Raw genomic sequence first — 144179 nt, 5'->3', positions numbered from 1 at the left:
GTGACGTGAAGCCTGATTCTCTGCTATGACATGAAGACTGATTCTGCGCTGACATAAGGCCAGATTCTCTGTTACGGGACCTCTCTCCTCTGCCTGGGTGCCTGGGCCTAAATGTGTGACAGTGGCCTGTTCCAGTGGTGGGTGACGTGAAGCCTCATTCTCTGCTATGACATGAAGACTGATTCTGCGCTGACATAAGGCCAGATTCTTTGTTACGGGACCGCTCTCCTCTGTCTGGGTGCCGGGGCCTAAATGTGTGACAGTGGCCTGTTCCAGTGGTGGGTGACGTGATGCCTGATTCTCTGCTATGACATGAAGACAGATTCTGTGCTGACATAAGGCCAGATTCTCTGTTACGGTACCTCTCTCCTCTGCCTGGGTGCCTGGGCCTAAATGTGTGACAGTGGCCTGTTCCAGTAGTGGGTGACGTGAAGCCTGATTCTCTGCTATGACATGAAGACTTATTCTGTGCTGACATGAAGCCAGATTCTCTGTTACGCGACCTCTCTCCTCTGCCTGGGTGCCTGGGCCTAAATATGTGACAGTGGCCTGTTCCAGTGGTGGGTGACGTGAAGCCTGATTCTCTGCTATGACATGAAGACTGATTCTGCGCTGACATAAGGCCAGATTCTCTGTTACGGGACCTCTCTCCTCTGCCTGGGTGCCTGGGCCTAAATGTGTGACAGTGGCCTGTTCCAGTGGTGGGTGACGTGATGCCTGATTCTCTGCTATGACATGAAGACAGATTCTGTGCTGACATAAGGCCAGATTCTCTGTTACGGTACCTCTCTCCTCTGCCTGGGTGCCTGGGCCTAAATGTGTGACAGTGGCCTGTTCCAGTAGTGGGTGACGTGAAGCCTGATTCTCTGCTATGACATGAAGACTTATTCTGTGCTGACATGAAGCCAGATTCTCTGTTACGCGACCTCTCTCCTCTGCCTGGGTGCCTGGGCCTAAATATGTGACAGTGGCCTGTTCCAGTGGTGGGTGACGTGAAGCCTGATTCTCTGCTATGACATGAAGACTGATTCTGCGCTGACATAAGGCCAGATTCTCTGTTACGGGACCTCTCTCCTCTGCCTGGGCCTAAATGTGTGACAGTGGCCTGCTCCAGTGGTGGGTGACGTGATGCCTGATTCTCTGCTATGACATGAAGACAGATTCTGTGCTGACATAAGGCCAGATTCTCTGTTACAGGACCTCTCTCCTCTGTCTGGGTGCCGGGGCCTAAATGTGTGACAGTGGCCTGTTCCAGTGGTGGGTGACGTGATGCCTGATTCTCTGCTATGACATGAAGAATGATTCTGCGCTGACATAAGGTCAGATTCTCTGTTACGGGACCTCTCTCCTCTGCCTGGGTGCCGGGGCCTAAATGTGTGACAGTGGCCTGTTCCAGTGGTGGGTGACGTGATGCCTGATTCTCTGCTATGACATGAAGACAGATTCTGTGCTGACATAAGGCCAGATTCTCTGTTACAGGACCTCTCTCCTCTGTCTGGGTGCCTGGGCCTAAATATGTGACAGTGGCCTGTTCCAGTGGTGGGTGACGTGAAGCCTGATTCTCTGCTATGACATGAAGACAGATTCTGTGCTGACATAAGGTCAGATTCTCTGTTACGGGACCGCTCTCCTCTGTCTGGGTGCCGGGGCCTAAATGTGTGACAGTGGCCTGTTCCAGTGGTGGGTGACGTGATGCCTGATTCTCTGCTATGACATGAAGACTGATTCTGCGCTGACATAAGGCCAGATTCTCTGTTACGGGACCTCTCTCCTCTGCCTGGGTGCCTGGGCCTAAATGTGTGACAGTGGCCTGTTCCAGTGGTGGGTGACGTGAAGCCTGATTCTCTGCTATGACATGAAGACTGATTCTGCGCTGACATAAGGCCAGATTCTTTGTTACGGGACCGCTCTCCTCTGTCTGGGTGCCGGGGCCTAAATGTGTGACAGTGGCCTGTTCCAGTGGTGGGTGACGTGATGCCTGATTCTCTGCTATGACATGAAGACAGATTCTGTGCTGACATAAGGCCAGATTCTCTGTTACGGTACCTCTCTCCTCTGCCTGGGTGCCTGGGCCTAAATGTGTGACAGTGGCCTGTTCCAGTAGTGGGTGACGTGAAGCCTGATTCTCTGCTATGACATGAAGACTTATTCTGTGCTGACATGAAGCCAGATTCTCTGTTACGCGACCTCTCTCCTCTGCCTGGGTGCCTGGGCCTAAATATGTGACAGTGGCCTGTTCCAGTGGTGGGTGACGTGAAGCCTGATTCTCTGCTATGACATGAAGACTGATTCTGCGCTGACATAAGGCCAGATTCTCTGTTACGGGACCTCTCTCCTCTGCCTGGGTGCCTGGGCCTAAATGTGTGACAGTGGCCTGTTCCAGTGGTGGGTGACGTGATGCCTGATTCTCTGCTATGACATGAAGACAGATTCTGTGCTGACATAAGGCCAGGGTCTCTGTTACGGTACCTCTCTCCTCTGCCTGGGTGCCTGGGCCTAAATGTGTGACAGTGGCCTGTTCCAGTAGTGGGTGACGTGAAGCCTGATTCTCTGCTATGACATGAAGACTTATTCTGTGCTGACATGAAGCCAGATTCTCTGTTACGCGACCTCTCTCCTCTGCCTGGGTGCCTGGGCCTAAATATGTGACAGTGGCCTGTTCCAGTGGTGGGTGACGTGAAGCCTGATTCTCTGCTATGACATGAAGACTGATTCTGCGCTGACATAAGGCCAGATTCTCTGTTACGGGACCTCTCTCCTCTGCCTGGGCCTAAATGTGTGACAGTGGCCTGCTCCAGTGGTGGGTGACGTGATGCCTGATTCTCTGCTATGACATGAAGACAGATTCTGTGCTGACATAAGGCCAGATTCTCTGTTACAGGACCTCTCTCCTCTGTCTGGGTGCCGGGGCCTAAATGTGTGACAGTGGCCTGTTCCAGTGGTGGGTGACGTGATGCCTGATTCTCTGCTATGACATGAAGAATGATTCTGCGCTGACATAAGGTCAGATTCTCTGTTACGGGACCTCTCTCCTCTGCCTGGGTGCCGGGGCCTAAATGTGTGACAGTGGCCTGTTCCAGTGGTGGGTGACGTGATGCCTGATTCTCTGCTATGACATGAAGACAGATTCTGTGCTGACATAAGGCCAGATTCTCTGTTACAGGACCTCTCTCCTCTGTCTGGGTGCCTGGGCCTAAATATGTGACAGTGGCCTGTTCCAGTGGTGGGTGACGTGAAGCCTGATTCTCTGCTATGACATGAAGACAGATTCTGTGCTGACATAAGGTCAGATTCTCTGTTACTGGACCGCTCTCCTCTGTCTGGGTGCCGGGGCCTAAATGTGTGACAGTGGCCTGTTCCAGTGGTGGGTGACGTGAAGCCTGATTCTCTGCTATGACATGAAGACTGATTCTGCGCTGACATAAGGCCAGATTCTCTGTTACGGGACCTCTCTCCTCTGCCTGGGTGCCTGGGCCTAAATGTGTGACAGTGGCCTGTTCCAGTGGTGGGTGACGTGAAGCCTGATTCTCTGCTATGACATGAAGACTGATTCTGCGCTGACATAAGGCCAGATTCTTTGTTACGGGACCGCTCTCCTCTGTCTGGGTGCCGGGGCCTAAATGTGTGACAGTGGCCTGTTCCAGTGGTGGGTGAAGTGAAGCCTTACTCTCTGATATGACATGAAGACTGATTTTGCGCTGACATAAGGCCAGATTCTCTGTTACGGGACCTCTCTCCTCTGTCTGGGTGCCTGGGCCTAAATATGTGACAGTGGCCTGTTCCAGTGGTGGGTGACGTGATGCCTGATTCTCTGCTATGACATGAAGACAGATTCTGTGCTGACATAAGGCCAGATTCTCTGTTACGGGACCTCTCTCCTCTGCCTGGGTGCCGGGGCCTAAATGTGTGACAGCTGCCTGTTCCAGTGGTGGGTGACGTGAAGCCCGATTCTCTGCTATGACATGAAGACTGATTCTGCGCTGACATAAGGCCAGATTCTCTGTTACGGGACCGCTCTCCTCTGTCTGGGTGCCGGGGCCTAAATGTGTAACAGTTGCCTGTTCCAGTGGTGGGTGACGTGAAGCCTGATTCTCTGCTATGACATGAAGACTGATTCTGCGCTGACATAAGGCCAGATTCTCTGTTACGGGACCTCTCTCCTCTGCCTGGGTGCCTGGGCCTAAATGTGTGACAGTGGCCTGTTCCAGTGGTGGGTGACGTGATGCCTGATTCTCTGCTATGACATGAAGACAGATTCTGTGCTGACATAAGGCCAGATTCTCTGTTACGGTACCTCTCTCCTCTGCCTGGGTGCCTGGGCCTAAATGTGTGACAGTGGCCTGTTCCAGTAGTGGGTGACGTGAAGCCTGATTCTCTGCTATGACATGAAGACTTATTCTGTGCTGACATGAAGCCAGATTCTCTGTTACGCGACCTCTCTCCTCTGCCTGGGTGCCTGGGCCTAAATATGTGACAGTGGCCTGTTCCAGTGGTGGGTGACGTGAAGCCTGATTCTCTGCTATGACATGAAGACTGATTCTGCGCTGACATAAGGCCAGATTCTCTGTTACGGGACCTCTCTCCTCTGCCTGGGTGCCTGGGCCTAAATGTGTGACAGTGGCCTGTTCCAGTGGTGGGTGACGTGATGCCTGATTCTCTGCTATGACATGAAGACAGATTCTGTGCTGACATAAGGCCAGATTCTCTGTTACGGTACCTCTCTCCTCTGCCTGGGTGCCTGGGCCTAAATGTGTGACAGTGGCCTGTTCCAGTAGTGTGTGACGTGAAGCCTGATTCTCTGCTATGACATGAAGACTTATTCTGTGCTGACATGAAGCCAGATTCTCTGTTACGCGACCTCTCTCCTCTGCCTGGGTGCCTGGGCCTAAATATGTGACAGTGGCCTGTTCCAGTGGTGGGTGACGTGAAGCCTGATTCTCTGCTATGACATGAAGACTGATTCTGCGCTGACATAAGGCCAGATTCTCTGTTACGGGACCTCTCTCCTCTGCCTGGGTGCCTGGGCCTAAATGTGTGACAGTGGCCTGTTCCAGTGGTGGGTGACGTGATGCCTGATTCTCTGCTATGACATGAAGACAGATTCTGTGCTGACATAAGGCCAGATTCTCTGTTACGGTACCTCTCTCCTCTGCCTGGGTGCCTGGGCCTAAATGTGTGACAGTGGCCTGTTCCAGTAGTGTGTGACGTGAAGCCTGATTCTCTGCTATGACATGAAGACTTATTCTGTGCTGACATGAAGCCAGATTCTCTGTTACGCGACCTCTCTCCTCTGCCTGGGTGCCTGGGCCTAAATATGTGACAGTGGCCTGTTCCAGTGGTGGGTGACGTGAAGCCTGATTCTCTGCTATGACATGAAGACTGATTCTGCGCTGACATAAGGCCAGATTCTCTGTTACGGGACCTCTCTCCTCTGCCTGGGTGCCTGGGCCTAAATGTGTGACAGTGGCCTGTTCCAGTGGTGGGTGACGTGATGCCTGATTCTCTGCTATGACATGAAGACAGATTCTGTGCTGACATAAGGCCAGATTCTCTGTTACGGTACCTCTCTCCTCTGCCTGGGTGCCTGGGCCTAAATGTGTGACAGTGGCCTGTTCCAGTAGTGTGTGACGTGAAGCCTGATTCTCTGCTATGACATGAAGACTTATTCTGTGCTGACATGAAGCCAGATTCTCTGTTACGCGACCTCTCTCCTCTGCCTGGGTGCCTGGGCCTAAATATGTGACAGTGGCCTGTTCCAGTGGTGGGTGACGTGAAGCCTGATTCTCTGCTATGACATGAAGACTGATTCTGCGCTGACATAAGGCCAGATTCTCTGTTACGGGACCTCTCTCCTCTGCCTGGGTGCCTGGGCCTAAATGTGTGACAGTGGCCTGTTCCAGTGGTGGGTGACGTGATGCCTGATTCTCTGCTATGACATGAAGACAGATTCTGTGCTGACATAAGGCCAGATTCTCTGTTACGGTACCTCTCTCCTCTGCCTGGGTGCCTGGGCCTAAATGTGTGACAGTGGCCTGTTCCAGTAGTGTGTGACGTGAAGCCTGATTCTCTGCTATGACATGAAGACTTATTCTGTGCTGACATGAAGCCAGATTCTCTGTTACGCGACCTCTCTCCTCTGCCTGGGTGCCTGGGCCTAAATATGTGACAGTGGCCTGTTCCAGTGGTGGGTGACGTGAAGCCTGATTCTCTGCTATGACATGAAGACTGATTCTGCGCTGACATAAGGCCAGATTCTCTGTTACGGGACCTCTCTCCTCTGCCTGGGTGCCTGGGCCTAAATGTGTGACAGTGGCCTGTTCTAGTGGTGGGTGACGTGATGCCTGATTCTCTGCTATGACATGAAGACAGATTCTGTGCTGACATGAGGCCAGATTCTCTGTTACAGGACCTCTCTCCTCTGTCTGGGTGCCGGGGCCTAAATGTGTGACAGTGGCCTGTTCCAGTGGTGGGTGACGTGATGCCTGATTCTCTGCTATGACATGAAGACAGATTCTGTGCTGACATAAGGCCAGATTCTCTGTTACAGGACCTCTCTCCTCTGTCTGGGTGCCTGGGCCTAAATATGTGACAGTGGCCTGTTCCAGTGGTGGGTGACGTGAAGCCTGATTCTCTGCTATGACATGAAGACAGATTCTGTGCTGACATAAGGTCAGATTCTCTGTTACGGGACCGCTCTCCTCTGTCTGGGTGCCGGGGCCTAAATGTGTGACAGTGGCCTGTTCCAGTGGTGGGTGACGTGAAGCCTGATTCTCTGCTATGACATGAAGACTGATTCTGCGCTGACATAAGGCCAGATTCTCTGTTACGGGACCTCTCTCCTCTGCCTGGGTGCCTGGGCCTAAATGTGTGACAGTGGCCTGTTCCAGTGGTGGGTGACGTGAAGCCTGATTCTCTGCTATGACATGAAGACTGATTCTGCGCTGACATAAGGCCAGATTCTTTGTTACGGGACCGCTCTCCTCTGTCTGGGTGCCGGGGCCTAAATGTGTGACAGTGGCCTGTTCCAGTGGTGGGTGAAGTGTAGCCTTATTCTCTGATATGACATGAAGACAGATTCTGTGCTGACATGAGGCCAGATTCTCTGTTACAGGACCTCTCTCCTCTGTCTGGGTGCCTGGGCCTAAATATGTGACAGTGGCCTGTTCCAGTGGTGGGTGACGTGATGCCTGATTCTCTGCTATGACATGAAGACAGATTCTGTGCTGACATAAGGCCAGATTCTCTGTTACGGGACCTCTCTCCTCTGCCTGGGTGCCGGGGCCTAAATGTGTGACAGTGGCCTGTTCCAGTGGTGGGTGACGTGAAGCCCGATTCTCTGCTATGACATGAAGACTGATTCTGCGCTGACATAAGGCCAGATTCTCTGTTACGGGACCGCTCTCCTCTGTCTGGGTGCCGGGGCCTAAATGTGTAACAGTGGCCTGTTCCAGTGGTGGGTGACGTGAAGCCTGATTCTCTGCTATGACATGAAGACTGATTCTGCGCTGACATAAGGCCAGATTCTCTGTTACGGGACCTCTCTCCTCTGCCTGGGTGCCTGGGCCTAAATGTGTGACAGTGGCCTGTTCCAGTGGTGGGTGACGTGAAGCCTGATTCTCTGCTATGACATGAAGACAGATTCTGTGCTGACATAAGGCCAGATTCTCTGTTACGGTACCTCTCTCCTCTGCCTGGGTGCCTGTGCCTAAATGTGTGACAGTGGCCTGTTCCAGTAGTGGGTGACGTGAAGCCTGATTCTCTGCTATGACATGAAGACTTATTCTGTGCTGACATGAAGCCAGATTCTCTGTTACAGGACCTCTCTCCTCTGCCTGGGTGCCTGGGCCTAAATATGTGACAGTGGCCTGTTCCAGTGGTGGGTGACGTGAAGCCTGATTCTCTGCTATGACATGAAGACTGATTCTGCGCTGACATAAGGCCAGATTCTCTGTTACGGGACCTCTCTCCTCTGCCTGGGTGCCTGGGCCTAAATGTGTGACAGTGGCCTGTTCTAGTGGTGGGTGACGTGATGCCTGATTCTCTGCTATGACATGAAGACAGATTCTGTGCTGACATAAGGCCAGATTCTCTGTTACAGGACCTCTCTCCTCTGTCTGGGTGCCGGGGCCTAAATGTGTGACAGTGGCCTGTTCCAGTGGTGGGTGACGTGATGCCTGATTCTCTGCTATGACATGAAGACAGATTCTGTGCTGACATAAAGCCAGATTCTCTGTTACAGGACCTCTCTCCTCTGCCTGGGTGCCGGGGCCTAAATGTGTGACAGTGGCCTGTTCCAGTGGTGGGTGACGTGAAGCCTGATTCTCTGCTATGACATGAAGACAGATTCTGCGCTGACATAAGGCCAGATTCTCTGTTACAGGACCTCTCTCCTCTGTCTGGGTGCCGGGGCCTAAATGTGTGACAGTGGCCTGTTCCAGTGGTGGGTGACGTGATGCCTGATTCTCTGCTATGACATGAAGACAGATTCTGTGCTGACATAAAGCCAGATTCTCTGTTACAGGACCTCTCTCCTCTGTCTGGGTGCCGGGGCCTAAATGTGTGACAGTGGCCTGTTCCAGTGGTGGGTGACGTGAAGCCTGATTCTCTGCTATGACATGAAGACAGATTCTGCGCTGACATAAGGCCAGATTCTCTGTTACGGGACTGCTCTCCTCTGTCTGGGTGCCGGGGCCTAAATGTGTGACAGTGGCCTGTTCCAGTGGTGGGTGACGTGAAGCCTGATTCTCTGCTATGACTCTTTGACTGATTCTGCGCTGACATAAGGCCAGATTCTCTGTTACGGGACCTCTCTCCTCTGCCTGGGTGCCGGGGCCTAAATGTGTGACAGTGGCCTGTTCCAGTGGTGGGTGACGTGAAGCCTGATTCTCTGCTATGACATGAAGACAGATTCTGTGCTGACATAAGGCCAGATTCTCTGTTACGGGACCGCTTTCCTCTGTCTGGGTGCCGGGGCCTAAATGTGTGACAGTGGCCTGTTCCAGTGGTGGGTGACGTGAAGCCTGATTCTCTGCTATGACATGAAGACTGATTCTGCGCTGACATAAGGCCAGATTCTCTGTTACGGGACCTCTCTCCTCTGCCTGGGTGCCTGGGCCTAAATGTGTGACAGTGGCCTGTTCCAGTGGTGGGTGACGTGAAGCCTGATTCTCTACTATGACATGAAGACTGATTCTGCGCTGACATAAGGCCAGATTCTTTGTTACGGGACCGCTCTCCTCTGTCTGGGTGCCGGGGCCTAAATGTGTGACAGTGGCCTGTTCCAGTGGTGGGTGACGTGAAGCCTGATTCTCTGATATGACATGAAGACTGATTTTGCGCTGACATAAGGCCAGATTCTCTGTTACGGGACCTCTCTCCTCTGTCTGGGTGCCTGGGCCTAAATATGTGACAGTGGCCTGTTCCAGTGGTGGGTGACGTGATGCCTGATTCTCTGCTATGACATGAAGACAGATTCTGTGCTGACATAAGGCCAGATTCTCTGTTACGGGACCTCTCTCCTCTGCCTGGGTGCCGGGGCCTAAATGTGTGACAGTGGCCTGTTCCAGTGGTGGGTGACGTGAAGCCCGATTCTCTGCTATGACATGAAGACTGATTCTGCGCTGACATAAGGCCAGATTCTCTGTTACGGGACCGCTCTCCTCTGTCTGGGTGCCGGGGCCTAAATGTGTAACAGTGGCCTGTTCCAGTGGTGGGTGACGTGAAGCCTGATTCTCTGCTATGACATGAAGACAGATTCTGTGCTGACATAAGGCCAGATTCTCTGTTACGGGACCTCTCTCCTCTGCCTGGGTGCCTGGGCCTAAATGTGTGACAGTGGCCTGTTCCAGTAGTGGGTGACGTGAAGCCTGATTCTCTGCTATGACATGAAGACTTATTCTGTGCTGACATGTAGCCAGATTCTCTGTTACGCGACCTCTCTCCTCTGCCTGGGTGCCTGAGCCTAAATATGTGACAGTGGCCTGTTCCAGTGGTGGGTGACGTGAAGCCTGATTCTCTGCTATGACATGAAGACTGATTCTGCGCTGATATAAGGCCAGATTCTCTGTTACGGGACCTCTCTCCTCTGCCTGGGTGCCTGGGCCTAAATGTGTGACAGTGGCCTGTTCCAGTGGTGGGTGACGTGATGCCTGATTCTCTGCTATGTCATGAAGACAGATTCTGTGCTGACATAAGGCCAGATTCTCTGTTACAGGACCTCTCTCCTCTGTCTGGGAGCCGGGGCCTAAATGTGTGACAGTGGCCTGTTCCAGTGGTGGGTGACGTGATGCCTGATTCTCTGCTATGACATGAAGACAGATTCTGTGCTGACATAAGGCCAGATTCTCTGTTACAGGACCTCTCTCCTCTGTCTGGGTGCCGGGGCCTAAATGTGTGACAGTGGCCTGTTCCAGTGGTGGGTGACGTGAAGCCTGATTCTCTGCTATGACATGAAGACAGATTCTGCGCTGACATAAGGCCAGATTCTCTGTTACGGGACCGCTCTCCTCTGTCTGGGTGCCGGGGCCTAAATGTGTGACAGTGGCCTGTTCCAGTGGTGGGTGACGTGAAGCCTGATTCTCTGCTATGACTCTAAGACTGATTCTGCGCTGACATAAGGCCAGATTCTCTGTTACGGGACCTCTCTCCTCTGCCTGGGTGCCGGGGCCTAAATGTGTGACAGTGGCCTGTTCCAGTGGTGGGTGACGTGAAGCCTGATTCTCTGCTATGACATGAAGACTGATTCTGCGCTGACATAAGGCCAGATTCTCTGTTACGGGACCGCTTTCCTCTGTCTGGGTGCCGGGGCCTAAATGTGTGACAGTGGCCTGTTCCAGTGGTGGGTGACGTGAAGCCTGATTCTCTGCTATGACATGAAGACTGATTCTGCGCTGACATAAGGCCAGATTCTCTGTTACGGGACCTCTCTCCTCTGCCTGGGTGCCTGGGCCTAAATATGTGACAGTGGCCTGTTCCAGTGGTGGGTGACGTAAAGCCTGATTCTCTGCTATGATATGAAGACTGATTCTGCGCTGACATAAGGCCAGATTCTCTGTTACGGGACCTCTCTCCTCTGCCTGGGTGCCGGGGCCTAAATGTGTGACAGTGGCCTGTTCCAGTGGTGGGTGACGTGAAGCCTGATTCTCTGCTATGACTCTAAGACTGATTCTGCGCTGACATAAGGCCAGATTCTCTGTTACGGGACCTCTCTCCTCTGCCTGGGTGCCGGGGCCTAAATGTGTGACAGTGGCCTGTTCCAGTGGTGGGTGACGTGAAGCCTGATTCTCTGCTATGACATGAAGACTGATTCTGCGCTGACATAAGGCCAGATTCTCTGTTACGGGACCGCTTTCCTCTGTCTGGGTGCCGGGGCCTAAATGTGTGACAGTGGCCTGTTCCAGTGGTGGGTGACGTGAAGCCTGATTCTCTGCTATGACATGAAGACTGATTCTGCGCTGACATAAGGCCAGATTCTCTGTTACGGGACCTCTCTCCTCTGCCTGGGTGCCTGGGCCTAAATATGTGACAGTGGCCTGTTCCAGTGGTGGGTGACGTAAAGCCTGATTCTCTGCTATGATATGAAGACTGATTCTGCGCTGACATAAGGCCAGATTCTCTGTTACGGGACCTCTCTCCTCTGCCTGGGTGCCTGGGCCTAAATGTGTGACAGTGGCCTGTTCCAGTGGTGGGTGACGTGATGCCTGATTCTCTGCTATGACATAAAGACAGATTGTGTGCTGACATAAGGCCAGATTCTCTGTTACAGGACCTCTCTCCTCTGTCTGGGTGTGGGGCCTAAATGTGTGACAGTGGCCTGTTCCAGTGGTGGGCGACGTGATGCCTGATTCTCTGCTATAATATGAAGACAGATTCTGTGCTGACATAAGGCCAGATTCTCTGTTACAGGACCTCTCTCCTCTGTCTGGGTGCCGGGGCCTAAATGTGTGACAGTGGCCTGTTCCAGTGGTGGGTGACGTGAAGCCTGATTCTCTGCTATGACATGAAGACAGATTCTGCGCTGACATAAGGCCAGATTCTCTGTTACGGGACCGCTCTCCTCTGTCTGGGTGCCGGGGCCTAAATGTTTGACAGTGGCCTGTTCCAGTGGTGGGTGACGTGAAGCCTGATTCTCTGCTATGACATGAAGACTGATTCTGTGCTGACATGAAGCCAGATTCTCTGCTATGGCATGAAGAGACTGATTCTCTGCTGACGTGAAGCCAGATTCTCTGCTATGGGACCTCTGTCCAATTGATATTGGGTCATTTTTATTTTTTTTATTTTTATTTTAATTCATTTCCCTATCCACATTTGTTTGCAGGGGATTTACCTACATGTTGCTGCCTTTTGCAGCCCTCTAGCTCTTTCCTGGGCTGTTTTACAGCCTTTTTAGTGCCCAAAAGTTCGGGTCCCCATTGACTTCAATGGGGTTCGGGACGAAGTTCGGTTCGGGTTCGGATCCCGAACCTGAACATTTCCGTGAAGTTCGGCCGAACTTCTCGAACCCGAACATCCAGGTGTTCGCTCAACTCTACTGATAACTGTTGAGCTTTCTTTTCAAAATTCCTGAAGGCAAAGCTAAAAATCCACTTTGTCTTGTGTTTCCAGAGCGTGCACCTTCAGCAAGTCACAAGTGTTTTTATTTTATTGAATTCATCGGATGTTACATGGAAAGGGAATGCATTATAGCATGCATAACAGAACAGTATATCATTTAATCTGAACTTTAAGAATTTATGTCACATTTTCTATACAAATGACATTATAACTGAACTTTCCATGAACCAAACAATAAATGCATTTTCCTTCCTTTTACTTACTTACAAAGCCTGGCATATGAAGTAATTTTTCAGCCATTCAAGACTTCAAAGAGACTGCTGGCTCCAAATTCTTCCACATCACACATCCCATCCTTCCTGAATTTACTTTTTCTTCTGTGGCAGCAATCATGGCATGGAATATTCAGTACTGTGTCTGGAAACTGAAGGTTTTGCTTAAAAAGAAAATACAAATAAAATGTAAAAAAAAACAAAAAAACACTGAAAATGTTCTGAGAAGCTCATGTTCCACACAATGTAAAACAGATACAGTGTATCCTTACTTTCAAAATTAAAAGCCGCAGCCTCCTCAAACAGCTGATTGTCGGGATGTCAGGAGTCAAACCCCCCACTGATCAGATATTGATGACCTATCCTGAGGATAAAGCCATCCATATCAAAATCTCAGACAATCCCTTGAAGGGGATTTCAACTTTATTGGTTGTCTCACATATTTTAATTGGAATATTATTTACTGCAAACAAATCCACATAAGTAATTTTTTCTATAAGGAAGAATCACCTTGGTGGCTCCTTTATTGTACTCCTATATATTAGTGTTATCTAGAATACTGTATACAGAGATTCTCACGACTAGAGATATGAAAGATCGGTGCACCATGCGGACAGATATTTTTCTTAACTTAATGTCAGAAATCTCACTAAAGTCATCTCTCAGCCAGAGATAAGTTACATACATTTGCACAGAAAATGCAGGTAAGATATATTGTACGTTAGGTTTGGCGTCCATTATTATAAGCAACCCTGTCTGGTCAATAAGACATTTTAAATAATTGGTAGCACAAAACAAATATGCCTTACTAATTCATTTACAGTCTTCCTAGCTAAGTAATGCCAGATTCTTTGTGATTTGTAAGATACAGGCACAGAAGACAGCAATAATTAATTAAAACAGGTTGGTGTAAAATGTGAAAAAACCTGACATAGTAAAGCGCTCCGCCGGTCTCTGATTAATATTGTATAAAATAACGTGTTTACAGTAACTGAACACTGAAATTAAACATGATTATGCACTTTGTGAGTCTTAGCTGCTTATGATTCATCTAGTGCAGGAATATAAATTAGCAGTGGAAAAAAATAGATTAGCCGCTTGCTTGAAATCCATCTACTAAGGTGCCCCAAAGTGACTGCAGAGATAATAGCCACAAATTAGCTAAACAATATCCATACAAACATGAAAACCTTGTAAATTATACAGCAAGAATAACTGTTATTATAACCTAAGCTCTAATGAACATTCCACTAAGTATAACAGCATTAAAAACATATTGGCCTTATTGAATTGTGTAAACTATTAAACGTTACCAAACACAGACATTTCCCATATAAAGCAATATGAAACAAAGAACTCAGTTATGAAGGTTAAAAATAGCTGCAGTGGTGATGGTTAGAAACTCCCAAATCCCTGGGCAGCACTTGCAGCCAATAAGGATGAAACCAAATGAAGGCATTCTTATGCACGAGGAAGCTAACACAGCATCTACAGACTGAGTACAGTAGCAGGGCTATAAATCTTCTAGACTTTCAAAGAGCTATTAATGTTTGTAGACACTTTAAGTGATGATTTCATAATGGTTTCCCATCTATCTATGGCTTTGCTGTAGATGAGGGTCGTTTGGTTAATCTATGTTTCAGTCTTCATTGCCTTTTAACTAGCTTTTAATCAGTAATTATTGCAGAGTTGCAATGGTATGCATACTCCTGCTCTCCGATCCCCGGAATTGTGCCATCCAATATGTCATGTCAATTAGTTTGCGGTGCGTGGGTTGGCATATGGGGGTGCCACTTGTATTTCTTGTTAAAAGTATAGTGCTTTCTACTTATCTACATTTTTAGCATTTCCATTTAAAATACTGTTTTTTCATTTAAATACAGTTCTGTGTAACAGTCTGTAAAAAAATCCCGTAAAGCCAAGATGGTTTCAAATATATATTAAAATACAATAAATTGACTGGAGTGTTGAACAATTACTAAAAATGCTCATAATATCATTTTAGCTGCATTTGAAGTCAATGATTCAATTAGGGTCTTTGAAATCCTCCATGTTGAGACATAGAGCATAGACATATGCATGCAACACACAAGTATATACATGCACTAGTCAGTTGTCTCATATTTAAAAAATATAACTAATTCCACTAAATTGTACAAAGAAATAATGCTGACATACAATTCAAATGAATGCTGCTATACTGTACAAATAAATAGTTCTACCATTCTGTATGCATAAATGGTACTGGCAAACTACACAAATAATAGTTCTGCCATACCAAACATTTAGTGCTGCCAGATACAGTACAAATAAAAAATACTGCTATACTGTGCATATAAATAATATGGATTATGTAATGCATGTGAATAATGTGACCAACAGTAATGAAACCCTGCTAAACTGTTAATGCTCTGGTCACAATCGCATTATGGACAGAAGCCATAACAGATATGAGGGATCACATTCAGCTATGATGGATCCATAATGTTTTCACTACTTTTAATTGAAAGACTTGTACAGCAGAATATAATAATCTAGAGATAAAAAGAACAGCATATATCTGACAAAACTGACTTTACCGCAAGTGTGAACAGAGATGAACATTATGTAAAATGATATAAAACATTATGCAGTTAAAAATCTTTCACGATAAGTAAATAAAACAATTTGCAAAGTTACTCAACTTTTTTTCAAAAATATAGCTATATGAGGTGTTGCTTTTGTGATACAAGTTTTACTGAACCATCTCAGTAACTTAACATTGTAAAAGTGCAGAGTTTTTCGTATACACGCCTCAACAATGAAATAACAACACCGAGAAGAAAAAACCATAAGGTTATGCAAATTGAGGAAGAAGCAGGTGTGGCTAAGATCTGCAGATGTCAGGAGGGTGTCACGACCTATCGCTGACCCTGTTGTGCCCAGGCAGAAGGTCGCAGTGGGTGGCTACTCACTCGGTTTCAAGAGATCGCTCCATGACCTAGTGGTGGGAATGGATTCCGGTCCAGGAATCCACTCCCAGCTACGTACTATATATTCTCCCTTTCTGCTTCCCTTGTTGCCAGATATAGACCTTCCTTCCAGATCTTCTATTCTGACCTTAGGTGGACAACTGTTGCTGTGGAGCCGTTGGAACTGGAGCTGTTGGATCTCCAGTTCATTCATGTTGTCTCCTGTTGTTGTTGTCTCCCTTCGGGGATTGTTGATTGTGTTTGTGTTGTTTGTCCTTTCCCTGTTGTTACTCTAGGTGTCAGTGGTAAGAACTAGTGCTCCCACCGCCCTATTCACTACCTAGGGCTTATTTTAGGGTAAGCTAGGGATGAGGCACGTGACCGGCATACGGGTTAGCAGCCCATCTAGGGACATCAGGGCAGACAGGTGCCAGTGCCAGGTGAGCTAGGGGTCCCCACTCCTCCCTCCCCCTAGTGGAAGGGTACTCCTCTTCCCTCCCCTCTGCGCCGCACGTCCGTTACCTGCCATCTCAGACTTGATAGCAGATGATAAAATTTCCAAGCACCTGGCTCTGTAGCACGTGGGAGGGTCATAAAAACCAGATTGAAGCCTCAAAAATTGGATCAAGTTATGTGGGATGATTGTGTGATCACCTGTTTGTTGGCAGGCCAGTTATAGTCACTTGTCACAAACTGAGAGAGGCAGAATCCTTGAATGAAGAGACCCTGGTTTATCACTCCACATACACAGCGTCCCCACACTGAGATTGTGGGCTCATTAGTGATTTAGTATTAATTGGTAGCGGTGTTATTGTGGACTGCCCCTGTAGGCACTCTGTATGGTCTCTACAAATGTGTATTTATTTGTTTGTATGTTTTTATGTCATAATAAAGATTTATTTTATTGGGTATCATTTAGTACCGGTTCTCTTTTGTTGGTATATATATTAAGGAGGTACACCCTTGCTAATACAAGGCTGTGTTGATCCAGTTGAACATTATAATTATTCTGTGCCCATTTCACAGATCAGTGATTGACTACAGTAATGAATTTGGGAGCCAGAGAAACAGTCTGGCTGACTCAAGTCAATGACATTTTTAAAGTAGAGACCAACAGAGTTTTTAATGAAGCTACAGTGCAAGTTAAGGAACGTATAAAACGTATAAAAACCTGTGCCATATTAAAATGAAAATCTGGTGGAATCGTATCACGCTAGAGAAATATAAAGACAAAAATATAATACCGAGAGGTTTAAGAATACAGAAATTTCTGAATTGAATGGAGAGAATAGCCAGAGATAAATACAGAGATCTACGAGAGCACAGAAAAACTGGCTAACTAACCAAGGAGGCAAACGGAAAATGGATGAGAAAATAGAAAACAAGAGCAAAAAGGGGAAAGATGACACCCCACAGGTAATTAACCTCTCATCGGTAATACTGACGGAGGATCAAACTAATTTACTAAATAGAGGTTTAAGTTTTTCACCAGCAGATAATTTTGATCTCTTTACAGTAACTAAAGATCTACATCTATTTGCGAGAAAATGACTTTTTAAAAAACTACACAATAATACAAAAAGCAACCATGAGGGCCTCGATTCAGAGGAAGAGATTAAAGCGCTAAAAATCCTAGAAGATCTAATGAACGAAAATGAAGAACAAACCAAGGTAAGTGTCATCCCGAAACAACTAAATAAAAAATCTACCAACTTCCCCCCGCTTCAATTGTGTCCAGCAATAGACATCTTCGTGAAACTTGTAAGTGAAGATCTGACCATACTCAATAATCAGGGAAAGAAAAGAGAAGAAAATCTAAGTATAAAAGAAAAAGGAGCACTAGATACATTGAGAGACCTAAAAGGAGTACTATTTAAACAGGCAGATAAAGGGGGAAATGTAGTAATTTGGCCAGAAGACATGTACATGCGACAGGCCTATAAAATACTCAAGGATGAAAAATGTTATCGCAAATTTTAACCCCCTTTCTACCTTCCAGAAAAAACTAAATGATATACTGTACAGAGCTGAGGAAGATGAGATCATCCCACCAAAAATAAAACCTCTACTGACAATCCCATCCCCCAGAATACCAACATTCTACATGACACCTAAAGTGCACAAAAAGGCAATAGATCCGCCTGGTCGACCTATTATATCAGGTAATGGTGGGCTATCTGAGAAAATCGGCAAATTCATTGACTACCATTAGAGTTGAGCGAACACCTGGATGTTCGGGTTCGAGAAGTTCGGCCAAACTTCCCGGAAATGATCGGGTTCGGGATCCGAACCCAACCCGAACTTCGTCCCGAACCCGAACCCCATTGAAGTCAATGGGGACCCGAACTTTTGGGCACTAAAAAAGCTGTAAAACAGCCCAGAAAAGAGCTAGAGGGCTGCAAAAGGCAGCAACATGTAGGTAAATCCCCTGCAAACCAATGTGGATAGGGAAATGAAATAAAATAAAAATAAAAAAAATAAAAATGAACCAATATCAATTGGACAGAGGTCCCATAGCAGAGAATCTGGCTTCACGTCAGCAGAGAATCAGTCTCTTCATGCCATAGCAAAGAATCTGGTTTCATGTCAGCAGAGAATCAGTCTCTTCATGCCATAGCAGAGAATCTGGCTTCATGTCACCCACCACTGGAACAGGCCACTGTCACATATTTAGGCCCCGGCACCCAGACAGAGGAGAGAGGTCCCGTAACAGAGAATCTGGCCTTATGTCAGCACAGAATCTGTCTTCATGTCATAGCAGAGAATCAGGCTTCACGTCACCCACCACTGGAACAGGCCACTGTCACACATTTAGGCCCAGGCACCCAGGCAGAGGAGAGAGGTCCCGTAACAGAGAATCTGGCCTTATGTCAGCGCAGAATCAGTCTTCATGTCATAGCAGAGAATCAGGCTTCACGTCACCCACCACTGGAACAGGCCACTGTCACATATTTAGGCCCAGGCACCCAGGCAGAGGAGAGAGGTCCCGTAACAAAGAATCTGGCCTTATGTCAGCACAGAATCAGTCTTCATGTCATAGCAGAGAATCAGGCTTCACGTCACCCACCACTGGAACAGGCCACTGTCACATATTAAGGCCCAGGCACCCAGGCAGAGGAGAGAGGTCCCGTAACAGAGAATCTGGCCTTAAGTCAGCGCAGAATCTGTCTTCATGTCATAGCAGAGAATCAGGCTTCACGTCACCCACCACTGGAACAGGCCACTGTCACATATTTAGGCCCCGGCACCCAGACAGAGGAGAGAGGTTCCGTAACAGAGAATCTGGCCTTATGTCAGCACAGAATCTGTCTTCATGTCATAGCAGAGAATCAGGCTTCACGTCACCCACCACTGGAACAGGCCACTGTCACATATTTAGGCCCAGGCACCCAGGCAGAGGAGAGAGGTCCCGTAACAGAGAATCTGGCCTTATGTCAGCGCAGAATCAGTCTTCATGTCATAGCAGAGAATCAGGCTTCACGTCACCCACCACTGGAACAGGCCACTGTCACATATTTAGGCCCAGGCACCCAGGCAGAGGAGAGAGGTCCCGTAACAGAGAATCTGGCCTTATGTCAGCGCAGAATCTGTCTTCATGTCATAGCAGAGAATCAGGCTTCACGTCACCCACCACTGGAACAGGCCACTGTCACACATTTAGGCCCAGGCACCCAGGCAGAGGAGAGAGGTCCCGTAACAGAGAATCTGGCCTTATGTCAGCGCAGAATCAGTCTTCATGTCATAGCAGAGAATCAGGCTTCACGTCACCCACCACTGGAACAGGCCACTGTCACACATTTAGGCCCCGGCACCCAGACAGAGGAGAGGTTCATTAAACTTTGGGTTGCCCTGCAATATAATGGTAAAATTAAATTAAAAATAGGATTGAATGAGGAAGTGCCCTGGAGTAGAATAATATATTGTTAAGGGGAGGTAGTTAATATCTAATCTGCACAAGGGATGGACAGGTCCTGTGAGATCCATGCCTGGTTTATTTTTATGAACGTCAGCTTGTCCACATTGGCTGTAGACAGGCGGCTGCGTTTGTCTGTAATGACGCCCCCTGCCGTGCTGAATACACGTTCAGACAAAACGCTGGCCGCCGGGCAGGCCAGCACCTCCAAGGCATAAAAGGCTAGCTCTGGCCACGTGGACAATTTGGAGACCCAGAAGTTGAATGGGGCCGAACCATCAGTCAGTACGTGGAGGGGTGTGCACAGGTACTGTTCCACCATGTTAGTGAAATGTTGCCTCCTGCTAGCACGTTCCGTATCAGGTGGTGGTGCAGTTAGCTGTGGCATGGTGACAAAACTTTTCCACATCTCTGCCATGCTAACCCTGCCCTCAGAGGAGCTGGGCGTGACACAGCTGCGTTGGCGACCTCTTGCTCCTCCTCTGCCTTCGCCTTGGGCTTCCACTGGTTCCCCTGTGACATTTGGGAATGCTCTCAGTAGCGCGTCTACCAACGTGCGCTTGTACTCGCGCATCTTCCTATCACGCTCCAGTGTAAGAAGTAAGGTGGGCACATTGTCTTTGTACCGGGGATCCAGCAGGGTGGCAACCCAGTAGTCCTCACACGTTAAAATGTGGGAAACTCTGCTGTCGTTGCGCAGGCACTGCAGCATGTAGTCTCTCATGTGTGCCAGGCTGCCCAGAGGTAAGGACAAGCTGTCCTCTGTGGGAGGCGTATCTTCATCGTCCTGTGTTTCCCCCCAGCCACGCACCAGTGATGGGCCCGAGCTGCTTTGGGTGCCACCCCGCTGTGAACATGCTTCATCCTCATCCTCCTCCACCTCCTCCTCATCCTCGTCCTCCTCGTCCTCCAGTAGTGGGCCCTGTCTGGCCACATTTGTACCTGGCCTCTGGTGTTGCAAAAAACCTCCCTCTGAGTCACTTCGAAGAGACTGGCCTGAAAGTGCTAAAAATGACCCCTCTTCCTCCTCTTCCTCCTGGGCCACCTCCTCTTCCATCATCGCCCTAAGTGTTTTCTCAAGGAGACATAGAAGTGGTATTGTAACGCTGATAATGGCGTCATCGCCACTGGCCATGTTGGTGGAGTACTCGAAACTACGCAACAGGGCACACAGGTCTCGCACGGAGGCCCAGTCATTGGTGGTGAAGTGTGTCTGATCCGCAGTGTGACTGACCCGTGCGTGCTGCAGCTGAAACTCCACTATGGCCTGCTGCTGCTCGCACAGTCTGTCCAGCATATGCAAGGTGGAGTTCCACCTGGTGGGTACGTCGCATATGAGGCGGCGAGCGGGAAGGCCGAAGTTACGCTGTAGCGCAGACAGGCGAGCAGCGGCAGGGTGTGAACGCCGGAAGCGCGAACAGACGGCCCGCACTTTATGCAGCAGCTCTGACATGTCGGGGTAGTTGCGAATGAACTTCTGCACCACCAAATTCAGCACATGCGCCAGGCAAGGGATGTGCGTCAAACCGGCTAGTCCCAGAGCTGCAACGAGATTTCGCCCATTATCGCACACCACCAGGCCGGGCTTGAGGCTCACCGGCAGCAACCAATCGTCGGTCTGTTGTTCTATACCACGCCACAACTCCTGTGCGGTGTGGGGCCTGTCCCCCAAACATATGAGTTTCAGAATGGCCTGCTGACGTTTACCCCGGGCTGTGCTGAAGCTGGTGGTGAAGGTGTGTGGCTGACTGGATGAGCAGGTGGAAGAAGAGGAGGAGGAAGCTGAGTAGGCGGAGGAGGAGACAGGAGGCAAAGAATGTTGCCCTGAGATCCTTGGCGGCGGAAGGACGTGCGCCAAACAGCTCTCCGCCTGGGGCCCAGCCGCCACTACATTTACCCAGTGTGCAGTTAGGGAGATATAGCGTCCCTGGCCGTGCTTACTGGTCCACGTATCTGTGGTTAGGTGGACCTTGCCACAGATGGCGTTGCGCAGTGCACACTTGATTTTATCGGACACTTGTTTGTGCAGGGAAGGCACGGCTCTCTTGGAGAAGTAGTGGCGGCTGGGAACAACATACTGTGGGACAGCAAGTGACATGAGCTGTTTGAAGCTGTGTGTGTCCACCAGCCTAAATGACAGCATTTCATAGGCCAGTAGTTTAGAAATGCTGGCATTCAGGGCCAGGGATCGAGGGTGGCTAGGTGGGAATTTACGCTTTCTCTCAAATGTTTGTGAGATGGAGAGCTGAACGCTGCCGTGTGACATGGTTGAGATGCTTGGTGACGCAGGTGGTGGTGTTGGTGGTGCATCCCATGTTTGCTGGGCGGCAGGTGCCAACGTTCCTCCAGAGGCAGAGGAAGAGGCCGAGGCGGCGGCAGCAGCAGCAGAAGAGGCCGAGGCGGCAGCAGAAGAGGTAGCAGGGGGAGCCTGAGTGACTTCCTTGTTTTTAAGGTGTTTACTCCACTGCAGTTCATGCTTTACATGCAGGTGCCTGGTCATGCAGGTTGTGCTAAGGTTCAGAACGTTAATGCCTCGCTTCAGGCTCTGATGGCACAGCGTGCAACCACTCGGGTCTTGTCGTCAGCACATTGTTTGAAGAAGTGCCATGCCAGGGAACTCCTTGAAGCTGCCTTTGTGGTGCTGGGTCCCAGATGGCGGCGGTCAGTAGCAGGCGGAGTCTCTTGGCGGCGGGTGTTCTGATTTTGCCCACTGCTCCCTCTTTTGCTACGCTGTTGGCTCGGTCTCACCACTGCCTCTTCCTCCGAACTGTGAAAGTCAGTGGCACGACCTTCATTCCATGTGGGGTCTAGGACCTCATCGTCCCCTGCATCGTCTTCCACCCAGTCTTGATCCCTGACCTCCTGTTCAGTCTGCACACTGCAGAAAGACGCAGCAGTTGGCACCTGTGTTTCGTCATCATCAGAGACGTGCTGAGGTGGTATTCCCATGTCCTCATCATCAGGAAAAATAAGTGGTTGTGCGTTAGTGCATTCTATCTCTTCCACCCCTGGGGAAGGGCTAGGTGGATGCCCTTGGGAAACCCTGGCAGCAGAGTCTTCAAACAGCATAAGAGACTGCTGCATAACTTGAGGCTCAGACAGTTTCCCTGATATGCATGGGGGTGATGTGACAGACCGATGGGCTTTTTTTTCATGCGCCATCTGTGTGCTTTCTGCAGAAGACCGGGTGGGAGATAATGTGAACGTGCTGGATCCACTGTCGGCCACCCAATTGACTAATGCCTGTACCTGCTCAGGCCTTACCATCCTTAGAACGGCATTGGGCCCCACAAAATATCGCTGTAAATTCTGCTGGCTACTGGGACCTGAGGTAGTTGGTTCACTAGGACGTGTGGCTGTGGCAGAACGGCCACGTCCTCTTCCAGCACCAGAGGGTCCACTAACACCACCACGACCATGTCCACGTCCGCGTCCGCGTCCCTTATTAGATGTTTTCCTCATTGTTGCCGTTCACCACAATTTTGAGAATGGCAAATTTGGGAATAGTTTTTCAACCCAGAACAAAAAGTGTGCTTTTACGGTCACTACAAATAACTTGACCAGCTAAAACAGTACAGATTTGGTTGAATAGAAATGTGAGGCCTGTTTTTTTTTTGCGCTGTGTGACAGGTATAGGTTTAATCACAGAATCAGACTTCTATCTGCACGGTAGCGTGTGTCTTAGGTTTTTCTGAATGACACTATCAGCACCTTCAATGTAAGATATCATTTTTGGGATAGATTTCAAGTAGGCCTCATATAGCAGAAACTAGTTATTTTGAGAATGGCAAATTTGGGAATAGTTTTTCAACCCAGAACAAAAAATGTGCTTTTACGTTCACCACAAATAACTTGACCAGCTAAAACAGTACAGATTTGGTTGAATAGAAATGTGAGGCCTGTTTTTTTTTGCGCTGTGTGACAGGTATAGGTTTAATCACAGAATCAGACTTCTATCTGCACGGTAGCGTGTGTCTTAGGTTTTTCTGAATGACACTATCAGCACCTTCAATGTAAGATATCATTTTTGGGATAGATTTCAAGTAGGCCTCATATAGCAGAAACTAGTTATTTTGAGAATGGCAAATTTGGGAATAGTTTTTCAACCCAGAACAAAAAATGTGCTTTTACGTTCACTACAAATAACTTGACCAGCTAAAACAGTACAGATTTGGTTGAATAGAAATGTGAGGCCTGTTTTTTTTTGCGCTGTGTGACAGGTATAGGTTTAATCACAGAATTAGACTTCTATCTGCACGGTAGCGTGTGTCTTAGGTTTTTCTGAATGACACTATCAGCACCTTCAATGTAAGATATCCTTTTTGGGATAGATTTCAAGTAGGCCTCATATAGCAGAAACTAGTTATTTTGAGAATGGCAAATTTGGGAATAGTTTTTCAACCCAGAACAAAAAATGTGCTTTTACGGTCACTACAAATAACTTGACAAGCTAAAACAGTACAGATTTGGTTGAATAGAAATGTGAGGCCTGTTTTTTTTTGCGCTGTGTGACAGGTATAGGTTTAATCACAGAATTAGACTTCTATATGCACGGTAGCGTGTGTCTTAGGTTTTTCTGAATGACACTATCAGCACCTTCAATGTAAGATATCCTTTTTGGGATAGATTTCAAGTAGGCCTCATATAGCAGAAACTAGTTATTTTGAGAATGGCAAATTTGGGAATAGTTTTTCAACCCAGAACAAAAAATGTGCTTTTACGGTCACTACAAATAACTTGACCAGCTAAAACAGTACAGATTTGGTTGAATAGAAATGTGAGGCCTGTTTTTTTTTGCGCTGTGTGACAGGTATAGGTTTAATCACAGAATCAGACTTCTATCTGCACGGTAGCGTGTGTCTTAGGTTTTTCTGAATGACACTATCAGCACCTTCAATGTAAGATATCCTTTTTGGGATAGATTTCAAGTAGGCCTCATATAGCAGAAACTAGTTATTTTGAGAATGGCAAATTTGGGAATAGTTTTTCGACCCAGAACAAAAAATGTGCTTTTACGGTCACTACAAATAACTTGACCAGCTAAAACAGTACAAATTTGGTTGAATAGAAATGTCAGGTCTATTTTTTAGGCGCTGGGTGACAGGCTCAACTTGCCCCTGATGTAGTATATGGCCAAAAAATAACCACACTATTGATGGTTAAATGCACTTGGGTGACACAGGCTCAGCCTGCACCAGATGTAGTTTATGGCCAAAAAATAACCAGACTGTTGATCAGGGCCGTCTTTGCCGCAGGGCAAAAGGGGCAGCTGCCCCGGGCTCAGTTGCTCCTGGGGGCCCGACGCCCGACTCGCGACTCCGATTCACTATGCAGCAGCGCAGCAGACACTCTTCAGAACAAGTTACAACTACTCTGCGCTGCTTAGTTAGCAAGCACGTCGGCGCCCCGCCGTCACGTGGTAAAAGGGGTGTGTGATGTGACTCACCGCAGCCTGGTGAGTAGAGTGGCGCCACGGCGGAGCAGCCAGCAGCAGGGAATAAGTCTCCGCCTCCGGTCCGGAGCTAAAGGGATTGGGTGGTGAGTCCTGGCCTCACGTGACCAGACCAGGCACCAGTGACTCACCTTACAGGCCAGACCAGACCTGCCACTGCCGCACCAGGAGGGGAGGACTCGGTAGGTAAAGGCTTTGAAGCAAAAAGCACGCATATATATTGACTTAATTCTACATTAGAAATTTAGAGCGGTCAGGCTGATCACCAAATTAATAATTAACCACCCCAGATCCATTCATAAATGAGTGGGGGATTATAGAGACGGACGGCCCCAGGAGACATAAGGGGTTGGGTTCTGTCTGCTGCTGAACTGGCCTGGGGGCTGGGGCCACCACTGGCCACATTTACTAATCTTTGCTCAGGGGGGCCCTCATGGTGTCATTTTCACTAAGGAATATAGTTTAACCATTTATGTGCAAAAGAGAAAAAAAGAAGTCAGCTCCAATCAGATATCTGCACATAGACCAATACTCTGGGTCTATGTGCAGAGCAGATATCTGATTGGAGCTGACATAGTGACTTCTTTTTTTCTCTTTTGCACATAAACGGTTAAACTATATTCATGAGGGCCCCCCTGAGCAAAGGGTGACACCAGCCATAGCAACGCCACTGCCTCTATCTGTAAGTGGCTGGAGGGCACGGCAGGCTCGCTTTTCTGAAGGAAGTGGAACTGTGAACTGTCTGAACTCTGAACGGCTGTACAGTCAGTAGTGGCAGGTGACACATGTGGCAATAATAACGTGTCCGCCGGCCTGCAGCCTGGTAAAGACCTGTGTCATGTCATGTGTGATGTGCATCCCAATTATGCCATACATACGTGTGCAGATACTGGTCCTGTACTCCTGTGAGGCTGCAAGGCAGGGGTGTGGTGTGGACCACTCCTGATACTGCATGTGCTTAGGCCTCATGCACACGGCCGTTGTTTGGGTCCGCATCCGTTGCTCCGTTACGTGGCCCCGCCAAAAAAATAGAACATGTCCTATTCTTGTCAGTTTTGCGGACAAGAATAGGCATGTCTACAATGGGACGCCCGTTCCGTTACGCAAATTGCAGAAGGCACAAGGGCGGCTTCCGTTTTTTGCGGGTTTGCGGACCGCAAAAAAACGGCACAGTCGTGTGCATGAGGCCTTACAGTCCCTAAATAAATAATACTGCAGTAGTAGTTCACTACTCTACGAGGTGTGTGGATTTTTTTTTTGTGTGTGTGTTGTGGTGGAGGGCGTGATTGCATGCTAGGGTGTGGGAAGGCGGGATCCAAGGGGCCCAAGTAAATTCTTGCCCAGGGTCCAATCAATATTAAAGACGGCCCTGCTGTTGATGGTTAAATGCACTTCGGTGACACAGGCTCAGCCTGCACCAGATGTAGTATATGGCCAAAAAATAACCAGACTGTTAATGGTTAAATGCACTTCGGTGACACAGGCTCAGCCTGCAGCTGATGTAGGATATAGCACAAAATAACCACACTATTGATGGTTAAATACACTTGGTGATAGCTTGTGCTGGCGCACCACAATTCACAAAATGGCCGTCGATCACCCCAGAAAAAAGTGATCTAAAAACGCTCTGGGCAGCCTCAAAAAAGTGAGCAAGTCGATATTAGCACTTCAATGATCCACAGCTGCAGATCGATCACAGAATGAAGTCTTTTGGAGGAGTTAATCTGCCTAATCTCGCCCTAACGTCGCAGCTGCAACCTCTCCCTATGCTTGAATCAGCAGAGTGACGTGCAGCGCTACGTGACCCAAGCTTATATAGAGGCTGGGTCACATGCTGCACTGGCCAATCACAGCCATGCCAATAGTAGGCAAGGCTGTGATGGCCTCTTGGGGCAAGTAGTATGACGCTTGTTGATTGGCTGCTTTGCAGCCTTTCAAAAAGCGCCAAGAAAGCGCTGAACACCGAACCCGAACCCGGACTTTTACGAAAATGTTCGGGTTCGGGTCTGTGTCACGGACACCCCAAAATTCGGTACGAACCCGAACTATACAGTTCGGGTTCGCTCATCCCTAACTACCATCTCAAAATGCTTGTTAACACCTAACCATCCTTTATACAGGACACGACGGCAGCGCTAAATAGATTAAATAATATGCAAGTAGAAGAAAACATGATCCTGGTTACAGCGGATGTGGAAGCATTATATTCGAATATTAAGCACGAAGATGGCTTAAAAGCAGTTGCTGAGTACCTAAAAGGTAATAATATGGAAGGGGGATTTAATGAGTTAATCCTCACCCTGCTGAAATTCATATTAGACCATAATTTTTTTCTTTTCAATGACAAATTTTTCTTACAAATACAAGGTGTGGCGATTGGGGCCACATGTGCCCCATCCTATGCTAACCTCTTTTTAGGAGCCTGGGAGAGAGAAATATTCATGAGTGAAACAACACCGTACATCAATAAAGTGCACAATTGGATGCGCTTTATTAATGACATCTTCTTCCTATGGGAGGGCACACAGGAGGACCTTAAAAAATTAATCAATACCCTGAACAACAATGATCATAATATATTCTTGACCTTTCAGATGGGAAAAGAGGTCACCTTTCTGGATCTGAAGATACAAATAAAAGACAACGGGATACTAGAAACTGACGTGCATAGGAAAGAAACAGCGGTTAATGCCCTACTGCATGTTAAATCATCCCACCTGAAAGCCACCATTGATGGAATACCCACTGGACAATTCACAAGAATAAAGAGGATCTGCTCTAATGAAGGTAAGCATAAAGAACGAAGTAAGGAGATGATAGAGAGATTCAAAGCTAGGGGATACAGCAACAGACAGATTAAGAGAGGAGCTGGTAAAATAAAGAAAAAGACCCGAGAGCAACTATTATGCCCGAATGAAATAAAGATTGAAGATACATCACACAATACCAGATTCCTAACTGAATACAATAGCCAATGGTGGCAAATTAAGGACATTTTAAAAAGGCATTGGAATGTATTACAAACAGATATGGTTCTAAAGAAATGTATTTCAGAAAAACCCCTGATAACAGCTAAAAGGGCAAAGAATTTCAAAGATTTACTGGTACACAGCCACTACATAAACAAAACTGGGAGTGATGGCAATGATAAACTAAAAGGATCCTTCCCCTGTGGGACATGCAAAGCATGTAAAAACATGATAAAAACCACAGAATTCACTGGTCTAAACCACGATAAAAGATATAAAATCAGAGAATATATCTCATGCTTTTCAAAAGGCGTAATATATCATGCCAGATGCCCTTGTGACAAGATCTATATAGGTCTTACGACCAGAGAATTGAGGGTACGAATTAGGGAACATATACGGGATATAGAGAAAAGCAAAGAGGAAGAAGATCTAAATAACCTCAAAACGATACCTAGACATTTCAAATTATTCCATCAAAGCAATGAAAAACTGTTGAAATTTACAGGTATAGACCAGATACATATGGGAATACGGGGAGGAGACCTCAGTAAGAGGCTGGCCCAAATTGAGAGCAAATGGATCTTCAGATTGGGTACCATGGCACCTCAAGGGTTAAATGAAACCTTGGGATTCAGTTCCTTCTTGTAACTGTAGGAGGTTTTAAATAGGTTTTTAAGTTAAGAGACTATTTTAACATTGTCTTATTTGATTATTGTAGAACTTACCTGGTTACTTTTGGAGTGGATGATGGCTGGATTCTTGTGTTCGTGGAAGTTCACTGAAACCTGCAGAGGAGGAAATAAAAGGAGAAAGAAAGATTTGACATTCAATAAGTATGATTATACATCAGTGATATACAAATGTAATACATGGAGTAATTATAGTAGGTGGAGAAGTCAGACGTGTGGGTACACATAGATGTCTGGAGCGAAACCTGTTCACATATATACCATGCATGTGTGTGACTGCCTATAGCAGATCACCACATATATATGGATAATAGTTTGGGTGGAGATAGATGTCTGGGAGGCATCTGCCTCATATATAGAGGATATACCAATAGATAAGATGTAAGCATCGTCTCTGAAAAAGAGAGAATGTTAATAACCCACTAAACAATCTTGGAAATATGTACCAAATATAATTAGCACTTTAATTCTTAGATAGTAAGTAGTGGAGATATATATGCACTTAATGGTAGTATTTTAACACGGATGCACTAGACATTAGTATTTAAATATATAGGTATTGATTGTTAATATTGAAATGTAACATTATTTTGGATACTCCAAAATTATGGAATAGATTACAACTGTACATAAATTATAAGCACTGATTATATAAAAAATATTTATTGTATTGATGGTAGGATAAACTCACTTGAACTCTGTACTGTACATGCACATGACACTTTAAATGGTTGTAATAATGGAATTGGTACTAATCATGTAATGCATTTACTGCATCTATTGTAATGCATCTAGTTATATTCTATTTGTATTCTATATAGATGGTAAGATATATGCACTCCAACTATAATATGCACCTGACACTTTAGAAATAGACTTGATATGATGTTATAGATTGTGGGATGGGCAGAGTCGCCTTTCAGGTGAGGTCACCTGGGACAGACAATATACTGCTCTGCATGTTCACATCTACCACGTGTACACTGACAACCACACGTAGATGCTTGGAGGTTGCTAATACATCTAAGTCGGGAACGCTGTTACAATATAATAACTATTGAAATTTGTAATATTAGATACGACATATTAGATTCGAACATATTCGATTCTAGGCCAATTATTGGCATGATATAAACTGACTTTATTTGATAATAGTGAAATATACATGGTACAGCCTCCCATTTAATACTGCAACTCTGATCTACTGCATATGGGTATATAAATACATGATACATGTGCAGGATGTGAATGCAGGCTTGATTTATGCCTATGTATGTGTGCACCATGTGAAAGCATGGTTGACTTATACATATGCATACGTACCCCCCCCCCCCTTCTATTGACACATATTAATAGACACTATACTATATTGGTGATATCACACATATATTGATATGTCCCCTTATATAACTATACACCTATAAATTTACTCTGACACATTAATATACAATTATGTAATTATTGCATTGGTATTGCATTGTGATGTGGGGATATTTGTGAATGACATCAAAGCGGTTTGAGTCTCCGATACCAATATCCAGTGACTAAGCATATCGCCTTTTATTTTAGTATATGAAAAAGATGGGAGATTGATAAAAGTAACAGTTATATTAAAACCAGGAAAGATCCCCACTCACCCACACACCTAGTTAAAAAACACAGTGATTTCGGTGCGCATCACGGATCACAGATGGGAGGACTTGCGCCGTCCTGTCAGGCGAGATCCCTGTGACTGAGTAGAATTAGACTCCAGCACTCACTTTTTTTCGAAGTATCAAGTTCTCCATTTATTCAAGTTACACACGGATAGTACAGGGCTCAAGAACTCTCTTGGTACAGGCTGTTTTTGACGCGTTTCGAAAAGTCTTATTCGTAAAAGTGACGTCAGATGTCGTCTGCCCTCACTTGGATCGCGCAGACGGAAGGGCGGAAGTCCCTGCAATGCCCGAATCTGATAATTGCGTGATGCGCCGCACATGAAATCAATAGTAAAAAGAACACATGACATGAGCAAACCCAGCCATTGGCCACCAGCCATTTAAAAGACCTCCTTAGCCATTGGAAAGGAAATCCTCCTGATGAAGCATTAGCGAAACGTGCGTCGAGGACTACGCCAGGCAGAGACAGCCCACACATACACCACTGGATATCGGGTAAGAAGGAGATTCTGACCGCTTTGATGCATATAATGTAGCCTCATTGTATGGCATTATTGAGATATGCTGAATTGTTCACACTGTATAGGTCAGATCATATCGATGTCACCTATGCCCTCTGTATATCCATGCCAGATGTATTTATAGCTATAGGTAACTGTGTTCACAGCTAGAGACAGCTTCTATATTATATGCTGGTCTAGACATATTATACACAGCGTCCCCACACTGAGATTGTGGGCTCATTAGTGATTTAGTATTAATTGGTAGCGGTGTTATTGTGGACTGCCCCTGTAGGCACTCTGTATGGTCTGTACAAATGTGTATTTATTTGTTTGTATGTTTTTATGTCATAATAAAGATTTATTTTATTGGGTATCATTTAGTACCGGTTCTCTTTTGTTGGTATATATATTAAGGAGGTACACCCTTGCTAATACAAGGCTGTGTTGATCCAGTTGAACATTATCACTCCAGCAGATTACTACACTCCTAGGCCAAGATGTTAGCACTGTTCATTGTTCCATGTCCTGTTGGTTTGGAGGTCGGAATGGAGGTCTATCCTCTTCAGTGATGAGTCTTGTTTTTGTCTCAGATGCAATGAAAGCCAGAGTTTTGTCTGGAAACCACATGGGCAACACAATGAAGAGGCCTTCAAAAGGGAACACCAGTCCTACTCCCAGGAAGATGGTGTGGCATAATGTATGGTAGCCGGAACCCTCTAGTTTTCATTTCATGTACACTAACAGCTCAGTGCTAATGTGAGCAGTCTGCTTGGCCTAAATGTGCTACCATGGCCTGCAGCATCTCCAGACTTGCCTCTTATCAAGCACATCTGGCATATCATTGGTTGGCAACTGCAACGTGAGCTGCCAGCAGTGGATCTTGATGATTTGTGTGCCAAAGTGCATTCAGCGTGGAAAACATTCCTCGGGTGCTCATACTCAATGCTAAAAAATGTTTTGAATATTTTGCTTGCATTTTTTATCATTTGTATATCATTAACATATCTAGCGATCCTGTGATTTCTGTAATTGCACAGATTTTCCTTCTTGGTGTTACAATTTCAATGTTGAGTGTATTAATGCAAGAATGTAAAAGACATAAAATCACCCACTGGTACTTTCCAAAGATCATATGCCGTTTGTTCAAAATTAAGCTGTTCTTAACAAACGTCAGATAAGTGCTATTAAAAATAGATATTGTATCAATGTTAGAGGCGATTGATCTTATTTTTTATTTACATTTTGTCAGTTCCAATTTATATCAGGCAAATTGTCTGCCTCAAACAAAATCTACCCGCTAGCTAATTGATTTCCTGATAGATTTCATAGTAAAGGAAAGCGGGTTATGTTTTGCATTTGATGTTCAGTAATCATACTATAAATATCTCAACACCTTTTTGGCATTTCGCTGTGCCAACACATGTATGGCAACATTGCAGCAATCTATGAACAACAGAATCTACGCACTTGACAAATATCTCCTCAGAGCTGTTTATAGCGATGAATCTATCAGCACAAGAGGAAAAGCTCCTTCTGGCCTTTGCAGATGGTCCCCCCACATAAGATAACAAATCTACAAGATAAGAAAAAACATACGGCTTTAAAATGCAAATTAGCAGCCGTTCTAATGGTTTCAGTTGACTAATGGAGCCATGATTATTTTCTCTTCTCCGATGCTGTGCAGTAATTCTTTGCTCTCCAGTTTACATAAATAAATGGTTCATGTTTTCACAGTCCTTTTCCACCATCTCAACAGAACTATTTTCTCAGATTGTCAATGACACATTCATACCCTTCAGCGTTTTCTTAAACAGTTGCTTAGTAGATATAAATGTGACTATCTGCAATCTATTTTTTTATGGGTAACATATGACAGAAGTTTGGTCATCTGTGAGCAGCAAGATAAATTGCAAATAGAAGCAGGTGCCTCACGCATGACATTTACGTGAGAGAAATATGCTGCACAATAATACAAATGTATGTAATGTTTTCAAGTCAGGAGATGTGAGTTTTTTTTTAAAGGTTATACATTTAACAGTCAACACAGACTTCTGGTAAGCAACCAACCAAGTGATTGCAAAACTTGAAATACATAAATTGCCACAGGTCCTACATTGTGATTGCAGTAAAAAAAAGGACTTTGAAAAGTTTGGGTTGGATATTCTAAGGCTACTTTCACACTTGCGCTTTCCCTTTCCGCTATTGAGATCCGTCATAGCTTCCGTTTTGTCCCCATTCATTGGCAATGAGGACAAAACCGAACTGAACGAAACGGAGTGCACCAGAATGCATTCTGTTCCGTTTTATTGCATCCCCGTCGCAGACAGAATAACGCTGCAAGCAGAATTTTATGTCCGCGATGTAGTGCGGAGCAAGACGGCTTACGTCCTGACACACAATGTAAATCAATGGGGACGGATCAGTTTTCTGACACAATAGAAAACATATCCGTCCCACATTGACTTTCAATGGTGTTCATAGCGGAATCTTCTTGGCTATTTTAAAGATAATACAACCGGATCCATTCATAACGGATGCAGATGGTTACATCAGAACAGAAGCGTTTTTGCTGATCCATGACGGATCCAGCAAAAACGCTGGTGTGAAAGTAGCCTTCACCTTAAGAGAGAGTCATAATAGAACAGAAAAGGACCTTCAAAAATGCCTTGTCATGCTGAAGCATTAAGATTTTCCTTCACTGGAGCTAAGGGACCTAGGCCAGCCCCTGAAAAACAACCCTATAGAATTATCCCTTCTCCTCCAAACTTTACAGTTGGCACAGTTCAGTCAGACAGGTAATGTTCTCCTGGAATTTGATAAACCCAGACTCATCCATTAGACTATCAGATAGAGAAGTGATTCATCAATTCACAGAACTTATTTCCACTGCTCCAGAGTCCAGTGGGGGTACACTTTACATCACTCTATCCAACGCTTGGCATTGTGCTTGCTAAAGTAAGGCTTGCATACAGCTTTTCAGCAATGGAACCTCAAGCCAAGAAACTTCCAGTGCACAGTTTACTGTAGGTGCTGATGTTCTTGCTAGATGTGGTTTGGAACAGTTATTGAGTCAGCATAATGTTGGGGACTGTTATGCAACTCAGCAATTATAGACCCTGCGGCTGCTCTGTAATGTTACCTGGTCTGCCAATTTGTGACTGAGTTGCTACTCAATGTTGATGGTGAAATATCTAAGAAGGAATACATTCCATGAACAGACTTGTTGCAATGTTGGCATTCTATTACAGTGTCATGCTAGAATTCAATGAGCTCTTTAACTCACAAATGTTTGTAAAGGTAGACTCTATGGCTAGGTGCTTGATTTTATGCTGCTGTGGCAATGGGACTGAGTGAACACTTGAATTTAATGATTAAGAACTGTATCCCAATAGTTTTCTCCACATAGTGCAAGTTAATTATACATTTTGTATTAACATATTATGCATATGCTGGCCAACATGACCTAAAAACTATGACATATTTCAAATCATATACCGTGAATGGATGGTGGTAGGCCCATAACCTTTAGTACAAAAATGTATTTGCAGAAAAGTTGTCACGGGACGCCGAGGCGCCCGCTCTCCTCAGCGCTGTCGGCGTCCCGTTTCTGTGCAGGAGCGAGGACATGCACAGCGTCCTCGTCTCCTTGGTGATAGGGGGCGGGACGGACCAGCCGCGCATGTCTCCTCCACGCGGCCGGCGTCCTCAGTTCCCCCAGCAACCAGGGGAGGTCTGAGCACCGAGCTGGGCACTCGGTGCTCAGCTGTACTTCCTAGTGTGGGTCATGTGGCGCTGGCCACGTCACATGACCCCAGCTAGCCAGTATTTAACAGGCAGCCTGCTGTCCACAGGTTGCCTGTTAATTAGGTTCCTGGCGATTTTTGATTCCTGTATACTTACCTGATCTTGTGTTCCTTGACGATCCTCTGCATGCTCCTCCTGTACTGCGCAACTCTCCTGGTATTCTGACCCCGGCTTCCACCTGACGATTCTTTGTGGACTCATGTTGTACTTCATTTCTCTCCTGGTATTTGACCCCGGCTTCTCCTGACTATTCTCTGCTTTATCCATCTGTACTGCGTTGCTCTCTTGGTATTGACCCGGTCCGTTCACGATCCGTTATTTGTCTTGTCTGTCCTCCCAGCACGTATCCTAAGTTAGGGACTGCCGTCCAGTTGTCCCCTGTCCTCAGGATTTGCGAGGCAAGTAGGCAGGGCTAGGGGTGAGGGTGAAGCACAGTGGTCACTACACTATCCTCCCCCCCGTGTGTAGTGTACGTGACCGTTACAGATTAACAGGCCCAAACCAAACCACTGTATCATGAATCCTCTGGTGACCTTGACTGACCAGGTCTCCAATCTGACGCAAATGGTGCAGTAGCTAGGGGAGAAACTCTGTTCTTTTGAGCTAGGACAGGGTTCTTCCATTCCTCAGGACTCCAGTCCGCATTTAGAGCCCCAGATTAAGCTTCCTGAACCCTTTTCCGGAGACCGGAAGAAGTTTCTTTCCCTTAAAAGGAATCTGTCACTAGCATATTAGCAAATTTTTTTTCATGAATCCATGTGTAATAAAGTACCTCATTTCCATATGTCTTGTTCTTTTATTCTGTGTCTTGTCATTTCTTCAAAAAAATGCTTTTATGATATTCAAATGAAGCTGTAAGGAGCCCAGAGGGGCGTTATTCTTTGTCCACGGTGCCCAGGAACGCCCCTCTGAAGTGCCGTGCCCGCCTAAATTTGAAAACTAAGAACTCCTCCAAGATCGCCTAAATCGCCTCCCAGAGGCGAGGCTAAGTGCTCGCCCCCCAGCGCCACGCTCTGCGGCAAACAGCCCCGATCCTCCTCTCGTCCACATCCGAAATCCCGCGCAGGCGCAGTGCTTCCAGCTGGCTGAGGAAACAGCAAACACGTCACTGGGATCGGCGCATGCCCAGTGACGCTGTTGAAGCTGCTGCCCTCAGTCGTCTTATCATCGCGCAGGCAATCGCCGGCACTGCGCCTGCGCGGGATTTCGGATGCAGGCGAGAGGAGGATTGGGGTGTTTGCTGCAGAGCGCGGCGCTGGTGGGGGGGAGCACTTAGCCTCGCCTCTGGGAGGCGATTTAGGCAATCTTGGAGGAGTTCTTAGTTTTCAAATTTAGGCGGGCACTGCACTTCAGAGGGGCGTTCCTGGGCACCGTGGACAAAGAATAACGCCCCTCTGGGCTCCTTACAGCTTCATTTGAATATCATAAAAAGCGATATTTTGAAGAAATTACAAGACACAGAATAAAAAGAACAAGACATATGGAAATAAGGTACTTTATTACACATGGATTCATGAAAAAAAAAAATTGCTAATATGCTAGTGACAGATTCCCTTTAAGGAAAATTGTAAACTTTATTTCCGTTTTTGCCCTGTGTCCTCTGGCCACGAGAGGCAACGCGTGGGCATTGTCATTTCCCAATTACAGGGTGATCCCCAGGACTGGGCATTCTCTTTACCAGCTGACGCCAGTTGTTTAACATCAGTGGAGAGGTTTTTTCAGGCCCTGGGTACCCTGTATGATAAACCAGACAGGGCACTGGTAGTCGAGACTGCTCTAAAGGCACTGGTTCAGGGCGATCTACCTGCAGAGGAGTATTGCACCCAATTTAGAAGGAGGTGTGTCCCCTCAGGATGGAATGAACCAGCCCTTAAGTCAGTTCAGGTCAGGTCTGTCTGATAACTTAAAGGATCTTCTAGTGAGTTATCAGCTTCCAGAGACTCTAGAGGAGATGATGACCCTTGTTGTCCGACTAGACCGACGGGTTAGAGAGAGACGACAGGAACGACAGTTCTCTTCTCAGATGGTTGTCCAGCCTGAGGCCTATCCCAGGAACAATGCTGAGGTCTCTACCGAGGAACCCATGCAGGTCGGCGCCGCAGATGTGGAGTGTGTTTTTACTGCGGAGATCCTGACCATTGGATCAACCAGTGTCCTAAGAAAGTCCTCTCCATCAAGTCTCCTAAGGCAAGGCAACCTAAAGACCAGGTACACCCTGATTTTGCTAAATATAAGCTTTTGGTACCTATAACGATATCTCTGGGGGTCAATAAATGGCCGGGTAAGGCCTTTATTGACTCTGGCTCAGCGGCCAGCTTTATTGATTCTGAGTACGCTATAAGACTGGGTATTCCAATTTTTGTTCTACCTACACCTATCCATGTCATGGCTATTGACGCCACTCCCCTGGTAGGTGGTATGGTGAGGTTGTGTACCTCAGAGATTTCTTTAACTGTGGTTGTGTGCCACTCTGAGAGATGTTCCCTCTTAGTCCTGGAGAGCTTACTGGTCGAGGTGGTACTGGGGTTGCCTTGGCTCCGATTACACAACTCCAGGGGAGAGTTGGTGAAATGGGGACCTAAGTGTGACTCGTGCTTGTCCGTGGTACAGGCTGGGGTTTCAGTAGAGTCTGATACATTTCCCACAGTAATTAGGGAATATTATGATGTATTCTCATCACCAACCCCGGAGGTTCTACCACCCCATAGACCAGGGATGGCGAACCTATGGCACGGGTGGCAGAGGCGGCACTCAGAGCCCTCTCTGTGGGCACCCGCACCCTGGAGAAAGTCTATGGTGTACCAATATGCCTTTGACTTTTCCTGTCATTCATCAGTGCAGGACATGCTATGAACAGCACAGGCAGCACATTGAATGTAGGCAGGTTATTATAGCTAGATGATAAAGTACATGGAAGATATATGAAATTGGTGTTCAGGTTAAATTGCCGTGTTGGCACTTTGCGATAAATAAGTGGGTTTTGGGTTGCAGTTTGGGCACTCGGTCTCTAAGAGGTTCACCATCACTGCCATAGACCCTATGATTGCGCCATAGAATTAGTTGAAGGTGCCAGGTTTCCTAAGGGGCGTATTTATAATCTTTCTAAGCCCGAACGCACGGCCATGGAGGATTATATTAAGGAAAGCCTCAGTAAGGGGCACATTAGACCTTCTGTCTCTCGTATGGGAGCGGGGTTTTTCTCCGTTAAGAAGAAGGATGGAGGTCTTAGGCCTTGTATCGATTACCGGAAATTAAATAAAATCACTATCCAGAATAGATACTCTCTCCCATTGTTTCTGGATATATTTAACCAGGTTCTGGGGGCAACCTGGTTTTCTAAGATTGACCTGAAAGGGGCATATAATCTAATCCGAATCAAGGAGGGAGACGAATGGAAGACGGCGTTCAATACTCCAGCAGGACACTTTGAATATCAGGTTATGCCTTTTGAACTCAGCAGTGCCCCAGCTGTGATCCAAAACTTTATGAACAATATTCTTAGGGAGTTCTTAGGTAAATTTGTCATTGTCTATCTTGACGACATTTTGATATTTTCTCCTGATTTCAAATCTCATGTGTCTCATGTTAGACAAGTATTAGAGGTGTTGAGGGAGAATCAGTTATTTGCTAAACAAAAGAAATGTGTCTTTGGTGTACAGGAAATACTGTTTCTAGAACATGTCCTGACTCCTCACGCCTTCAAAATGGATCCTGGTAAGGTACTAGCAATTAAGGAATGGGTAAGGCCTTCATCCTTAAAGGCTTTACAATGGTTCTTAGGGGTTGCCAATTACTACCGTAAATTTATGAAGAATTTTTCATTAATTGCTAAACCGTTGATCGACCTCACTAATAAATGGGCGCATTTGGAGGATTGGTCTACTGAGGCCATTACTTCATTTGAAACACTAAAGAAGGCATTCAGTAGCGCTCCCATTCTGATCCAGCCAGATCAGGAGAAACCTTTTATTATGGAGGTGGGTGCGTCCATAGACAGTTCTTTCACAAGGTCCTGCTAGCCTTACTAACCTGAGACCGTGTGCCTTCTTTTCAAGAAAATTTTCTCCCACCGAGAGAAACTACGACATAGGGAATTCGGGAGTTGCTGGCTATTAAATGGGCATTTGAGGAGTCAAGTCATTTTCTGGAGGGGGCAAGGCATTGTGTAACTGTTGTCACTGACCATAAGAACCTAATGTTTCTCGAGTCTGCTAAGAGGTTGAATCCCCGTCAGGCCAGATGGGCACTGTTTTTTACTCGTTTTGATTTCTCCATTACTTTCAGGCCTGGAAGTAAAAACGTAAAGGCTGACTCATTATCTCAGAGCTTCAATGCTTTTCAGCCTACAGAGGCACCGCCTGAATCCATCCTACCAGCAAATATCTTCATAGCAGCCTTAACCCAGGATATCTCGGCTCTCATTAAGGCTGAACATCATCTGGCACCGGCATCCACCCCAACAGATAAGTTGTTTGTCCCCATACAATTTTGTTTCCAGCTGTTGGGTGAGTGTCATGATTCTGCCTTTTGTAGACATCCGGGTTTTGAGGGCACTAAGGAGCTGGTTTCTAGATCTTATTAGTGGCCCACTCTAACTATGGATGTCAAGTACTACATGTCAGCCTATGAGGTTTGTGCTAGGTCCAGGACACCTAGGACTCGCCCTGCTGGTAACGGCTACGACCCCTACCCATTCCTAATAGACCCTGGTCCCATATCTCGATGGACTTTATTACTGACCTACCGCCGGTGGAGGGTAAGACTGTGGTTTGGGTAGTGGTCGATAGGTTTAGCAAGATGGTTCATTTTATTCCCCTGTCTAAACTCCCGAATGCCAAAACCCTGGCGTCTATTTTTGTGAAAGAAATTGTACGGTTATCCCAGAAAATATTGTATCTGAGAGGGGTGTGCAGTTTGTGTCCAAGTTTTGGAGGGCTTTCTGTCAAAAATGTCAGATTTCGTTGTTTTTTTTCTCCGCCTACCACCCTGAGAGTAATGGGCAGACTGAACGCCTTAATCAGTCTGTGGAACAATTCCTGAGGTCGTATGTTGCTGATGACCAGCAATTATGGGTTAAATACCTTCCGTTGGTTGAATTTGCTTTGAATAACTGTGTTAATTCGCTTAGGTTGGAGCTGCCCGAGTCGTTCCACATTCATAATGTGTTTCATAAATCTCTACTTAAAAAATATTTTGAACCTGTTGTGCCATCGAAAGCCTCGCCTCCGCTGGTTCTTGTTAATGATGCTGTCGAGTATGTGGTGTCTAAGATAGTGGATGTCAGGAGAGTGCATAATTTCTTACAGTACCTTATTCACTGGAAAGGGTATGGACCCTAAGCGAGATCTTGGATACCTGCTAGGGAGGTTAATGATCCTAGACTGGTTCGAAAATTTCATTTAGAACATCCTGAAAGGCCGTTGCCTGAAGTCTTGGGTCCGGTGGCCCTGCATAAGAGGAGGGGTACTGTCATGGGATGCTGAGGCGCTCGCTCTCCTCAGTGCCGTCGGCGTCCCGTTTCTGTGCAGGAGCGAGGATGCGCACAGCGTCTTCGTCTCCTTGGTGATAGGGGCGGGACGGACCGGCCGCGCACGTCTCCTCCGCGCGGCCAGCGTCCTCAGTTCCCCCAGCAACCAGGGGAGGTCTGAGCACCGAGCTGGGCACTCGGTGCTCAGCTGTACTTCCTAGTGCGGGTCATGTGGCACTGGCCACGTCACATGACCCCAGCTAGCCAGTATTTAACAGGCAGCCTGCTGTCCACAGGTTGCCTGTTAATTAGGTTCCTGGCGATTTTTGATTCCTGTATACTTACCTGATCCTGTGTTCCCTGACGATCCTCTGTCTGCTCCTCCTGTACTGCGCAACTCTCCTGGTATTCTGATCCCGGCTTCCACCTGACGATTCTTTGCGGACTCCTGTTGTACTTCATTTCTCTCCTGGCATTTTACCCAGGCAGGACCAGGGGTAAGGGTAGAGCACAGTGGTCACTATCCTCCCCCCTATGAGTAGTTTACGTGACCATTACAAAAGTATAATCAACAACAGTTTCAAATGTAAATTTGACCATTATATAAATGATTTAGGTAAAAAGCACAGTGCACAGTGAATGCAAAACCAGTGTCAAATCATAACAATGTGCAATACACAAAAAAAATCTAATTGGACTACCCAAAATAGGGCACCTGTTACGGACATGATTACAGACAATGGTTGTGGAACCACTGAGCCAAGTAACCGGTTTGACATTTGGCCAAACCTTAAAGGGAACCTGTCATGTGGATATTTGATTATAATCTAACTAATTATATACAATCATTAACTACTAAAAAGTGCCTTAGATGTATTCACTTACTGGTGTGACAGATGGTTACCTCATAATATACACACAAAGATGTCACATGCCGCATGCTAATTTGAGTCCGGCGTGATGTCATTGAGTCCAGCGTATATTTAATTCAGAGCCATAGCCACTCCCCTGCCCACCTGATGCTAGTTCATATGGAAACAAACTGTCATTCAGCAGCAGGTGGGCAGGGAGAGTCAGGAGCTCATGAATATTCATGACTCATCATTATCAGGTGGAGCTTTTCAATACAAGATGTTGGCAGATTGACTGGGTCAATTAAAGAAAGTGACCCAGCATTGTGCTAAGAGAATCAATCACTTATTTATGTTGCCCTTAGTTAGGACACCATAAAACTGGTGACAGGTTCCCTTTAAGGGCATTATTCTGGCTTCTTCCCGGTATTCATCATTTAATCTATGTACAGGGATGTAGACTTCACTGTGGGTAAATGAACAGATTGCTACCTCCTACAGTGTACTCAACAGCTGACCTGCTGTCCATAACAATAGGTGCCCTATTTTGGGTAGTCCAGTTTAATCTTTTGGGACCAGAGACACAGGCATGACAAAATTCAGAACCATGTCTGTTATTATTTTAAATTAAATTTAAGCTGTTCCAGTTATGTATAGAATAGAAACTGTTGTTTATTTATAATTCAGAGCCAAGCAAAATATAAAGGAACCAAGGCAAACACAGGTTAAAAGCATGACACAAAACTCAGAGCACTGGCAGACGAACAGAATGAGGAACAAAAGCAGATTAACCACAAGAACCAGACATACAGACTTCCTGCACATGGACACACAGACTTCAGGAAAATATTTCAGGAACTTGGACATAGTTCAGATATACAGAGCTTGGAAAGACAGATTTCAGAAGTTTGGACACACGGACGCCTGGAACTTGAACATTGATCACACACAGAAGCATACAGAAACTAGGCAAGACAATCGGACAGAATGCAGACAACACACGGAACAGGATTAGCAAACCAACTAGAACAGGATTCAGACTGTCACAAACCAGAATAATCCAGACGCAGACTACAAACTAGGACTATGACCATGGCCCAGACAGACTCCAAATGGAACAAAGAAAGACAGGGCAAGACAGACATCAGTCAAGAAAGTTGCTCGACCAGAGCAGGTTATAGCACTCAAGAGTCATCCTCCAAACTGACACAGAACTCATAATTAAATAACATACTTAACAAACTCAGACGAACAGATGCAGACATATACACAGCAATGGAAGGATTAACCCTCAGAATACAAAATTCAGGAGTAGTGGAAGTACATAGACACTATTCATACCATAATTAACAGGGAAGAGGATACACAGTGCAGTGGTACTAGAAAATAGCCATAACGAGAAATAGCTCTAAATCGCTCCCACAAGCAGCCAACACTGCTGCGGACAGTACAATGGTAAAAATGAAAGGCCATTACACATATATTAGACATTAAGCCCGTTACAATAACGGGCGCTAGAACAGTAGTGCATAAACATTAGTAGGAACAGTCTATATTAACCCCTTAACGACCTGCGCCGAACATGTATGGCGCAACCGGACGTGACTTAACGCCCAGCGCTATACATGTACGGCGCTCTGATTAGGCGGGAGTAGCAGCTGTGCCCGCCCGATCAGCGACATGGGTCCGGCAGTGACTGATACCCGGACCCCTGCAGTATGTGCCGGCATTGGTGAAATAACCGATACTGGAGCATTAACTCCTGCACGGCCCGCGACATGCGGGCTTCAGAAGTGTGCGGGGTGGCCATCGGGTCCCCGCGCTGCTGTGATGGGGACCTGATAGCAGGGAAGGCAGCCGGATGCCTTCCTTGGGCATCGTAGCTGGATTACGTGATGGCCTGTGAGATCCAGCCCCCTGGATCAGGGCAAGCTGGCTGAAGAGTATTACAGTGTATTACAGTGTGCAATACACCTAACAGCCAATGCATGGCAATACAGAAGTATTGTCATGCATTGTAAAGGGGATCAGACCCCCAAAAGTTGAAGTCCCAGAGTGGGACAAAAAAGAAAAGTAAAAAAAGAAGCGTCCTTTTCCCAAATTAAAGTAAAAAAACTTGTAAAAAGATCGGGGGGAAAAGATCGGGGGGGGAAAGTAGACATATAAGGTATTGCCGTGTCCATTTTGACCGGCTCTATAAAATATCACATGACCTAACCCCTCAGGTGAACACCGTCAAAAAAATAAAATAAAAACGGTGTCAAAAAGTCATTTTTTGTCACCTTACATCACAAAAAGTGTAATAGCAAGCGATTAAAAAGTCATATGCACCCCTAAATAGTGCCAATCAAACCGTCATCTCATCCCGCAAAAATTATACCATATCTAAGACAATCGCCCCAAAAAACTGAAAAAACTATGGCTCTCAGAATATGGAAACACTGAAACATGATTTATTTTTATTCAAAAATGCTGTTAGTGTGTAAAACATAAATAAATAAAAAAGTGTACATTTTAGGTATCACCATGTCCGTAAGGACCTGTTGTATAAAAATACCACATGACCTAACCCCTCAGGTGAAGACTGTAAAAAAATAAATATTAAAACTGTGTCATAAAAGCCATTTTTTTGTCAGCTTACATCACAAAAGGTGTAATACCAAGAGATCAAAAAGTCATACGTACCCTAAAATAGTACCAATCAAACCATCATCTCATACCGCAAAATGTGAGCCCCTACCTAAGACAATCGTGCAAAAATAAAAAAAACTAGGGCTCTCAAAATATGGAGACACTAAAACATGATTTTTTTTAATTAAAAAATGCTGGTATTGTGTAAAACTTAAATAAATAAAAAAAAGTATATATATTAGGTATCCTAGTGTCCGTAAGAACCTGCTGTATAAAAATATCACATGACCTAATCTCTCAGGTGAACACCGTAAAAAACAAAAAAAAGTGTGTCAAAAAAGCCATTTTTTGTCACCTTACATCACAAAAAGTGTAATACCAAGCAATCAAAAAGTTATACGTACCCTAAAATAGTACCAATCTGACTGTCATCTTATACCGAAAAAAATTTGCCCCTACATATGACAGTCGCCCAAAAAATAAAAAAAATCTATGAATTTCAGAATATGGAGACACAAAAAAATCATTTTTGTCAAAAATGCTTTGTTATGAAAAACTGAAATAAACTAAAAAAAGTCATATTTGGTATTGTCGCGTCTGTAACAACCTGCTCTATAAAAATACCACATGATCTAACCTGTCAGATGAACATTGTAAATAACAAAAAATAAAAACGGTGCCAAAACAGCTATTTTGTGTTACCTTGCCTCAAAAAAGGTGTAATATAAAGCAACCAAAAATCATATATACCCTAAAATAGTACCAACAAAACTGCCACCTTAGCCAAATTTTCCTTGAGACCCTTCCAGACTATACAATATGCTCAAATAAAAATGGCCATCATGTCCAACTGGACATGGGGGGTGGGGGAGTATCGATCTCGCAATTATACGCCAGACTAAAAGAGGCAGAATCTCAAACAGACAGGGTAGATGGGTACAAAAAATGGGAAGAGCAACTATGAATTGAAAATGGATTGCAAATGATGCATCAGGGCTGGATGAGAGTCAGGAAACATATTATAAATGAAGTATGGAGGGACACGCAACGGAGAATAATACATAGGGCTATATTTGGATTCAACATACCCCCACACCCTGACAAACCTGACAGACTAACACATTGTCCAAAGTGTAAACAGGGATATACTGATTTATTCCATGGACTATGGGAGTGTTCGCACAGCAAAGACCTCTGGAAAGCGATGGGAAACATGGTGCAAAATATTTGGGGCCAGTCGGTACAGGTCACGCCACAACTATTTTTGTTCCTCTATGAGACTAAGGATCACAACACACGGCCTCTTACTGTTTTGTTCCACTCAATATGTCTAGTGGTTAAACAATGTATTCTGCAGTGGTGGTTACAGCCAGAGGTGCCCTTGCTACAGAATATTGTGGAGGAGCTGAAGAAACTCTTCCACTTGGAACGTATAGATACTTTAAGAGTAAAAGATAAAAAAACAAAGAACCTATTTAAAAAATGGAGGAAGTTTATTATTACATACATGACCGAAAACGAAATTCAGACAGTTATAGGTCCATTCACACTAACAGACTCGTATCTGACTGGACAACTGAAGGGCACATTGGGCAAGTTATTGTTGTGCACACCAAGTGGGTAGGGGCACTGCCTTGACACCCACTCAAACCCATGCTGAAGATGATGATAAACTATATGTAAATTGTTGCATCTTTAACAAATGAACTGAGCCAAATTGCAATGTGTTGTGAGATACCCTGGAAAAATTTAGATGTTATTGTTATTAATAATATGTTTATGTTCTTGTATTGTTGGGGTCTGCGTAACCCCCCCCCCCCCAGTATGTGAGAAAAAAAAAAAAGAGAAAAATTATGAATGCAAAGACAAATGATGTGATAGAATATACATGGACAAAAGTATTTGGCAATAAAAATTATTAATAATAAAAAAAAAAAACAGCCACCTTATACCGTAGTTTCCAAAATGGGGTCTTTTTTTGGAGTTTCTACTCTAGGGGTGCATCAGGGGGTCTTCAAATGTTTCATGGCAGCTTAAAATTATCCCAGTGAAATCTGCTTTCCAAAAACCATTTGGCGTTCCTTCCCTTCTGCGCCCTACCCTGTGCCCGTACAGCAGTTTACGACCACATATGAGGTGTTTCTGTAAGCTACAGAATCAGGACAATAAATATTGAGTTTTGTTTGGATGTTAACCCTTGCTTTGTTAGTGAAAAAAAAAAAAAAAAATCTGCCAAGAAAGTAAAATTCAGAAATTTCTTCTCCATTTTCCATTAATTCTTGTGGAACACTTAAGGGGTTAACAAACTTTGTAAAATCTTTTTTGAATACCTTGAGAGTGTAGTTTCTAAAATGTGGTACTTTTTGGGTGGTTTGTATTATGTAAGTCTCACAAAGTGACTTCATACCTAAACTGGTCTTTAAAGAGTGAATTTTGCAAATTTTGTGATAAAATTTCAAGATTTGCTTCTAAACTTCTAATTTGCTAATTTGCCAATTTATTAAAAATTTTGGGTAAATTTGGTATTTTTTTTAATAAATAAAAATGATATTTTTTGACTCAATTTTACCACTGTCATGAAGTACAATATCTGATGAAAAAACAATCTCAGAATGGCCTGGATAAGTAAAAGTGTTTTCAAGTTATTACCACATAAAGTGACACATGTCAGATTTGCTAAAAATGGCCTGGGCAGAAAGGTGAAAAATGGCTTGGTCCTGGGAAGGTTAAATAGCAAGGTAATTTGACCACATTGTATTTCTTGTTTTATTTTTTTGTCAAATATAGTTTGGCAAGAAGTCTAAAGTAAAATAATAATAAAATTAAAATGGAAACTTATATATCACAATACAGTAAGTATAATTATTATAGCCTTAGTGTAAAACTTTGTAACAATCTACAATACTGAAGCAGAAATTCAGAAAAAAATATGTTTTTTTACCTCTTGAAAATTTTCTATAAAATTTCTTTATAGACAACATTTTTTGTAAATATTGTGTCTGAATCTGGCAACAGGTGTTGGCACTGACTGGTGGCTGAGACTGCTGGCACTGAGTGCTGGCTGTGGCTGAGACTGCTGGCACTACTGCTCTGCTGGCTGTAGCAGAAATTGCTGTCAATTGCTGTCACTGACTGGTGGCTGAGACTGCTTGAACTGACTGGAGGCTGTGGCTAAGACTGCTGACACTGACTGATGGCTGAGACTAGTGGCCGAGACTGGTGACTGTGGCTGAGACTGCTGGCACTAACTGGTTGTTAAGACTGGTGGCACTGACTGCTGGCTGTCGCTGAGACTGCTGACTGCGTCTGGTGGCTGAGATTGCTGGAACTAACTGGTGGCTATGGCTGAGACTGCTGCCTGTGGTTGAGACTGTTGGTACTAACTGGTGGCTGTAGGTGAGACTGCTGGCACTGACTGGTGGCTGTGGATGGTGGCACTGACTGATGGTTGAGATGGCTGGCACTGACTGGTGGTTGACACTGCTAGCACTGTGACTGGTGGCTGTGACTGTACGACTGGCACTGACTGCTGGTGCTGAGACTGCTTGTAGCGACTGGTAGGTCAGACTGCTGACAGGGGCTGCTCTCTATATGAATGATAGTGCTTTGACTGACGAACAGAAATGGCAGCTGGTAGGTAAGACTGCTGACAGGGGCTCCTCTCTATATGGCTGATAGTGCTTGTGACTGACTGAAATGGCGGCACTCTTCCTCTCTATATGGCTGATAGTGCTGGTGACTGACTGAAATGGGGGAGCTCTTCCTCTCTATATGGCTGATAGTGCTTGTGACTGACTGAAATGGCGGCTGGTAGGTCAGACTGCTGACAGGGGCTCCTCTTTATATGGCTGATAGTGCTTGTGACTGACTGAAATGGCGGCACTCTTCCTCTCTATATGGCTGATAGTGCTTGTGACTGACTGAAATGGCGGCACTCTTCCTCTCTATATGGCTGATAGTGATGGTGACTGACTGAAATGGGGGAGCTCTTCCTCTCTATATAGCTTATAGTGATGTGACTGACTGAAATGACGGCGCTCCAACATGCTTGCCGGCGTGCTGTGGCTGATATTTCTGTGAATAACTGAAATGGCAGCGCTCCGACTTGCTTGCCGGCGCGCTGGTGTGTGCGGTGCAAGGGCCATGTGTAGCGCCGTTTGCTCATTGATCGGTGCTAGGGCTGCAGCAAACGATTATTTTAGTAATCGAGTATTCTACTGATTATTTTTACGATTAATCAAGTACTCTAATAAGAAAAAATGAATTAATAGACTGTTTTCCTTTATAAAGGAGCGCGCTGGTGTGGGCGCGGCAGGGGGCGTGTGGAGCGCTGTGTGCTGATAGGTCCCTGCGCCGCGCATGCCCAGTGTAAAAATCAGCACACGCACGGACACAGTGCAGGCACAGAGGGATTTTATTATATAGGATAACATCTATACAGTGTACCAACCGGTTTATGACATTGTAAACAGCCACAGAGGGGTATTAGATTGGTGTTGGTCTATTGTTGGTCGCTTAATAGGCCCTCTCCCTAAACGTTGCAATAGAAGGTAATCTAGTACCAATCTAGTACCCTTTGGGAAAGCTGAAAGTAAAACTCATCTCTGGGTTGATGGTGGTTGTCGTTTCTTTGACTGTAGCCTTTTATAGTGTCACATAGTGGTTGGCATGTTGGATAGATGCTCTATTTCTGTTTCCAGTATGATTTATTTTTTGCATATTGCACATTGTCAATATCAATTTTAGATTTCATACTGTTGTCCTTTTTTCTACTTTTCTGCATAAACATTTTTATAACACAAGGTATTGGTTCACCACCATCTATTTTTATGTGTATTTAAATATATTATGGTTTGGGGTCATGTTGGACAACATGTGTGTAATATGTTAAAGCATAGGCGTGTGCCCTAAAGCACAAACACACACGCCGCTGGCGTGTATGTATGTATAAATATATTATATACACATACACACACACATATACAGTCAGGTTCATAAATATTGGGACATTGACACAATTGTAACATTTGAAATGAAACGAACTAGATGTGCTTTAACTGCAGACTGTCAGCTTTAATTTGAGGGTATTTACATCTAAATCAGGTGAACGGTGTAGGAATTAAAACAGTTTGCATATGTGCCTCTCACTTGTTAAGGGACCAAAAGTAATGGGTTGAAATAATAATCATAAATCAAACTTTGACTTTTTAATACTTGGTTGCAAATCCTTTGCAGTCAATTACAGCCTGAAGTCTGGAACGCATAGACATCACCAGACGCTGGATTTCATCGTTTCGTTTCATTTCAAATCCATTGTGGTGGTGTATAGAGCCAAAAATGTTAGAATTGTGTCGATGTCCCAATATTTATGGACCTGACTGTATATATATAGACAAATACACTCTGCATACATACATACAGACCCACACTCATATAATTATCAATATAAACCAAAATATATTACCCCTGTATAATAATGTACCCTGATACCCCTAGTTATATTACCCCCTGTATAATTTACCCCTCGGGAGGGGCACTTCCAGATTGTTTTGTGGTGGCAGCGGACAGAAAATAATGTGGTGCTCACTTTTTTTTTTTACAATGTGCAGATAGTATTGTACCCCTCCCTCCCCCTTCTCCACCCCCACCCTCCTTCTGCAACCACCAAGCACTCTTACTCACATAAAACAAGTAATATATATAATATAGCTTACAGTGAATTACTGTAAATACTTACAGTTCTGAAGACTACAGCAGGCTGAGGATCAGTGCTCTGGGCAGCTGGGCTCAGGGATGGAAGTGGGCACCGCTCTGCAGTTCAGGAAGGAGACCTATAAGATGCACCTAGGTTTTAGAGGGGGACAATAAGAAAAAAATAATGTTTCATTACAACTCAGGTCAGACCACCAATCAGACCCCCAATGTTAATCAGACCTCAGCTGGCATCCCTAATGAGACCCCAATGTTAATAAGACCCCAATAAGACCTCAGACCAGACCCCCAATCAGACCTCAGCTCAGACCCCAATGTAAATGATCCCCAATCAGACCTCAGATAGAAACCCCATGCCTCTCATCACCCCCATAATCAGCCCTTATGCCTCTCAGCCCCCATTATGCCTCTCAGCCCCCATTATGCCTCTCAGGAGTCTCAGCCCCCATTATGCCATTGCCTCGCTGAGTCAGCCCAATTTATGCCTCAGCCCCCCCATTATGCCTCTCAGCCCAATTTATGCCTCAGCCCCCCCATTATGCCTCTCAGCCCAATTTATGCCTCATTATGCTTCTCAGCCCAATTTATGCCTCAGCCCCCCCATTATGCCTCTCAGCCCCAAATATGCCTCTCAGGAGTCTCAGCTCCTATTATGCCATTGCCTCGCCGAGTCATCCCAATTTATGCCTCAGCCCCCCCCCCACCTTCATTAGGCCTCTCAGCCCAATTTATGCCTCAGCGCCCGCCCCCCCATATTATGCCTCTCAGCCCCCAGCAACCTGGCCATTATGCCCCGATTGCCCCCAGCAGCCTCAGATAAAATAAATAAAACACTTACCTCTCCTGCTCATGGACACTGCTGCTCCTCACCGACACCTCCCACGATCTTCTTCCTCCTGCTGTCGGCTGGCGATCACAGCGTGACGTCACAGAGCGACTCACGCTGTGCGCAGCCCTGCACAGCACCGCTTCCTGGTCCTCCGGTACTAATCAGCGCTTCCAAAATGGAAGCGCTGATTAGTATTCACAGCGTTAAAGGGGAATCAGCAGGGGGATGGGCACGGAGGTGACAGGCTTGATTAGGCTGTGCCCAGGCACACCCGACACATCCCGTATGCACGCCTATGTGTTAAACATTGTATAATTAACTTGTAATCAGATCTGTGACTGTTCCATTGTGTATGACAGATTGGTTTATGCATGTATATGTGCAGACATGTGTTACATGCTTAATGTATGTCTTAGAGATTTTCTACTCTGTGTAATATGATGAAATACTGTATTATCTGTTAAACAGCCGAGAGACCACTTAGTCCTGACTAGCTCAGCCTACAGCACATCCATACCTCTCTAAACAACCCATCAATAATTCCAAATTACTAACAATAATGAAATTCATTAACTAGTGGTCTCATGTACCTGCTGGGCCCCTGAGCAACTTCACAGGTCCACTACAGTAGCTTTCTAGGTGCATCTTAAGCATAGATAACCATTAGTGATGAGCGAGCACCAAAGTGTTCGGGTGTTCGGGTACTCGGTCCGAACACATAGCGATATTCGTGCGCTCGGCCGAGCACCCGAGTATAATGGAAGTCAATAGGAAACAACCAGGCACCCCCTGCTCGGATGAGGGTAGGGTGCCTGGTTCATAGGAAAAGGTCTGAAAGTGATGGAAACACCTCTGAAATTGATCAGGAACAGCATGGGGACCATGTCTGGATGCATCTTGGACTCCAATGTCACTGCTGGGAACCATGTTGTACGCCACTTTTACAGACCGACAAAAAAACGCCCAAAACCCCGCCACCCCCCCCCCCAAAAAAACATTCTTTCCTGTATATTCAATTGTATATACAGTGTAACTGCTGCCAAAAATTACAAGGAAGAAGCACCCCGATACAGCCTATATATCACATAAAGTAGGGCCTCATTCACATGGTGCTACAATTGTTCAGGTACACTCCTAAAGCCTATGCACTAAGTGAAAGGGCTGCCAAAAGGAACCGGCACTCCAATACACCCTTTCTTACACGTAAAAGAGGGCATTATACACACCCTTGAAAAATTATCCTTGATGGCCTGCTGGGGACCCTCCAAAACATTCGGAGCAAGGGCATGCTGGTGACCCTATAAAAAATTTGGGGCGAGTGCCTGCTGCTGAGTTGACCTTCTAAAACATTATATGTGAGGGTCTGCTGTTCAGCTGATGCTCTAAAACATTATATGTGAGGGCCTTCAGGTGAGCAGACCGCATAAAACATTACAGGTGGGGGCCTACAGGTGAGCAGACCGTATAAATCATTAGAGGTGAGGGCCTACAGGTGAGCAGACCGTATAAAACATTGGAGGTGAGGGCCTGAAGGTGAGCGGACCCTATAAAAAATTGTAGTGAGGGCCTGCAGGTGAGCAGACCATATAAAACATTAGAGGTCAGGGCCTACCAGTAAGCAGACCGTATAAAACATTGGAGGTGAGGGCCTGAAGGTGAGTGGACCCTATAAAACATTGTAGTGAGGGCCTACAGGTGAGCAGACCATATAAAACATTAGAGGTGAGGGCCTACCGGTGAGCAGACCGTATAAAACATTGGAGGTGAGGGCCTGAAGGTGAGCGAACCCTATAAAACATTGTAGTGAGGGCCTACAGGTGAGAAGACCGTATAAAACATTGGAGGTAAGGGGGCCTGAAGGTGAGCGGACCCTATAATACATTGTAGTGAGGACCTACAGGTGAGCAGGCCATATAAAACTTTAAAGGTGAGGGCCTGAAGGTGAGTGGACCCTATAAAACATTGTAGTGAGGGCATATATACTGTATGGAAGAGGAGGAGAAGGATGAGAAAACAAGATTCAAACATATACCCTTTTTTTGCTGGAGTGTGTTCCTGTTGTCTGCCTTCCTCGTTTGCCTTTGGAAGTACGGACTCTGCCACCAGCTTTGTCAGATGGAAATATTTGGAGCAATTTCTCAACAAGGACCTTCTGGTATTGCACCATTTTACTTGCCCTCTCCACCACAGGAATTAGAGATGAGAAGTTCTCTTTGTAGCAGGGATTGAGAAGGGTGAACACCCAGTATTCTGTGTTATCTAAAATGCGTATAACGAGAGGGTTGCGGGAAAGGCAGTCTAACATGAAGTCAGCCATGTGTGCCAGAGTACCAACAGGCAATACGTCTATGTCGACGTCAGGATGACTCTCCATCTCCTCATCCCCCTCCTCATCCCCTTGTGCCCATCCACGTCGAACCGATGGAATTAAAGTTCAGTCGGTAGTACCCTCTGTAGCAGAGGCAACTGTCTCCAGCTCCTCCTCCTCATGGTCAAATTCACGCTGAGAAGACAAAATGTGGGTGGTCTGGCTATCACCCACACTAAAGTCCTCCCCCATTTCCACGTCTGCCACATTCAGAGCATCGTCCTTAATTGTGAGCAGCGATCGTTTGAGTAGACACAGAAATGGGATGGTTACGCTGATAATAGCGTTATCGCCACTAACCATCTGTGTGGATTCATCAAAGTTTCTTAAAATCTCACAGAGGTCTGCCATCAATGCCCACTCCTCGCTTGTGAATAGTGGAAATTGACACGAAAGGCGATGACCATGTTGCAGCTGGTATTCCACAACTGCACACTGCTGCTCACAAAGCCTGGACAATATGTAGAATGTAGAGTTCCAGCGTGGGTCTCACACCGCACAACAGTCGCTGAGCTGGAAGCCCCAAGCGCTGCTGCAGTGTTGACAGAGTGGCTGAAGCTGTGGACAACTTGGCACCCTCGCGGCGCGCCTTTACTAGTAGCTCTGTCAAATTTGGGTATGTTTTAATAAACCGCTGAACAACTAAGTTTAATACGTGCGCTAGGCATGGCACGTGCATCAGGTTGCCGAGCTCCAAAGCCGCCACCAAGTTACGGCCATTGTCCGACACAACCATGCCTGGACGTATGTTGAGTGGCGACAGCCACAGCTCAGTCTGGTCCGTTATACCCTGCCACAGCTCTGCAGCGGTGTGCTGTTTGTCCCCTAGGCAGATCAGCTTCAGTACGGCCTGTTGACGTTTCCCCACAGCAGTGCTACACTGCTTCCAGCTACCGACTGATGGCTGACTGCTGGAGGTAGAAGTGGTGGAGTAGTTAAATGTGTCCTAAATACAAATAATTCTCTGCTGGAATACTGTATATACGGTTGCGGCCTAAACGCACACACAGATGTGCCTAAAACTAGTTAAATTTGTACCAAATACAAATAATTATCTGCTGGAATACTGTATATAACGTTTGTGGATTGAACGCACACAAAGATGCGCCTAAAACTAGTTACATTTGTCCCAAATAAAATGTATTCTCTGCTGGAATACTGTATATAACGTTTGTGGATTGAACGCACACACAGATGTTCCCAACAGTAGTTAAATGTGTCCCAAATACTAATAATTCTCTGCTGGAATACTGAATATAACGTTTGTGGAATGAACGCACACACAGATGTGCCCAAAACTAGTTAAATTTGTCCCAAATACAAATAATTATCTGCTGGAATACTGTATATACGGTTGCGGCCTAAATGCACACACAGATGTGCCCAAAACTAGTTAAATTTGCCCAAAATATAAATAATTCTCTGCTGGAGTACTGAAAATAATGGTTGCGGATTGAACGCTTACACAGATGTGGCACAAATTAGGTTAATTTCCCCAGAAAAAATAAATCTCTGATGGCGCGGTATATATCTCACTAGCAGGCACACCCTAATGAATAAGACCGTTTTTTAAAAATCTGCTAAACACACTGCTTTCTGATGGCGTACTGTAGATCTCACTTGCAGACACACACTAGTGAATAAGCCCCTTTTTTAGAATGTCTGATAAACACACTGCTTTCTGATGGTGTACTGTAGTTCTCACTAATTTCAAATCTTTCTGTCTTTTAAAAGATTTTGGGTACTTAAAAAAGCGATTTTCCAGCCCCGCACTATCTGTCCCTTCCTGAAGACGCCTGTCCCTGATACTGCTCAATTTAACCCCTGGTAAAAAATAAATATAAAATGGTGCTGCACTGCTGTCAAACACACACTGTAGTCCTTAAGAGGACTGTTTGATTTTTCAATAGTTTTTTTGGAGTTAAATCTGTGAATTTCCAGCAAAACGCTATCTGTTCCTGCCTACTGTCTGCTCTCCCTGACGCTGAATGATCCGAGCGCGGGACATCGGCTCCTATATAAACTGGTATCATGTGTTCCGGCTAGCCAATCAGTGTGAGGCCTCATGCACATGACCGTTACGTTTTTTGCGGACCGCAAACCGCTGATCCGCAAAAAACGGAAGCCGCCCGTCTGCCGTCTGCAATTTGCGGAATGGAACGGATGGCCCATTGTAGAAATGCCTATTCTTGTCCGCAAAACGGACAAGAATAGGACATGTTATATTTTTTTTGTGGGGCCACGGAACGGAGCAAAGGATGCCTACAGCATACGGAGTGCTGTCCGCATCATTTGCAGCCCCACTGCGGCTCGGATGCAGACCCGAACAACGGTCGTGTGCATGCGGCCTAAGGCTAATAGCTAACATGGCTATGGCATTAGACTGAAGGGAATTACTTACCTGAACGTTGATTGGCTGCTTAGGAGGCGCCAAACGTGCGGAGAGGAGACTCAAGCAATGCAACAAGCACACGTGGTATTCGGGCGAGTACCACCACTTGCCGAGCATAGTGATGCTCGAGCCGAACCGGTACTCGGCCGAGCATGCTCACTCATCACTAATAACCATCAAATAGTCATTGGTGCAGCAATGATGAGGGTTCACTGGCAGCTTCTTTTTTTCGGTTGGTTGAGACCAATTGCTGGAGTTTTTGGAAAGGAATGTTGTCCCATTCTTGTCTGATATAAGATTCTTGCTGCTTAACAGTCCTGGGTCTTTGCCAAATTTTTCATTTTACGATACGCCAAATGTTTTCTGTTTGTAAAATGTCTGGATTGCAGGCAGGCCAGTCCAGCACTCAGACTCTTTTTTCGCAAAGCTATGATGATTAGTGATGAGCGTCAGGGGCTATATTCGAATTTGCGATATTTCACAAATATTTTGTAGAATATTCATCATATATTCGCGAATTTCGAGAATTCTAAATAATTTTATTGAATGCAAAAAAAAATTATGTCGGCAATGTCAAAAAACGCGTAATGCAAATTTGTAACGCGAAATACAGGCGTGGGTCACTTTGGCTGCATTTTTCAAGCTGGTATAAGTTTCCTGAGACTGGAGAAAATGGTTGGCACGGCAGAACATTAGAATAGCCTTATATGCAGAGTCAAGTGCTCCAATATATTCGCGATTGCGCTAATCAGCAGTGATTAGAATATTTTTTCGCACTACGTGCAACTTCACATTTTAGCAGGTCTGACTACAGATTACTGATTGGTGCACTAAGTATTGCTGTGAACTTGACATTGCTTCCTTCTTATTGGCCCACAAGCAAGAAGCAGAGAGGAATCATGTGTTCAGATGGAAAAAAATTCTGAATATTCGATATAACGAATATATAGCACTATATTCTAAATATTCGCGAATTCTCGAAGTGGCAATATTCGCAATAAAAATTCGCAATTCGAATATTCGTGCTCAACACTAATGATGATGTGATGGATGCAGTATGTGGTTGTTGAGGAGACCAATTGCTGTCCCATTCTTGTCTGATGTAAGATTCTTGCTGCACAACAGTCCTTGGTCTTCTTTGCTGAATTTTTCATTTCATGATGCGCCAAATGTTTTCTGTTTGTAAAATGTCTGGATTGCAGGCAGGCCAGTTCAGCACCTGGACTCTTCTTCCGCAAAGCTATGATGATATGACGGATGCAGTATGTGGTTTAGCATTGTCTTAATAAAATATTCAAGGCCTTCCCTGAAAGAGACCTTGTCTGAATGGGAGCACATGTTGTTCTAAAATCTCTACACACTGTTCAGCATTGATAGTGCCTTTGCAGACACTAATGCAACCTCATACTGTTCCATCAGAAATACAGACTTTTGAACTGTTTGCTAATAATAAGCTAGATGATACCTCCGCTCACAGAACATGCTGCCCATGGTTTCCCCAAAAAAAGGAAACTTTTGACCACAGAACAGTTTTATATTTTGACTCTATTTTAAATGGCCCAGAGAAGATGGCGGGGTTTCTAGATTTTGTTGACATATGGCTTCTTTTTTGCATAATACAGCTTTAACTTGCATTTGTGGATTGCAAGGCCAACAGTGTTGATAGACAATGATTTCTGGAAGTGTTCCTGAGCCCATGCACTGATTTCCAGGATATAATCATGCCTGCTTTTGATGCAGTGCTGACTGAGGGCCCATAGAGATCACGAGCATCCAATACTGACTGTAAGCCTTTTCCCTTGAACATATGGATTTCTCCAGATTCTTTGAATCTTTTGATGATATTAGGTACTGTAGATGGTGGAATATAACATTTTACATGGAAAGCATTTTTCTGAAAATGCGGAACAATTTTTAGGAACAGTTTTTTGCAGATTGTTGAATCTCTGCTCATGTTTGCTTCTGAGAGACTTTGCCTGTCTAACATGCTCTTTGAAAACCCAGTCTATGCTCTTTGTATACCCATACTTAGTGGCAAATTGTTCCTCCAGCTGTTTTTTATTAGTGCCACTTAGTTTTCCAACCTCTTGTTGCCCCTGTCCCAACATTTTTGAGATGTGTTGCTGCCATCATGTTCTAAATGACTTCATTTTTTTACATGAAACGTTAAAATATCTCACTTTCAACATCTGATGTGTGTTCTGTGTTGTATTGTAAATAAAATATGACGCAATGAGATTTGAAAATAATTGCATTCTGTTTCTATTTACATTTTACAGAGCGTCCTAATGTTTTTTTTGGAATTAGTTTTGTATTATTAGATGTGTGTATTATATATGACTACATACGGTTTCTGTGTATCCGTGTAACTCATGGTTTGATGTGATTCTTTTTGCATTTCTTTTGATGCATTTATAACATATTTCCTAAATGCATTTATATGGAGTACAAATCTCACACAGAGCACAGGTCCAGTTAATACTGACGTTCCATGTCCTTTTTATGAATGTGAAGTTACACACAAGAGATCTTGGGAAAATAACATTTTATTTAGCCATAGTGGCAGGTGATATGAAGGGCTTTTGATTTTATGTCTGGTAAAGGATGTTCTGTCCTTGAAAGGAACTGTAACTGTATTGGCCACTGTGTGATGCTGTTGCAAGCAGAAGTGTTCCAATGAATTTTGATCTACATACCACATATATATTAAAAGAGGTTTATCTCTCATAGGAAACACTGTATAAGGATTCTGCATCTTCATATTGTAACCTTAGCTTATTATAAAGCATAAAAATGTAAGAGAGCATCCACCGACCATTATGCTTAGAAAAACAAGTTTTATAATGACAGTTTGAATCCAGAGGGGGGGAAAAAAAGCAGGCTGGTTTGAGATCTGCATTTATACAAGCATGCAAATAACGTGAGTTTGTGAGCGTTCGCGTGATTGATTTCCAGTGTGTGTCTGTATTAAGTGTGTGACTTTAGATTACGTGACTTCAGATTCAAAGACTTTAGGAGGGGACTACAATAAGTTAGATTCTTATCACTGCACTATGTTGTATTTTTTCTCTTTTCTTGTGTAATTCCCATTTAGTATGTGTTCCATTATTGACAATGCAGTCCAGTGCACATCTTGTCTAATGTGTGCAGTCCTGGAACAGCCATTTAAGGGTGCATGTCTTTGTTCAATATGTGAACAAATTGCCCGTTTGGAATCGCACATCGAGTATTTAGCCAGGCGAGTTTCAACACTGAGAAGCGTTGACAATTTGGAAAAGTGTTTGCTGCTCATTGAGCAAGCACTCTATGGGGTAGATGTGGGGGAGCGCGGTAGCGAGGAGGCTCAGGAAAGTGAGGTAGCTAGCTGGATAACAGTTAGAAATTGGGGTAGAGGGAAGAGTGCCAGAGAGGCTAGCCCTGATCTGACACACCCCAACAAGTTTGCACGTTTGGCAGATGAGGGGGATGTCAGTCCAGGGACGGCACTGCTGCACCCGGACACTTCCTCTGCCAGTCAGGGGAATGTCAGCTCCAGTAAGCAGCAGACTAGGAGAGCAGGGCAGGCCAGACAGGTGCTGGTAGTGGGAGACTCAATTATAAGGGGTACAGATAGGTCTATCTGTCACAAAGACCGGTATCGTCGAACGGTGTGTTGTCTTCCTGGCGCTCGAATTCGACACATCGCGGATCGGATTGACAGATTACTGGGAGGGGCTAGAGAAGGTCCAGTGCTCATGGTCTATTTCGGAACCAATGACAAAGTTAGCGGTAGGTGGAGCCTCCTTAAAAATGATTTTAGGGATTTCGGTCAAAATCTTAGGGCAAGGACCTCAAAGGTAGTATTTTCTGAAATACTACCAGTACCACGAGCCACACAAGAAAGGCAGCGAGAGATTAGGGAGGTTAACAAGTGGCTCAAGAACTGGTGTAGGAAGGAGGGGTTTGGGTTCCTGGAGAACTGGGCCGACTTCTCTGTCAGCTACAGGGTCTATCGTAGGGATGAGCTGCACCTCAATGGGGAAGGGGCAGCTGTGCTGGGGGAGAAGATGGCTAGAAGGTTGGAGGAGTGTTGAAACTAGGGACTGGGGGGAGGATATATACGTTATAGGATGATAACGGGATTTTTTTTTCTTTTTTGGATCACTGTAGGCGCTGCCAGGATGTGGATGATGAAAACATCAGTGTTCCTGAGGAAGGGAGAGTGAATCTACCCGTAACGCGTATGGTGAAACAAGTGATGTACCTGGATTGAAAAGCCTCCGATAATACTGTATGGCCATACAGAAGAAAATTTCTACAGTAAAGGATTAATTATTCTCATCGTCGAAAGCTGTACCAAAGGAAATTGCGGAACAGAGTGACAACTCCCGCGATCTTTGGAACTCCCGCAAAATTTAAACCAGCTTGCTGTATGGAGCGGCAAATATTTAAAGCTCCATTGAAGCAATAGGGAGACAACAGATGCTAGACGGTAAGCCAAATATCGATTTAAAGTTTTCCTCGATTCAAAGCTCATATCGATCTTAAAAGGATATGCTATAAGAGACTTTTCACATTATCAGGATTCCTGTGGACACTTTATGAACATATTGCGCTCCCAGTGAATACACCTACAACATTTTTCAGTGACATTCAGTTTCCCAAAGTGGGATAGAGCGCTAGAAGATAATACCCCCTCTTTCCCAAATAACAGCATATACTTGAAGCTTTTTGGTGTGATATATATTATTGAATTTATCGACACTATTAAGTGGTATTGAATATTCTATCGAATATTTCAACATTGAATTTTCTACCATTCAATTTATCGAATATTTTTATCGAATATTTTTTTATCGAATATAGTATCGATCATATCTACCACAATATATGTGACTGTAATGTTGTATATTATTGCTACATTGTTCTTATAAATTTTATTACTTGTATTTTATGGGGATTTAATAAATATTTTCTGCACATGTCAATTTGGTTGCCAAGTGTATGAGTGCTCGCTCATTTTACTACATTTGCCTTTAAAGAGAGGGTGGGGTGATTCCCTCTATATGAGCTTGCAGCACCATACCTTAACTACTTGCTAGTGAGCCACCACAACCTACCACTATTAAAAAATATGTATGTATACTAATGCCAGAAGCCTGACCAATAAAACTGGGCAACTGGAATTAGTGATGTGTGAGGAGGACTATGACATAGTGGGAATTACTGAGACATGGCTGGATGATAGCTATGACTGGGCAGTTAATGTACAGGGTTACAGTCTGTTTAGAAAGGATCGCCAAAACTAGAGAGGGGGAGGGATCCTTTATTTAAGTCCTGTCTAAAGCCCACAATCCAAGAAGATATAAATGAGGGATATGAACATGTGGAGTCACTGTGGGTAGAAATACATGGAGGTAAAACCAATAATAAATTCCTAATAGGAGTTTATTATAAACCACCTAATATACCAGAGTCCACAGAAAATCTACTACTAAACGAGATAGACGAAGCGGAAAATCATAATGAGGTGGTTATTATGGGGGACTCTGATATAGACTGGGATTCTGAAACTTGTATATCTCATATAGGAAACAGGTTCTTGGCAATAACCAAAGACAATTACCTTTCCCAAATGGTTCAGGACCCGACTAAAGGGATGGCCAAACTGGACTTAGTATTAACCAATAGACCTGACAGAACAACAGATGTGCAGGTTGGGGGACACCTGGGAAATAGTGACAGAAAGTAATAACCTTCCAATTATTATTTAAAAGAGTGTTTCTTCAGGGAGGAACAAAAATGCCAAACTAAATTTAGTCAACTAAGAGAGGCCAAAAATAAAAATACAGACACAAAATGGGATATTTTTAAAAGCATCCTAAACTCTAATTGTGAGCGGTACATACCTTATGGGAATAAAAGGTTAAGGAACAAGAAGAAACCAATGAGGACAAATAGAACTGTAAAGAAAGCAATGAATGACAAAAATAAAGCATTTAAGTCACTAAAACAGGAGGGTAGCGAGGAAGCACTAAAAACTTATAAGGAAAAAAATAGAATATGTAAAAAACAAATAAAAGCAGCCAAACTAGAGACCTAGAGATTAATTTCCAAAGAGAGCAAACCTAACCCTAAAATGTTCTTCAATTATATAAATGGTAAAAAGTATAAATCTGAAGGTGTCGGCCCTCTACAGAGTAATGAGGGGGGAGTTGCAGAGAGTGATGAGGAAAAAGCAAAGCTATTACCGTATTTTTCCCCCTATAAGACGCACCGGCCCATAAGACGCACCTAGGTTTTTGAGGAGGAAAATAAGAAAAAAAATATTTTGAACCAAAAGGTGTGCTTTTGGTGGGTTTTGAACTAATTGTGGTCTGTGGATGGCACTGTTATGGGGGATCTGTGGATGGCGCACTGTTATGGGGGATCTGTGGGTGACGCACTGTTATGGGGGATCTGTGGGTGACACTTATGGGGGATCTGTGGGTGACACTTATGGGGGATCTGTGGGTTACGCACTGTTATGGGGGATCTGTGGGTGACACATATGGGGGATCTGTGGGTGACACTTATGGGGGATCTGTGGGTGACACTTATGGGGGATCTGTGGGTGACACTTATGGGGGATCTGTGGGTGACACTTATGGGGGATCTGTGGGTAGCTCTTATTGGGCTCTCTGGATGGCACTGTTATGGGGATCTGTGTATGACAGTTATGGGGGGGATCTGTGGATGACACATATATAGCATCTTATGCTATGTGTCATCCACAGATCCCCTCCATAAGTGTCCCTGTAGTGAATGACCCTCAATACACGCTGGGGGCCGGCATCTGCTTTTATAATGACAGCGGGGCCCGTGCAGTGACTGTATTCTACTACACGGGCCGCGCTCACTGTATAATCCTATGTCTAATAGTTAATTGTAATTGTATGTAATCACATAGGAGCGCTGTGTATTACCGGTACTTACAACTACAAGCGCTCGCCGCTCGGTAGGTAGCAGAGAGGAGGGAGGAGGGAGGAGGCAGGCCGGGAGGACAGGTGCTGGCAGCGTGAGTCATACGTCAAGCGCCCACGCCGCCTGCTTCATTCATAATGTGGGCGGCGCAGGCGCATGACGTATGACTCACGCTGCCAGCGTCCGTCCTCCCGGCCTGCCTCCTCCATCCTCTCTGCTACCTACTGAGCGGCGAGTGCTTGTAGTTGTAAGTACCGGTAATACACAGCGCTCCTTATGCGATTACATACAATTACAATTAACTATTAGACATAGGATTATACAGTGAGCGGGGCCCGTGTAGTAAAATACAGTCACTGCACGGGCCCCGCTGTCATTATAAAAGCAGATGCCGGCCCCCAGTCCCACCTCCCTCACAGCTGATACACCCGCCGCACGGCATCGCGGCGGGTGTATAATTGAAAACTCAGCAAAATCAGCAGCATTCACCGTATAAGACGCACTGCTATTTTCCCCCCACTTTTGGGGGGGGGAAAGTGCGTCTTATACGGCGAAAAATACGGTAAATATTTTTTCCTCCACTGTATTCACTGAAGAAAATAAACTGTCAGATCAAATGCAGAATGTAAAAGTAAATTCCCCATTAAAAAGCCCTGTCTGACCCAGGAAGAAGTGCAGCAGCGTCTTAAAAAAATTTAAATAGACAAATCGCCAGGACCAGATGGCATGCGCTCCCGTATCCTAAGAGAATTAAGTAATGTCATAGCCAGATCCTTATTTATGATATTTAAGGACTCTATACTGACAGGGAGTATTCCACAGAACTGGCATAGCAAATGTGGTGCCAATATTCAAAAAGGGTACAAAAACAGAGCCTGGAAACTATAGGCCAGTAAGTTTAACATCTGTCGTGGGTAAACTGTTTGAAGGTGATGCTATCTTAGAGAACCTCAATAAAAAATAAGCAAATAATGCCATATCAGTATGGCTTCATGAGGGATCGGTCATGTCAAACTTATTTAATCAGTTTCTATGAGGAGGTAAGTTCTAGTCTTGACAGCAGCAAATCAATGGATGTCGTATATCTGGACTTCTCCAAAGCATTTGACACTGTACCACATAAAAGGTTACTATATGAAATAAGAATGCTTGGACTGGGAGAAAATGTCTGTATGTGGGTAAGTAACTGGCTCAGTGATAGAAAACAGAGGGTGGTTATTAATGGTACACACTCAGATTGGGTCATTGTCACTAGTGGAGTACCTCAGGGGTCAGTATTGGGCCCTATTCTCTTCAATATATTTATTAATGATCTTGTAGAAGGCTTGCACAGTAAAATATCAATTTTTGCAGATGACATTAAACTGTGTAAAGTAATTGATACAGAAGACGACAGTATACTGCTACAAAGGGATCTGGATAGATTGGAGGCTTGGGCAGAGAAGTGGCAGATGAGGTTTAACACTGACAAATGTAAGGTTATACACATAGGAAGGAAAAATGCAAGTCACCAGTACATACTAAGTGGGAAATTACTGGGTAACACTGACATAGAAAAGGTCCTAGGAATCTTAGTGAACAGCAAACTAAGCTGTAAAAACCAGTGTCAGGCAACTGCTGCCAAGGCCAATAAGATAATGGGTTGCATCAAAAGGGGCATAGATGCCCGTGATGAGAACATAGTCCTACCACTTTTCAAATCACTAGTCAGACCACATATTAAGTACTGTGTACAGTCCTGGGCTCCCGTGAGAAAGGCAGACATAGCAGAGCTGGGGAGAGTTCAGAGGAGGGCAACTAAAGTAATAACTGGAATGGGGAGACTACAGTACCTTGAAAGATTATCAAAATTAGGATTATTCACTTTAGAAAAAAGACGACCGAGGGGAGATCTAATTACTATGTATAAATATAACAGGGGTCAGTACAAAGATCTCTCCCATCATCTATTCATCCCCAGGACTGTGACTATGACAAGGGGACATCCTCTGTGTCTGGAGGCAGTGGCGTAACTACCAGGGAAGCAGGGGAAGCGGCTGCTTCGGGGCCCGGACTGACAAGAGGCCCGGGAGCAGTGTCTCACACACACACAACTGTGTGTACATAATTTTACATTTTCAGACCGGCCCCACCCCCAAAAAACAACCCCTCAAAAGCCCCTCCCCTTTACATTTGGTGCGGTCACATAGGGGCCGGGCCCGGGCCCAGGCCTGCCCACCCCTTCCATCCATCCTACATCCCTATTCATTAACACAGGGCCCGCTTCGGCGGGCGTCTGCCCGCCTCCATCCATGATTATCTGCTGAGCTGCCTCTTCTGCCTGCATAGCGTGACACCTGCCAGAGAACAAGTCGGCAGCGCGCTATGCAAATTAATCTCTTCAGGCAGCACAGTGGCAACCCGCCCACTAAATGAAGTCCTCCTCAAGGGGCGTGGAGGGTGGGAGAAGCAGAGCATCATGGCAGAGGGCGAAGGGAGGCACAACAAGCATGCACAGCACTCATTTTTTCAGGTATGTGCCTGGTCCCCCCTTGCCTGCTGCTGCACTAGTACACAGTGGTTCTGGGGCCTCTCTGGGCATGAGGAAAGAGGAGGGCAGGGCAGAGTCAAAGTAGTTAACCCTTTCCTCCTCTCCCAGTCTGTCAAGTTCACAGACTGGGAGAGGAGAGGAAGTAAGGCCAGGTACAGCAGCAGGCAAAGTTCTGAGTGTGCAGCCATGGCAGGCTGCAGCATGTAGCTGCCACAGACTGCTATCCCAGTCCCACCAGCCTCCTATATAATAAAATGCATGCATCTGCTTCTGTTATAGTACAGGAGGCTGGCAGATGCTGGAATCGCCACCTGGCAGCTGCATGCTGAAGCCTTCAGCATGTAGCTGCCAGGTAGCCAGATCACAACCTCTGCCCACGCTTCCTCTGCCAGCCTCCTGTACTATAGCATGCGGTACGTGGCAGCCTCCCCTCTCTGCTTGCTGTTGCGTCATCTACTAGTGCTTATTATGGCACTCTTTTTCGTTACATATACAGAAATGTGATGCCAGGATGGTTCTGGGCTGGCATCGGGGGCATGCATATGTGTGCCATAATAAGCACTAGTACATGGCAGAGCAGCGGATGCAGAGAGGGGAGGCTGCCACATATGGCATGCTATAGTACAGAAGGCTGGCAGAGGAAGGAGTGGGCAGAGGTTGGGATGAAAGTTCCAATCACCCCCTTTTTCACAGTGTTTTAAATATAGGTAATTAAACATAAAAAAAAAGCATTGCCATGTCCAAAAATGTCTTCACTATTAAAAAATATAAATAATATTCATTCAAAAAAGGTACCAATAAAAACTACAATTCATCCACCTGAAAAAAAGCTTCAGCTCTTTAGGCAGAAATCTAAAAAAAAGTTTTAGCTGTCAAAAAATGGTGATACAAAGACAAATAGGTTTTTTCAAAGGTTTTATTTTAAGTAAGGGTCCATTCACACGTCTGTTGTTCTGGGTCCGCATCCGTTCCACAATTTTGCGGAACAGGTGCGGACTCATTCATTTCAATAGGGCCGCAAAAGATGTGGACAGCACACCGTGTGCTGTCCACATCCGTAGTTCCGTTCCACGGCCCCCGCAAAATAAGATGGAAAATGTCTTATTCTTGTCTGCAATTGCGGACAAGAATAGGCATTTCTATCATAGGGAATAGTGTTGATCACGAATATTCGAATTGCGAATTTTAATCGCGAATATCGGCACTTCGAGAATTCGCGAATATTTCGAATATCGCTAAATATTAGAATATTCGATTTTTTTTAAAATACCAGTTCATGCGAATTTTTTATGCGCATATTTTATGCGAATTTTATGCGAATTTTCGCAATCAAGAAAATAATGCCTGGAGATCATGAATTCGCGAATTCTCGAATATATGGCGAATATTCGCCCAAATATTCGCGAAATATCGCGAATTCGAATATTGCCCCTGCCGCTCATCACTAATAGGGAACTATCAAAATGCGGAACGCACACAGCTGGTATCCGTGTTTTGCGGATCCGCATTTTGTGGACCGCAAAACACTTGCGGACGTCTGAATGGACCCTAAGGGAGGGGGGCCCTGTAAAAAATTTGCTATTGGGCCCAGTCAGTTCTAGTTACGCCCCTGTCTGGAGGAAAGAAGGTTTGTACACAAACATAGAAGAGGATTCTTTACGGTAAGAGCAGTGAGACTATGGAACTCACTGCCTGAGGAGGTGGTGATGGTGAGTTCACGACCTCCCTTAGGGTCGTCAACTCCATTGCGACAATGGATTTTTCTGCGACTGTCATGTCGCAGTGACAGCATGATGCAGTGCAACACCATAGACTATCATTATAAAAATTGTTGTGTGATATTGGTGCGACATCAATGTCTTGCGACACATGTTGCAGTGTAGTTGTGCCCTATGTGTCGCACGACTTATTGTCGCGCGACACATGTTGTAGTGTAGATCTAGCGTAAAAGAGTTCAAGAGGGGCCTGGATGTATTTCTGGAGTGTAATAATAATACAGGCTATAGCTAATAGAGAGGGGTCTTTGATCCAGGGAGTTATTCTGATTGTCTCATTGGAGTCGGGAAGGAATTTTTTTCCCCTTAAGTGGGGAAAATTGGTGTGACAACCACCCCCCAATCCCGTCATAATATGCCACAGTTGCCATAAAGGTCTCGTCCGCTAGAGACTTCTGGAGGCGAATACACTGTGAGCACAGTAGACATTTAAGATTGATACAATCGCGATTGTATGTACAATCGGTAAAAAAAAAATATTGATTTCACGCTGGAAATCAAATTAATTTGCTGCCACCACTCTTCGTATTGAATCAGGGCGAAGAGACGGTTATTTGCAACCTATCTAACCAATCAACAATTTATAAAAATAAAACAATGTGGTAGTATGTCTCTTCTGAGGGCAGAGTGTTCTTAGCATAGATCAGATCATCAAGTAACAAGGGCAAAACTGGAACAATGAAATCGTTAGCTTTTATTCAAAAAAATATGCACAAAAATATATACATTAAAACTGACAGATAAATATACTTGCCAGTCGAACAGATTGGTTGGATAGAAATATGTAAGAGGTAGAAGGGAATAGAATATCTGTAAAGTTCTGAATTACCATGGTAAAGTCCAGTACAAGATAAAGTCTTTGAAGGAATATTCAAAGATGGCGGGGTGCCTGTGTCCAGCGGACGGTCGTGATGTTAGTCGACGTCAGATGGTAGATGAAGGACGCAGGACCTGAGTCCTTTGCCCCATAGGGAGAAAATCTGGCAGAATCTTTGCTTTTCCAGTTTCTCCGTACCCGTAAGTCAAATCAAGAAATAGAGTACAATTTTACACATCATCTGATACCAAATATGACTGGAAGACCATAAAGTGTGCCTGAGAACCGTTATCTCAGAGCGGGAATCTCCGATTGGCTGGCGGATTTCCTGGAAGGTGGGTTAGAATAATCGGAACAATTTCTGAAGAGATTATTCATTTCGTATTTTCCTATCCTATGAAATATGAGGGAAATATGGGAAAAATATGAGATCTATGGAATGGAGGGTGACTACAAGGTCACCTTTCTCCCTGTGTCATCCAGCTGTCTGATACAGATCTGTCCTTTTCATTTGAAGCTTTCTGACGAGGCTTAAGGTGTGAAGATTCATGCTGGGTTGGAGCCGCTCCGACTACAGAAAGGGAGTTTTTTTATGAGGTTCTGTTAGGAGAATACCAGGTAGATGGGTACTTAACCTGGCATGGGGGCAGGAAGAGTCTTTGGCAAGGAGGTGCTAATTCTACCTCTGATCTGTGAGCAGTAACTGAAAGTTGAATTACTTCTGGGTTGAAAAAAGATTTTAACTCTTTGTGTGCAGGCGAAGGCTCTGGTGATTCGAAAAGTTACAATTGGCTTCTACCTCACAGTTTATTTTTTGCCTTCCTCTGGATCAACTTGCAGGATAACAGGCCGAACCGGTGGGACAAATGTCTTTTTTTGGCCTTATATACTATGTTACTATGTAGTTATATCAATTATTTCATTATGGCTAATAGAAACCATTAGAGGATCTATATCTATTGGCTATGAAGGAGCACTGCTAACAAACAGTTATTCTCACTCTGTCAGACACAGCCTGCCAAGATATACCAGTGTTGACAAATTATTTTAATGGCCATTATGTAATAATACTAGAGTTGAGCGGACACCTGAATGTTCGGGTTCGACGGGTTCGGCCGAACTTCACAAAAAAGTTTGAGTTCTGGACCCGAACTTGCCCCGAACTGGACACGAACCCGAACCCTATTGAAGTCAATGGGGACCTGAACCTTTGAGCACTAAAATGACTCTAAAAATGTCATGGAAAGGGCTAGAGGGCTGCAAATGGCAGCAAAATGTGGTTAAGAGCATGGCAAGTGCTCTGCAAACAAATGTGAATAGGGAAATGACTTTAATCCCTTAGGGACGCATGACGTACCGGTACGGCATGTTTCCCGAATCATTAAGGACCCATGACGTACGTCATGGGTTTAAAACGCGATTGTGGCGCAGTGGGGGTTAATCGGAACAGGATGCCCGCTGAAATTATTCAGCGGGCATCCTGTCACAACGCCGGGGGGGGGGTCATGTGACCCCCCCATATCGGCGATCGCAGAAAACCGCAGGTCAATTCAGACCTGCGGTTTGCTGCGTTTACGGTCCATTCGGGTCTCCGGTGACCCGATGAACCGGAAAAAGACTGTGATCGGTGGTGTGATTACACACCACCAATCACAGTCCGAGCATTTGGGAGAGGCGGTGCTGGCCGTGTTGCTGAATGCCGCTGTCCAGGGTGCTGATTGGTGCAGGGAGAGAGGCATGAGATTCAAACTTCGAGCGCTCCTCTCTCCCCTCCTCTTCCTGTTCAGCACTTGCACCGTCCAGCACCGTCCTCACCAGGCTCCTGCAATCCCCCCCATTGGCACCCATCACCCTCCTGCACCCATCACCCTTCAGGTAGGTTAGGGTCAGTGAGGGAGAGGCACCGTTAGGCAGGGATAGAAGGGAAAGGTTAGTTAGGGGAAGAAAAAAAAAACACTTTATCTAAACTTATTATTTTCTAGCTTTGAGACCCTAGACCCCCCCTGACACTTGCCCCCCCCCCACCACCACCAGTAACCACCAGATCCCCACCACCACTTTTTTTTTTTCCGTGCACTCTTAGCGTCCGGCCACTGTTAGCGCATCACCCGCCCCACCGCTGATCAGCCTTGTACCGCTGATAAGCAACTTTGAACTTTTTTTTTTTTCTAACACTTTTTAGTACGGGAACAGCCGTGCCCCCACACACACGCACATACAATAAAGTTTTACACGCACGCACATAGACACGCACACACACATACCCATGGCCCACCGGAATTTCTCGGTGGAGGAGGCATACGCCCAGATTGCCTCCGACTCCGAGAGCCCCAATGAGGATGAGGATGATCCCATGTTCCTCTTGTCATCCGCATCCTCCTCATCATCATCTGATGACGATGAGCCCCCAAGGCGGCGGAGACGCTGCCAGGCGGAGTCAGGGGCCCCACATGCTAGGGACCCTGTGGCCCACCCTAGTACGAGCCGCCCTGGGGCTCGAACTGGTTTCCCGGCCCACCAAATAAGCCCACCAGAGCCCCCTGCCGGTGAACTTAGCTGGTGTCCCCCAGTGGATTTTGAACCCGAGATTCCGGATTTTGTTGGCAATCCAGGAATCCAGATTCCCACAGTGGGGTTTACTGAAATGGACTTTTTTCGTTTTTTTTTCAGTGACCCATTTGTGAATCTGATGGTGGAGCAGACAAACCTGTATGCCCAACAGTTCGTTGCTCAGCACCCTGGCTCCTTTTTGGCTAGACCCGGTGGCTGGATGCCGGTCAGTGCAGCCGAGATGAGGACATTTTGGGGCCTCGTGCTGCACATGGGTCTAGTGTAAAAACCCAGTGTTAGGCAATACTGGAGTGGGGACATCCTCTACCAGACCCCACTCTACAGTATGGTCATGACACATCCCCGGTTTGAGGCCATCCGGAAATGTCTGCATTATTCAGATAATGCAGCATGTCGTCCCCCCAGGTGATCCTGCCTATGACCGTCTGTATAAGATACATCGATCACTTCGGGGCCAAATTTGCGCAGGCCTACGTACCTGGAAGGGAGGTCGCGGTTGATGAGTCTCTCGTTGCGTTCAAGGGGAGACTCAGTCTCCGCCAATACATTCCCACTAAGCGGGCGAGGTATGGCGTGAAGCTGTACAAAATTTGTGAGAGTACCTCAGGGTACACTTACAAATTTAGTGTGTACGAGGGGCGAGATTCCCGTATTCAACCCCCAGAATGTCCCCCCACTCTGGGTGTTAGTGGGAAACTTGTGTGGGACCTTATGTACCCACTGATAGATAAGGGTTACCACTTGTACGTGGATAACTTTTATACTAGCATTCCCTTGTTTAGGTCCCTTGCTGCCAGATCCACGTTCGCTTGTGGGACCGTGCGGAAAAATCTGCGCGGCCTCCCTGTCTACCCCCTCCAGGTACCTATCCCCAGGGGTGAGACCCGTGCCCTTACCAGTGGAAACCTGTTGCTGGTCAGGTATAAGGACAAGAGGAATTTCCTTGTACTGTCCACAATCCACGGTAACAGCACCACCCCCGTCTCTGTGCGAGGTACCGCAGCAATGGTCCTCAAGCCCGATTGTATCGTCGACTACAATCTGTATATGGGAGGAGTTGATCTCTCTGATCAAGTCCTCAAGCCATATAATGCCATGCGCAAAACCCGGGCATGGTACAAAAGAGTTGCGGTCTACTTGGTGCAGGTTGCCTTGTACAACTCTTTTGTACTATCCTGAAGCGCTGACAGCACAGGGACATTCCTCATAATCTATGAAGCAGTCCTCAAGGACCAGATTTTTTCAGACCGGGAAAGAGCAGGCCGGAGTACCTCGGGAATTGGAGGCGCCCGGATCGTCCCTGGCCAACATTTTCCAGTTGGGGTCCCCCATACTGGAAAGAAGGGACGAACCCAAAAAAGATGCAGAGTTTGTCACAAGAGGGGGATACAGAAGGAGACCACCACTCAATGTGACACTTGCCCCGATCATTCGGGCCTCTGCGTTATCGATTGCTTCAGGGAGTATCACACTTCCATGGAGTACTAAATTTTTATAATCCCCAACAGTCACCTAGAGAACATAAAAAACTATGGCTCTCAGACTTTGGAGACACGGAACCATTTTTTTTCCCAGAAAATATTAGTTTTAGTGCAGGCATCCTCAAACTGCGGCCCTCCAGATGTTGTAAAACTATAACTCCCAGCATGCCCAGACAATCTACAGCCATCAGCAGAACATGGTGGGAATTGTAGTTTTACAACATCTGGAGGGCCGCAGTTTGAGGATGCCTGCTTAGTGTCTCCAAAGTCTGAGAGCCATACATATTGGGCATCGCCGCATCTGTAAAAATCTTCTCTATAAAAATAACATCTAACCCCCCCCCCCCCCCCGTTGAACAGCGTTAAAATATTTTTTTTAAAAGTGTAAAAAAAAAGCAATTTTTTGTCACCTAACATCACAAAAAGTGTAATAGCGAGCGATCAAAATGTCATATGCACCCCCAATTAGTGCCAATAAAACTGCCATCTCATCCCGCAAAAAATGAGCCCCTACATTAGATAGTCGCTCAACAAAAAAAAAAAAAATGTAGCTATGGAGATACAAAAATATTTTTTTTTGGTTCCTAAAATGATAATATAGTGTAAAATCTAAATACATTTTAAAATGTTGACATATTAGGTATCGCCGCGTCCGTAAGAATCTTCCCTATTAAAATAACATTTGACCAAACCCCTCGGATGAACAGCATTAAAAATATAAAATAAAAACGGTGCCAAAACACCCATTTTTTGGCCAAATTTCCATTTGAATCCTTTTTTTTTCGGTTATAAAGCAAGGGTTAACAGCCAAACAAAACTAAATATTTATTTCCCTGATTCTGTAGTTTTCAGAAACACCCCATATGTGGTCGTAAATGGCTATATAGCCACACGGCAGGGCATAAAACGAAGGGAACGCCATAAGGTTTCTGAACGGCAGATTTTGATGGACTGGTTTATTTACACCATGTCCCATTAGAAGCCCCCCCTGATGTAGCCTAGACTAGAAACTCCAAAAAAGTGACCCCATCTAAGAAACTACACCCATCAAGGTATTCAAAAGTTACTTTACAAACTTTGTTAACCCTTTAGGTGTTCCACAAAACTAAATAGCGAATGTAGAAACAATTTTAGAATTTAAATTTTTTTGTTACCTTGCCTCATAAAAGTGTAATATAGAGCAACCAAAAATAATATTTACCCTAAAATAGTCCCAAAACAACAACCACCTTATCCCGTAGTTTCCTAGATGGGGTCACTTTTATGCAGTTTCTACTCTAGGGGTGCATCAGGGGGCTTGAAAGGGTTTATGGTGTAAATAAACCAGTCCAGCAAACTCTGCCTTAAAAAAAAACATATGGCGTTCCCCTTTTCTATGTCCTGTCGTTTAGCCAAATAGTAGTTTACGACCACATATGCGGTGTTTCTGCAAACTACAGAATGAGGGCAACCCATATTGAGTTTTTTTTTTGCTGTTAACCCATTTTTTCCAGTAATAAAGTAAGGGTTAAAATGGAAAATTTTCCAAAAAATTTAAATTCCAAAATTGTTTCTCCATCTGCCATTAACTCTTGTGGAACACCTAAAGGGTTAACAAAGTTTGTAAACCCAGTTTTGAATACCTTGAGGGGTGTACTTTCTTAGATGGGGTCACTTTTTTGGAATTTCTATTCTAGGGTTGCAACAGGGGGCTTGAAATGGGGCATGGTATAAACAAAACCAGTCCTGCAAAATCTGCCTTCCAAAACCCATATGGCGTTCCCCTCTTTCTATGTCCTCCCGTTTGGCCAAACAGTAGTTTAGGACCACATATGGGGTGTTTTTGCAAACTACAGAATCATGGCAACCCATATTGAGTTTTGTTTGGCAGCTAACCCTTACCTTATTACTGGAAAAAAATGGGTTAAAATGGAAAATTTTCCAAAAGATTGAAATTCCAAAATTGTTTCTCCATCTGCCATTAACTCTTATGGAACACCTAAAGGGTTAACAAAGTTTGTAAACCCAGTTTTGAATACCTTGAGGGGTGTACTTTCTTAGATGTAGTCACTTTTTTGGAATTTCTATTCTAGGGGTGCAACGGGGGGCTTTAAATGGGACATGGTATAAACAAAACCAGTCCTGCAAAATCTGCCTTCCAAAACCCATATGGCGTTCCCCTCTTTCAATGTCCTCCCGTTTGGCCAAACAGTAGTTTAGGACCACATATGGATTGTTTTTGCAAACTACAGAATCAGGGCAACCCATATTGAGTTTTGATTGGCAGTTAACCCTTACTTTATTACTGGAAAAAATGGGTTAAAATGGAAAATTTTCCAAAAAATTTTAATTCCAAAATTGTTTCTCCATCTGCCATTAACTTGTGGAACACCTAAAGGGTTAACAAAGTTTGTAAACCCAGTTTTGAATACCTTGAGGGGTGTACTTTCTTAGATGGAGTCACTTTTTTGGAATTTCTATTCTAGGGGTGCAACGGGGGGCTTTAAATGGGACATGGTATAAACAAAACCAGTCCTGCAAAATCTGCCTTCCAAAACCCATATGGCGTTCCCCTCTTTCAATGTCCTCCCATTTGGCCAAACAGTAGTTTAGGACCACATATGGAGTGTTTTTGCAAACTACAGAATCAGGGCAACCCATATTGAGTTTTGTTTGGCAGTTAACCCTTACTTTATTACTGGAAAAAATGGGTTAAAATGGAAAATTTTCCAAAAAATTGAAATTCCAAAATTGTTTCTCCATCTGCCATTAACTTGTGAAACACCTAAAGGGTTAACAAAGTTTGTAAAATCAGTTTTGAATACCTTGAGGGGTGTAGTTTCTAAAATGGGGTCATTTTTGGATGGTTTCTATAACGTAAGCCTCACAAAGTGACTTCAGTCCTTAAGGTGAAATAGGGCTGAGTCCTTAAGGGATTAAATAAACATAAAATACGTAAAAAGAAAAAATAATAATCTTGATCTAGGAGGATGAAGTCCATGTGGAGTACTAGGTTGAGGAGGCAGTGGATGTGGTGGTGTAGGTGGAAGCGGCGGTGGAGGAGGAGGTAGCCTACACTGATTTTTGGTTGAATTAGGGTACACCCCAAAACATTGGGAAATATAACCTGTGATAACCGCCTCCAGTCGTGCTAAACACACGTTCAGACAATACACTGGCTGCAGGGCAGGCAAGCACCTCCAAGGCATAAAGGGCAAGCTCAGGCCATGTGCCCAATTTGGAGACCCAGAAGTTGAAGGGGGCAGACCCATTAGTCAGTACGTGTAGGCGTGTAAACACATACTGCCCCACCATGTCGCACGTCCTGTGATGTTCACGATCCAATTGGATATCTTCTCTATCAACTTACCATGTTCTTTTCTGCGCCTACCATGCTGATCACGATTAGCGGCGAATCAGGGTTCCACGCCGGAGAGGGAGCGTGAGAAAGGGAGGTCATGGATGAAATTAAATTGAGCGGAAATGTGGGAGAAGTTATTAAAACTGAAGAATTGAAGGAAAGGAGGGGGAGCGCGGCAATTACCCACTCCCGACTCGTGACGATAAATAACAATACAGGACTCTTAAGATGCCCTGTTATTGGAATGATTAATAAAAAATTATAGGCAATGTCACTGGGCTATTTTGGATTTGGAAACGTTGCCAGGAGAGGCCCTGCTGCCGCTTTGTTGACTCTAGATAACTTCTGCCTGATCGCACGTCCCCGTGATGGCCACGATCCATTTGGATATCTTCTCTATCAACGATATCTTGGATATCTTCTCTATCTTTTCTGAGCCTACCATGTTGATCACGGTGAATCAGGGTTCCACGTCGGAGAGCGAGCGTGAGAAAGAGATACCACATCCAAGGGAGGTGAATGGATGAAATTAAAAGTTGATTGAGTGGAAAAGTGGGACAAATTATTGAAGCCGAGGCTTACAAGTAAAGGAGGTGGCGCACGTCAATTAAAAAAGAAGTTTTGAAATATAATTTCCTGTCACTTATGCAGAGCAGGGGTTTGTATACGGCAAAATTGGTAAAATGTCACCTGACCGTGTAACAGACGATTTTTTAAAATGTATGTCCCTGTCACCTATGCAGAGCAGGGGTTTAATCACGGCAAAAATGGTCAAATGTCCCCTAAGAATGTAACAGACAAATTTGTAAAATGTTTTACCTGTCTATTAGGTATAGCAGGGGTATATCACAGCCAAAAATTGGTGAATTTCACCCGAGAATGTAACAGACAAATTAGTGAAATTTGTTTACCTGTCTACTAGGTATAGCAGGGGTATATCACAGCCAAAAATTGGTGAATTTCACCCGAACGTGTAACAGACAAATTAGTGAAATGTTTTTACCTGTCTACTAGGTATAGCAGGGGTATATCACAGCCAAAAATTTGTGAATTTCACCCGAAAATGTAACAGATAAATTAATGACATTTTTTTACCTGTCTACTAGGTAGAGCAGGGGTATATCACAGCCAAAAATTTGTTAATTTCACCCGAATATGTAACAGACAAATTAATGATTTTTTTTTACCTGTCTACTAGGTATAGCAGTGGTATATCACAGCCAAAAATTGGTGAATCTCACGCAAAAATGTAACAGACAAATTAGTGAAATGACATAAATGAAATACATACAAATTAAAGAAAATAATCTTAACAACCCAACAGGGGCTTCTTCTGAGCAGTAGTGTCGAGATTGACTGAATTGGCTGGACTGCCCCTCCGCAAACATCCATACTGGGGACTATATCTCATCACCTTGGAATTCTAGGGAAGGACATTAGCCATTTACTCCTACCCAGGGTTTATACCGTTAATTGCTTAAATCGGGGACGTAAACTGCCCTAAACAGTGGTGCACGCGGAGAGCGGTGTAGGGTCCGGGACCTATTTCTTACCGACTCCTCCTGTACCATTGATGTGAATAGGTGTTTAGTCCCCGCTGGCACCTCTTTCTGCAGGCTGCTCTAGGGCAGACCTCTGTCACTTATCAACTTTATTGCTTTTATTTATGCATATGTATGTGGCTCAGATAGGCTGATATATATTTCTATACTCTTTCTAGCTGGGATTGGACAAACCAATGTTGGATATGCATATAATCCCACTCTGTTATTGAGTATACATAGTAGAAAATCAGTCATTGATCCGGTGTTAGTATATTTCTGACAGGGGGTGACACGGTGAGAGTGTTCACCTTTGGGATACCTTTTTTATTCTTTCTCTCCATTTCTTCTTTATACGGTATACCTCAGCTGGATAAGTTTGAAATATGCCTCCTAAATACAATAGGCGATCTGGGGGTATGGGTTCCCCTAGGGCAGGTGACGGCAATAGTCCACAGGCTAGAATGGACAAATATTTGAAATCGCCCCCACCCAAACAGAGGGGGGGGGGGAAATACCCGAGCCGGTGGAAACACAGGCAGAACCACTGGTACAGTCAGAACAGTGTATGAGATTTGATATGATCGAGAACAAGTTGTCGGACATACTATCGGTTGTGCAGACCACCAACCAATCAGTCTTAGATATCTCCACCACCGTGCAGACACTGCAGACTGAGTTTACCCTCATTAGAGATGATATGAATAAAATTAGGGCTAGCATCTCACTTGTAGAAACTGGGCTATCAAAGGTCCAAATAGAACAGCGACAGATGACTATAAAAATAGACGAACTAGACAAAGAAAACAAACGGATTAACGCAAGATTAACAGATATGGAGGATAGAGCACGCCGTAACAACCTCAGAATAGTGGGCTTTCCAGAGGGGGTAGAGGGGGGGAACCCCGTGGCGTTCATGCAAAAATGGCTGATTGACGTGTTGGGACCCTGTGGTGAGACCCCTGCACTTTGTGTGGAGAGAGCGCATAGAATGCCTGCAAAAAAACCTCCGCCAGGTGGCCCCCCTCGACCCCTCTTAATTAGGATAGTATCCTCTAGTGATAGAGATTGGGTGCTTTGACGTAGGAGGGAACTAGCAGAGATTGCCTTTAACGGCCACTCGATACAGATATACCCTGACTTCTCTAAGGACACCCAAAATAAGCGTAGGGAGTATTTTGATATTAAGAAAAGACTACGGGGTGGAAACATCAAATACTCTATGCTATACCCCGCAAAGTTAAGAGTGGTTTATAGGGACAACGTAATGTTCTTCCATTCACCTAGAGAAACTTTGGAATGGTTAGACACTGTTGGGGATTAGATATTGGACTCTGGCCGTGGCGGGAGGAGGTTGACCCAATGTAGGGGGTGGGGGAACAGTGGGGGCGGCCCATGGACGGATGGGCGAAATGTGAGAGGTTTACAACGATGCTTTGCATCAGTGAACCAGTAAGGGGGATGCGATGGAGGGGGGGAGAAGGGGGCGGGGGTGGGGGGAGGTGGACCTTGGCCTGGTTGCAGTTGCTTTTAGGGGGCGACGGACGCTTCCTCTATAATACATAACATGACTAATAATAGAGTGATGATATGGAATGTGCGTGGACTGGCTGATAGAATGAAACGGGTAGTGGTTTTTGATTTGATTATTCGTCACCTTCCTGCAATAGTGGCCCTACTGGAAACGCACGCTACACCTGTTATCCCAGAATATTTAATAAAAAGATGGGCAGGGCATCAGTTCCACTCCGGCTTCTCGTCATACTCCCGAGGGATAAGTGTGTATGTACACCAAAGCATTGACTTTATCCTATTAGATCAGTTGATCGATAGAGATGGGAGATTTATCTTCCTCTACGCCCAATGGAACGGTAGAAAGTGTATCCTTGCTTTCTTGTACATCCCGCCACCTTTTGCAATGACAGTCCTAAATCAGCTGACGGTTTTTATGTATAATAAGGAGCGGTCTCCGGTATTGTTATGTGGCGACTTTAACTGCGTGCTGGACCCGGCGCTGGATAGAATCTCAGCTGCGGGGAAAAGTGCGCAGGGAAAGCACGCCTTACTTCGAGGGTTTTGCGAGGAGACAGGACTAATAGATGTCTGGCGATGGCTTTATGGTAACAAACAGGCGTTCTCGTGCTTTAGTAAAACATACAGTGCCATGTCCAGGATTGATATTGCCTTGGCCAATGGCGAGATGCTCGATTCTATCCTAAAAATGACATACGAGATTCACGGCATCTCTGATCATTCACCGATTCTACTGGTGATGAAGACCGGGCAACAAGCTGGTATTAGTAGATCGTTCAGATTGAACGAGCACTGGCTAACCATATTAAACGACTCGGTAGGGATCGATAAAGAACTTATACAATTTTGGCAAGAGAACATTGGTACAACACACGTTCACTATGTTTGGGATGCCATGAAGGCGTTTATTCGTGGGCTATATTTCTCTAGAATTAAAAAGAAAAAAAATGAATTCTTTGAGGAGCAAAAAAAGTTGGAAGCAAACATTGCATACTTGGAGGGTTGTATTCGAACACAGAATGACGTGAGCACACGCACCAAGTTAAAAGCCGTTAAAGACCACTATATAACTTTTATGAGGAAAAAAGCCCAGAATCAACTATTCTTTATGGGCTATAAGGATTTCTGTGAGGGTGGTACCTCTGGCAAGCTATTGGCTTCTATCATGGCGAATCAAAAACCCCCCCAGAAAATTAGACAAATACTGACAGATGATGGGCGTCGTTTGGAAGGAGGAGTGGAGATGGAGGGAGAGTTTCTAAAATATTTTGGCAATTTATATTGCTCCGGTGCGGATGTTACAGGGACCAAGATAGACGACTTCCTAGATCAGGTTGAGATTCCGGCGCTCTCGGATTCGGTCTCGGCCCCCTTGAGTGCCCCCATTTCTTTGGATGAGCTACAGGCGGCTTTACAAGAGACCAGGGGCTCCTCGGCGCCCGGATCGGATGGGCTCCCGTTCGGCATATACAAGTGCCATGCGGGGGTGCTTCTGCCCGGGCTGCTGCAGGTTCTGAATGCATCTAGTAAATGTGGAAAGCTGCCCCCATCTTTGACGGAGGCAACGGTTACCCTGATTCTTAAGAAGGGGAAAAATGGCAATAAAGTTGAGGATTATCGCCCTATATCGCTGCTTAATGCAGACTACAAAGTAATCGCTAAAGTCCTCTCTAACAGGTTAAAAAAAGTAATAACTGGCCTAGTCCACACAGATCAGACAGGGTTTATCCCCGGGCGACAGATCCAGACTAATATACGCCAGACCATCCTTAACATTCAGATTGGAGGGGGGGGGGACCGCTCCATCCTGTCTCTGGACGCCGCTAAGGCGTTTGATCGGGTGGAGTGGTCCTTCCTCTGGCGCGTCATGCATAGGATGAACTTGGGCCAGGAATTTATTGGATGGGTTAAATTGCTATATAGTGAAGCAACGGCCAGAATTAGGGTAAACGGGGTACTCACCCCTGCCGTTTCCCTAATGCGGGGGACACGGCAGGGTTGCCCCCTCTCTCCGCTCCTCTTTTCAATCTTTATGGAACCCTTCGCCTGTAGGATACGGGCTGATCCTTGTATATTGGGCTTTGGGGGGAGAGGGACGGACGATAAGATCTGTCTATATGCAGACGATGTATTGCACTATTTGAATGATGGATGGAGAAGCGTCCCAGATGTTATGCGGATAACAGAGGAATTTGGAAGAAATGCCGGATATGAGATAAACTGGGTAAAGTCTGTGCTCTTCGCCCTGAATCGGATGCCTCCATCTAACGATCTCAGGGTCAGAATTATCGCTCCAACAGACCATTTAGACTACTTAGGGATAAAAATTAGCAATACCATCAGGGACTATAGTACATTAAATATCACCCCTTTAGTTGCGAAAATAAGGAAAAAAATAAGGGTTTGGCAGAAACTTCCACTCTCGCAGATTAATAGGATTGCGCTGATTAAAATGGTTCTGTTGCCTTGGATATTGTACACGGTTAGTTCCTGCCCTGCCTGGATTGAGGATAGTGTTTTCAATCTGATTGATCGATTGATAAATGACCTGATATGGGGCAGAAAAAGGGTCCGTATTAAGTTACAATATTTGCGAATGGCGGCAGGTAATGGTGGCCTAGGTCTGCCCCATTTCCAAATTTATTACCTGTCTTCACAACTACAGTGGTGCATCAATACTGGGGATGGAGTATTATTATCCCATATTTCAGGGCAACTTCAACAGCATACACATAATATATTCAGTATACTGGAATCCGGGCTTCTCGAGCGTGTGGACTTTCCCTGCCCCATCGGGGCGGCGCTACAGATGGGGGGTTGGGGGGTGGGATGGGCCTTTGGGTTTTTGATATGTATGACAGAAAGTTGTTATTAATCCAGGGTAATCCTGGATGTAGATGTTTTTGTATGTATATACGTTGTTTAGTACTGAAGCGATATATCGCTTAAATGTACCTGTCATACGTGCTCATTCTCTATGATTAGATATTTGTTTTATACTGTCCCTTCTATGTAAGAAAAGCAATAAAGATATTTCTACAAAAAAAATAAAAATAATCTTGATTTATGAGGTGGAGGTCCATATGGAGTAGGAGTTTGAGGAGGCGGTGAACGTAGCGGTGTAGGTGGAAGCTGCGGTGGAGGAGGACAAGGTAGCCAACACTGGTTTTTGGTTTTAATTTTTATTTATTTTTTTAGTTAGGGTACACTCCAAAAGAGAGAGAAATATCCAAAATACAACAATGAGCAATTGCACTGTAGTATTACAATGGCTGGATAAGGCAGTTATACATGTCTATTCTGCACAGGGTATTGACAAGTCCTGTGGGATCCATGCCTGGTTCATTTTAATGAACGTGAGCTTGTCCACATTGGCTGTGGACAGGCGGCTGCGCTTGACTGTGATAACGCCCCCTGGTGTGCTAAACACACTTGCAGACAATACACTGGCTGCAGGGCAGGGCAGCACCTCCAAGGCGTAAAGGGCAAGCTCAGGCCATGTGCCCAATTTGGAGACCCAGAAGTTGAAGGGGGCAGACCCATTAGTCAGTACGTGTAGGCGTGTAAATACATACTGCCCCACCATGTCGCACGTCATTCAGTACGTGTAGGCGTGTGCACACATACTGCTCCACCATGTTGCTGAAATGCTGCCTCCTGCTAAGACGTTCCATATGAGCTGGTGGTGCTGGTTGTTGTGGCGTGCTGATAAAGCTTTTCCACATTTCGGCCATGCTAACCCTGCCTTCTGAGGTGCTGGTGGTGCCCCAGCTGCGTTGGTGACCTCTTCCTCCTCCTCTGCCTTCGACTTTTGCTTCTACTGTGTATCTAACGCGTGTATCTCACACTGACAGATGCAGCAAAGGCTGCAAATTTTGTTTTTTGCCCAAAATGGGTGTTTTTTTTTAACCAACAATATTATTGCAGTATTTCTAGCTTGTATGTCACACTAACAAATGCAGCATAGGCCCCAGATGTAGGGTATTGCAAAAAAATTGTGTTTTTTAAACCCAGAAAATTATTGCAGTATTTCAAGCTTGGATTTCACACTGACAAATGCTGCAAAGGCCCCAGATGTAGGGTCTTGCAAAAAATGTGTTAATTTTTAAACCCAGAAAATTATTAAAGTATTGCAAGCTTGTATTTCACACTGACAAATGCTGCAAATGCACCAGATGTAGGATATTGCCCAAAATGGGTGTTTTTTTTTAACCCAGATTATTATTGCAGTATTTCAAGCTTGGATTTGAATGTCACAAATGCACATATGCTGTACTGGTGCACTGAGCTTGCATAAAATGGCCGCCACCGCCAACTTAACTAACAGACGGAAAAAAGTTATTTTTCTGTGTCACTGGGCTCAGGGCAGGGTAAAAAGATTGTGCACTGCACCCACAAAACTAAATCTATGTAGATCGTTGAGTTAACATGCACTTCAGATTAAAGATTCCATCCTATTCTCTCCCTCACAGCAGCAGCATCCTATCCCTAAACTAATCAGAGCAGAGTGACGTGCAGCGCTACGTGACTCCAGTTTATATAGAGGCTGGGTCACATGCTGCACTGGTTAATCACAGCCATGCCATTAGTAGGTGATGGCTTCTAAGGGCACACGATTTAAACGCTTGTTGATTGACTGCTCTGCAGCCTTTCAAAAAGCGCCATTAACTCGCCGAACACTGAACCCGAACTTTTACTGAAAAGTTCGGGTTCGGGTCCGGAAGCCAAAAAATCCTAAAGTTCGGTACAAACCCGAACTTTACAGTTCGGGTTCGCTCAACCCTAAATACTACATATTGGCTTCAATGGCCACTGCAGGGGAAATACTTGTTCGACCAGCGTATGAGTGGTTTCAAAATCAGGATCTGTAGTGATTAGCCTATTGTTGGCCTGGATTCCAGTGAAAAAATATATTTAATTGATTAGACAAGTCCCTTAAAGGCATTGTCCAGCTTTTTAGACTATTTAATTTTCTATAGCAGCCAGCTTCAAGCCGGCTTCCCGTTTCCATCCCCATCTTGTAAACTTTTGAATGGATGGGGTCCACTGTAGACAATGACTGGTCTCAGCTGTGACGTGTCTCCAAGTGGCAAATCACTTCTGTATCGCGTGCTACCTGAGGACAAGTCAAAGACTGTCATTTGCTGCAGCAGTGCACATGACCTCACATGCCTGGAAGTATGGGGATCAGAAACGAACTGCATGCAGCAGGTGAGTATTATTTCAACGAGGTGCTATAGAAAGTCCAAAAAGCTGGAAAACCCCTTTAAAGCAGTTCTCCAGGAATTATTTCAAATGGCCACCAGCAACCTGCCCTAAAAATGTGAGCATGACTAGTTGCCTCCACTTGCAGAGCTGCCTAGGGGGGTGAGGGAGCGGGGCCTTACTACACACAACACTTGCAGACAAGTATAAGGCATGTTCTATCTTTTGTAGAATGGACATACGGATACAGAAAGCACACGGAAGTCATCCATGTGCTTTCTGCATCTGTACAGTATGTCTGTTCTGCAACAGACAGAACATGTGCTATACTTGCCAATAAAATGCGGACCCATTGAAGTTAATGGGTCCACAAAAAATGCAGATGGCACACAGAGTGCTTCTGTATTTTGTGAATCAGTGGTTCATGGACTGCAAAATGCTTACAGTTGTGTGCATGAGGCCTATTTGATTTATTTTAATAGTATTTTAATAGTTGTATTTAAAGTAGGGGCAAACTACTGAAAATACAACTATATTGCACTGTAGACATGACTATTGCTCAGGTAGGTAAACTGTGGTTAAAAATTGGGGGGGGGGGGGGGGGAATGATCAAAAGATGGAGAAAATGCAAAAGAAGTCTTGCCTTAAAGGGGTTTCATGGGAGTAATTTAAAATGACTGCCAACAATCTTTCCTAGAATCTGAGTAGAACTGGTTGCCACTACTTGCAGAGTTGCCTTGGTGGGTAGAGTGATGGGGCCTCACTACTCATTACGCTATGGCTCTTGCATACATTACACATTGGTAATAATTCCTGTCAGGCTGCTCAGTCAAGATAGCATATCCTAGACAGAATCACATCATAGAAAATATAGCAAAAAAAGGCAGCTCTCCACTGGTTTTCTGGAAATAGGTGCTCTTGTCCAAATTGACTCACCCTTGTCAGTTGCGTATGGTTAATAATAGCGGCCAGGCACTCCAATTATGGGTTCATGAGGATAAGTGAGAGTATTTTATTCAATTAAAAGTACAATTTAAAAGTACAATTCATATAACATTTGAACAATAATAACAATAGCAATAAAATATAGCAGCAATTGATGGCAGTATAAAATATAATATATAAATGGCAGCACGTTAAAGCAGCAGATAGTCCAGTAATAGCAGCATAAACACCCCAATAGTCGGCCGGTTTCTAACTTAGCAACAGTTCATCATAGAAGACAATGCAAATGTCTCAATAGGTTGTGTCAATATTCAACAAGTGCAATGTGCTAATAATAGTGTTGCAACAACGTTGATACTGCTGGTTGAGATATCAACAACAATGATGTTGATAGCAATGGCTGTAGATGATGATGGCTTGATGTTTCCAAATACAATGTAAATCGGACTTAACTTCTTTTATAGTGCAGATGATCGCACCTTTTGATATAATCACACCTTTTCAGTGCAAGCAATTCCTCCGTTACATGTAGTAAGATGTAGATGTCTTTACTCACGGTTTGGCTGTTCTCTTAGTGCGGCGTCCCACACAATTTCTGAGAGCAGACTGACCTTTATCCTGTTCTTTTTGTAAACTCTGATCGCAGCTGTCCTCCAGATTCGGCGTCCCTCGTGTTATGGAGGCGTCTCTGTGTAGTTCAGATTCGCCCCTCAGATACTTGGTTTGCCTTTTTACTTTGCTGCCGATGTTCCACTTGTATAGGAATGTAATGCACCGAACTGGTTGGCGAGGATCTCAACTGCGGAGGCGTTTTGCATTAACCAATACCCAGCCCAAAACGAGAGCGGGTATGGTAATTCAGGTTCAGTGACGGATACCCAGGCGGCTCTCTCAATCTGGTATACGGAGAGTTAGGGATCCAAACATCATACACCTGTTCCCTATGCTATAACAATTATTAATGTAGCTCCTATACCTTCACAGGTGTATGTAGTAAAACAAATTGTGTGGAGGGTCAGAGATACCGTACGTAACACTTGTTACTATTTCACCCCCCTCACCTGCAACAGCGGTGAGCAGGCACAAGGTGCCTAAGTATTGTTAGTAATAGGAAAGAACTGAATTAGTCCAACTACATCCAGTCTTTGAGAAGACTGATACTTGCGGTTAGGGGCTCTACTAAGAAGGTCCAAGTCTCCGGCGTGGTGATGCTGTAGCAATGGGGGTCCCAGCAGGTTGTAGTTCGGGTCTGAATGACGGAGGTGAGGCTACCTTAGCAGCATACACGGCGTGCACTCCAAATTAGTGGAACGCCGTGTATAGGTGCCTTGGCGCATATATCAGGTTGCAGATTGTGAGGGAGGAGCCGATAACGTCATCGCGCATGTCGCGCGCTGACGTCATCGCGCACGTTGCGTTCCATCCTGGAACGCAACCGCCGTTGTGACAATCGGAGCTGATCCTGCGGTCCAGATTAACCAACCCCTTGATCCCTTACAGTACCCCCCTCCCAAGGGAACCCCTCCGGGGTACCCCAGAAGGGGAGGGCCGGTCGGGGAACCTGCGGTGGAACTCCTTCTGCAGTTTAGGAGCGTGGACAACGTCGGACACCTCCCAGGAATCATCTTGGGGACCGTAACCCTTCCATCGTATAAGGTACTGAAGTCTCCCCACCCTCTTTCTTGAATCCAACAGCTCCTCAACTTCAAACTCTTCCTCACCTTGGACTATGACCGGAGGTGACGGGGCAGGGTTCCTGTCTGGAAAAGGGTTAGGACGAACAGGCTTCAGCAGGGAAACGTGAAAAGTGGGGTGAATCTGAAATCGAGGAGGTAGGATGAGTTTCATGGTGTTAGGGTTGATGACCTTCTCAATACGGAATGGTCCGATGAACTGTTTCCCCAATTTTTTAGAGGGAGTACCCAAGCGGAGGTTTTTGGTGGACAGCCAGACAGAGTCCCCTATTTGATAAGGGGGATTCGGCCTTCTGTGTCGATCATAATAAATTTTTGGTCGTTCTCTAGCTCGGATAAGATTTTCTTTAAGTTCCTTGAGGGTCTTCTGCAATGTGGAGAAGTAATCTTCAGTAGCTGGCACATTAGTAAGGACACTCATCGGAGTGATAGGAGAAGGGTGAAAACTGTAATTCGAAAAGAATGGAGAATAGAGGGTAGAGGCACTTTTGGAGTTGTTATAGGAAAATTCCGCAAGAGGAAGTAAGGTCTCCCACTCGTCCTGGAGATAAGAACAGTGGCAGCGGAGGTACTGCTCGAGGCATTGGTTTACTCTCTCGGTTTGTCCGTTTGTCTGTGGGTGGTATGCCGTGGACAACCGATGGTCTATCTGGAGTTTCCTACATAAAGCCTTCCAAAACTTGGAGGTAAATTGTGAGCCCCTATCCGAAATCAGTTTTGTAGGCACACCATGTAGACGGACTATGTTTGTCACAAAGACCTCAGCAGTCTCCATTGAGGATGGTAACTTCTTCAGAGCCACGAAATGAGCCATTTTTGTTAGAAGGTCAACAACAACAAGTACTGTATTATGACCATGTGAAGGGGGAAGATCAACAATAAAATCCATTGATACCCACTCCCAGGGTCTGGAGGGTATCGGGAGGTTCATTAGTAAACCGTAAGGTCGCTTACGGTCATGTTTGCAAGTGGCACAAATCTCGCATGAGGCGACGTAGTCCTGAATTTCCTGTATCATGTTGGGCCACCAGTAGTATCTGCGGACTAAATCAACGGTTTTGGAGGTGCCCGGATGCCCCGACATGGGAGTATCATGGTGTAGTTGAATTACTTGTGTTGTGAGACTTGGTGGTATGTATAGAAGATTCTCCTTATAGTAGAAGCCCTCAACATCCCTGCGGAGTCCTAAAGGACGATCCTCTTCGTTTAGGTTTAAGTTGTCCTTAAGTTTTTGACGTAGAGTTACAGAAGCGATAATTTTTTCGGGTGGAATGACCCAAGAAGGAAAATCTGCTCCTGGATTGGGTTCATTCAACCGAGAAAGCGCGTCTGCTTTTCTGTTTTTTGAGCCTGGTCTATATGTGATTTGGAAATCGAACCGGTCGAAGAAAAAACTCCACCTTACTTGACGAGAGGATAATGTCTTACCGGTCTTTAGGTATTGGAGGTTGCGGTGATCTGAATAAATAGTGATTGGGGGTTTTGAGCCTTCCAAGATATGTCTCCAATTTTCCAACGCGTTTTTTATTGCCAGAAGTTCCTTTTCCCCTATGGGGTAGTTGACCTCGGCCGGATTTAGTGTCCGGGAGAAAAACCCCACCGGGTGTAAGAGTGTCATTAACGATGAGCGTTGAGATAAGACAGCACCTACAGCATTTTGGGATGCATCCACTTCGAGGACGTACAAGTTGTTAGGGTCCGGTATGGTGAGAATGGGGGCGGACGTGAACCTGTGCTTTAGTAGTTGGAATGCTTCCTGAGCTTCTTGATTCCATTTGAATCTCGTATTGATGCTTGTAAGACTGGTAAGCGGTTTCGTAGTAGCTGAATAATTCTTGATGAATTTCCTATAGAAATTAGCGAACCCCAAAAACCTTTGAAGTGCCTTCCTGGAACCCGGACTGGGCCAATTTTGTATACATTCAATCTTGGACTGGTCCATCTGAATTCCTTCGGGGGAGATGATATACCCCAAGAACGGTAAGGTGGTCGTTTCAAATACGCATTTCTCCAATTTTGCGTACAAGCAGTGGGCTCTCAATCGTGCTAGTACCCAACGCACATGTCTTCGGTGGTCCTGGATGTTATCTGAATAAACCAATATGTCATCCAGATAGACAATGACACAAACATCCAGTAGATCACGAAAGATGTCATTTATGAAATTTTGGAATGTTGCAGGAGCATTGCATAGTCCGAACGGCATCACTTGGTACTCAAAAAGTCCATAGCGGGTGCGAAAAGCGGTCTTCCACTCGTCTCCTTTTCTGATCCTTATCAAGTTGTAAGCTCCTCTGAGGTCCAGTTTGGTATAGACAGTGGCAGTGCTGAGGCGTTCAATCAGCTCATTAATGAGAGGCAATGGGTACCTGTTTTTTACCGTCACTTTGTTTAGAGCCCTATAATCGATGATAGGACGGAGGCTGGAATCCTTGTTCCGAACGAAGAACATTCCCGAACCTGCGGGTGAGGTAGAGGGGCTAATGAACCCCTTTTTCAGGTTTTCCTCTAGATACTGTTTGAGATGGTCCAACTCAGGTTTCGCCAATGGATAAATCCTCCCTGTGGGTATTTCACTTCCTGGAAGGAGGTCTATGGGACAGTCATATATTCTGTGAGGCGGCAGTGTCTCAGCATTCATAGAGCTAAACACGTCGGCGAAGTCCTGGTAGAGGTCTGGTATCTGGGTGCCCCCAACCGTTAATATGGGGTTTGTAGGATAGCAAGTCTCCTGGCAATACCCAGAGTCTAACCTTACCTTCCCTTGGTCCCATAAAAGTGTTGGTCTATGAAGTTTTAACCATGGTAGACCTAGTATGATAGGGAATAAAGGGGAAGATATAATGTCAAAAGACATGAATTCAGTGTGGTTGTTTTCACACGTCACCATTATTGGTGGGGTTTGGGTTTGAATTGGGCCTGAGGCCGAAGTAGTACCATCAATAAAACTCACGGACATCGGGGAGTTCTTTTTAATCAATGGAATTTTATTTCGCTTGATCAACAGCGTATCGATAAAATTTCCACAGGATCCTGTATCCACCATTGCGTCAACGGTAAGTCGACTTTGGTCCCACTGTAGAGTAAGAGAAGTGTATAAGTAACCCGGGGTTCTGATCGGGGGAACTACGATTTTACATCGATTGTTTTGCTTACCTTCGGACTTTTTCCGTATAGCCGGGCAATCATCTACCCCATGGGCTTCGGAAGAGCAATAAAGGCAGAGATTCAAGTTACGTCTTCTGGTTTTCTCTCTCTCTGTTAGAGGACCCCTAAGGGCACCTATCTCCATGTTCTCTTCAGGGGGGTGCATCTGGGTTGGTCTACTGGGAGGTACATATCCAATGCACCGCTCAACTCTACGTTCACGTAGACGTCTGTCGAGGATGGTGACACGTTGCATTAATTCATCGAGGGTGAGGGGCATGTCTCCTCTTGCCAATTCGTCCTTCAATGCTTCGGAGAGGCCGAGACGGAACTGGTTTCTGAGACTAATATCGTTCCACTCTGTCTCCCGAGCCCACCGTGTATATTCGGCAATAAAGTCCTCAACCGGCCGTCTGCCTTGTTTTATGCTCCTGATGGCAGATTCCGCCGTCTGCTGCTTGCTGTGGTCTTCATACAAGAGAGCCATGATTGTGAGAAATTGGTGGTAGTTGTCTAGGACGGGGTCCTGCCTTTCCAAGTAGGTATTTGCCCACGCTCTAGCCTCGCCCCTAAGGAAGGAGATCATTGTAAGGACCTTTATCCGGTCTGTAGGGTACGTCCTAGGACGAAGTTCAAACATTAAATTTGAAGCGTTTATGAAATCACGGAACTGTTTACGATCCCCTGAGAATAGTTCCGGCGGACTGACCATTGGTTCGGGCCCCTCCCTTGGGGGGTTTGTGTTCTGTGCGACAAGGTCTCGCAAAGTCTGGTTCTCCAGTTGCAGGTTCAGAACATCCTCTGAGAGGTTCTCAACCCTCTGTGAGAGAGTGACCATGTGTCTCGCTAACTCCGCTGGATCCATTTGGGTTCCACTAATATGTAATGCACCGAACTGGTTGGCGAGGATCTCAACTGCGGAGGCGTTTTGCATTAACCAATACCCAGCCCAAAACGAGAGCGGGTATGGTAATTCAGGTTCAGTGACGGATACCCAGGCGGCTCTCTCAATCTGGTATACGGAGAGTTAGGGATCCAAACATCATACACCTGTTCCCTATGCTATAACAATTATTAATGTAGCTCCTATACCTTCACAGGTGTATGTAGTAAAACAAATTGTGTGGAGGGTCAGAGATACCGTACGTAACACTTGTTACTATTTCACCCCCCTCACCTGCAACAGCGGTGAGCAGGCACAAGGTGCCTAAGTATTGTTAGTAATAGGAAAGAACTGAATTAGTCCAACTACATCCAGTCTTTGAGAAGACTGATACTTGCGGTTAGGGGCTCTACTAAGAAGGTCCAAGTCTCCGGCGTGGTGATGCTGTAGCAATGGGGGTCCCAGCAGGTTGTAGTTCGGGTCTGAATGACGGAGGTGAGGCTACCTTAGCAGCATACACGGCTTGCACTCCAAATTAGTGGAACGCCGTGTATAGGTGCCTTGGCGCATATATCAGGTTGCAGATTGTGAGGGAGGAGCCGATAACGTCATCGCGCATGTCGCGCGCTGACATCATCGCGCACGTTGCGTTCCATCCTGGAACGCAACCGCCGTTGTGACAATCGGAGCTGATCCTGCGGTCCAGATTAACCAACCCCTTGATCCCTTACAAGGAATAGGTCGGTTTACCATGAGTCTTTACTTTCCTTCTTTTTGAAGCGCTCCAGCAGTGTTGTTTTCTGTGTTAGTATACTTGTTCACCCATTGGGACCCCGGACCCGAACCCGAACATTTCCGTAAAAGTTCGGGTTCGGTGTTCGGCGCTTTCTTGGTGATGTTTGAAAGGCTGCACAGCAGCCAATCAACAAGCGTCATACTACTTGCCCCAAGAGGCCATCACAGCCATGCCTACTAATGGCATGGCCAGAGCAGCATGTGACCCAGCCTCTATATTAGCTTGAGTCACGTAGCGCTGCACATCACTCTGCTGTTACAAGTGTAGGGAGAGGATGCTGCTGGACTTGTGATTTCAGTGAGAGAATAGGAGAGAATCTAACTCAGCGATCTACCTAGAAATAGTTGTGTGGGTGCAGGACAGAATCGTTTTACCCTGCCCTGAGCCCATTGACCAAAAAAAATGATAACTTTTTTAATTCTGTTAGTTAGGTGGGTGGTGGCGGCGGTGGCCATTTTATGCATGCTCAGTGCACCAGCACTGCATCTGAGGTTTGGGGACATTGCAAATCACAATTTTTTTGGGGGGCAAACTACAACATCTGGATTAGTCAGTGTGCAATTTAAGGTAGAAATACACCCATCATTTTCTGGGGTTTGAAAAACACTTTTTTTTTGCAAAAAACAGTATTTTCCAGATCTGCAAGTGTTAAATTCAAGTTTAATATATACAGCTTTCATATTCTGTTAGCAAAAAAAGACTTTTTTGGCAATCTACAACATCTGTATTAGTCAGTGTGCAATTTAAGGTAGAAATACACCCATCATTTTCTGGGGTTTGAAAAACACACTTTTTTTCTTCTTCAAAAAACAGTATTTTCCAGATCTGCAAGTGTTAAATTCAAGTTTAATATATACAGCTTTCATATTCTGTTAGCAAAAAAAGACTTTTTTGGCAATCTACAACATCTGGATTAGTCAGTGTGCAATTTAAGCTAGAAATACACCCATCATTTTCTGGGGTTTGCAGCATCAGCACATGTGAAATTACAGGCTTATATACTGCTCTCAAATTCAGTTGTTAAACAAACACTCGTTTGGGCACAAAAAATTTAGTTGGCAGCCTTTGATGCAGATGTCATTGTGAGATACACCCTTAATACATTTGGGTTACATTCAGAGATTTTAAATACCACCATTTGGGGCACCAATATTGAATTCAGGCCTACACTGGTTCAGGCCCTGTGAGATACTCCCTCTACATACAGGGGTTTGAATCAGGGATTTGAAATACAGCCATTTGAAATACAGCCATTTTGTGCAAAGATATATTTACTTCAGGCCTACACTGGTTCAGGCCCTGTGAGATACTCCCTCTACATACAGGGGTTTGAAAAAGGGATTTGAAATACAGCCATTTGAAATACAGCCATTTTGTGCAAAGATATATTTACTTCAGTCCTACACTGGTTCCGACCATGTGAGATATCCCCTCTACATACAGGGGTTTGAATCAGGGATTTGAAATACAGCCATTTGAAATACAGTCATTTTGTGCAAAGATATATTTACTTCAGGCCTACACTGGTTAAGACCGTGTGAGATACCCCCCTACATACAGTAGTTTGAATCAGGAATAGAAATACAGCCATTTGAAATACAGCCATTTTGTGCAAAGATATATTTACTTCAGGCCTACACTGGTTCAGGCCCTGTGAGATACCCCCTCTACATACAGGGGTTTGAATCAGGGATTTGAAATACAGCCATTTGAAATACAGCCATTTTGTGCAAAGATATATTTACTTCAGGCCTACAGTGGTTCAGACCGTGTGAGATACCCCCTCTACATACAGGGGTTTGAATCAGACATTTGAAATACAGCCATTTTGTGCAAAGATATATTTACTTCAGGCCTACACTGGTTCAGGCCCTGTGAGATACTCCCTCTACATACAGGGGTTTGAAAAAGGGATTTGAAATACAGCCATTTGAAATACAGCCATTTTGTGCAAAGATATATTTACTTCAGTCCTACACTGGTTCCGACCATGTGAGATATCCCCTCTACATACAGGGGTTTGAATCAGGGATTTGAAATACAGCCATTTGAAATACAGTCATTTTGTGCAAAGATATATTTACTTCAGGCCTACACTGGTTAAGACCGTGTGAGATACCCCCCTACATACAGTAGTTTGAATCAGGAATAGAAATACAGCCATTTGAAATACAGCCATTTTGTGCAAAGATATATTTACTTCAGGCCTACACTGGTTCAGGCCCTGTGAGATACCCCCTCTACATACAGGGGTTTGAATCAGGGATTTGAAATACAGCCATTTGAAATACAGCCATTTTGTGCAAAGATATATTTACTTCAGGCCTACAGTGGTTCAGACCGTGTGAGATACCCCCTCTACATACAGGGGTTTGAATCAGACATTTGAAATACAGCCATATGAAATACAGCCATTTTGTGCAAAGATATATTTACTTCAGGCCTACAGTGGTTCAGACCATGTGAGATACTCCCTCTACATACAGGGGTTTGATTCAGGGATTTGAAATACAGCCATTTGAAATACAGCCATTTTGTGCAAAGATATATTTACTTCAGGCCTACAGTGGTTCAGGCCCTGTGAGATACTCCCTCTACAAACAGGGGTTTGATTCAGGGATTTGAAATACAGCCATTTGAAATACAGCCATTTGAAATACAGCCATTTTGTGCAAAGATATATTTACTTCAGGCCTACAGTGGATCAGACCGTGTGAGATACTCCCTCTACATACAGGGGTTTGATTCAGGGATTTGAAATACAGCCATTTGAAATACAGCCATTTTGGGCAAATATATATTTACTTCAGGCCTAAACTGGTTCAGGCCCTGTGAGATACCCCCTCTACATACAGGGGTTTGAATCAGGGATTTGAAATACAACCATTTGAAATACAGCCATTTTGTGCAAAGATATATTTACTTCAGGCCTACATTGGTTCAGACCATGTGAGATACTCCCTCTACATACAGGGGTTTGATTCAGGGATTTGAAATACAGCCATTTTAAATACAGCCATTTTGTGCAAAGATATATTTACTTCAGGCCTACAGTGGTTCAGACCCTGTAAGATACTGCCTCTACATACAGGGGTTTGATTCAGGGATTTGAAATACAGCCATTTTGTGCAAAGATATATTTACTTCAGGCCTACACTGGTTCAGACCATATGAGATACCCCCTCTACATACAGGGGTTTGAATTAGGGATTTGAAATACAGCCATTTTGTGCAAAGATATATCTACTTCAGGCCTACAGTGGTTCAGACCGTGTGAGATACCCCCTCTACATACAGGGGTTTGAATCAGGCATTTTATATACAGCCATTTAAAATATAGCCATTTTGGGGAATTAAATATTTACTTCAGGCCTACAGTGGTTCAGACCGTGTGAGATACCCCCTCTACATACAGGGGTTTGAATCAGGCATTTGAAATACAGCCATTTAAAATACAGCCATTTTGGGCAAAGATATATTTACTTTAGGCCTACAGTGGTTCAGGCCCTGTGAAATACTCCATCTACATACAGGGGTTTGATTCAGGGATTAGAAATAGAGCCATTTTGTGCAAAGATATATTTACTTCAGGCCTACAGTGGTTCAGACCGTGTGAGATACCCCCTCTACATACAGGGGTTTAAATCAGGGACTTGAAATACAGCCATTTAAAATACAGCCATTTTGGGCAAAGATATATTTACTTCAGGCCTACAGTGGTTCAGACCGTGTGAGATACCCCCTCTACATACAGGGGTTTGAATCAGGGACTTGAAATACAGCCATTTAAAATACAGCCATTTTGGGCAAAGATATATTTACTTCAGGCCTACAGTGGTTCAGACCGTGGGAGATACCCCCTCTACATACAGGGGTTTGAATCAGGGATTTGAAATACAGCCATTTAAAATACAGCCATTTTGTGCAAAGATATATTTACTTCAGGCCTACAGTGGTTCAGACCGTGTGAGATACCCCCTCTACATACAGGGGTTTAAATCAGGGACTTGAAATACAGCCATTTAAAATACAGCCATTTTGGACAAAGATATATTTACTTCAGGCCTACAGTGGTTCAGACCGTGTGAGATACCCCCTCTACATACAGGGGTTTGAATCAGGGACTTGAAATACAGCCATTTAAAATACAGACATTTTGGGCAAAGATATATTTACTTCAGGCCTACAGTGGTTCAGACCGTGTGAGATACCCCCTCTACATACAGGGGTTTGAATCAGGGATTTGAAATACAGCCATTTAAAATACAGCCATTTTGTGCAAAGATATATTTACTTCAGGCCTACAGTGGTTCAGACCGTGTGAGATACTCCCTCTACATACAGGGGTTTGATTCAGGGACTTGAAATACAGCCATTTGAAATACAGCCATTTTGTGCAAAGATATATCTACTTCAGGCCTACAGTGGTTCAGACAGTGTGAGATACCCCCTCTACATACAGGGGTTTGAATCAGGCATTTTAAATACAGCCATTTAGAATACAGCCATTTTGGGCAAAGAAATATTTACTTCAGGCCTACAGTGGTTCAGACCGTGTGAGATACCCCCTCTACATACAGGGGTTTGAATCAGGCATTTGAAATACAGCCATTTGAAATACAGCCATTTTTGGCAAAGATATATTTACTTCAGGCCTTCACTGGTTTAGGCCCTGTGAGATACTCCCTATACATACTGTCGTTCTATTCTACTATTAATTAAACACCCATTTAGGGCAAGATCCTAAATTCGAAAAATATGAGGAGAGAGTCAAATAAGGGACGTGGCCCAGGTCGTGGTGCTGCTGGTGGTGCTCCTGTTGCAGGGAGAGGACGTGGTCGATCTGTGCCAGCTACACGCACAAGTGAAACTCCTTCCTCATGTGCGAGTAGGCGACAAAACCTGCAGCAGTATTTGGTCGGGCCTAATGCTGCTCTACGAATGGTGAGGCCTGAACAAGTACAGGCGATAGTAGATTGGGTTGCTGACAGTGGATCCAGTTCCTTCACATTGTCTCCCACCCAGTCTCCTGCTGAAAGACCACAGTTGGCACCTGCAGCCGATGTCCATTAGTCTTTCACCTCACCCCCTTGCTAATTAGCCAAGCAGTCTGAGTCCCTATTCATGCAGCAGTCTCTTCTGCTTTTTGATGACTCTGTTAGCAGCGTTTCCCAGGGCCATCCACCTAGCCCTGCCCCAGAAGTGGAAGAGATTGAGTGCACCAATGCCCAACCACTTATCTTTCAAAATGAGTACATGGGAGGACCATCGCAGCACGTCTGTACAGGGATCTGTACTGGGACCGATTTTGTTTAATATCTTCATAAGTGATATTGCAAAAGGCCTTGCTGGTAAGGTTTGTCTTTTTGCTGATGACACAAAGATATGTAACAGGGTTGATGTTCCTGGAGGGAAACGCCAAATGGAAAAGGATTTAGGAAAACTAGAAGAATGGTCAGAACTCTGGAAACTGAAATTTAATGTGGATAAGTGCAAGATAATGCACCTGGGGCATAAAAACCCAAGGGCAGAATATAGAATATTTGACAGAGTCCTGACCTCAGTATCTGAGGAAAGGGATTTAGGAGTAATTATTTCAGAAGACTTAAAGGTGGCAAGACAATGTAATAGAGCAGCACGAAATGCCAGCAGAATGCTTGGATGTATAGGGAGAGGTATAAGCAGTAGAAAGAGTGAAGTGCTTATGCCGCTGTACAGAACACTGGTGAGACCTCACTTGGAGTATTGTGCGCAGTACTGGAGGCCATATCTCCAGAAGGATATAGATACTCTAGAGAGAGTTCAGAGAAGAGCTACTAAACTAGTACATGGATTGCAGGATAAAACTTACCAGGAAAGGTTAAAGGACCTTAATATGTATAGCTTGGAAGAAAGAAGAGACAGAGGGGATATGATAGAAACTTTTAAATACATAAAGGGAATCAACTCGGTAAAGGAAGAGAGCATATTTAAAAGAAGAAAAACTACCACAAGAGGACACAGTTTTAAATTAGAGGGGCAAAGGTTTAAAAGTAATATAAGGAAGTATTACTTTACTGAGAGAGTAGTGGATGCATGGAATAGCCTTCCTGCAGAAGTGGTAGCTGCAAATACAGTGAAGGGGTTTAAGCATGCATGGGATAGGCATAAGGCCATCCTTCATATAAGATAGGGCCGGGGGCTATCCATAGTATTCAGTATATTGGGCAGACTAGATGGGCCAAATGGTTCTTATCTGCCGACACATTCTATGTTTCTATGTTTCTATGACGAAACAAAGGTGCCAACTGCTGGGGCTTTCGAAAGTGTGCAGACCGACAAGGAAGGCAAGTGTAAAGATTGGGTGAAAGATGATGTGGAGGACGATGACGTCCTCGACCCCACATGGAATCAAGGTCATGCGAGTGACCTATGTAGTTCGGAGGTAAAGGCGGTGGTCGCACAGAGCCACCAGCACAGCAGAAGAGGGAGCAGGGTGCAAAAGCGGAGCAGCCGTCCTCTAGACAGTACGCCTCCTACTGCCCACCACAGCAAGGGACCGAGCACACCAAAGCCAGCTCCAAGGAGTTCCCTGGCGTGGCAGTTCTTCAGACAATGTGCTGACGACAAGACTCGAGTGGTTTGCACGCTGTGCAATCAGAGCCTGAAGCGAGGCATAAATGTTCTCAACCTGAGCACAACCTGCATGACCAGGCATTTAAGTGCAAAGCACGAGCTGCAGTGGAGTAGACACCTCAAAAACCAAGAAAGGTCTCTGGCTCCTCCTGCTTCCTCTTCTGCTGCAGTCGTGGCCTCTTCATCCACCTCTGGAGTGACAGTGCCAACTGCCACCCCACAAACAGAGGATCTACCAGCAACACCAACACCTTGGTCACCAAGCATCTCCACAATGTCCCACGGAAGTGTTCAGCTCTCCATATCCCAAATGCTGGAGAGGAAGAGGAAGTACCCCCGTACCCACTCGCGATCCCTAGCCCTGAACCCCCCTACCCACTCGCTATCCCTAGCCCTGAATGCCAGCATTTCTAAATTACTTGCCTTTGAAATGCTGTCATTACGTCTGGAGGAGACGGATAGTTTTAAAGGCCTTATGGCGGTGGCTGTCCCACAGCACGTCGTGCCCAGCTGCCACTACTTTTGAAGGCGAGCCATCCCTTCCCTTCACAACCAAGTAGGGGACAAAATCAGGTGTGCACTGCGCAACGCCATCTGTGGCAAGGTCCACCTGACTACGGATACGTGGACCAGTAAGCACGGTCAGGGACGTTATATCTCCATAACAGCACACTGGGTAAATGCAGTGGCGGCTGGGCCGGAGGCGGATAGCAGTTTGGTGCATGTCCTTCCACCACCGAGGATTGCAGGGCGCTTCAGTTTGCCTCCTGTTGCTTCCTCCTCCTACTCTGCTTCCTCATCCTCTACCAGCTCCTCATCCGGTCAGCATAACACCTTCACCACCAACTTCAGCACAGCCAGGGGTAATCGACAGCAGGCAGTTTTAAAACTTTTCTGTTTGGGGGACAAACCCCACACCGCGCAGGAGCTGTGGACGGGCCCTGAACAACAGACCGATGAGTGGTTTGTGCCAGTCAGCCTCAAACCCGGCCTGGTGGTGTGCGATAATGGGCAAAATCTCGTTGCAGCTCTGGGACTAGCCGGTTTGACGCACATCCCTTGCCTGGTGCCTGTGCTGAATTTGGTGGTGCAGAGATTTCTTAAAAATTACCCCGATATGTCAGAGCTGCTGCATAAAGTTCGGGCCGTCTGTGCGCACTTTCGGCGTTCTCACCCTGCTGCTGCTCGCCTGTCAGCGCTGCAGCGTAACTTCGGCCTTCCCGCTCAACGCCTCATATGCGACGTGCCCACAAGTGGAACTCCACCTTGCACATGCTGGCCAGACTGTGCGAGCAGCAGCAGGCGGTAGTGGAGTTTCAGCTGCAGCACGCACGGGTGAGTCGCTTGGCGGAACAGCACCACTTAACCACCAATGACTGGGCCTCCATGCGAGACCTGTGTTCCTTGTTGCGCTGTTTCGAGTACTCTACCAACATGGCTAGTGCCGATAACGCCGTTCTCATCGTTATTATCCCACTTCTATGCCTCCTTGAAAAAACGCTCCTGGCAATGATGGAAGAGGATGTGGCACAGGAGGAAGAGGGATCATTTCGTAGGGTTTCCGGCCAGTCATTCCCAAGTGGCTTCGAGGGTGGGTTCCTGCACCCAAAAAACCCAAGGTACACAATTGTCCAGCCAGGGCACAGTTCTGGAGATGAGGATGTGGAGGATGAGGAGGAAGAAATGCAGGAGGAAGAACCATGTTCTCAGCAGGGTGGCACCCAGACCAGCTCATGGCCATCACTGGTGCGTGGATGGGGGGATACAGAGGATACAGACGATACACCTCCCACAGAGGACAGCTTTTCGTTGTGTCTGGGCAGCCTGGAACACAAGAGCAATTACATGCTACAGTGTCTCCGCAACGACCGCCGAGTTGCCCACATTCTAACTTGTGCTGATTACTGAGTGGCCACGCTGCTGGATCCCCGTTACAAGGACAACGCACCGTCCTTAATTCCGTCACTGGAGCGTGAACGTAAGATGCGCGAGTACAAGCGCACGCTGGTAGACGCGCTGCTGGTGGCATTCCCACCTGACAGCGGGGGCACAGTGGAAGCACAAGAGGAAGGCAGAGGACAAGGAAGAGGTTGCCAACGCAGCTGGGGCACCGCCAGCACCTCAGAAGGCAGGGTTATCATGGCCGAAATGTGGAAAAGCTTTGTCACCACGCCACATCAACCAGCACCCCAGCTGATATGGAACGTGTTAGCAGGAGGCAGCATTTCACCAACATGGTGGAGCAGTATGTGTGCACACGCCTACACGTACTGAATGACGGGTCTGCCCCCTTCAACTTCTGGGTCTCCAAATTGGGCACATGGCCTGAGCTTGCCCTTTACGCCTTGGAGGTGCTGGCCTGCCCTGCAGCCAGTGTATTATCTGAACGTTTGTTTAGCACGGCAGGGGGCGTCATCACAGACAAGCGAAGCCGCCTGTCCACAGCCAATGAACCAGGCATGGATCCCTCCGGACTTGTCCGTATCTTGTGCAGAATAGACATGTATACCGGCACTAAGCAGCCATTGTTATACTGCAGCGCAATTACTCATGTTTGTATTTTGGATATTTCACACTCTTTTGGAGTGTACCTTAATTTTACAAAATGAAATTAAAACCAAAATCCTGTGTTGGCTATCTCGTCCACCTCCGCTTCCACCTACTCTGCTACGTCCACCACCTCATCAAACTCCTAATTCATATGGAACTCCACCTCATAAATCCATAATTTTCTTTTTGTACGTGTTTTATTTTATATCATTTCACTACTTTGTCATTAACATTTTCTGGTGAAGTTCACCAATTTTTGGGTGTATAGTACCACTGCTATACCTAGTAGGCCAGTTAAAAAATAAATAAATTGTCATTTACATTTTCTGACTAAATAAACACATTTTTGGGTGTATAGTACCACTGCTATACCTAGTAGACAGGTTAAAAAAATAATAATTGTCAGTTATATATTCTGGTGAAATTCACCAATTTTTGGGTGTAATATACCCCTCCTCTACCTAGTTGACAGCTTAATAAATTTCAATAATTTTTCTGTTACATTCTTGGGTTGACATTATACAATTTTAGACGTGAATAAGCACCTGCTATGCATAGGTGACAGGGAATAAAATTTAATAAATTATTCAATAATTAATGCGCACTACATCCTTACATTCAATGCATAAACTTTGAAAAGTTGTCACACTTTTATGCTTTAATAATTTCTCCCATATTTCAACTCTAATAAATCCTCCCTTGGATGTGGTCCCTCTTTGTCACGCTCCCTCTCTGGCCTGGAACCCTGATTACCCGCCACCCGTGATTACCATGGTAGGCGCATAAAAGAACATCGAAAGTTGCTAGAGCAGATATCAAATTGGATCGTGAACATCACGGGGACGTGCGACATGGTGGGGCAGTAAGTGTGCACACGCCTACACGAACTGACTGACAGGGGTCAGCCCCTGCAACTTCTGGGTCTCCAAATTGGGCACATGGCCTGAGCTTTCCCTTTACCCCTTGGAGGTGCTGGCCTGCCCTGCAGCCAGTGTATTGTCTGAATGTGTGTTTAGCATGACTGGAGGGGGTTATCACAGGTTATATTTCCCAATGTTTTGGGGTGTACCCTAATTTTAAAAATATAATTTAAAACCAAAAACCAGTGTAGGCTACCTCCTCCTCCACCGCTGCTTCCACCTACACCGCCACATCCACCGCCTCCTCAACCTCCTACTCCATATGGACCTGGTCCTCCTAGATCAAGATTATTATTTCTTATTTTTATGTATTTTATGTTATTTAAAGTCATTTCCCTATCCACATTTGTTTGCAGAGCACTTGCCATGCTCTTAACCACATTTTGACTCCATTTGCAGCCCTCTAGCCCTTTCCATGACATTTTTACAGCCATTTTAGTGTTCAAAAGTTCGGGTCCCTATTGACTTCAATGGGGTTCGGGTTCGGGTCAAGTTCAGGTCCCGAACTCGAACTTTTTTCCGAAGTTCGGCCGAACCCATCGAACCCGAACATCCAGGTGTCCGCTCAACTCTACCCTTAGGCCATTTCTTCCACTGTCTCATTTGCTAAAATTTGTTCCTTTAGAGGATAGAGTCTTGACCAAGTTTTCACCCCCAGTAGAAGAGGGGATGATACCAACTAAGACTCGGCCGCCTCTTGCACTGGTCCCCATACTAGTTGCATGCTCTCCCACTATGGTAGTTATGCCCCTGGGGTAGGACTTAGAGGAAGGGCACAGGCTTAGTACGTCCCTGCCCACCTAATTTACTATAAATTATGTCAGAAGCTGGCATAAGTTATAGCTCAAGTCTGCACCTACTCCTACCTGGTGTAGATTTGAGTTTTTGGCGCACATACTGTAGAGTCAGAGATGCGCCTAATTTATTAAGAGGCATTTGCCTCTTAATAAATAAGATGCAACTTACTCTGGTGCAGGGAGATCAAGGATGGAATGTGGGAATGCCAGTCTTGATAAATCTTCCCCATATGTGTTTGTCTTCCCCTAGTATTACCATACATAGAATTGACTTCTATAACAACTGGCCGCAAGTGACAACTCATGATGCACTTAAGAAACAGTCTTTGAGGGACATTTATCAAATCTGCTACTCCAGTTTCATGGTATAAAAATTACTCAAGTGATGCCCACGTGTGACATTTGGTGCATATTTTTCGAACATTTGGTGAGCCTCAGAAGTGGAGTAGCTTTCAGAAGTGGAGTAAAAAGCAGGTTGCATTACAGATTAGAACACTTCACAACACAAAAAAGTTGCATCTCCATGTCAGGCAACCCCCTGGTGTACTTTTACAAGTATACACAACATTGCACTCGCGCAAATGTACAGTATTATTACTGTGCACCATTTCAGAAATTTAGTGCAACCACTTAAAGCAAAGACAGACTTAAAGGGGTATTCCAATCACATACAATTGGGGCATATCGCTAGGATATGCCCCCATCTCTGGGACCCGCACCTACAAGGAGAACGCAGCTAGGATAGCTGTGGCTGGAGGACTCCGGGTTTCTCGGGGTCCGTCCACCACCAAGCGAGGCTCCCCGCTGCTACCATACAAGTGAATGGGAGCTCACCGCGCACGCACGGCCCCAGCTCCCATTAATTTCTATGGGGCAGACAGAAATAGCCAAGCCAGCGATCTTCGGCGGTCCCATTGAAATGAATGGAGGGCGGCTGCGCATGTTCAGTGCACCCTCTATAAATTTTTCCCCGCTCCGTTCTCGTTGTAGGTGACCCGCACCTATCAGACAATGGGGACATATCCTAGCGATATGCCCCTATTGTCTGTGAAGGCAAAACCCCTTTAACCACCTCAGCCCCCAGGGCTTAAACACCCTTAAAGACCAGGCCACTTTTTACACTTCTGACCTACACTACTTTCACCGTTTATTGCTCGGTCATGCAACTTACCACCCAAATGAATTTTACCTCCTTTTCTTCTCACTAATAGCTTTCATTTGGTGTTATTTCATTGCTGCTGACATTTTAACTTTTTTTGTTATTAATCGAAATGTAACGATTTTTTTGCAAAAAAATGACATTTTTCACTTTCAGGTGTAAAATTTTGCAAAAAAAACGACATCCATATATAAATTTTTCTCTAAATTTATTGTTCTACATGTCTTTGATAAAAAAAAAATGTTTGGGTAAAAAAAAAAAATGGTTTGGGTAAAAGTTATAGCGTTTACAAACTATGGTACAAAAATGTGAATTTCCGCTTTTTGAAGCAGCTCTGACTTTCCTGAGGTTCTACAATGGCCAGACAGTACAAACACCCCACAAATGACCCCATTTCGGAAAGTAGACACCCCAAGGTATTCCGTGAGGGGCATGGCGAGTTCCTAGAACTTTTTATTTTTTGTCACAAGTTAGTGGAAAATGATGATTTTTTATTTTTTTTTCTTACAAAATCTCATATTCCACTAACTTGTGACAAAAAATAAAAACTTCCATGAACTCACTATGCCCATCAGCGAATACCTTGGGGTGTCTTCTTTCCAAAATGGGGTCACTTGTGGGGTAGTTATACTGCCCTGGCATTCTAGGGGCCCAAATGTGTGGTAAGTTGTTTGAAATCAAAATCTGTAAAAATTGGCCGGTGAAATCCGAAAGGTGCTCTTTGGAATATGGGCCCCTTTGCCCACCTAGACTGCAAAAAAGTGTCACACATGTGGTATCTCCGTACTCAGGAAAAGTTGGGGAATGTGTTTTGGGGTGTCATTTTACATATACCTATGCTGGGTGAGAGAAATATCTTGGCAAAAGACAACTTTTCCCATTTTTTTATACAAAGTTGGCATTTGACCAAGATATTTATCTATATGTAAAATGACACCCCAAAACACATTGCCCAACTTCTCCTGAATACGGCGATACCACATGTGTGACACTTTTTTGCAGCCTAGATGCGCAAAGGGGCCCACATTCATTTTATGAGGGCATTTTTAGACATTTGGATCCCAGACTTCTTCTCACGCTTTAGGGCCCCTAGAATGCCAGGGCAGTATAAATACCCCACACGTGACCCCATTTTGGAAAGAAGACACCCCAAGGTATTCAATGAGGGGCATGGCGAGTTCATAGAAATTTTTTTTTTTTGGCAAAAGTTAGCGGAAATAGATTTATTTATTTTTTTCTCACAAAGTCTCCCTTTCCGCTAACTTGGGACAAAAATTTCAATCTTTCATGGACTCAATATGACCCTCACGGAATACCTTGGGGTGTCTTCTTTCCGAAATGGGGTCACATGTGGGGTATTTATACTGCCCTGGCATTCTAGGGGCCCTAAAGCGTGAGAAGAAGTCTGGAATATAAATGTCTAAAAATTTTTACGCATTTGGATTCCGTGAGGGGTATGGTGAGTTCATGTGAGATTTTATTTTTTGACATAAGTTAGTGGAATATGAGACTTTGTAAGAAAAAAAATATATAATTTCCGCTAACTTGGGCCAAATAAATGTCTGAATGGAGCCTTACAGGGGGGTGATCAATGACAGGGGGGTGATCAATGACAGGGGGGTGATCAGGGAGTCTATATGGGGTGATCACTCCCGTGTAAGGCTCCATTCAGATGTCCGTATGTGTTTTGCGGATCCGATCCATGTATCAGTGGATCCGTAAAAATCATACGGACATCTGAATGCAGCCTTACAGGGGAGTGATCAATGACAGGGGGGTGATCAGGGAGTCTATATGGGGTGATCACTCCCCTGTAAGCCTCCATTTAGATGTCCGTATGTGTTTTGCGGATCCGATCCATGTATCAGTGGATCCGTAAAAATCATACGGACATCTGAATGCAGCCTTACAGGGGGGTGATCAATGACAGGGGGGTGATCAGGGAGTCTATATGGGGTGATCACCTCCGTCATTGATCACTCCCCTGTAAGGCTCCATTCAGACGTCCGTATGATTTTTACGGATCCGATCCATCTATCAGTGGATCCGTAAAATTCATACGGACCTCTGAATGGAGCCTTACAGGGGGGTGATCAATGACAGGGGGGTGATCAGGGAGTCTATATGGGGTGATCACCTCCGTCATTGATCACTCCCCTGTAAGGCTCCATTCAGACGTCTGTATGATTTTTACGGATCCGATCCATCTATCAGTGGATCCGTAAAATTCATACGGACCTCTGATTGGAGTCTTACAGGGGGGTGATCAATGACAGGGGGGTAATCAATGACAGGGGGGTGATCAGGGAGTCTATATAGGGTGATCAGGGGTGATCAAGGGTGATCAAGGGTGAATAAGGGGTTAATAAGTGACGGGGGGGGGGTGTAGAGTAGTGGTGCTTGGTGCAACATATTACTGAGCTACCTGTGTCCTCTGGTGGTCGATCCAAACAAAGGGGACCACCAGAGGACCAGGTAGCAGGTATATTAGACGCTGTTATCAAAACAGCGTCTAATATACCTGTTAGGGGTTAAAAAAATCGCATCTCCAGCCTGCCAGCGAACGATCGCCGCTGGCAGGCTGGAGATCCACTCGCTTACCTTCCGTTCCTGTGAGCGCGCGCGCCTGTGTGCCCGCGTTCACAGGAAATCTCGGCCATCGCGAGAGGACGCGTATATGTGTCCACCCAGAAGAGCAGGGCCGCCGCCAGGACGCAATCCTGCGTACGGCGGTCCTGAGGAGGTTAAAATTGACACCAAAACCACCGCATAAATTACTCTCTAAATCTATAAACTTATGGCAAAAAAAACAAGATCTTGAGGTGGACTCCAAAGTTGAGCACTGTTAGAATAAGAAGCTACACGTTAACATGTCTTGATTTTCAGAAAACTTGATTTTGTCATGACAAATTATTTGGCCTGACACATATGATAATAAATGGACTGCTCAAGCTGTCTGGCAGGTGTCAGCGGGTAAGTAGGTTGCTGTCTTAGTCTATTAAACTTTTATAGCAGAGACAGTAGTTTAGCAGCTCACACACTCTTGGGTGTCTTGTTGTGGCACTATATAATATTTGTAGGAGCTAGATATATAAGATATTATTTCATGATTGAGTAGGGCATTATTGTTTTTTATTATGTTTTTGGGGTAAGTTATGGGGAAAAGTATTCTCACCAAACATGAAAAGCACTTAAAGAAATAGAATTAAATGACCCTTGGGACCGTTTAAATATAAATCTAGTCATGTCATCAGAATCCATCCTAATTTCTGTAGAAAATCAGGCTATTCCAATGCATAGCTTAAAGGGAGTTTTCACCTCTGAGATCGGTTTCAATAAGCATACTGCCATGTAGAGTAGGTATCCCAAAACAAAGCCATACCTTTCTTGTTAAAATCCAGTCCCAGAATTGTTATTTTTATTTTTCTTCAAAGAAATGTCTTTGGTGTACCCTCATCAGGCAGCTCCTTTCAGAGACTTGCCTTCCCTTGCATTATTTGCTACCCCAGTTCTAAAATTTCAGTGACTGTAAGTAGGGGGAGGCACTGGATGGTGTTATGTGCACCAAAAGGAAAGCAGCCCTGCTCACAGTGCACTGAAAGCCTTATTTACATAAAAAAAAAAAAAGTAAACTTCACAGGACCGGATTTTTACAACATGGTTTTGGGGCAACTACCCGTAGGCTACATGGCAGTATAGTTACTTTGAGAATTATTTTGGAGGTGATAGACTGACTTTGAAGGAGTAAATCTGCCCAGATGCAATACAATAAAAAAGAAGATGGTGAAGGGCTGTACAAAATGTAGATCATCTGTATTAAATGTTTTGGAAATTAAAGAATAGTTACATTCCATCACATTTAACTCTATAGCTTTATATTCTTCATATTCTAGTAACATCATATAACATTTTCAAACACTGGATCACAGTTATATACGGTTATGATCAAATTCTCTCCTTTTAGAAGCCAGAGCTTTGTGATCATAAATGTGCAAGAAATTCAAGTTTTCCATTGTTCCTATACAAATCAAAAGACACAAATTGATTTACAAGACTCTATCCTAATGATACATTGCACTGCAGGGCATTTATAAAAAGGGTGCTGAAGGGCCAGTGACCAGAGCCGTAGCTGGGCTGCCCTAGCCTTGTATCTAATACTGTACTATGGTCAAGGCAGAGTGGCTTGTGGGAGCCCCTTCCATGGTGTGGTGACTGATTACTTTTATGTTGCATCATTGCCACTTTCTTCAGAGCTCCAAGCACAATTTTATAGCATGATGACCTGAGTTGTAATGGATCATTTCATTTCCTGAAGGTAAAAAATTATCTATTGCCTATACCACCCTTGTGAAAAAGTAGTTGCCCTTTTATTGTTTCTAATAATTGGAGTTGTGTCATTCATATCGTTAAAAAATCTTCTTTGCAGAATTTCCTCAGCTACATTGTGAGGCTTTTGAGTATGAACTGTCTGTTTAGGGTCCTACTGAATCATCCCCATGGGATTCAATTTGAGCCTTAAATTGAATTGAGCCTTGAATACTTTAATTTTGATTATTTTAATTTTTCTCTTTTACTTTGGATCATTGATTTAGATAATAGACTGATGGTTTGAAATTTTTCATTAGGATTTTATAGCGGGGAGTTAAGGCTTTAATCAATGATGACAATTCAGTGTTGCTTAGTGTGACAGTGACTCTAAAGCTTGTAGGAAGAAACAAGGGACCATCATTGATGGTCAGTACGTGTCACCGAGGTTCCTGGCCTCGGTGAGGTAAGAGCCATTTTTTTTTTCCTGAAGTGTTGGTATTGCAGATTGCAGTCTGACACTTCAGCTGTTTAGTATGGCTGTAAAGCTGATCCGGGACAGCTTTTACTGGGAGTAGCCAAAGTGCTGGGTGGGTGGCTTCTCCCCACGTTCCGGGTCTTGTCAGGTTTAAAAGCAGTCAGCACTGTCAGGTGGGGTGGATTACTCTCTCTGACAGAGGAGCGCAGTCAGTCTGTTTTTGGGATCTGAGGCTTTGTACCGTGCTGGAGGGCTGAGAGCTGCATGCTGGGAAACAGGCTCCCTAAAGCCTGTTGTGGACCGCTGGTGAAAAAACTGCTAACAATGTGATTGCTGTGTTCCTTGGACTTTCCATGTTGTGAACTAACACCAAGACTGCGAACTGACATTTTGTTTTTTCCTTATGTGTGAATAAACACTGAAGTTTTGCTGGTTTTTGCCTCTGTACAGCGTCCGCTTACCCTGTCTACAGAGCAAGCCCCACTCACTTTTCTAACTTGCATTTGTCAGAAAAAGTGGTGTAGAGTGTGATAAATCCTATCTAATATGAAAACTTAATTTATGTTTTCAGCATGTATATATTTTTAAACACTTCCCTAAGGGCTGCAACATTTGAAGTACACACATTCTTCCTGTACTTTCTGTACAGACAGTGCAGAAGGGTGTGTGAGTTTTATGGGAACTTCAATAAATGAAAGATAACAGTCAGAAAAGTGTTCAGAGATTATTACAGTCTCTTTGAAGAAATAAATACCCTCCCAGAGGCTAGAAACTGACAGACAGGCTGCATATTGGGCCTTACCTCTTTGTATAGATTTGCTATGCTGCCATATATAGGCCACTAGCAGTAAAATAGAGCTGTCTTTAAATTTTCTAACCTCTAATGAAAATGAGATCACCCTGTTGGCACTGCCCCAATCTATACATCAAATCTGGAAACTGAGCTTTATGAAATGCATATTTTGTACAAATATAAACTGTGACATATAATGTTCATGTTTTATATGAATAGTTATATAACAATTTAAAGAAAGCATATTTAACCACCTCCGTACCGCCGTAAGCAGCGACGCGTCCTGGAGGTGGTTGATTGATTCCGACTGGACGCGCCGGCGCGTCCTCTCGCGAGACGCGAGATTTCCTGTGAACGCGCGCACACAGGCGCGCGCGCTCACAGGAACAGAAGGTAAGAGAGTGGATCTCCAGCCTGCCAGCGGCGATCGTTCGCTGGCAGGCTGGAGATGTGATTTTTTTAACCCCTAACAGGTATATTAGACGCTTTTTTCATAACAGCGTCTAATATACCTGCTACCTGGTCCTCTGGTGGTCCCCTTTGTTTGGATCGACCACCAGAGGACACAGGTAGCTCAGTAATATGTTGCACCAAGCACCACTACACTACACCCCCCCGTCACTTATTAACCCCTTATTCACCCTTGATCACCCTTGATCACCCCTGATCACCCCATATAGACTCCCTGATCACCCCCTGTCATTGATTACCCCCCTGTCATTGATCACCCCCCCTGTAAAGCTCCATTTAGATGTCCGCATGATTTTTACGGATCCACTGATAGATGAATCGGATCCGCAAAACGCATACGGACGTCTGAATGGAGCCTTACAGGGGCGTGATCAATGACTGTGGTGATCACCCCATATAGACTCCCTGATCACCCCCCTGTCATTGATTACCCCCCTGTCATTGATCACCCCCCTGTAAAGCTCCATTTAGACGTCCACATGATTTTTACGGATCCACTGATAGATGGATCGAATCCGCAAAACGCATACGGACGTCTGAATGGAGCCTTACAGGGGCGTGATCAATGACTGTGGTGATCACCCCATATAGACTCCCTGATCACCCCCCTGTCATTGATTACCCCCCTGTCATTGATCACACCCCTGTAAAGCTCCATTCTGACGTCCGCATGATTTTTACGGATCCACTGATAGATGGATCGGATCCGCAAAACGCATACGGACGTCTGAATGGAGCCTTACAGGGGCGTGATCAATGACTGTGGTGATCACCCCATATAGACTCCCTGATCACCCCCCTGTCATTGATTACCCCCCTGTCATTGATCACACCCCTGTAAAGCTCCATTCAGACGTCCGCATGATTTTTACGGATCCACTGATAGATGGATAGGATCCGCAAAACGCATACGGACGTCTGAATGGAGCCTTACAGGGGCGTGATCAATGACTGTGGTGATCACCCCATATAGACTCCCTGATCACCCCCCTGTCATTGATTACCACCCTGTCATTGATCACCCCCCTGTAAAGCTCCATTTAGACGTCCGCATGATTTTTACGGATCCACTGATAGATGGATCGGATCCGCAAAACGCATACGGACGTCTGAATGGAGCCTTACAGGGGCGTGATCAATGACTGTGGTGATCACCCCATATAGACTCCCTGATCACCTCCCTGTCATTGATTACCCCCCTGTCATTGATCACACCCCTGTAAAGCTCCATTCAGACGTCCGCATGATTTTTACGGATCCACTGATAGATGGATCGGATCCGCAAAACGCATACGGAAGTCTGAATGGAGCCTTACAGGGGCGTGATCAATGACTGTGGTGATCACCCCATATAGACTCCCTGATCACCCCCCTGTCATTGATTACCCCCCTGTCATTGATCACCCCCCTGTAAAGCTCCATTTAGACGTCCGCATGATTTTTACGGATCCACTAATAGATGGATCGGATCCGCAAAACGCATACGGACGTCTGAATGGAGCCTTACAGGGGCGTGATCAATGACTGTGGTGATCACCCCATATAGACTCCCTGATCACCCCCCTGTCATTGATTACCCCCCTGTCATTGATCACCCCCCTGTAAAGCTCCATTTAGACGTCCGCATGATTTTTACGGATCCACTGATAGATGGATCGGATCCGCAAAACGCATACGGACGTCTGAATGGAGCCTTACAGGGGCGTGATCAATGACTGTGGTGATCACCCCATATAGACTCCCTGATCACCCCCCTGTCATTGATTACCCCCCTGTCATTGATCACACCCCTGTAAAGCTCCATTCAGACCTCCGCATGATTTTTTACGGATCCACTGATAGATGGATCGGATCCGCAAAACGCATACGGACATCTGAATGGAGCCTTACAGGGGCGTGATCAATGACTGTGGTGATCACCCCATATAGACTCCCTGATCACCCCCCTGTCATTGATTACCCCCCTGTCATTGATCACACCCCTGTAAAGCTCCATTCAGACGTCCGCATGATTTTTACGGATCCACTGATAGATGGATCGGATCCGCAAAACGCATACGGACGTCTGAATGGACCCTTACAGGGGCGTGATCAATGACTGTGGTGATCACCCCATATAGACTCTCTGATCACCCCCCTGTCATTGATCACCCCCCTGTCATTGATCACCCCCCCTGTAAGGCTCCATTCAGAATTTTTTTGGGCCCAAGTTAGCGGAAATTATATATTTTTTTCTTACAAAGTCTCATATTCCACTAACTTGTGTCAAAAAATAAAATCTCACATAAACTCACCATACCCCTCACGGAATCCAAATGCGTAAAATTTTTTAGACATTTATATTCCAGACTTCTTCTCACGCTTTAGGGCCCCTAGAATGCCAGGGCAGTATAAATACCCCACATGTGACCCCATTTCGGAAATAAGACACCCCAAGGTATTCCGTGAGGGGCATATTGAGTCCATGAAAGATTGAAATTTTTGTCCCAAGTTAGCGGAAAGGGAGACTTTGTGAGAAAAAAAAAAATAATCAATTTCTGCTAACTTGTGCCAAAAAAAATTAATTTCTATGAACTCGCCATGCCCCTCATTGAATACCTTGGGGTGTCTTCTTTCCAAAATGGGGTCACATGTGGGGTATTTATACTGCCCTGGCATTCTAGGGGCCCTAAAGCGTGAGAAGAAGTCTGGGATCCAAATGTCTAAAAATGCCCTCATAAAATGAATGTAGGCCCCTTTGCGCATCTAGGCTGCAAAAAAGTGTCACACATGTGGTATCGCCGTACTCAGGAGAAGTTGGGCAATGTGTTTTGGGGTGTCATTTTACATATACCCATGCTGGGTGAGATAAATATCTTGGTCAAATGCCAACTTTGTATAAAAAAATGGGAAAAGTTGTCTTTTGCCGAGATATTTCTCTCACCCAGCATGAGTATATGTAAAAAGACACCCCAAAACACATTCCCCAACTTCTCCTGAATACGGCGATACCACATGTGTGACACTTTTTTGCAGCCTAGGTGGGCAAAGGGGCACACATTCCAAAGAGCACCTTTAGGATTTCACTGGCCATTTTTTACAGAATTTGATTTCAAACTCCTTACCACACATTTGGGCCCCTAGAATACCAGGGCAGTATAACTACCCCACAAGTGACCCCATTTTGGAAAGAAGACACCCCAAGGTATTCCGTGAGGGGCATGGCGAGTTCCTAGAATTTTTTATTTTTTGTCACAAGTTAGTGGAAAATGATGATTTTTTTTTTTTTTTTGTATCTCATATTCCTCTAACTTGTGACAAAAAATAAAAACTTCCATGAACTCACTATGCCTTTAGCGAATACCTTGGGGTGTCTTCTTTCCAAAATGGTGCTCTTTGGAATATGGGCCCCTTTGCCCACCTAGGCTGCAAAAAAGTGTCACACATGTGGTATCTCCGTATTCAGGAGAAGTTGGGGAATGTGTTTTGGGGTGTAATTTTACATATACCCATGCTGGGTGAGAGAAATATCTTGGCAAAAGACAACTTTTCCCATTTTTTTATACAAAGTTGTCTTTTGCCAAGATATTTCTCATACCACATGTGTGACACTTTTTTGCAGCCTAGGTGGGCAAAGGGGCCCACATTCCAAAGAGCACCTTTCGGATTTCACCGGGCATTTTTTACAGAATTTGATTTCAAACTCCTTACCACACATTTGGGCCCCTAAAATGCCAGGGCAGTATAACTACCCCACAAGTGACCCCATTTTGGAAAGAAGACACCCCAAGGTATTCGCTGATGAGCATAGTGAGTTCATGGAAGTTTTTATTTTTTGTCACAAGTTAGTGGAATATGAGACTTTGTAAGAAAAAAAAAAATCATCATTTTCCGCTAACTTGTGACAAAAAATAAAAAGTTCTATGAACTCACTCTGCCCATCAGCGAATACCTTAGGGTGTCTACTTTCCGAAATGGGGTCATTTGTGGGGTGTTTGTACTGTCTGGCCATTGTAGAACCTCAGGAAACATGACAGGTGCTCAGAAAGTCAGAGCTGCTTCAAAAAGCGGAAATTCACATTTTTGTACCATAGTTTGTAAACGTTATAACTTTTACCCAAACCAATTTTTTTTACCCAAACATTTTTTTTTTATCAAAGACATGTAGAACAATAAATTTAGAGCAAAATTTATATATGGATGTCGTTTTTTTTTGCAAAATTTTACAACTGAAAGTGAAAAATGTCATTTTTTTGCAAAAAAAATCGTTAAATTTCGATTAATAACAAAAAAAGTAAAAATGTCAGCAGCAATGAAATACCACCAAATGAAAGCTCTATTAGTGAGAAGAAAAGGAGGTAAAATTCATTTGGGTGGTAAGTTGCATGACCGAGCAGCAAAACCGTGAATGTAGTGTAGGTCAGAAGTGTAAAAAGTGGCCTGGTCTTTCAGGGTGTTTAAGCTATGGGGGCTGAGGTGGTTAAATATGGAGGTGTTACTTGTCATTATATTTCTGACTGTGGTGACAATGATAGTAGCAACTGAAAGGCTACCTGCACAAAACAGAAAATCATGACCTATTATTATACCTAGTGGTCAGTATGGAAATTGCAGGATTATATACATTTTATGAATATCGATTGCGACATGGAAAATTCTGAAAAAAAATATATAAAATTCTGAAAAAAATATGTTTAACACAAATTTTGGATTTAAACAATAGGTCATTTTCTCATGACATATTCCATTTAAAAAGGCTACCAAGCCATTAAGCAAAAATACTTAGGCTGAGTTCAAATGATCAAATAACTGAAGTGTGAACTCTGCCTTAGGGCTCATGCACATGACTGTATATATTTTGCGGTCCGCAAAACACGGATCTGCAAAAAATACAGATGACATCTTTGTGACATCCATATTGAAATTTTTCAAATTTTTTTTGCAGATCCGTTATAACAATACTTATCCTTGTCCGCAAAACAGACAAAAATACGACATGTTCTACCTTTTTTGTGGAACTGCCATGAGGACATACGGAATGCACACAGAGTCATTTCAATTTTTTTGCGGACCCATTAAAATGAATGGTTCTGCATACGGGCTGCAAAAAAAAAACGGAACGGACACGGAAAAAAAATATGTTTCTGTGCATGAGCCCTTATGTCATGGTCTTACCTGCTTGCTGCTCTCCTTCGTTTGACATGTGCTGGCGGCCATCTTGGGTCCTGGGTTTCTTGTAGCCTTCCACCCTGCGGCTCCTCCTTCCCCTGGGAGGAGCTGGATGCCTAGCTCATATATATAGGAGGTCTGTGGCTTCAGTTCCTTGCTTGGTCCTCTTGTGTTCACATGCTTCTAAGACTGCTGCTGCTTCTGGTTCCTGATCCTGGCTTCGTCTGACTACCCTGCTGGTTCCTGATCCTGGCTTCGTCTGACTACCCTGCTGGTTCCTGATCCTGGCTTCGTCTGACTACCCTGCTGGTTCCTGATCCTGGCTTCGTCTGACTACCCTTCTGGTTCCTGACCTCTGGCTTCGCAAAGACTCTGCTCGGTTTCACCATCCGTTTGGACTTTTGCTTTACAGCTTTATTTTCAATAAAGCCTTCTTATTTTCACTTATCTCTTGTTGTACGTCTGGTTCATGGTTCCGTGACATTAGGACCAAGCCATGAATTCTGACGGTACAGGGCCATCCTCGCTACCCACGCTGGTTGCCAGACTTGATCAGCAGGATCACCTGTTGGGTCGGTTCGCTGTGGCGTTGCAAACCCTGCTTGAACGCACGGCTCATTTCGCTCCCGTTGCCGATGGGTCGGTTGTCGCTCCTGGGCTCGCTCCTACTGCCGCTCCGGTTGTTGCGCCAGAGTCTACCCCGACACCTGTTGTTGCGCCTGCGGTGTTTCGGGGTATGACCGGTTCTGCCCCTCTTCCACAGCGCTTTGGGGGAGAGCCAACTCAGTGCCGAGGTTTCCTTAACCAGGTGGGCATTTATTTCGAGTTGCTGCCACATGCCTTTCCTACTGAGAGATCAAAGGTGGGCTTCTTGATCTCGCTGCTCTCGGACAAGGCCTTGGCCTGGGCCAGCCCTTTATGGGAGAACAACAATCCGGTGGTTGCCGAGTTTTCCGGTTTTGTTGCTTCTCTTCGGAAGGTATTCGATGTGCCGGCTCGTGCTGCCTCTGCTGCGAAGCTCCTTATGTCCATCAGACAGGGTTCACGATCCGTAGCTGAATACGCCATTGAGTTTCGTACCCTGGCAGCAGAGGTGGGCTGGAATAATGAGGCTCTGGTCGCTGCTTTCTCTCATGGTCTCTCGGATGCCTTGAAGGATGAGGTTGCAGCTAAGGACCTACCAGTTGAGCTCGAGTCTCTTATTTCTTTCCTGATTTTGATTGACACCAGACTCAGGGAGAGACCTTCCTTTAACCCCTTAAGGACCGGGCTCATTTTCACCTTAAGGACCAGGCCATTTTTTGGAAATCTGACCAGTGTCACTTTAAGTGCTAATAACTTTAAAATGCTTTGACTTATCCAGGCCATTCTGAGATTGTTTTTTCGTCACATATTGTACTTCATGACACTGGTAAAATGAAGTCAAAAAAATTATTTTTTTTGCACAAAAAAATACCTAATTTACCAAAAATTTGGAAAAATTAGCAAATTTCAAAGTTTCAGTTTCTCTACTTCTGTAATACATAGTAATACCCCAAAAAATTGTGATGACTTTACATTCCCCATATGTCTACTTCATGCTTGAATTGTTTTGGGAATGATATTTTATTTTTTGGGGATGTTATAAGGCTTAGAAGTTTAGAAGCAAATCTTGAAATTTTTCCGAAATTTACAAAAACTCAATTTTTAGGGACCAGTTCAGGTTTGAAGTCACTTTGCGAGGCTTACATAATAGAAACCATCCAAAAATGACCCCATCTAAGAAACTACACCCCTCAAGGTATTCAAAACTGATTTTGCATACATTGTTAACCCTTTAGGTGTTGCACAAGAGTTATTGGCAAATGGGGAGGAAATTTGAGAATTAGATTTTTTTGTCTAATTTTTCATTTTAACCCATTTTTTCCACTAACAAAGCAAGGGTTAACAGCCAAACAAGACTGTATCTTTATTGCCCTGACTCTGCTGTTTACAGAAACACCCAATATGTGGCCGTAAACTACTGTACGGCCTCACAGCGGGGCGTAGAGTGAAAGGTGCGCCGTATGGTTTTTGGAGGGCTGATTTTTATGGACTGGTTTATTTACACCATGTCCCATTTGAAGCCCCCTGATGCACCCCTAGAGTAGAAACTCCCTAAAAGTGACCCCATCTAAGAAACTACACCCCTCAAGGTATTCAAAACTGATTTTACATACGTCGTTAACACTTTAGGTGTTGCACAAGAGTTATTGGCAAATGGAGATGAAATTTGAGAATTTCATTTTTTTGCCTAATTTTCAATTTTAACCCATTTTTTTCACTAACAAAGCAAGGGTTAACAGCCAAACAAAACTGTATCTTTATTGCCCTGACTCTGCCGTTCACAGAAACACCCCATATGTGGCTGTAAACTACTGTATGGCCACACAGCGGGGCGTAGAGTGAAAGGTGCGCCGACTGTTTTTTTGACACCATGTCCCATTTGAAGCCCCCCTGATGCACCCCTAGAGTAGAAACTCCATAAAAGTGACCCCATCTAAGAAACTACACCCCTCAAGGTATTCAAAACTGATTTTACAAACTTTGTTAACCCTTTAGGTGTTGCACAAGATTTAATGGAAAATAGAGACACAATTTCAAAATTTCACATTTTTGGCAGATTTTCCATTTTAATATTTTTTTTCCAGTTACAAAGCAAGGGTTAACAGCCAAACAAAACTCATTATTTATGGCCCTGATTCTGTAGTTTACAGAAACACCCCATATGTGGTCGTAAACCGCTGTACGGGCACACGGCAGGGCGCAGAAGGAAAGGAATGCCATACGGTTTTTGGAAGGCAGGTTTTGCTGGACTGTTTTTTTGACACCATGTCCCATTTGAAGCCCCCCTGATGCACCCCTAGAGTAGAAACTCCAGAAAAGTGACCCCATTTTAGAAACTACGGGATAGGGTGGCAGTATTGTTGGTACTAGTTTAGGGTACATATGATTTTTGGTTGCTCTATATTACACTTTTTGTGCGGCAAGGTAACAAGAATTAGCTTTTTTGGCACCGTTTTTTTTTTTTGTTATTTACAACATTCATCTGACAGGTTAGATCATGTGGTAATTTTATAGAGCAGGTTGTCACGGACGCGGCGATACCTAATATGTATTACATTTTTTAAATTTATGTAAGTTTTACCCAATGATTTCATTTTTAAAACAAAAAAAAGTTTTAGTGTCTCCATAGTCTAAGAGTCATAGTTTTTTCAGTTTTTGGGCGATTATCTTAAGTAGGGTCTCGTTTTTTGCGGGAGGAGATGACGGTTTGATTGGCACTATTTTGGGGTGCATATGACTTTTTGATCGCTTGCTATTACACTTTTTGCGATGTAAGATGACAAAAAATTGCTTTTTTTACACAGTTTTTTTTTTTTTTTTTTTACGGTGGTCACCTGAGGGGTTAGGTCATGTGATATTTTTATAGAGTCGGTCGATACGGACGCGGCAATACCTAATATGTGTACTTTTTTTTTATTTATGTAAGTTTTACACAATGATTTCATTTTTGAAACAAAAAAAATTATGTTTTAGTGTCTCCATAGTCTAAGAGCCATAGTTTTTTCAGTTTTTGGGTGATTATCTTAAGTAGGGTCTCATTTTTTGCGGGATGAGATGACGGTTTGATTGCTACAATTTTGGCGTACATGCGACTTTTTTGATCACTTTTATTACCTTTTTTTGGGAAGTAAGGTGAGCAAAATTTCAATTTCATCATAGTTTTTTATTTTTTATTTTTATGGCGTTCACCGTTCGGGTAAAGTAACATGACCGTTTTATAGATCAGGTCGTTACGGACGCGGCGATACCAAACATGTGTAGGGAATGTTATTTTTTTAATTTTTAATCAGTGATAAATGTGTTTTTTGATTTTTACTTTTTTTTCACTTTTTTTCACTTTTTTTTTTACCCAGATCCACTTGGTTCTTGAAGATCCAGTGGGTCTGATGTCTGTATAATACAGTACAGTACAATATATATTGTTCTGTACTGTATTTTACTTACACTGAACAGATCTATGCTTTCACCACAGATCTGTTCAGCACCATGGACAGCAGGACGCCTGAGAGGCGTCCTGTTGCCATGGGAACCTTCCCCGTCTGCTCAGAACTGCGCAGACGGGGAAGGGTAAGGATGGGATCTGGCGGGGGGCTCTCTGGGGGCTCTCTCCCTCCCCATCGGGGGGCTGCAAAGGCACAGCAGCCCCCCGATCGGAGAGGGAGGGAGCTCCCTCTTACTGTTAACTTTTTCCATACAGCGGTCCGTACGGACCGCTGTATGGAAAGGGTTAAACGGCTGACATCGCATCACTGATGTCAGCCGTTTATACCAGGGTGCCAGCAATGTGCTGGCACCCTGGTATACCCACTCTACACCAACGATTATTCAATGGGAGGCGGGCGGGGGATCGCGATCCCGCCTGCCGCACCGCCCGCCTCCCGCACCGCCCCCACCGCCCGCAACACCCCCCCTGCACCTCCCACCGGGCTAAAATCATTCAGAGGTGCAGGGGGGGGTGATAAAAATATATTTTCGGCACACTAAAGTTTCTGATCGCCGCGGTCAGGGACCGCAGCGATCAGAAACAGCAGAAAGCGCAACAAACCGCAGGTCTGAATTGACCTGCGGTTTGTTGCGATCGCGGACATGGGGGGGTCACGGGACCCCCCCGCGCATTTAGCCGAGGTGCCTGCTCAATGATTTGAGCAGGCACCTTGTTCCGATCACAGCCGGCCGGGCGGCAGTGATCGGAACAACACATGACGTACCGGTACGTCATGTGTCCTTAAGGACTCGGGAAACATGCCGTACCCATACGTCATGTGTCCTTAAGGGGTTAAGGAGAACCTGTGGAGGTCTTCTAACAGATTGGTGCCTACGTTTGCTGTCCCACCCGTGCCTCCCTCTCCTCCCACGCCTCCTGGGGATGACTTGTCTGGGGGTGAACCCATGCAGCTGGGGTTTGCTCGCCTGTCCGAGGGGGAGAGGGCACTCCGGAGACGCGAGGGCCGATGCATGTACTGTGGTCTCGGTGGGCATTTTCGGTTGGCATGTCCGAACCGTCCGGGAAACGCTCGTACCCTGAGATCCTGTCGGGGGCAGATCTTGGGTGGAGTCTCCTCGTCCCCGGTTTCCCGTGTTGACAAACCACTGATCACTGTTGTCCTCTCCTGGGTCGGGGGCTCGGTGACGACCCAGGCGTTGGTGGACTCTGGTGCTGGTGGTTTGTTCATTGATAGTGTGTTCGCTGCCGCCAATTCCATTCCTCTGCAGGCTCGAGGTTCCCCACTGGCTCTTGAGGCGATAGACGGCAGACCCCTTCTGCCGCCACACGTGACTCATGAGACCCTTCCAGTGGGGATAGCCATTGGTGCCGTTCACAGAGAGTCGGTCTGCCTCCAGGTTATTTCGTCTCCACACTACTCGGTGGTCTTGGGGTACCCCTGGCTCCAGAAGCATAATCCGACTTTCGATTGGAGATCGGTCGAGATCCTCTCGTGGTCACCGCAGTGTGGGGCTAGTTGCATCCATGGGTCTGTCAAGTTGCTGTGTACTTCCTCGGACTCTCTGTTGCCTCCTGAATACGAGGAGTACCGGGATGTATTCGATAAGGTGCGCGCGGTTGCCCTACCTCCGCACCGCCCATACGATTGTGCCATAGAGTTACAATCTGGTGCCGTTCCTCCTCGTGGCAAAGTCTATCCACTGTCGGTAGCGGAGAATGAGGCCATGGAGGAGTACGTGAGGGAGGCGCTTTCACGCGGACACATTCGCAAATCTTCGTCCCCGGCAGGGGCTGGATTTTTCTTTGTGAAAAAGAAGGGCGGTGAGTTGAGGCCTTGCATCGATTACAGGGGTCTCAATCGCATCACGATCAAGAACGCTTACCCGATACCCTTGATTTCCGAGCTGTTCGATCGCCTTAAAGGGGCCACGGTCTTTACCAAACTCGACCTGAGGGCGGCATATAACCTGGTAAGGATCAAGGCGGGCGATGAGTGGAAGACCGCGTTTAACACCAGGACCGGTCATTACGAATCCTTGGTTATGCCCTTTGGGTTGTGCAATGCGCCCGCAGTCTTTCAGGAATTCATCAACGATGTTTTCCGTGACCTGTTGCAGCAGTGTGTGGTAGTCTATTTGGATGACATCTTGGTATATTCTGAATCCATGGAGGCCCACATTCTGGATGTCAGACGAGTGTTGCAACGGTTACGAGAGAACAAGCTGTTCGGTAAGCTTGAGAAATGCGAATTTCACCGATCCCAGGTAACCTTCTTAGGTTACATCATTTCCGCTGAGGGGTTCTCCATGGATCCTGAGAAGGTTTCGGCTGTCTTACAGTGGCCCCAGCCCAGTGGTCTTCGTTCCCTGCAGCGCTTTTTGGGCTTCGCCAATTATTATCGGAAGTTCATCAGGGACTTTTCCATGCTGGCCAAGCCTCTCACGGATCTGACCAGGAAGGGCAGTAATTCCCAGGTCTGGCCGCTCGAGGCCATCCGAGCTTTTGAGGCCCTAAAGTCCGCCTTTGTGTCGGCTCCGATTCTGTCGCATCCCAACCCTGGGTTGCCCTTTGTCCTCGAGGTGGACGCGTCTGAGACGGGAGTAGGCGCCCTTCTGTCTCAGCGTAGAACACCAGAGGGTCCTCTGCTTCCTTGTGGGTTTTACTCCCGGAAACTGTCTTCCGCGGAGTGCAACTATCAGATTGGTGACAGGGAGTTATTGGCCATCGTGCAGGCCCTTAAAGAATGGAGGCACTTGCTCGAGGGTTCGGTGGTTCCGGTTCTCATCCTGACGGACCACAAGAATCTGACCTACCTTTCTGAGGCCAAGAGATTGACACCACGTCAGGCCAGATGGGCTCTGTTCTTGTCACGTTTTAATTACGTGGTCTCCTACCTACCCGGTTCCAAGAACATCAGGGCGGATGCCTTATCACGGCAGTACTCCGAGCTGTCCAGGGAGGAGTCGATTCCGACTTCGGTCATACCTCCGAATCAGATCCTGGCCGCCATTCGCACCAGCCTGACCTCTCCCCTGGGTGAGCAGATTTTGGCGGCTCAATCTGGTGCTCCCTCTGGGAGACCCAACGGCAGATGTTTTGTGCCTGAGGAGTTGCGCACTCGGTTGTTGCGAACCTACCATAACTCCAAGACCGCGGGGCATCCTGGAAAGAATCAGCTGTCCTGGGCTGTTTCACGTCTGTTCTGGTGGCCTTCCCTACGTTCCGACATCGCCGCATATGTAGCGGCATGCTCCGTTTGTGCCCAGAGTAAGTCCCCTCGGCACCTTCCGTTGGGCCTTCTGCAACCCATAGCCACCGGGGAGCGCCCATGGTCACACCTGGGGATGGATTTCATTGTGGACCTCCCTGCATCCCGAGGCCATACGGTCATTCTCATGATTGTGGATCGGTTTTCCAAAATGTGCCACTGTGTTCCTCTCAAGAAGTTACCCTCTGCACAAGAGTTGGCCACGATTTTTGCCAGGGAGGTCTTCCGGTTGCACGGTTTGCCTAAGGAGATTGTGTCGGATCGGGGGAGTCAGTTTGTGTCCAGGTTCTGGCGCGCCTTTTGCTCCCAGTTGGGGATTCATCTCTCCTTCTCCTCGGCCTACCACCCTCAGTCCAATGGGGCCGCAGAACGATCCAATCAGGCCTTGGAGCAATTCCTTCGTTGCTATGTCTCCGATCACCAAGACAATTGGGTTGACCTCCTGCCTTGGGCTGAGTTTGCCAGGAACACGGCGGTGAACTCTTCCTCTGGGACGTCTCCCTTCATGGCCAATTATGGGTTCCAACCTGCCGTGTTACCGGAGGTATTCTCTCCCCAGGATATTCCGGCTGTGGAGGATCACCTTTCCGTCCTACGTGCTTCTTGGGTACAGATCCAGAAGTCCCTTGAGGTCTCTGCGCAGCGCCAGAGATTCCAGGCTGATCGCAGACGAGCGCCTGCTCCTTCCTACCAGGTCGGAGACCGTGTATGGTTGTCCACCCGCAACCTCAACCTTCGAGTGCCCACTCCCAAGCTGGCGCCTCGCTTTGTTGGTCCCTTCCGAGTGCTTCGCAGGGTAAACCCGGTAGCCTATGCCCTTGCGCTTCCTCCTGGCATGCGGATCTCCAACGTGTTTCATGTCTCCCTGTTGAAACCACTGGTGTGTAATCGTTTCACTTCCTCGGTTCCTCGGCCTCGTCCGGTCCAAGTGGGCAATCGTGAGGAATATGAGGTGAGCAATATCCTGGACTCACGCCTGGTCCGCGGTCGGTTGCAGTTTTTGGTCCATTGGCGTGGTTATGGTCCAGAGGAGCGTTCCTGGGTTCCCTCCGCAGATGTCCATGCTCCTGCCTTGCTCCGAGCCTTCCACGCACGCTTCCCTCAGAAACCGTTTTGTGCTCCGCGGAGGAGGGGCCCTTGAGGGGGAGGTACTGTCATGGTCTTACCTGCTTGCTGCTCTCCTTCGTTTGACATGTGCTGGCGGCCATCTTGGGTCCTGGGTTTCTTGTAGCCTTCCACCCTGCGGCTCCTCCTTCCCCTGGGAGGAGCTGGATGCCTAGCTCATATATATAGGAGGTCTGTGGCTTCAGTTCCTTGCTTGGTCCTCTTGTGTTCACATGCTTCTAAGACTGCTGCTGCTTCTGGTTCCTGATCCTGGCTTCGTCTGACTACCCTGCTGGTTCCTGATCCTGGCTTCGTCTGACTACCCTGCTGGTTCCTGATCCTGGCTTCGTCTGACTACCCTGCTGGTTCCTGATCCTGGCTTCGTCTGACTACCCTTCTGGTTCCTGACCTCTGGCTTCGCAAAGACTCTGCTCGGTTTCACCATCCGTTTGGACTTTTGCTTTACAGCTTTATTTTCAATAAAGCCTTCTTATTTTCACTTATCTCTTGTTGTACGTCTGGTTCATGGTTCCGTGACACCTTACCTGTAGACAAACCAAACTTGGATCAAAACAATGAAATTATTTTGCAGATAATTTTTTTTTTTTAAGCATTTTGAAAATCTGAGCTTAATAGGAGTAAAAGCAAGTAACATTAGTTTATAATTAATGTCTAAGTGGATGTTAGGATCAGTTGATGGCTCCTTACTTAAAACTCCGTTATAACAAAATCCCCAAGAGACATGAAATCAATATTTCCAAACACAAATAAGGAATACCTCTGAATTTATTCAGTTAAAAACGGAAAGTGCATAACTCCTTTAACCTACTTGTTTAAGGTCATGTATTCTGCAACTTAGATCTATGTGAGAGAAAGATGAAAAGGATTAGAAGACTCTGCTATATAGTAAGTGGTGCATGTGATTTTAAAGAACCTGTACAATAAGAAATCAATAGGTCAGGGGCGGCCAACCCGCTGCTCGCGAGCCGCATGCGGCTCCTTGCACCTTCACCTGTGGCTTTCAGAGGAGCGCGCTCTCCTTTACAGATGCAGCTCGCAGAGGGGAGCGGGCCAGGGATCTCGCAGGTATCGAAATATTAGCAGCACAGGGGAGAAGGAAGAAAAAAGCAGTCCACCCTCCCCCTGGGCTGCTGCTTCTGCCACCAATGAGAATGCAGAGGGGAAGAGGAGGGGCGGGGCTGTGGCCACTGCCACCAATGAAGCTAACTCACTAATTTATTCAAATACAGGAGGCGGGTGCTGGCTGCAGAATAATTTAGCCCGCACCCGACCTCTATGAGAGGTAGCTGAGATCTGCGGCAGTTAAGCCCTTAGGTGCCGCACTTAAGGGGTTAACTGCCGGGGATCGCAGCGCCATCATAGAGGCCAGGTGTCGGCTATGTGATTCTGCCTGCACCCGCTTCCTGTATCTGTATTAAAGGTTGTCATTGGTGGCGCAGTGCACCCCTCCCCCCCCCTTAATACATGAAGGCCCGCACTTTGACCTGACGCTGTGCACGTCAGGTCACTGTGGAGGGGGCGCCACAGGCTTCAGAGCAGCGGCAGCAGAGGTAGGATAAGCCTCCTACACAGTTTTATTTTATTAAAGTACTGATCTGGTGGTCTTATCTGACATGGGGGTGGTATGAGCTCAGATAAGACCCCCAAATCCTCATCAGACCCACAAAATAAGCCTCACCAGTGCTCATATAAGACACCAAAAATCAGACACCCCATGCTCACATCTCCCCTATGTCAAATCACCCCTGAGCATCTGAGCATGGGGCGTCATCTGATAATAAGGCGGTCATCTGAGCATGGGGCAGTCATCTGAGCATGGGGCGGTCATCTGAGCATGGGGCGTCATCTGATAATAAGGCGGTCATCTGAGCATAGGGCGGTCATCTGAGCATAGGGCGGTCATCTGAGCATGGGGCGTCATCTGAGCATGGTGCGGTCATCTGAGCATGGTGCGGTCATCTGATAATAAGGTGGTCATCTATGCATAGGGCGGTCATCTGAGCATGGTGCGGTCATCTGAGCAAGGGGTGGTCATCTGAGCATAGAGGGGTCATCTGAGCATGGGGTGGTCATCTGAGCATAGAGCGGTCATCTGAGCATGGGGCGGTCATCTGAGCATAAGGCGGTCATCTGTGCATAAGGGCGTCATCTGAGCATTGGGTGTCATCTGAGCATGGGGCGTCATCTGATAATAAGGCGGTCATCTGAGCATGGGGAAGTCATCTGAGCATGGGGAAGTCATCTGAGCATGGGGAAGTCATCTGAGCATGGGGAAGTCATCTGAGCATGGGGCGGTCATCTGAGCATGGGGCGGTCATCTCAGCATAAGGGTGTCATCTATGCATAAGGGTGTCATCTATGCATAAGGGTGTCATCTGTGCATAAGGGTGTCATCTGTGCATATGGGCGGTCATCTGAGCATGGGCGGTCATCTGAGCATGGGCGGTCATCTGAGCATGGGCGGTCATCTGAGCATAAGGGTGTCATCTGTGCATGGGGCGGTCATCTGAGCATAAGGGTGTCATCTGAGAAATCTTGAAAACACATTGAGAAAAACAAAGATTGCCAGAATTAACACTAAAGCTGTCTACACTACAGGTAGGAAAGGTGGTTTAAATGCACTTTTAAATGTTTGATAACTCAAACTCAGTTCCTCCCTCAATGCGCCTGTGCCGATTACGTCACACTACACCCGGAAGAGAAGACTGCCGATTATCGCTGATTATTAGTTATTGCCCGGAGAGGTACAGTATCTAGCCCAAATTAATAATGTAACCTATATTGAAATACAAGTATTAGTATTGCGGTGGGGGATATGCAAAGTTGTGTTGGGGTGAAGGTTTGTGCTGCAGCTAAAAAAGTGGTTAGACATTATGCTGCAGCTGGGGCAGCAGGTAGGCTAAATAGGTAGCATTGACCGTTAGAGGTAGCAACTCAGGGAGTTGTGACTATCGGGTAAATTGGCCATCTTGGAGCTGGAGACCCATGATGGGGTGGAGACTCTTTACATCCATTACGGGATAGGGGAGGAGAACCACACTTGTCAGATACCATACCATGACGTTATTCTGAAGGACCCGGTTCATGCTTCTCGGGTGTCCACACCCAATACTAGACATGAGCGAGGTCCTTTGGGGGACACAATAAAGCATGGTTAGACACATTAGAATAGAGCTTTTCAAGGTTAAGAGACACATTATAGCAAAAGATCAGCTTTAAAACATCCTTATGCAAATCTATATTCCTTATTAAGGCCCTCCGGATGGAGGGTTCCCAGGCGCCGGATCCATTGCATTTCACGATTGTGTAAGATATCTTCTCGACTGCCACCCCTCCTTGGTGGAGGTACTCACTCGATCACCTGAAACCTCAGTTGGCTGGGGGTGTGCTCCACGAGTTGAGCTTTTAGCTTGCCAGTCCGTATGTTTGACTTATGTTGGCTGATTCTGTCCTTTATCCTTTGGGTTGTTTCACCCGAATACCCGAACCGACAGGGGCATTTGATAAGATAGATCACAAAACTTGTGACACACGAAAAATGGCCACGGATATCATATTTTCTCCCTGAGGAAGGGTGTGTAAAGAAGGGGCCATTTTTGACATTGCCACACTGGGCACAGCTGAGGCACAGGTATGTGCTTGGATTCTGGCTCCCTGTTATGGTAGTCTGTACGTTGGTGTTCCTCGGGCCTAGGTCTGATCGAATTAGGTGGTCTCTGATGTTCTTTGGACGTTTGTAGGACATGAGTGGCTTTGTGTTAAAGGTTTGTGAGAAGCTTTTCTGTAAGATGTGCCAATGTTTGTAAGTGATCCTTCTTATTTCGGGGCTGTGTGTTGTGTTGGTGGTAACGCATGGGATTAAATTGTCTTTGTGTGTGGATCTTGGCTTCGGTTTTAGGAATTCTTCACGTGAGAGTCTCTTCGTGTTACCTATATATTGTTCAAGTAGATCTTTGGGGAAACCCCGGTCAGAGAATTTGTTGGTCATCTGGGTAAGTTTGTGTTCAGAGTTCACTGGATCAGATACGATCCATCTGACTCTCATTAGTTGTGATGTGGGAAACAATCTAATCTGACCTGGAGGATGGCAACTGTCAAAACGTAATAGACAGTTTTAGTCAGTAGGTTTGGAATAAAGATCAAATTCTAATCTATTGTCTTTTTTCTTAAGGAGAACATCTAGAAACGGAAGTTTGGTTCGACTTTTCTCCAGGGTGAATGCAATGGATTCGGTGTCTGAGTTGATGTCGGAATGGAATCTCTGTAGTTCATCGGTGTCTCCATGACAGATACAAAAGATGTCATCAATATATCTAAACCATAATTTGACACATTTCTTATAGAGTTCATGGGTGTAGACGAATTCTTATTCAAAAGTCTGCAGTGTCCAGTACAAATGACTTCCCTGTTTGGGCATATGGGCGTAATAGGTGGTACAGGACCTGTGCCGCTGGTTGGACACACAACCTGATAAGAAGTCTGCTAGTTTTTTATGGATAATGCCTGATTCAGTGCCCCTAGTATTAAATGTTTTCTGTAGCGACAGAGTGGGGTCCTGATCAATAGGTATGATTTTAAAGAACCTGTACAATAAGAATGCAATAGGTGGTATGTGGCAGTCATATGCAGGACAGTATTTATAGCTCAAGCTCTCAGCAGTGATGTTCCTCTATTGTTAACTGACCAAAATAATGTTTGGTACTAGATAGATTTAGAATACTTTCACACTCGTGTTTTGTGCATGACGGATCCGTTCAGATAATACAACCATCTGCATCCGTTCAGAATGGATCCGTTTGTATTACTTTAACATAGCTATGACGGATCCATCTTGAAAACAATTGAAAGTCAATGAAGGACGGATCCATTTTCTATTGTGCCAGATTGTGTCAGTGAAAACGGATCCGTCCCCATTGACTTAGGCTACTTTCACACTAGCGTTCAGAGCGGGTCCGTCTGATGTCTGCTCAGATGGATCCGCTCCTATAATGCAGACGTTTGTATCCGTTCAGAACGGATCCGTCTGCATTATAGTTTGAAAAAAAAACTAAGTCTGAAAGTAGCCTGAACGGATCCGTCCATATGGTAGCCTGAACTTATGAGCCATATGGTGTCATCTTCAAGCGGATCCGTCCCCCTTGACTTCCATTGTAAGTCTGGACGGATCCGCTTGCCTCCGCACAGCCTCAGCGGAGCGGAGGCTAACCACTGGCAGACTGATGCATTCTCAGCGGATCCGCGTCCACTGAGAATGCATTAGGGCTGGACGGTTGCGTTCGGGGCCGCTTGTGAGCCCCTTCAAACCTAGCTCACGAGCGGACACCCGAACGCAGGTGTGAAAGTAGCCTTACATTGTGTGCCAGGACGGATCTGTTTGGCTCAGTTTCATCAGACGGACACCAAGCAGCGTTTTGGTGTCCGTCTCCAAAGCAGAATGGAGACTTAACGGAGGCAAACTGATGCATTCTGAGCAGATCCTTTTCCATTCAGAATGCATTAGAATGTAAACTGATCCGTTTTGGACCGCTTGTGAGAGCCCTGAACGGATTTTACAAACGTAAAGCCAAAACGCGAGTGCGAAAGTAGACTTATAATAATAATAACGCTTTCAGAAATTTACATCAGCAACTTACATTGCTCACATTTCTAGTGGCAAGTTACCATGCTGCCTTATATTTAAAAAAAAAATCTCTGGGAATTATTTAAAATGGCTGCAAACAACCAGTCCTAGAATGCGAGCACAACTGGTTGCCTCCACTTGCAGAGCTGCCTATGGGGTAAGGACGTGGAGCCTCACTACACACTATGCTCTGGATTTTGCATATACTCACATTGGTGAGTGTTCCTGTCAGACTGCTCAGCCATGATAGCATATGATAGGCAGGATAGCATCATTAAAGTGTAACTGCTGCTTCATTTTTTATACTGTAATGGTATAGTACACCCTACAGTATATGTTCATTCATGTTTTGAAATGTAATCATTTTCCGTCTCACCTCATAATAACTCCAACAAATGCATGCCACTTTGCCATTCTGTAGGCATCTTCCCACAGTGTTGTCATGTGCAGGTCGTCTCCTCTCTGTTATAAACATGAGACCTGAGAGCACTGGGAGGAGGAGCACAGCCTGAGTGCCTGGGTTCAGGCAGAAAGTGGAGGGCTGCTTTAGATAATGCTTGCTCCTAAATGGTAACAGCTAGAAACATGCAACTGCTCTTGTTTGAAAGCAGGCTTTAATACAAGACCAGAATTACAGATAAAGTCCAAGCAACAGAAGAGATATCACTGTTAGAAATCGAGCCGGGACTAATCGCGGGTAAAACCTGCTTTTACTTTCTATTTCCGCTTCATTCACTGCATCCCGATTTCTATCAGTGATATCTTCCCATGTACTGTACAGATTGCTGTCATTCTAATATTGTCTGAGAAATGTCAGCTTTCAAACAATACAAAGCCTGTAACTCTAGCTGGTACCAAACCAGAAATATGAGCAGCTAAGGCAGCCCCCCCCCTGTCAGTCTGGAGGAGAGAAAAAAAACTGTAAAAAATATACATAGAAATTTGACATTATCATCATTGTAGTGACCTACATAATAAAATTACGTTATTTTTATCACACAGTAAATGCCGTAAAAAAATTCCACTAAATAATAATTATAAATTAATAATTTTTTTAATCTTTTCCCTAAAAATAAAATAATAAAAGTTATTTAATACACTATATATACCCCAGAAAGGTTTCTCAAAAACCTACAACTAATTCCGCAAAATAAAAAAAAATTAAGAAAAAAAATTAAAAAAACTGCTAGAACACAAAGGGGGAAAATATTATTGGTCTTTAAGGCTAAAATTAATGATGTCACTAAGTGGTTAAAAATGCAATAGTGTCCCCTGAGTTGTGCGCCAACAACATTAGCCCTTTCACCCCCGGAGTTGTTTTTTTTGGCGTATTCGCTTCTTGTTTTTTCAGAGCCATAACTTTTTTATTTGCCTGTTCACATAGCCATATGAGGGCTTGATTTCTGCGGGACAAGTTGTCCTTTCCAATGCCACCATTTAATATTATATATGATGTAGTGGGAAGCGGAAAAAAGATTCCAAATGGGGTAAAATTGCAAACAAAATGCAATTCCACCACAGTTTTACATTTTTTTTTTATTTACCACGTTCGATGTACGATGAAACTGACTGGTTAATTTCATTCTACAGGTCAGTATGGCGATACCTTATATGTATAGTTTTTCTTGCATTTTGATAGTGATAAAAAAATTAAAAAGTGTGGGAAAAAATCTGTTTTATTTTTTGTCGCCATATATTGACCATTTAAACTTTTTTGTAATTATCTGTACAGAGCTGTATGGGGGCTCATTTTTTGCGGGTCTATCTGAACTTTTCATTGATACCATTCTGGGGTGTGTATGACTTTTTGATCACTTTTTATAAAAATTTTTGTAGAAAATGTAACTACAAAAAACTGCGAAATTGGACGCTTTTTTCCATTTTGCTGTTTGCCATATGGGGAATATATTTTTATACTATGGGCGTTTTTGTACATTGCGACAAGCATGATGTGTATTTTTTAATTTTTTTAGTTCTTTTATTTTTATTTTGGGAAAAGGAGGGCGATTTAAATTTTAGATTTTTTTTTTTTTTTTTTACTTTTCATTTTTAGAGTTTCCATAAGGAACTATAACATGCAATCATTAGATTGCTATTCTCATAGACTCCAATGCACTAATGCACTATTACAGGCAAGGGCTCCATAGGAAATACTATACAGCAGCCTCCTGTCATTCACAAAGACAGGGGCTGGTGCACAGAAGCTCCGGCTCCTCCGATCACCACACAAGGGAGCCGGAGCATCACTGGAAGTGCGCACTTTCGGTTTTCAGCGCGCTCAGATGCTGTGGTCAGGATTGACCACGGCATCTGAGGGGTTAAATGTCCGCAATCGACATTACTGCCGGTTGCGGACATGAGCCACGGGTGTCTGCTATAAGAAGCAGGTGGCCATCCACCGCTATGGCGCCGGCAGCGCTCAAGAGCAGGCACCATCTTTAAAGACCCAGCCAGCCCTGTACTAGTACGGTGCTGGTTGGGAAGGGGTTAAAAATGTACAATAAAAAAGTGACTTTTTTGGGACTGTTTTCCCAATTTTAAGCTAAAACAAATGCTTACTGATTTCATGTAATGTAGGGCTTGTCTCTGGTTAGCTGGATGTGAGAGGATACACACTGCTCTGGGGTAGTGGGGGAAGTTATCTGCATTCTGATTGGTCTTGTCTGTCTCTGGTTAGCTGGATGTGAGAGGATACATACTGCTCTAGGGTATTGGGGGAAGTTTTCTGCATTCTGATTGGTCTTGTCTATCTCTGGTTAACTGTATGTTAGAGGATACACACTGTTCCGGGATAGTGGGAGAAGTTATCTGCATTGTGATTGGTCTTGCCTGTCTCTGATTAGCTGTATGTGAAAGGATACACACTGCTCCGGGATAGTGGGAAAAGTTATCTGCATTCTGATTGGTCTTGTTTGTCTTTGGTTAGCTGTAAATATATGTGAGAATATACACACTGCTCTGGTATAGTGGGGGAAGTTATCTGCATTCTGATTGGTCTTGTCTGTCTCTGGTTAGCTGTAAATATATGTGAGAATATACACACTGCTCTGGTATAGTGGGGGAAGTTATCTGCATTCTGATTGGTCTTGTCTGTCTCTGGTTAGCTGTATGTAAGAGGATACACACTACTCCAGGATAGTGGGGGAAGTTATCTGCATTGTGATTGGTCTTGTCTGTCTCTGGCAAGCTGTATGTGAGAGGATACACACTGCTCCGGGGTAGTGGGGGAAGGTATCTGCATTGTGATTGGTCTTGTCTGTCTCTGGTTAGCTGTATGTGAGAGGATACACACTGCTCTGGGGTAGTGGGGGTAGTTATCTGCAGTCTGATTGGTCTTGTCTGTCTCTGGTTAGTTATATGTGAGAGGATACACACTGCTCCGGGATAGTGGGGGAAGTTATCTGCATTTTGATTGGTCTTGTCTGTCTCTGGTTAGCTGTATATGAGAGGACACACTCTGCTCCAGGGTAGTGGGGGAAGTTATCTGCATTCTCATTGGTCTTGTCTGTCTCTGGTTAGCTGTATGTCAGAGGTTACACAACCTGTTCCGGGGTAGTGGGGGAAGGTATCTGTATTCTGATTGGTCTTGTCTGTCTCTGGTTAGCTGTATGTGAGAGGATACTGTAGGAAGGCGCAAGGGTCCGTCGTTGACGGAAGGTACAGTATGTGTCACCGAGGTTCCTGGCCTCGGTGAAGTAAAAGGCGGTATTTTCAAGTGTCAGCGGCAGCTAGTGCTGATTGACACGTTGCTATTTTAGTATGGCTGTAAGCTTATCGGGGCCGGCTCTTACTGGGAGTAGCCAAAGTGCTGGGTAGGTGGCTTCTCCCCACGCTTCAGGCCGGGTCTTTACTGGCCTATATCAAACCCAGCCAGCAGTCTCAGCTGACAGTTGATTCTTCCTCTCTGACAGTGGAGTGCTGTCAGTCCCTATGTGTTTTGGGATCTGAAAACTTGTGCCGTGCAAAAGGGCTGGGAGACGTATGCTGAGAAACAGGCCCCTAAAGCCAGGTGAAGGTTTTGTTCTCTGGACTTTTCATGGTGTGAACAAACACCTAGACTGCAAAATGTCACTTTTTATCTTTCCTTATATGTGAATAAAACACTGAACTGTTTAAGTTAAAGACTTTGTGGTTGCCTCTATACTGCGTCCGCTAGCCTGTCTACCAGAGCAAATCCCCAAAATTGGTGTCGAATGCGGGCAAACGCAGTGAGGAAGGCCTGAAGGCTGAAAAGTTTTTGTTTTTCCCGGGCACGAGAATAAGTCCTATATTAAGCCGGCAAGGATATGACCCGTGTCCCCTGACAAAATGGAGGCGGTCGTGAAAGCCCTTGTGAAGGCTAACTTGCAGCAGCGGGAGGCTAACAAGCAGCAGCAGGAAACTAACCAGCTGCTATTACATGTGATGGTGTTGCAAGCAGCAGGAGCGTCCCAGAACGTCCACGATTCCCGGAAGCTGTCCAGGCGGCGATCCCTAAGATGACCCCCTCAGATGACGTCGAGCCCTATCTGGCGGTGTTCAAAAAGGTGGCCGCAAGGGAGAGGTTACCCCGAGACCAGTGGGCTGAGGTTGTCACTCCGTTCCTGGCGTCTGGACCCCAGCAAGTGTTTTTAGATCTACCCGATGATCAAGCGGCCGACTACCCGACCGTAAAAGGTGAGATCCTGGCAAGACTCGGATGAATATATTGGTCCTGGCCCAGCGGGTACATCAGTGGGAATTTAACCCGGCTGAACCCACCAGAACACAATATTATGACCTGCTACACCGGTTGCAAAAATGGCTGCAGCCTGACGTATTGACTCTCACTGCTATGCTGGACCATCTGTTAGCAGATGTGTTCTGGAGGGCTTTGCCGTACCTTCTCTAGCACTAGATCGGCCAGGTGTCTCCTGGTAATGCCTTAGAGATGGTCGACCTGGTGGAGCGCTACGAGGCCACCAGAAAACAACAGGGGGGTTCTTTTGGGAGGGAGCCCGTCAAACCCTGGAAATCTCCACCCCAGAACAGGCGACTAGTGCCAGCAAAACCCTCCCGGGACGTACCCCCTGCAAACCCAGCCCCGGTGGTCTGCTGGCGGTGTCAGGAGCATGGACACAAAATGGGCGAGTGAACCCATGGATACCAACTATGGCTACCGTCACTCATTGTATGCCAGGAAGCTGTGTGCAACAGGTACCTCTGAGACTACAGACAATAGCCACCTGTGCCAGATGGAAGTGGGGGACACTTTGACGGTGGCACTGCTGGATTCAGGGAGCCTGGTGTCCCTGGTAAGAGCTGCCCTGGTGCGGCCCACTGAGTATACTGGCCGAAAAGTCGGCTTTTGTGTGCATTCATGGTGACTTAAAGGACTATCCCACCGCCCCAGTCTCTCTGTCAATGGTGGCCAGCAGGTGGTCTCATGAGGTGGCCGTCACCACAAAATTACAATGTGAACTAATAATTGGGAGAGACTTCCCCTGTTTCCCGGCACTATGGCCGGATACAAAAGTTACCGGTACCCGTGAGACAGATCTAACCCTAGCAGAGAGGCCTGGCTCAAGGGGAGACCAGAACCCTGGGAACCTGATTCTGAAGGGCCAGCAGTAGGGGTGTCCGCCACTTCGGTGGAAAAGGGGGAGACAACCCCGCTAAGTGTGATGGTGGGAGACATGGATGACTTGCCGCAGGGTCCTGAGCTGGCAGACCTCAATGTCTCTGGGAATAATTTTGGTTCTGCACAACACCGGGACCCAACCCTATCCCAAACCTGGCAAAATGTATTAATAATAGATGGGGAATTACAACGACTGGGGGCAGAGTCGGTATGTCCCAATTTTGTGGTTCATCAAGATATGTTATATCGGGTAAACCAGCTGCGAGGTGTATCCATTGAACAGTTAGTGGTGCCCCATAGTGTTGAGCGCGAATATTCGAATAGCTAATTTTTTTTGCGAATATCAGCACTTCGCTAATTCACGAATATTTCGAATTTAGCACTATAAATTCGCTATTTCGAATATTCATTTATTTTTTATTGTTATATTTTTTTCTTTCCCACTTCCCAAAAGTAGAACTTAACTGTCCTGAGGATTCCTGGCTTCCCGACTGCTTCAGTCAGTGCCCGTTGCCGCTTCTGACGGCTTCCGTGCTCATGGAGCGTCCCCATCACCATGGGAACGCCTCCATACTAGAATGTACTGTCGGATGTGAGAATTAAGTTAAAATCGCAATGCGATTAATATAACTTGAAGTAATCGCATTGCGATTTCAACTTAGACCTGGTTTATTATGGTTGGCTTGGTAGAATTAGCGAAGATGACGAATATGACGAATATGACGAATGTATTCGCCATATTCCTCAAAACGAAGATGACGAAGTATTCTCCATCTTCGTTTTAGCTCCATATTCGTCAACTTCGCTAATTCTAGCAATCAAATAGGAAAGTTGACTATAGAGACAGCTGTGTTTATTTCGCTATGCGATTATATTACTTAGCTTTATTTTTTAATAAATAGAATAATTATAATAATTATCAAGTATTATAATTATTTTATTTATAAAAAAAAAAGCTAAGTAATATTATCGCATAGCGAATTAAAAACTTAGCTGTCTCTAGTCAACTTTCCTATTTGATTGCTAGAATTAGCGAAGGTGACGAATATGGATCTAAAACGAAGATGGAGAATACTTTGTTATCTTCGTTTTGAGGAATATGACGAATACATTCGTCATATTCGTTATCTTCGCTAATTCTACCAAGCCAATCATAGTAAACCAGGTCTAAGTTGAAATCGCAATGCGATTACTTCAAGTTATATTAATCGAATTGCGATTTCAACTTAGCACTGCTATATTCCATATTCGTTAACTTCGTTAATTCTAGCAAGCTGACCCATTAGAAACACAACTCTAAGTTGAAATCGCAATGTGATTAATATAACTTAAAGTAATCGCATTGCAATTTCAACTTTGAGCTGTGTTTCTAATGGGTCAGCTTGCTAGAATTAACGAAGTTAACGAATATGGAATATAGCAGTGCTAATTTGAAATCGCAATTCGATTAATATAACTTGAAGTAATCGCATTGCGATCTCAACTTAGACCTGGTTTACTATGGTTGGCTTGGGAGAATTAGCGAAGATAACGAATATGACGAATGTATTCGTCATATTCCTCAAAACGAAGATAACAAAGTATTCTCCATCTTCGTTTTAGCTCCATATTCGTCAACTTCGCTAATTCTAGCAATCAAATAGGAAAGTTGACTTGAGACAGCTAAGTTTTTAATTCGCTATGCGATAATATTACTAATAAATAAAATAATTATAATGAAAAAAAGTGGGGGGTTGAGTCAGCACAACCTGCCTGCAGGTGCAGATCACTATGGCGAAATACATATACAAACGGAAAATGCAAATGTGATCGCACACTACATCCAGCACTCTGCCCTCCATGCTGACGACCTTGACGCGGTGAGTGGCTTACTATGCTTTGGCCAAAATATAAACCAATGTCTCATCCAGCATGGAGGGCAGAGTGCTGGATGTAGTGTGCGATCACATTTGCATTTTCCGTTTGTATATGTATTTCGCCATAGTGATCTGCACCTGCAGGCAGGTTGTGCTGACTCAACCCCCCACTTTTTTTCTTTGTAGCATATATTGGAGGCGTGGCGATCTCCTTTGAGTCAAGCACACCTGACCAGTCAATCTGTCCTGGAGGCTGGTTTTAAAGTCAGTATAAAACTGAGTCTGCTTATATAGAACCTACCATTAGCCATCTGGCTCCAGGAGAAGTATATGGTCGGTTCAGCATGCATGTTGGTACTTGCATCCCTGGATCCGATGAAAGCTGTAATGGCACCGGACGGGGTTACAAGCAAAGTGTACTTGGCTTGCATGCTGACCTGCATTCCCTGGATTTTATGTGGCTGTCATGGCCCATGAACAGGTAGGAACAAGAGTTAGGGACCACTCAATTGAGACGACCTTGACGCGGTGAGTGGCTTACTATGCTTTGGCCAAAATATAAACCAATGTCTCATCCAGCATGGAGGGCAGAGTGCTGGATGTAGTGTGCGATCACATTTGCATTTTCCATTTGTAAAATAATTATAATACTTGATAATTATTATAATTATTCTATTTATAAAAATAAAGCTAAGTAATATAATCGCATAGCGAATTAAACACAACTGTCTCTATAGTCAACTTTCCAATTTGATTGCTAGAATTAGCGAAGTTGACGAATATGGAGCTAAAACGAAGATGGAGAATACTTCGTTATCTTCGTTTTCATGAATATGACGAATACATTCGTCATATTCGTCATCTTTGATAATTCTAGATATCAAACCAATAGGAAAGTTACCTTAAGTTAAAATCGCAATATGCGATTATTTAAATCGCATATTAATCACGATAACTAGAATAATGACAAATATTCATTTTCAACGAATATGAGACGAATATTCAAGCGAATATTCGCGAATTTTGTCGAAATCGAATATGGCACCTCCCTCTCATCACTAGTGCCCCAGGCTTATCGTAAACTCGTGTTAGAGTTAGCCCACCAGCATGTTCTCGGGGGTCATCTGGGAATGCAGAAAACACAGGACCGCATACTACAACGATTTTACTGGCCCAATGTGTTCAGAGAGGTAGAAGAATATTGTAAGTCTTGCCCAACCTGCCAGATAACGAGCCCCCAGCCACATTTCCGTAGTCCCTTGGTACCCCTCCCGATTATCCAGGTCCCGTTCGAGCGAATCACTATGGATCTCGTAGGCCCGGTACCGAAGTCCGCTAGAGGGCACCAATACGGTGCCACTGCGTCATACATCAGCCAAACTCATAGCTAAGGAGTTAATGGAGATTTTTTCTCGAGTGGGTCTGCCTAAGGAGGTTCTGACTGACCAAGGGACCCTGTATATGTCCAAGGTCATGAGGGAACTCTGTAAGTTGCTCCACATAAAACAGCTACGGACATCCGTGTATCATCCGCAAACGGATGGCTTGGTAGAGAGGTTTAATCAAACATAAAAAAATATACTAAAAAGAGTGTTGTCTAAGGATGGGAGGGACTGGGACCTTATTCTGCCCTATCTCATGTTTGCAGTGCGAGAGGTGCCCCAGGCCTCTACTAGGTTCTCGCCCTTCGAACTGCTATACGGCACACACCCTCGCGGTCTGTTGGACATGGCCAAAGAGGCGTGTGAACAACAACCCACACCACACAAAAGTGTTGTTGAGTATGTCTCCCAGATGCAAGGATGGATGGAAACAGTGTTACCCCTGGTTAGGGAGCATATGGAGGCAGCGCAGCAAGCCCAGATTAGGGTCTATAATCAGCAGGCTCGGGTCCAGAACTTTAACCCGGGTGATCCGGTATTGGTTCTGGTACCAACCGTAGACAGTAAGTTCCTAGCTAGGTAGCAGGGGCCCTACGAGGTACTTGAAAAAATAAATTGGAGAGGTAGATTACAAGGTACACCAGCTAGGGAGGCAAAAGCCAGAGCAGGTGAACCATGTAAATCTGCTCAAACCATGGAAAGATAGGGAAACCTGTACTGAAGACAGCCCACGACCAGGGTTTCTAGGGAAAGCGTTTTCGGACCCTCTGCCTGAAGCAAGGGAAGTGGCTGCCACAGTGAAAATTTCTGACAGCCTCTCCTCTAAGACCTTGACGGATGTTGCCAAAGAAAACTGCCTTCATTACACCAGAAGGGCTATACCAATAAAGGTGTTACCCTTTGGTCTGCTTGGCGTCCCTGCCACTTTTCAACAGCTTATGGACATTATATTTAGTCTACATAATCAGTACGCTTCGGCTTACCTGGACGATATTGTCATTCATAGTACCGACTGGGAAAGTCGTCTACCAAAAGTGCAGGCTGTAGTGGACTTCCTTAGGAAGGCTGGACTGACTGCTAACCCCAAAAAATGTGCGATAGGGTTAGAGGAGACTAAGTACCTGGGGTATGTCATTGGACATGGAGTCATCAAAAACCAAGTAAATAAAATAGAGGCGATTTGGAATTGGCACCACTAGGCAAATAAAGTAGTTCCTGGCAATAGTGGGCTATTATATGAGGTTCGTTCCCCATTTTGCCATTTTAGCGGCCCCGCTGACAGGGCTCCTAAAGGGACGGAAGTCCGTGATGGTCCGTGGAATGACCAGGCGGAAGAGGCTTTTTCCGCCTTGAAGTTGGTCCTGTGCGGGTCACCGGTTTTGGTGATGCCCGACTTCAAGAGGGAGTTTGTGGTACAGACCAATGCCTCTGAAGTAGGCCTCGGAGCTGTACTCTCTCATGAAATCAATGGGGAGGAACATCCCATTGTTTTCCTGAGCAGCAAACTTACCCCAGCTGAGACTAGGTACAGTATATTGAAGAGAGAGTGCCTGGCCATCAAGTGGGCACTCGAGTTTCTCCGCTATTATCTGTTGGGGAGAAAGTTCCCTCTGGTGACCGACCACTCCCCTCTCAAGTGGATCAGCCAAGCCAAAGAGAGGAATGCTCGGGTCACCAGATGGTTCTTGTCGTTACAGAACTTCAAGTTCTGAGTGGAACACAGGGCAGGCCGCTTACAGGAAAACGCGGATGCCCTGTCCCGGGTACACTGTCTGGCAAGTGTTCACCCCCTGAGGGTTGAACAAAGGGGGGAGGTATTTAGGAAGGCGCAAGGGTCTGTCGTTTACGGTAGGTATGTGTCACCGAGGTTCCTGACCTCGGTGAAGTAAGAGCCGTTATTTTCAAGTGTCAGCGGCAGCTAGTGCTGGTTGACACGTTGCTATTTTAGTATGGCTGTACGCTGATCCGGGCCGGCTCTTACTGGGAGTAGCCAAAGTGCTGGGTGGGTGACTTCTCCCCACGCTCCAGGCCGGGTCTTTACTGGTATATATCAAACCCAGCCAGCAGTCTCAGCTGACAGGGGATTACTCCTCTCTGACAGTGGAGTGCTGTCAGTTCCTGTGTGTTTTGGGATCTGAAAACTTGTGCCATGCAAAAGGGCTGGAAGCCACATGCTGAGAAACAGGCCCCTAAAGCCTGCTGTGAACCACAGGTGGAGAAACTGCAAACCAGGTGAAGGTTTTTGTTCTGTGGACTTTTCATGGTGTGAACAAACACCTAAACTGCAAAATGTCACTTTTTGTTTTTCCTTATGTGTGAATAAAACACCGAACTGTTTAGGTTAAAGACTTTGTGGTTGCCTCTATACTGCGTCCGCTAGCCTGTCTACCAGAGCAAAACCCCACAATACACATCACATACTGTATATTAGAAACTTATTTTATGGTAGTGAAATAGCAGTTACACTTTAACAATCGCTGAATCCCTCTGATCAATCCTATTAAGAAGGGTTAATTAAAGTATTAGGCAAGTCACCTCAAAGTGTACCTTTAGGAGAGAAACACTTCCATCTTTTCAAAATAATCATATATGAGGGGGAGAGATGATGTTGCATCAGTGGAAGATATTGTGTCAGTTTAGATTTAAATGTAACTTTTAATGGTATGCTTTAACCCCTTAGTGACCATGCCCATTTTTTTTTTAAATCACATTCCAAGCTATAACTTTTTTGTTTTTTTCATCAATGTACTTATATGAGGTCTTATTTTTTGCAGGACAGGTTATAGTTTTTAATACACCATTTTAGGTACATGTAATGATTGATTAAAGCCAGCTGTTCAGGTAAACCTCACTTTGTTCACATCAGTAAAAAGGCATATTAGAAACAGAGGATAATTTATATTCTCATAAAAAACATTAAGAAGGACCAGATTCAGCTCCAAATGATTGTGCAGTCTCTAAATCACTGTCTAGGAGTGGTGCTAAATCCTCAAAACAGATTATTAGAGCACCCACCCCGAAAAGGGCAACCCTTGATGCTACTTTCACATCTGTGGCACTACGTTCCAAATGCCGGGAATCTGCAAGACACAAACCGCAGCATTCCGGTAGCATTCAGCAGTATTGGATCTGGAGAATTCTGGCAGGCTGTTCTCTGCCGGAAGAGCCTGCTGGAAAACATGCCGCAGATATGAAAGCAGCCTCTGTGGAACTGAAACCTATTCCCTAAGCCTCTCTATCTGACCCTGCCTGCTTCCTTCTCCGATAGGTTTCGCTTCTATGCTTGCAGCAGTTTGCTCTGTTGTCAATACCTACCTCACCACCTAACCAGATTTGGCTTGAGAAAGGTTACAAACCAGACTGAAACCTTGTATAATAAAATCTGGAAACACTTTGGGGGAGATTTATCAAAACTGGTGCAAAGGAAAGCTGGCTTAGTTGCCCACAGCAACCAACCAGATTCCACCATTCATCTTTCAGAACTCCTTTGGAAAATGAAAGGAGGAATCTGATTGGTTGCTATGGGCAACTAAGCCCAGAGTGCTTTGCACCAGTCTTGAAAAATCTCTCCATTTATGTCTTCATGCTGAGAAAGACGTTTTGCCTATCCAACACTGTTACACGGAACTTTTGATTTGTCTTGACACAATAAATTAATGTGATTCAATTTATGTTCCAAGAAGTGTGCCACAAATTTCTCCATATGTTATTTGGACTGAAGAGTCCTTCTGTGAGCACTTTTGATTCCAAAGCATGTGGTAACACTTTATTGTTCATATTGTTGGGATATGCCATCAATGTAGATAGGTGTGAGTCCCACTTCTGGAACAGAAAGAGACCCCTGAAATGAAGCACACCACACATATACAGTTTACTCTCCATTCACTGCTATGGGACTTCCAGAAATAGCCAAGCGAGTGCACAATTGCAGTCACCACTGCATTTTTCCTTTGGGACAGCTGTAAATAGCTATGCCAGCACACGGCTGTTTTTGGAACTCCTATAGCGGTGAACAGAGGGTGGCCACACTTGCGCACCTGCTCTCCATTCAGTTCAGGAGCAGGGGCGGACATTGGCAGCAGAGGGCCCCTGTGCAAAGAATGTGCCTGGGCCCCCCAACCACACATATAGAAATAAACATAGGCCATAGGTAAAGATTAATACAATGAGGTGTGGCAGCAGAAGGGACCCCAATTTGTCATCTTCCCCTAATCCTACAGGGAGAGGAAGGGGTGATCAGTCGCATCAAAGATAGGGCAAACCCTTCAGATACTGTGGTGCGTATTAATGTCCTCTTAATGCTCCTACATAGTAATTTTTGGCCCTTTGTGCCAGCACACAGTATTAATATCCACATTGTGCCCCCTCCACAGTAGCTATGGACGTTGAGCGAAGTGCGCATGCGCCGCCTGATGCGCATGCGCACTTCGCTCAACTAAGCCGCTGCCAGGAGTCCGCGGCGCATCAGGCTGAGCCTAGTGCGCAGGCGCCGGATCTAGCAGAGGGACGGGAGGATTGCGGAAGCGGGGCTGAGGTGAGGCGGGGGTGAGTCTCAAGACTAGGTAAATTTAATTATTTTAATTTTCCCTCATAACTAAGATCCCCTATGCCCCTTTTCAGTTTGGTTGCTCTTCTTTGGACTTTTTCCAGTATGCATACCCACTTTACTTGCTATATTATATTCCTTTATTGTCAACCAATATTAACCGGACAGAATAATATCAAAAACATCGGACCCCCAAGGAGTCATGATAATCACCAAAAAATGAATAAAACTAACTTACATATGTATGAAGATCCAAAAAACTTTATATTGTAAGTATATATAAACAATACATACATATATAATAAAACAGGCAGCACAAGGCGGGACACACAGATGAGTAGCAGGACCCAAGGAGAGGCCGGGAGATCAGTGCACGAAATAACAGGGAAAAAAAGAAGGCTAGCTGAAAAAGCATATCTCAAAACCTCATAGCAGCAACGCCCCACACAAAGTGCAAAGGAGGCAATTGTGGAGATTGAGGTTGGAATGAAAAGGACAAAGTATAAACATACCCTGACTGGTGCAAAGATCTCTCGGCCAACTCCTGACCCAACGCCGTTTCGCCAGTAGATCTGGCTTCTTCCGGGGATACGGAAACACATAAAAACATCTCCCCTATATAGTGCCCACACAGGTGTGTAGAGGAAAATTAAAATTGCAGGACCTGAATGACATCAGCACCAATGGAATTGGAGCCCCAGTACCTAAGGGCCAATCAATAGAACCAAAAGCACCTAATGGAGGCAGGACTAAGATGACAGAGCGAGCATGTGAGCAAGCACATGACCGCAGTGTCAGAGGTGCATCATACGACACACTCTGACCATCCCAGGAAAACCAATCAGTAGCCCATGTAGTCATACGGAGGAGGAGCCGAGGGCAGTGCAGTAAGTGCGGCCAAACATCTGAATGACAGCAGCATCAACAGAACATGAGGCCTCAGACTCCAAGAGGCGGAGGACTAGTTATGCGGCGATCACATGACAGCACGCGACCGCAATGTCACGAGCGTCGCAATGTCACGAGCGGATCCGCTCGGAGTGCAGCGGTTTGGCTCCGCCTGGCCTCCATTCCGCTCGGCAGGCGGACGCCCGGGCGCAATTATCAGCGTTTGGGTGTCCGCCTGGTTGCCGTCCGGGCCTGCAGTGTGGGTCGGTGGGCGCGGATCCGTTTGAAGTTGACACAATGTGGCACGATTTCGAGCGGGTCCGTCTCCCGCTGGCTTTTCGGTGTGGGGTCTGGACGGGTCCGTCTGGTTAATTTGCACACTTGGAACTCCTCTGAACCATGGTGCAGACGGATCTGTCTTTGTGCGGATCCCTATGTCTGCATTGTGGGAGCGGATCCGTCTGTGCATCCACTAGACGGATCCGCTCTGAGCGCGGGCATGGGAGCAGCCTCAAATGTGCCGCCGCGGTCATGTGGCGCATCGCGTGACCGCTCTGTCACTAAGGCTTGCCTGCGTTGCTGGGGTGGGGCGTCCACCACTGCTTGTGGTGCTGCAGTGTGGGCGTTGCCTCAGCGACGCTCGTGACATTGCGGTCGCGTGCTGTCATGTGATCACCGCATAACTAGTCCTCCGCCCCTTGGAGTCTGAGGCCTCATGTTCTGTTGATGCTGCTGTCATTCAGATGTTTGGCCGCACTTACTGCACTGCCCTCGGCTCCTCCTCCGTATGACTACATGGGCTACTGATTGGTTTTCCTGGGATGGTCAGAGTGTGTCTTATAATGCACCTCTGACACTGCGGTCATGTGCTTGCTCACATGCTCGCTCTGTCATCTTAGTCCTGCCTCCATTAGGTGCTTTTGGTTCTATTGATTGGCCCTTAGGTACTGGGGCTCCAATTCCATTGGTGCTGATGTCATTCAGGTCCTGCAATTTTAATTTTCCTCTACACACCTGTGTGGGCACTATATAGGGGAGATGTTTTTATGTGTTTCCGTATCCCCGGAAGAAGCCAGATCTACTGACTTACAGTAAAAAACAGAAGTATTTGAACACCCTGCGATTTTGCAAGTTCTCCCACTTAGAAATCATGGAGGGGTCTGAAATTCACATTGTAGGTGCATTCCCACCTGAGAGACAAAATAAAAAAATAAAAATCAGGAAATCACATTGTATGATTTTTAAAGAATTTATTTGTCTTGCACTGCTGAACATAAGTATTTGAACACCTGAGAAACAGCAAGAATTCTGGCTCTTAAAGACCTGTTACTGTGCCTTTAAAACGTCCACCTCTACTCCACTCATTAATCGAACTTAGTAGCACCTGTCTGAGCTCTTTAAAGACACCTGTCCACCCTACAGTCAGTCAGACGTCAACTAATACCATGGGCAAGACAAAAGAGCTGTCAAAAGACATCAGAGACAAAATTGTCGACCTCCACAAGGCTGGAAAGGGCTATGGGGCAATTACCAAGCATCTTGGTGAAAATAGATCAACTGTTGGAGCAATTGTTAGAGGCTAAAGATGACTGTCAGTCTCCCTCGGACTGGGGCTGCATGCAAGATCTCACTTTGTGGGCATGGGCATCCGCAGGGGGGGGCAAGGGGGGACAAGTGCCCCCCCCTGGGGCCCTGGAAATCTGTGAACTGAGTTTCCCCCCCCCCCCCGAGCTGCTCAGAAGTGGGGGCGGCGGCGGGGCACAGGGAGATGAACGCTTCCATTGTGGAAGCGTTCAACTCCATAGTCATCTGTATCGCCTTCCTCAGGACAGCGATACAGATGACTGTGCTGAGGCAGGGGAGGGAGAGGCGTGTCCCTTTCCCTTCCTCTGATAGGCTGCCGGCCTAGTACCTACAGCCTATCAGAGGCCGGCGCAGGCGTTGCGATGACGTCATCTCGCCGCCTGAGCCGAACAGCGCGGGACACAGGCCGGAAGAAGCCTGCATCGCATCGCTGCCAAGGAGGTAAGTATATGTGTTTATTTTTTTGGTGTATAATACTGGTGGCTACTGGCACATAATGGGGGTCTCTGGCTACTGGCACATAATGGGGGTCTCTGGCTACTGGCACATAATGGGGGGGGCTGTCATTACTGGCACATAATGGGGGGGGCTGTCATTACTGGCACATAATGGGGGGGGCTGTCATTACTGGCACATAATGGGGGGCTGTCATTACTGGCACATAATGGGGGCTGTCATTACTGGCACAAGGATGGGGCTGTCATTACTGGCACATGATGGGGGGCTGTTATTACTGGCACATGATGGGGGGGCTGTTATTACTGGCACATGATGGGGGGGTATTTTATACTTGCAAATTATGGGGGACACTGAGGGCATCTAATGG

The sequence above is a fragment of the Bufo bufo genome, chromosome 3 (assembly GCF_905171765.1).
Source record: "Bufo bufo chromosome 3, aBufBuf1.1, whole genome shotgun sequence".
In the NCBI taxonomy this organism is placed as follows: domain Eukaryota; kingdom Metazoa; phylum Chordata; class Amphibia; order Anura; family Bufonidae; genus Bufo; species Bufo bufo.
Note: the sequence above shows the minus strand (reverse complement) of the source record.